Below are 142,296 nucleotides of genomic sequence, written 5' to 3' on the forward strand. Positions count from 1 at the left end.
AGAAATTATGCATACTCTATGCCTCTAACTCCTTTTGTTGTCCTGCACCTTTGGCTATGACAATAACCATATGTCTGTTTTCCTTAAGTCTTTTCTCTATGTAGTCAAAAGGTCCGCCTGGTCCTTCGAGATGTAAGGGCAACTCTGGAATCAAGCAACAGTCAACATCTCGACTGGCTAGAGTAGTATACATTGCAATATACCCTGTCACGCCAAAGTCAAATGTAAATAGTAGAACCAAGATACTAATTGTTATGGATTAACAGAACAGGTCAACAATGATTTTGTCTTCGATCCAAAGACCAAGAACAGAAGGGAAAAATGCAGAAATATGATATCATACACAACACCACCATTTCATCCAGTCATGAAGCAATATTTGATTCCCACGACGTAGCGTTCGAAGCTAACTATCGATTCAAGGATTTTAGGACTAAGGGGCAAAGAGTAAAAATTCAAGGCATTAGCCTACTTGGAGAAAAGGTTTTACTGTGAATTTACCACTGTAGCGACTCATTAACTTCATAAGGCCAAATCCATTTTCAATACTATCAGATTCAACGTGTGCCGTAATTTTGGCACGTTGAGCCTCCTCAATGGCACTATCAAAGCCAAAGGACTTGTCAATTACTCGTAGTAACCAAACAAAAGTCAAGCAAATAAATTGGGAATGGATTTGATATTCTGTAGCATAATCCATTATGTTTATGGCTACCATAAGAATTACCGGAATGTAATTATCAATTGTTTTAGGGATTCCAGCAACTGCAAATTTGAGACCGCGCCTTCTGATTTCCTGCATAACAGCGAATAAGAATGCTTTAAAAATTTATGACAAGTAGCTCTACAGTTAACAACTACAACCATGAGACTTAAAACTCCCAAGAATGCAAAATTCAAGGGCTAATTCCTGTAAAATGCAATACATTAAAAGTGAGTACAAATATACCTCATTGATCATTGATACCACTCTCTGAGTACCGCCTCCTCCAATAATGTAAACATTATATATATATATATATAGTCCCTTTCTCCTAAAGACCACTTTAATTTAATAAAATAAGGACCTCCCTTTCCCGATAGAATTTCGATGATCCAAGCCGCTCAATGTGTTCAGAATGTGATTTTAAAGGTACTCGCGAGAAATCAACAAAAAAAATGAACGGAAAGGCTTCATCCGAGCAGTTTTTGTTATGTTTTTATCAAACGGTTCAAATAAAAACTACTCAAATCAAGCCCTTTCCGGTCATTTTTTTGCCGATTTCTCACGGGTACCCTTAAAATCACGTTTTGAACACATTGAGCGGCTCGGATCATCGAAATTCAATCGAAAAATGGGAAAAATGGAGAGGTCCTTATTTTAACTAAAATAAGGACCAATAAGTAATAGAAAAGTGCATTAACATACACGCTGACCAATAAGTAATACACTTGAACCTGCAAAGAACATGTTGATATCTTCTTACCTGATTCATACCCTGGTCCTGAATGCTGTCAACTAATAATTTTGTCTTTTGAGCCCCAGGCATATGGTGGTTGAAAATTTTCAATCTTTGTCCATAAGTATGATCCTCATTTCAACATAAGCCTGCAATAACCAAAATGAGAACAGAAGTCCAATTAGAAATTAGGCGCATTGTCCTTATATAACATACAGTGGGCATTGAGCTTTCAACAGTTTCATTTGATATCAAACTGTAGTCAAGTCTATAAAATGTCACTCCCAAAATCTCGACAGAGATAAGGAGTTAGGTCAATGATCGAACAAAAAACTTCAATATTTATGAACTAATCTCTCTAGTAGCAGATTTTCAACAATGGTTAACAGGACATAGATAAGGAGTAATCTATATGAAGAATCCTTACAGTTTTCGTACTTGGGGAAAAAATTCCCAGGTATTGGATTCTGGCACCTCCCAAAATGTGCCAACTTGATTCAGCTTTGGGGAAAAGTATTTTAAGAAAAAAACTGCATAAAACTTGTTCTAAGATATGCATCAACAACTTTCAGTCCACATTGAATCCAAGTAATTTGTCCAGATGGCCCAATTATCTATATCACAATTATTCGGGCTAACATTTGCCCTCAAAGTTATTGAAGGAGTGCTTTAGATTCAAGATAAGAGCAAGTAGCAGACAAGTCAACGCAAAGGAAATTGAGTTGATTCTGAAGCAGATACTCATGCCAAAAAATAGTTCCACGGAAACAAGGTATAATAGTACCTCCAATGATTCTCTATTTGTCGAAAATGGGGACCAAAGCTTCTCAAACCTTGGTAAAGGCAATACACCCAACACTCTATCCTTGCTTGAACACATACACATATATATACATGCACAATAGTCCAAAACCAGACCGCAGAACGGGAAACCCAAAAGGATACCAAGCGTGAGTTTGGATTCAAAAGTTAAGCAATTAATTTTTTTCCCCCTCTTTGATTTTTTTTGTGAATTCATTTATTTTTTGGCCATTTGTTCCCCGTTTATTTATTGGCCTTTTTTCCCGTCAAAATCTAACAAATGCAAGATCTTTCCAAATATAAAGACCAAGAACAGGCTACCATTTCAGTTACGAAGCCAAATCGATAGCAAAGACCCTAACATGGGTTCATACGCACAGGCGACACCATGGCTAAGTAAACAGCACAACAACCGGACAAAAAAACCACATCAAAGACCCACCCAATCGACGGAGCGCACGCACCCCAACCACAAACAACAACCCAAATGCACCAACCACAAACACCCTCAAACACCCACACCGAATTCGTGGGAGCGTAAAAGAAGGCAACAAAAACCGAAACCACAGATCCCAAAACACTCACCTTCGAGACGACCTGACGACGATCCAAGCAAAAGAAGAAGAAGAGGAGAGGAGAGAAATCAGCAGCAGAAACCAACCATAGCCCACCTCTAGGGCACAACATCTACCAGCAGCGTACCAAAGAAAAAAGAAAGAAAGATGAAATAGCAACGCATGAGATCCATCCCAAATCCCGCGGCAGCTTCGGATGGCAAGTTGGCAACAGCTGGACACGGGTCAGGCTGCGCAGACTGACCAAACCACCCACGACCTAACCATGCGGACGACAAGTTGCGAGGGGCCCAACTGGAACTTGGCATGCCTTGGGCAATTGGTAAAATGGCAGAAATTGAAGGGCAAAATCATCCCAAATTGAAAAATGGCATCCCCAATCCGGTTCTTATTATTTAGGAGGATGGATATTAAAGATTTTAACTTGATCCAACGTTTGAAAATGTATAGAAACAGATGTACAGAGAAATTTGGATTCACAGGTCTTGAGCTCTGTCGTGACTCGTGAGTCATGCCACCACTAAAAATATCTCTCATTAGCAAATCGTTGACATTTGCTGTAGGGAAAAGTCTTCAATACACACTCATTTAAGGTGTGTACCATATGCACCTATTGTGTGGTTCATATTGTGCCACCTCATAAAAAATTACTTGTAGGACCGGTCATTCATAACATTTTATTTCGTATCGTAACTTTTATACTAAAAATTCGTAACTTTTCAACAATATGATTCGTAACTTTTTAGCAATAGATTCGTAACATTTTGAGATTCATAACATTTTAGTGTATTTTAATAAGGGTGCATATGATACACACCTAAATAAGAGGTGTGTATTGTAGCACTTCCCTTTGTGTAGAATCAAATCCTCTGTACCAAAAAAACTCATGTATTATTGTGTCGAGAAGTTTTTCGGTCATTGGATCTTGAGTTTTGAAAACACACACTCTAACGGCCAAATACCTTTTGGCACAGAAACCAAAATTTTTCGGCACAGAAAATCTGACCACACATTAGTCTCCAGAAAAATAGGGCGACGCCAAAAAGCCGACTTGTGCTGCACCAGCACTTTCTCTCTCATTCTCTTTTCAATATTTTCCCCCCATCGACATTATTGACTTTCTTTGTTTATTTGGTTTTGAGGGGAACACGTGGAACGCATGGGGAGTGGGTGCGTGCAAAGGGACCGGTTCAAGTTCAACCGTTCAACAACCATTCTGACCGGCAACCCGACCTCTTAACCGGCTCGGGTCCCATATTACCCCGGCTTTTGTCTGTGTTCTCCACACGAATTGTTTCTTTCTTCTCCTCCAGCTTTGGAATATCCAGCTAATACCACAACTCTTTCCGACGTATGTTATTTGTTCCCGATTTCCCAAAATCTCGTATAATATCTCTTTGCCAATTCACTTTTATTTCTGTATTTTCATGGTTTGATTCTGATTGTTTCTGTTAGCTTTGGTTTTTTTTTTTGATGACTGTAGATCTTTTGACCCAATTGTTCTCTTGCTTTCTTGTATCAAATTAGCATATGGGTTATTTATTGATTTTAATTTACGATTGAGATCTTCAAGTTTTGGGGTTTCATTTTTGGGTTTGAAGGGGATTTTGTTTAGGTGGTTGTTAAATGTGAGTGCAAAATTCGTGCTGGTTTGTTTGAAGGTTCAGATTTTTTTTTTTGATCCGCAAAGTTCAGATTGATGGTACTGATACCTAAGTATTTGGGTTTTGGGTTTCAGTTGGGGTTTTCCGTTTTCAGGTTACTGGATCTAGTATTCTTATGTTTGATTGTTGTAGTATTCTTATGTTTGATTGTTCTAGTATTCTTATGTTCTCTATGATATGAAATGGATTTTGATCGGTTGATATCTAGGCCATCCTACACGTGCACGAAGTTGTATGATCACAATCTGACCAATATCTGGGAACTCGTGGAATTTTTCCTCCCCAAATCATTCTTCGAGACATTTGAGCTCAAGGTTGGAAGAAATACTGTTGTGGGTGGTCAAAGGCTTCACGACCAAAGCCTGGAATTAGCCAGTCATCCACCATGGATATATTAGTAATCACCTTATGGGATTCTTGTTTTTATACATCCTAGATCTTTTATACTCCACTATATGGAGTATAATATAGGCTATTCATAATTTTGTTAGTATATAGCTTGATAGCCAAAGGCGCATTCCCGTATATGGAGAGTCGGAGACCACCAAGGAGGCAGGCTTGTGCAACTTTGTCTCTTGGCGTTCAGTTGACATTGTCCGATGAATAGGTTTAAGGTACCAGTTGGGGAAATACTAATTTTGATGGTGCTGGCATGGTGTGTATCCATCACCACCTTGGCTGCCAGTATTTGGGTCAAGTTTATTTCAAATATCTTGCAGGTTAGGTAGCTAGTGCTGAATTGTGGCGTTGCCGACCAGGCGACTATATATGATTCATTAATTTTTATTTCTGGCTAGCCACTGTGTATAGACCTCCGATGATTATTCATACATGCTATTAATTTTGAATCCTGGTTGGGGTCATATTTCCGTAATTATTGATCAAAAGAATGTTTCCCCTCCTACCTACACACACACGAAAAAAAAGAAGAAGCATGTTTCTCCCTAATGAGGTTTTGTTTACGGGAAAAGGGAGAAATGCAATGATGCCATCAATTGCAGCATCAAACCTGATCTAATACTATAATCGAACATAAACTAAGGTCATATGCAGATCCAAATTATGCTTTTCTTTTGTACTGAGTATGTGCACATACGTATTAGATTGATTTATGCAAAGAAGCATGATTCAGAAGTCATGGAGTTGTAGTTCTTACCTCTTGGGAGATAGAGAGGAGACGGGCAAGAGCTACAGAGAGGGGATTGACCAGAAGACAGTTCAATTAACCGCAGCAGTGCCACTAGGCTGTTCTTCTATCATTGAATGTCCAATAAGACGCTGCCCAAAAACTAACTTCAGAGCATGCGTGGGCTGTTGGCGGGATCACTTTGTATATGTGCTAGGAGCCTCAGGTTAAACCCTCCACATGTGGACAGGCAAAATATGGACAGAGGACGAGGATCCGAATCTATCCAGAAGCTAGTGAATACAAAGCATTTAATGCAGTGATAATGAATATCCTACCTAGATCAATTTTCTGGTCCGCGGTTGAACTGACTCTTTAGTGGAGGCTTGGACAGTTGACGATGAATTTTTATTTATTTGGTTTTTTACATCCCGTTGTTGGTTTTGTGTTGCTTTTGCTTTGCGCAAGACATTATTTTCACTATGTATTTGTTGTCAACCTCTTTGGCTGTTATAGGTTTTCTTTCCTGCAAATGGTCGCAGTATTTACTTTATGTCATTCCATTGTTTGTACCATTTAAATACTTAACTACCTGCTTGTACAGGAAGTTCTCAGCGAAAAGGAAGCAATGGACTTTTTCTTGAAGGGGATGAATGATGGGACATCCGAGTGCCCCTTTAATAGGCAAGACATCCTAAGATGTCCATTTTTAAGGAACATTAACAAGCCCACTAGCTTCTCATTCTCTGCGGTGAACATCCCTATTCCTGTAAGTTAGCTTTTGCCTTTCGAAATTTCTGCTGTTATGTGTGAATCGTTTTGTAATTCTAAACCATGCTTGATAGTTTGGTACTTAAAGTTTGTTTAGTTTGTATTTACCTTTCATTTAACCATGTCTTTGATCTGCTATATTGGTCCAATCCCACAAGACTTCTCTCATTTCTTTTGTTTCTTCAGTCAAGGGGAGCCAAAGGTCCAATTTTTGAAGACGGGCCCAACTTTGATAGGGCTTTTAAAATCTTTCATGGGAAGGATGGAGTAGTCCCGCTCTCGGAGAAGTCTTATTCTCGTGACAACAGCTTTGAACCTCAGCCTGCACCTCAGTCTGCACCTCAGTTTAACCCTTTAGCTGCAAAGGCTGCCACCATAAGTTTGACGGGATTTGGGCCAGGGTGGCCATTTGGATTTGATTTCTTCAATAAGAACCGGAATAATCAAAAAAAGAACTCCGGGTCATCGAAGAACAGAGACCCATCTTCTAAGGTAAACTTGTTTGACTGAATGTACATAATGCACAAATTCTTTTTTTGTAAGTAGGAGTGATTCGATTTATTTTGTGCTTTTGTAAGTAAAGGAGAACTGATTCAGTTTTCACAACAAAATATAGTCATAAGAGAAAGTCATTCGTACGCCCTCTTTCTCATATTGCTGGCTGTGGGTAACTCAACTTTGTAAGGGACATGCAATAAATGCTTGTTGCCTTGGGATTTTTTATTGGACTTCCAACATTACCCCTTATTCTCTACTTTTAGAACTATTTTTAATCATTCATGAAGAGTAGTGTATGGAAATTTAATCAACTTTGACATTTGCTTTGATATACAAAGTTGGAAAATTATTTAAAGATGTCTTGAGAATTCTTTGCTGTGACCATGCCCTATTTTATAGGAATTTCTTGAGTCCTGTGTCTAGATGTTCCATAACAGATTGTATCTTTCATGTGATTTTGGAAGTAAAAATAAGTAGATATATGTGTTTAGGCAGTACTATATTCAGATATATACATGATTGAACATTTCCCCAGCATGTTTGTATCCTATATTTTTGAGACGGAAAGTATCTGTGTGTCATCAGTGTTCGGTGTCCCTATCTATGCTTCTTAGATAGTAGCGGAGCTGTGTATGGGATGGGGGCTAGCCAAAGCACATGCATGCAAATTTTTATTTGACAAGACAAATCCTATTCTACAACTAATTTAGGGGAAAGGGGAGACTATTGGGGTTTGAACACTCACATGGTGCAAGGAGTATAGGGCGTCTACCACTTGACTGTAACTCAATTTGCCATATGTGAAGTGGAATAACACTCCCGATTAAAAAAAAAGGTGGAATAAGACTCTCATAGTTGGTTTAAAAATTTTCTTTTTAACACAAAACCAAAAAAACAAAATGAAACACCACATTTTGTTTTTTTAGTATACTCAACTAAATTATGGACTCTACTGGTAATATACTTAATAAATATTCAAAAGTTCATTTTTTTTTGTACTTTTTCTCCTCTTAGTTCGGCCCCTCCCAAATACAGATCTTGGCTCCGCCCCTGATTAGTAGTTGGAGACGTTGGGGACATGATAGGAGCACATTAGCATGGCAGAAGGTCCTTTAGAAAAATTGGGACAACATCAAAATTGCCATGGAAGCTTAGGTATTGGATATTTATTTAATTCTTGTTGCTTGTGTAGCTTCATGCTAATATTATTTGCTTTTCATCCTCAATTTGAAAGAAAAAAGTTAAAATCTAATTTGTATACCAAACATCTATGTCTTTTATATTCAATGTATCCGTGTCGCAATCCTCGTGTCCGTGTCCATGCTTCATAGTTCTTCAAGGTATGAACTGCGCATCCTGTTGTACATCTTTCAGGGACACGAGGCGCTGGGAAATGAGTGGTTAGAAACTGGTAACTGCCCAATCGCCAAGTCTTATAGAGCAGTCAGCGGTGTTCTTCCACTCGTCGCGAAAGCTTTTCAGCCACCACCTGGCATGAAGTTCAAATGCCCTCCAGCAATAGTTGCTGCCCGAGCTGCCCTGGCCCAGACTGCCTTTGTCAAGACCCTCCGCCCTCAGCCGCTTTTTTCTAAGATGCTCGTGATCGGATTGTTGGGCATATTGGCTAACATTCCTCTGGGGATATGGAAGGAGCACACTACAAAATTTTCTCTCTCATGGTTTGCAGCGATACATGCATCCGTGCCGTTCATAGCGATGCTTAGGAAGTCTGTTTTGATGCCCAAGAATGCTATGGCGGTAACGATTGGGGCTTCTATTCTGGGACAGGTCATTGGGTCTAGGGCAGAGCGTATACGTCTGAAAGCTAAGGAGGAGAGAGAAAAGGCAGCTAATGCAGGTGCTCATTGCGGCACAGAAGGACTGAAGTGGGACCCGCTTCCGGTCAAGGTTGCTGGCCCCGGGACGGCAGCCAACGTGTGTTTCTGAGTGTGCGATGGCCACCGAAAAAAGTGAGTACTACTAAGTAGTATTAGAAATAAAAGAGTGGGTTGAAAAATGCTACTAGGTGTGTAAAGGACCAAGATTTCAAGTTATGTATCATGATTATAATTCTTTTCCTTCTTTTTGAGACAAACTATGGAATTCATATGTACCGCCATCACTGTACTATTGAGATATTTCTCCAGTGGAAAAACACCTTTATTTCTATAACATATCATGGATGAAGCAGAATGTGCTATATGCATCGTTGGAGGAATGTTTTCCTATAGACGCGTCACCTTTGCAGACGAAGCAGATTTGTATGTGTTTTTGCTCTCATCTTAAGAAAATTGGGTTCGTGATTATGCTCTCAAATTGGTACTATGATAATCTGATGCAGTGATGCTGGCAGACTATAGAAGTGTCAGTTTTGTAGACGATGCACGTACCGGGTGTGGATGTTTTTTAGTTGTCACTGTTTGAGTTTTTCTTTGGTGATTCAAACTTCTATTGTTGATTTTGATAACTGAGAAAAGGAAGCGGGGGGCTGCTGTCCCCAAGGGGACAACAGCGTGCTGCTGTGCCCGATTTCTGATCCCACTCCGGTCTCGCTACAATAATCGGAATTGTTCACTTTGTAGAGCTCGTCGAATAGATCAACTATGCAAAAAATCAGCTTAATTGGATATCATTAAGTGCCTGATCGGAGCTCATATAACTCTCGGTCTATATGTTACAGTGGATTTGATCCAGTGTTTTTGATTCATTCTTTTCAAGATAAAAAGATTCTGATCAGGCGCTTAATGATATCCAATTAAGCTGATTTTTTGCATAATTGTTCTACTCGACGAGCTCTACAAAGTGAACGATTCCGACCATCGGAGCGAGACCGGAGTGGGCCCAGAAATCGGGCACAGCAGCCCCCGCTTCCCGCTGAGAAAACTCTTTTGAGAGGGTTGTTTGACTTGTGTCACATAGTTCTCGTGCAGGAGCGAAAGTGCAAGTGTGAGCGTGAAAGCGTCTTTGAAACACCTATCAACTTACAGAAAATTCGCGAAAGCAAGGATTGAGAGCGAAGAGGATTGGAAGTATGAGTGCAAGACATTTTGAAGGATAATGTGACCAAGAGTGTGCCAGAAAAGAGTCAAAATTGCACATATGGATATTTCTGCTTTTGTTTCTTGTTTGCGGTGGATTTCTCAAACAAGTACTTAAAAAATAAGAATCTATTTTCAAGCTTAAAGTTAATAGGCTTACGAAAATAATTTTTAATTTTTTTTTGCAAGGTTTGATATCATCGATATCTATCAAACAAGATCCATATTGTGTATTTTTTAATTTCAATAAGCTTATTATTTTTAAACTTAAAAATTACAAATAAGTACTTATTTTTTAAAGAGCAATCTCGAACACCCCCTAACTTTAGGCGGGTCGAATGGAGTTGAGACCAAATTTGAGTTACACCATTTTGAAGGGGTTATACCACCAGCACTACCACAAATACTAATGGGATTAAATTAATCATTATTTGTTTTGATTCAATGTTTAATATGTTTATCAAATATCTTTTCCGCTTAAAAATTGTAATATTCAGTTTCAATACTTAATTTTTGAGCTTTCAATTTAATCAAACACCTTAGAAAGGCAAAGAAGCCCAAGTTGAATACTTAATTTTTCCGAACCTACAGAAAGGCAAAGAAGCCCAAGTTGAGATTGATATTGAGATGACTGAGGTGGGCAAATGGAACAAGTATTTGATAGGCCACTTTCTAGAAGGGAAAATGGCCTACCCCCTCATTGTATCCACTGCTCGGAGACAATGGAAAGACCTCTTTGTGGCTGTCAAGCCTGATGTTGCTGGTTTTTATCTATTTGAATTTAAGGATGAACAGGCAAAAGTGCAGGTTCTCGAGGGAGGACCCTATTTCTTCTCCCAAAAATACCTTGTTCTTAAGGACTGGCACAGAATGATGAAGCCAGCCCAGGATCAGCCCACTAAAATCCCAGCTTGGGTCAAACTTCATGATCTACCATTTGAACTTTGGAACCAGGAGTGTTTAAGTAGAGTAGCTAGCACTATTGGGAGGCCTTTGCATGTAGATCAAGCCACAGCCAGGACTGCTAGACAGCTAGGTCTTCTCCAAACAAAATCAACTAAAGTTAGGATTTGCATTGAGGTAAGTGCTGAGCTTGAGCTTCCAGATGAGGTTACAGTTATTGTGGAAGGGGAATCAGTGGTAGTACCTATTGAATACCAAGTTCTCCCTCCCATGTGTAAAATGTGCCATGTGTTTGGGCACTCCACAGCTTGCTGTGCCAAAAAAACCTCCACCTCTTCACTACCACCCAAACCTGCAAATCTTGTTTGGACCCAGGTAGGGAATGGAAAACAAAAGGTTGGTCCCTGTAGTGAATCATCCTCACTAGCTGCCAATTCAACTCATCACCAATTAAACATGTCAACAGATCTCATTGTGCCTCAATTAGCAGAACAGGGTGATTCTGAAGATGAAGTGTTGGAAGTCCTAGAAGGAGTAGTAAGTAGCACTCATGAGGCAGGCTCTAATAATCCACTCACTTCTACCACTTTACTTATCAGACAAGATTCAACTCTCACAGATACATTAAAGAATGGCAGTTCTAATGAAGTGAATTGCTCTGATCCTATGGAGGTGGAAAGGGTAATCACTAATGCTGAACTGCAAATAACCCCAACTCCCGAACCACCTGACCTTCAAGACTTGGGAGACAGGGAGAAAGCTGCCGAGTTGGCTTCTATTGAAAGCATGGATACTTATCAGTCTCTATCCAAGTCTGCCAGGAAAAGATGGAGGAAACAAGTTAGGGAGCAGTCAGCATGTTCCCTAAACAGTGGAGGGAATTAGCTCACTCATATCCTTTTTGTTTGGGCAATTTTAATACTTCCATTTCTGCCATTTGCATATCTTTTGTTGCTTAGAAACTTGTTTTAATGACTTTACAACCTCTTAACATTGGTTTTTGGAATATTAGGGGTCTTAATGATCCAATCAAGCAAAAAGAGGCTAAAAGTTTTGTAAACAACTATAAGCTCTCTCTTTTGGGGTTGTTGGAGCATAAAATAAAGGAGGTCTGGGCTGCCAAAATAATGAAATTTGTCTGTCCTCAATGGAATTTTGTGAACAACTATCCTCAAGCTCCCATTGGCAGGATCTTTGTGTGTTGGAATCCTAATGTGATGCGTGTCCAAGTATTAGACCAATCTGACCAATTTATGCATTGTGAGGTTCAGCCTAAGTGTGGAGGGTCACCCTTTTTTGCAACTTTTGTGTATGGGGCTAACTGCCATATAGATAGGTAGGCATTATGGTCTAGCCTCTGCCAGCTTAGCTCTTCATCCCCTTGGATAGTTCTAGGGGACTTTAATGCCATCAGGTTCCCTAATGAGAAGTTTAGGGGTGATACTAGCTGGCCCTCTCATATGGATGAGTTCAATCATTGTTTGTATGCATTAGAACTGGATGATCTGAGGTATACATGATGTTTTTTAACTTGGGCCAACAAGCAAGACCCTTCCCACTTTGTCAGTACAAAGTTGGATAGGGCCTTAGTCAATGGGCATTGGATGAAAGCTTTTAGCTTTTCTTCTGCTCATTTTCCCTCTCCGGGGGTTTCCGATCACTCCCCAGCCATTGTGTGCATCTCCCCTAGTCCTTGGAATTCCCCTAAACCCTTTAAATTTTTTGACTTCCTGGCTGATCATCCTCAGTTCCTTATAGTAGTTCAGAAAGTTTGGAGGAGAGTGATCCTTGGGAATTCCATGTTTTGTGTATGTGAGAAACTCAAATTTCTGCAAAAAAGAGCTTAAACAACTCAACACCAGGGAGTTTAGTGATATCTCTAAAAGGGCTGTTGAATTTAGACAACAACTTGAGATTCTGCAGAGAGAATTGGGAACTCATCCCTCTAATCCTTCCATCATAACCCAGGAAAGAGTGGTACATAGACAACTCCTCACTTTATTAAGGGCTGAGGAAAGCTTGGCCAAACAAAAATCAAGAATTCAATGGCTTAAACTTGGGGACCAATGTACTTCTTATTTCTTAAAGCTATGAGCAACATTCGAAATAGGAGTAAGATTACCAGTCTGGTGCTTGATGATGGATCTCTCATACATGATATTGAGGATATCAAGACAAGCTTTGTTAATTTTTATACTAATTTACTTGGTTCACCTCATTCTACTCCTTACCAGGGGCATTCTAGGATTCATCAGGTAGTCAGTAGGGAGCTAACCGATAGTCAAAAGGTTGCCATGATTGCTGAGGTTTCTGACCTTGAAATTAAGGACACCTTTTGGTCCCTTAATCCTACTAAGGCCCCTGGTCCTGATGGTTATAATGCTGGGTTTTTCAGAAAAACTTGGTCTATCATTGGTTATGAGGTCACTGCAGCTGTTAAAGCATTCTTTAGGTCTAGCCAGTTGCTTACTAAGGCAAATTCTACCCTTGTTGCACTTGTTCCTAAGGTCCCTAATCCATCAAAAGTTGGGGACTTTAGGCCCATTTCTTGCTGTAATACTATTTACAAATGTATCTCTAGGATACTTGCTAGAAGATTACAGGTTGCCCTCCCTATGTTAATTGATCCTGTGCAATCAGGTTTTGTTAAAGGTAGGAGGATTGCTGATAATATTTTCCTTACTCAGGAACTCATGAGAGGATACCATAAATCCTCATCCACTCCTAGGTGTGCTATGAAGGTAGACATTATGAAGACATACGATAATGTTAGATGGGAATTTCTCTGAGATGTCCTCTCTTCCATGAACTTCCATCCCACAATGATTAAGTGGCTTCAGGCTTGTGTTACCACTGCTAATTATTCTCTCAGCATCAATGGGGAAGTCACTGGTTACATTAGAGGGAAAAAAGGACTAAGACAGGGGATCCTTTGTCCTCTTACCTATTCGTAATTGTGATGGAAGTTCTCACCTGTCTTCTGAGAGAGAAATCACTTCTGCATGATTTTCATTATCATTGGAGATGTGGTCGTGCCAATTTGATCAACCTTTGCTTTGCTGATGACCTTATGATCTTTTGCAAAGGGGAACTGACCTCAATTAATCATATCCAGAATGCTCTCTCTGAGTTTCAAACTCTGTCAGGACTCTCACCTAGCCCTGGAAAAAGTAGTATCTATTTCTCTGGGGTTAACACAAGCACTAGATTGGCAATCTTAGAGGTCTTAGGATTCAAGGAAGGCACATTGCCTGTCAGATATCTTGGGGTACCACTTCTCTCTACCAAACTCAAGGCCTCTGACTGCCATCGTCTAGTTGATAGCATTATTGCTAAAACTAAGACATGGACAAACAGGGACCTCACATATGCTGGCAGGGTTCAGTTAATCAAGAATGTCCTCTTCTCCATTCAAACATATTGGTCTTCCTTGTTCATAATTCCTAGAAAGGTGATTAAGGAAGTGGAATCAATTCTTAGAGCATTTCTTTGGTCAGGCCTTGATCTTAGGAAAACTGGTGCTAAAGTCTCTTGGGAGCACCTTTGTGCCCCTAAGCAGGAGGGTGGCCTTGGTTTCAAGTCAATGCAAGTGTGGAATAAAGCAGCCATTGCTAAACACATTTGGTTCCTTATTTCTGGAGTGGAGCAGTCCATGTGGTGTCAATGGGTCAAGTCGTACTTAATAAAAGGAAGGAATTTTTGGAACTTGAAAATTCCTGGAGATTGCACTTGGGTTTGGAGGAAACTATTGCAACTTAGACCCTTGATTCAGCCTTATATTCTTAGGGTGATAGGGAATGGTCATTCCACATCTTTGTGGTATGACAACTGGCATCCTCTTGGCCCTTTGATAGACAGAGTCGGTTCTAGTGTTGCTTATGACTCTGGAATCCCCAAGGATGCTATGGTGTCCTACCTCATTCATAATTCATATTGGGCATTTCCTATTATCCAATCTTTTGAACTAAATGAGGTCAGCAGAACCTTACCTCCTTTAGTAGCTTCCAGGCTAAGTGAGCCTGATCACTCTAGATGGACCCTCTCTCCCAATGGTCAGTTCTCAATTGCTTCATTTTGGATCAAATTGAGAACTCCCTTTCCCAAGGTTTTGTGGCACAAATTGGTGTGGTTCTCATCCACATTCCAAAATGTAGCTTTATCACATGACTAGCTATTCAAAATAGGCTTTCTACTGCAGATAGACTTGTACTTTTTGGCCTTAACCATTCTTCTCAGTGTAGTTTTTGCCAGGGAGTGAGAGTCATGATCACCTCTTCTTTAATTGCCCATTCTCTCAGCAAATTTGGGATTCCCTTTTATGCAAACTCCATGTTACTTGGCTCCCCAGACCATGGGCAGATTGGGTCACCTTTCTCTCTGCTGTCAAAGGCACCTCTCTCCAGGCTCTCATCACTAAACTGGTTTTTACAACTACTGTTTATAATGTGTGGATAGAGAGGAATGTGAGGAAATTCCAAGGCAAGTCCTCTTCTTGGGAGGTAGTTGTTCACAAAATTAGTTCCATGGTTAGAACAAGACTTTTATCACTGTCCAAACTTCCAAGGATTCAAGCACAATGGATTGTAACTAAGTGGAATATTAGTGGGAGTTAAAGCATTATTTGATTTTACTGTCTTTAACATTATTTGTTCCGCTTACTGTTATTACTACTATCTTAGCAGGTTGTTCTCTGTATTGGCATCCTTGAAGGTTGTTTTATATCTTATTCTCAGATCCATCTTTGTGTGTCCAGTTTTTGTGAGTACCCGTGAGATGTGTGATTGAACCTCAATTTTCTTGTGAGAGGAGGTAATATCTAGTGGGAGTCATATGGTGAGGAAGAGGTGAGGGAGTTGAGATCCACCCTGTTGCTTCTAGTTTGGTGGTTTAGGCCTCGAGGGAGTAATAGTTCAGCAGATAAAGCAATAGGGTTTTGTTGTTTTGCTGTTGCTACTGTCCCTTCTTTTGTTGCTACTTTTCTGCTAGATATTGGCCTGGCCTGAATTCTGCCTCAGTCTCTGTTGCTGAAATGCAGTTGGGGCAAATCTGCTGTTGTTTGTTGCTGTCTTTTGGCTGTTGCATTCTGTTTTCTTCACCTGCTACTGGCATGTCACTGTTGTCTGAGCCTGGATGGTGTATCCTTCGGCTCCAAGCTGCTGTTTATTGTTGAGTGCATCTGCTCCTGTGCTTGTCATGACTGATTGATAATCATATTAGCTTGTCAAACTCCATGTTCAGCTGGTCATGTTTGCTATTCATATCAGCATTAGTTACCTTCATCAATTGTGCCTACCCGAGGGGGGTTGTCCCTTGGGATGTTTGAGCCCTTCTGGGGGGCTTGTCCCTAGCCTCTTCTATCTGGTATGGTTTTGCTGTGTTCTGTGAAGCAAATCCTTGCTGTCGGAACGTATTGCTATTAGTTGACTAGATGGTGGATTTCTGTCCATTTATGTTATGTGCACTATAGCAGCTCCGTTCTGATACTGTTCTGTTGTTTACCGTGAAGATCTGTTGTGCTACTATTGCTACTGTGGTATCTCGCTGCTTTTGGAAGCTGGCAGCTTGTTGCTGCTACTGCCATTGATATCATCTTGCTGTTTAGCTGCTACAGCTTGAGAATTGATTGGCCGTCTTACTCTTTTGTTGGCATGAGGATGCTAGACGTCCAAGAAATGGTACCAATGCCAAAATCTTACATCCTGGTTGCTAAGGAGTGCACCAATTACTCCTTTTGCAGGGTGTTTCTCTTCCCTCTATTTAGAGGGGAGTGAAACATTCGTTTATTAGAATGCTTTGGCGCTTTGTAGCCACTTAGCCTAGGCGTTGTCAATTTTTATTTTTGTCATTTTTATTTTTTTATTTTTTTCCTCCTGGGGTATGCCCCTTGTAGGCTGTATATTCGGTTAGCTTTTTTTTCTATTTCAAGCTAATTTACCCAAAAAAAAAAAACACCTTAGTGTTACTTATTAGGTAAATTTCATATTTGAGAACCGGTTGTATGCTCTTAACTCTCGTTGAGTCATACACCTGCTAAAGTACAATAGAATTGGTCTTCAAAAAGAAATGAGAAGCGCGTAAGCTAATCTGAACGCTTTTCTGTTTTTTCTTTTCTTTTCTTTTTCTTTTTATTTAAAAAAACACTAGTGAAGTTTGACAAATGATACATTACCTATTTTGTCCACAATCCATCCAAACCAAAGTGCTCCCTTCCCTAAAAAAATATCTTCCCCAGGTCTCTTCCCTACCTTGAAAAGTCCAATGAACAAAAACTAAAGGCCCGCCCCTACCACCTCCGATCACCGGATGACACCTCCGGTGGCCGGAATCTCTCGCAACAGATCCCAACCCTACCCTTAATCCTCGATCAAACTAACAGCCAATGGATTCCGCCGAGACCACCGAGGAGGAGGAGAGCAAGGATCATCGCAACTCGTGGTTGCGTCGCTCCCTGTCCCTTGTCTTCTCTCTCATAGCCTTTTTGTCGTTCTCGTTTGTTCTAGGGTTTGTAGCTGTTTTCGTCGGGAGCACAGCTATTTCCAACCCGATCTCTGTTCCCTCCCAATGCAAGATAGTATCAAGCAGTAAGTTGTTTTTAACTCTCTCTTTATCCCTAAAATTTCAGTAGAAATCCATAAGGGTCTGTTTGGTTGGTTGTAAGAAGGAAAAATGAAATGTAACGATGACACTGTTATTAGTGAAAAAACTTCCACCTGACTGAGCGAAAGTTGAGTCCTTCTATCCACTTGCTTTTCATTTTCTTCCAATACTACAGGTTTTTTAGTGTACTGGTGGAGTTCACGTTCTAGGTTATCTCATGTAAAAGTGCGTCTTTTTATTTTTATAACTCAGGTGTTCGGGCCAGCTTTTGCGCACCTCAACTAATCCTTGGGGGATGCATACTTGTTTGCTGATGCACGCCCCCAAAAGAATGGGGGGGGGGGGGGGGGGGGTTGGTGTGGTGGTGGGTGGGTGGTGGTGGTTTGGAACTACTCAATTTCTCGGTTAAGGGATTATGATTTTGGAGTATGAGTTGGTAAGGGTCTGTGACTGTTAGTAGGAATACTCGTGGTCCCTGCGGTACAGCTTAGTAACTCATGACCTTACTTGTGACCACCACAGGAATTGTGGTTTGAGGATAGAATTGAAGGTTTGTTGAGACTATCGCCTCTCGCAAGGGGATGTGCAGTTTGAACTGTCTTACAGAGAGAAAAAAACTGCAATGGAGAATAGAACCTGGCATTAGACACAATGTCAGAATGTTTCAACTGCTGCAACTCCCTAACGCAAAATCTCCAAGGTTAATCATTAGTGTATTGTACCGCGACTTCTGATTCGGAGTCTAGTTGGTAGTTGAGGTCTTTAGGAATATAATGATGGCAGCAAAGAGGGTCAACATAACTATTCCTGAGCATGAGACACTGTGTAAGGGTGAGCTGGTCCACTGGATCAGCCCTCCTATAAAAGGAGGTTTCTTCCTCCCTGCAAGCATGCAATGTAACCAACAACCTTCTTCCATCAACTGGCTTCAAGAAACATGTCCAACTGGAATCTTTCAGTGTTGCCTTTACTGGTAGCAGCCAAATTGTTGGTGGAAAAAAATGTAAGAAATAGTGTAAGATGGGTGAACTAAGCCAGTACTACCTGAAAATCATTAATACATGACGTAAAGAGAACTATACCAATTTCCTACTGGAACGAGACACACTAGACCGTTCCAGCATAGGGCAAAGTGGTATTAACGACTATCTACATGCTCTTTTCTCTTTTTTTTTCTCCCTTATTTTGTGTGAGTTATATGACATGTTGAACATTGCATCACCATTTCCTGTGCTCAGTTCCATGTATTAGGCCTGTGAGGTGGCGCTGGCTACTCAGGCATAGTTATGTGTCATGGTTGGTCCCTTTATCAAGTCACGATGGAAGAGGCCTATGTCTGAATTGTCTTTTCCTCAACCTATGTGCTAAGGGGCAAACTTCAAGAAACAACATTTGGTACTCTTGCTAAGACGCATTTGATTTTCTCATTCTGGTTGAGTGGTCTCTATCTGAGTGCTCCTCCCTTGTTGGTAACGATTCACATGGCTTTGTATATGGTTCGTTTCAATGGTCCTCTAAATGAGCTTGTCCCTCTTATGTCTTCTAGTGCATTGTCCCATGGTGATGTACCCTTGACGCTTGTGGTTAGGTGGGACTCATGGTCAGGCTCAACCATGTATAGTGACCAACTTCCTCTATTCCAAACAAAATAATCATCTCAATACTCTATCATGAAGACTTTGTTCATCACGTAACAAAAAAACTTTGAGTCATGCAATAAAGAACAAGAAAGAGACACACAAATTATCCATTTCAATAATTTTTAAGTAGTGAGTACAATCCTCTGTGGTTTTACAACGTTACAGTTGTTGAACCTCTGATTCAATCTCTTAGTATTGTATTAATCCAACATCTGTTGAAGCTTGTGTTGAGTTGAACTGCTTGATGATTTCGTGTGTCAAGAAGATCGAAGGAAATGAGTTTAGTAAAGGGCCCTTGAAGATAGAGATTAAACTTGAAAGCTATGTGAGTTTTGAGATGTAGAGTGCTTGATGTGAAACTTGTAGAAGAATCGGCATATGCATAAGCCTTGTAGAATGTTTGAACTCTTGAAGGTGCTGAAGAGCTCTTGCAAGAATGGTAGCCAAAAGGTCTCATTTCTTCATGAATAAGAGTCTCTATTTATAGGCTCAAGGAGAGGGATGGTAATTTTGGTAACCCCTTCAATCAGTATCCTGATTGGTTTGAAAAGAGTTAATTTCCAAACAAGAAGATATTTGTCTCTTCTTTTATGGAAATCTCTTTAAATCAAAGAGCATACTTTGACTTAGGGTGGAAAATTGAGGGGGGCCGCACCTTTGGGCTAGCCCGATGGCCTTACCCATTTGGCCAACTAATAAGTCACCCTATTTTGGTGAGCCCATTTTTTATTTGTAGGCTTTGAGGAATTTTGAGTATGATCAATCAAGATCATTTTATTTGTCTTGACAATCGAATGGCAAAAAAGCCATCTAAAACTTTAGCGCCAAAAGTCAGCCCCAAAATCTCTATTATTGTCCTTTCTCGGACTCCTCTCAAGGCTGCCTCTTATTTCAGCCCTCCTCTGGCCAACGGCTCCGTAGTGCTTGCCATACTCCCTAGAAGGCTTCCCCAGCCCTTTGAGTCCCAATGAGACACATTGTGTCTTTGCCGTCATTCTATTGTATCTATCCTTTTTTTCTTTCCTTTTTTTTCCCCCAAGAATGGTTTTTCTTTTTTGTGTCGGATCTATACCTGTGATTAATTTGCTTAAGTTATGTCGTCCTCTGCCTTCACTGCTCTCCACTCTAGGCACCATTGGTTTCTAATTCAAAACACTGAATTTTATCATTTGCCCATTATGGGATACGAGTTTTGGATTTTGTGCCCAAATAATAGTGTGCCAAAAAGTTTTGAATTATTTTGTCTCCGCAGCTATGAGTGGATTTAAGTTATGAAGTGATGGAAGCTTCTTATGGCCTCCCCCACCTGCAATCTTATATTGGCTGCTGGTTTGAATTATTAGTTATGCGTCCTTAATTATTTCTTTATCTGAACTAACAATTTGCAAGGGCAGAATATTATGGAAGAAGCATATCGATCAGTTATCAATCTGACCGAGCTGTTGGCCCTCATTTTTGCACAATGAAAAATGTTTTCAAAAATTACTGATTTTACATGGATGAACAGTAGCATCAGTTGGATTATCTGACATCTACCATACCTGAGAAAAGATCTCTTTCTCAAAGTTAAATCGAATGGCATGTTTACTGGGTTTTGTTTTACATCTGAACTGACATCTCAGGAGCTGTCTTCTTTAATTAGTATGAGCCCAGAGCCCTATGGTAATGCGAAAGTTTCATATAGATTCATTTTCTTTGGTTGAATGTAATCCCCTGGAACAAGACTTTATGCTTCTGCCTATTATTCTCCCCCTTCCCCTTCTCTGTTTTCTTTTTTGGTCTAATAATGCATGAATCATGTTGTAGGTTTGGTTTATTTTTATGCCCGTAACTTTAGATAAGAGGTGGAATTCTTGGTTTAAAGAGCATATCCTATAGGAGAATGATTGAAGTCAGCAGTCACAAAAAAGAATGTTGAACTGGGGTAATTTAATAGATACAGATGGCTTATGGCTGTTACATATGCATTTTGACTGGGTGTGCCTTTATTTGTTGCTTTATTCCAAAAATTGGCTTCAAATTTCATGCATTATTTACGCAATCTTCTTTTTTTGTTTTTGTTTTCCCTTCAGGTGTGGATCTTAGGTCATCTAAGGTGTGTGAACTTGGGCTGCTCAATTATAAAGCAAAGCATGTGTTATACCCTTTTGAACGGAAGAAATTTCGCTGTCGTCATGATTACTATTGGGCTTCTATATTCAAGGTGAATAGCCATCTGATTGATGTATAATACTATATTCATTTTGTGAGTCCTTTACTCCTTTATCACAAATATTTAGCTATCTCTGAAGTTCCAATTCAGCAATACTTCAACTTAATTTGGCATACTGGTCATGATGCTATTTTGTTTTCAGTTATTGTTATTGTTTGTTTGTTTGTTTTGCATGTGTTTTAAGATTTCTGAGTATCAGTTACAATTTGTTTGCAAATTCTATTTTTTATTGGCTTTCTGGAATGTATGTCCTTGTAAGGAAAAAATTATATACTATTTGAGTTTTCTGCCCTATTAAAAATTCGAATCAGCCTCAAAAGGCTTAGTGCAAGGAACTTGGGTAGCTGAGCGGAGAGGGTATTCCTCTCATGTGGAGCATGTTTTGGTGGGAGACAATCCCTATAGTGGAATAAAATGTCTGTATCCTTTTGTTTTGCTTCTGAATCAGGTATTATAATTACAGGTCGAATACAAAGATCGTTCTGGCGAGACACGGGTTTCACTTGCAGAAGCTCCAAATGAGGCCCTTCCCCTTGACTGCAGGCCTAACTTTGGTGTTGCATGGTTAACAAAAGATACATTCAAGGTAGGTGTTGCAAACCACATGGTTGCTAACATTTTGTGGCACAGAAACAAACTACTATATTGATTTAAGGCTAGACCATGGGCCTTGATATAAATGTGTGTCGGTCATTGATTCTGTCAGATTTACGAAATGATTGTGGTCAAACCATTCCTGATCACTCTTTTTCAGTTTGATACAATGATGTAGTTCTGACATCCTTGCTGGTGTTTCTTAGGTGAATGAAACTTATGAATGCTGGTACACATTTGGCCTTTCCAAAGTGTACATCTATCATAATAGTTTCTTCAATTGCCATGCCAAAAATCCTTCTACGGTTGAGATGCTCAGACGGTTCTTTATCCTGTGAGTAGAATGAAGTATTTCCTATTGTTTATCATTTTCTTACATTTGTTTATTAATTTATCAACGTTGTTCCCTTCTGTGCACGGGATAACATATATCTACTGTTGTGAATTAATGAAGTATGAGTAAAATTAACTCAAATTATTAAAATTATGAAATATATGAACAAAGAAAACAAACAAGGACCAAAGCTGTGATTTTGATTTATCTTCAACACATAGTAAAGCTCAACTCCCCAGAAACGTCTCTCTGAAAATCCCCACCTCCTAGAATTTGTTTTTATTTTTAACTAGGAGAGAAACGCGGGAAGGGATTTAAATTGGGAGATTGGAGGAGCAATACACTTGTGTATTGTACTGATAGATAGATTTCCATGTCACAGCCCTTATTTACACGATCGATTCATATGGAAGCCTTTGCTGTTGAAACGGAGGCCAAAATCATGCAATAGTTGCAATTGTCTCTTTTGTTCCTTGACAACCTTGTTCATGACAGGTTCTTCGAGTGAGCTTCAAAAGGATTATGAACAGATGGTAAATTTGGCTTAGGTAATACGTCAAAGATGCAAACGAAATTCTTCAAACAGCGGACATCCACATCTCTCTGAAAGAGGAAGGGAAAAAAAGATAGCAAGTTCTGTGCACAAGTCTTCGACGATCTAATTTCAAGGAACTTTTGATTCTTAATGGTATTTGCCTTTCTCGGTGAGAACTCTGGGTTTTACCTATGTCTAGCACCCCACAGGATGGACTCCGATGGAGATCTAAGTCTGATCACATCACCTCCTGTCCAAAGAAATCTGCCGCTCTTTTCTCTGAACCTTTTCCATAACTCCGTCCCTTAGGAAACATGAAAGTCCAACCCAACATTTGAGAGCATCATTTGCGTACCTGTGTCCTCCTCTGCAAGCATATCTCCATCACCCTTTACCTTACAATTGATTTAGGTTCCTAAACTGACAGATAAACAACTCTTTTTTCAGCGAAGTCACATAGACTGGTTTTACTATGTTAAAGCATCCAACTCCAAACCAATTGGCAAAGAGTGGAGAGGCTGCCCAAGCTCATATACTAGTTTTTGGAGGAGATATTTAACCGATGTGGGACAAATCCCAATACTCCCCTGCACGTGCGACCCCTGACTCGCACGTGGAGAGGTCAATAAAGGATTCGGAACACACGAATCACAATGAAATAAAGTGCAACTATGGCACAAACAAAGGGGAAAAGCCTCCGAAATTCTAGCTCTGATACCATGTTAAAGCATCCACCTCCAAACCAATTGGCAAAGAGTGGAGAGGCTGCCCAAGCTCATATACTAGTTTTTGGAGGAGATATTTAACCGATGTGGGACAAATCCCAATATACTAAATGATACTTTAACTCACCAACCCATCTCAGGTCCTGATAAATTATGTTTTAGTCCATCTGTCAGCCACCTAAGCTGGAACAGTGGAGCCGGATAAGCAGCCAAGCTAGCAAGGGTACATCTTGCTTTGTGATGATTCACTGATGAAAGACGATAAAGCATTTTAAATTGAGTTTAGAAACTATGGCTAGGGGAAAATAAGTCAAATTACTTATTTTCCTCCCCAAGCAAACAACAAATAATCATAAGGACCAACCGTGGTGCATATGTTGCTCATCTAGATACATATGCCATCCTGTCCTGTTCTCTTAATTGGAAAAGAAATAGTTGTTGATCTCGAATCTGGTTATATGAAACTATTCTTATAATGGTTATAGGGCATCATTGACTATTGATCGAGGAGAATGTGTTCCCATACAACTGCGCATGGCGGTGTTTTCTCTCTTGTACGTGCCCTACTTTTTCTAAGAAGTTAATTTTAGGTAATAATATTGGCTTTTATGTTTGACAGGTCTCCTAGGATATTAGAATCCTGGTTTACCAGCAGGAGGTCTTGGTTCAAAAAGTGGGAAGCAATAGCTGGTGCTGTAGCTGGTTTTTCAACTTCCTTGATCTCCTTAAGCTTGATTAGATTTCTCCAACAACTGAAGTCTTGTTTGCCTCAAATCTGTGGAGTCAGGATGCTGACCCGCTTGAAGCAGGTGTCTTTGTTTGTGGCGTACTTCTCATTTGTGGGTTGGTTGGCGATCCAGTATGGGAAAAAGCTCGGCCTCCCAGAGATTTTCAGAGTACCCTAATACAAGGTAGCACTCGTCGTAACTTTATTTGGCAAAGAGTGTTTCTGGGTAGGTGTTCTGTTGTACTTAATCATACATAGTCAAGTGTGAAAACTGTTTTATGTATTGGGAACTTATGAAGTAGAATCCTGGGAGATTGGTGAAGTGCCCAGGGAAGTGCAGAGATTTGTAAGCTTAGGAGGGCAAGCTGGTCATGAAGTCAGCAACTTTGTTGTACATGTGAAACAGAATACTGGGGAAGATCTATTTTTGGCTCTCTTAGCCTCGACAAAAGAGGGTGTAGTTGTCCAAGATTTTTATGGGATTGCATCCCTGGATGACTTATGGTGTCCAAGTAAACAGGCTTCCCTAAGCTTGAAGCAAAGAATAAATGAAGCTTTCATTTGACATCGTGATGGAGGACATAGCTTACGATTATCGGCTTTGATCATGCCACTAGGCATTTGATTAAGACATTGCACAATGCTGTGAACACTTTGTCGCATCTCTTCGATACAAATACAGTAACAATCGTAGCGATCTCCTTTGGTACCTAAACAAGTTTTCATGCTGTCATTTTGCAGCCAGAACTTTACTGGAACATGAATACACGGTGAAATTCCTATTTTCAAATGTTTTAGTTAAAGTTCAATTCAACAGAACTCTGACAATAATCGGCAACACAGGTTCACGTCCCATTTACCTTGATGTTTCCATACCTGTGTTTGGTAAACTCTAATTCTCAGTGCTGATTAATCTATTCTTGACCCTTTCAACTCCATTGATTCTGCGAATTTGGTATTTGTTTCATTCCGGCAAGCTTTTATTAGCATGGATGGCGTTGAGTGCTTAATGTTTCTTCGAATAAAAACTGCAGTAGAAACACAATAAATGAGCAAAGTTTGAGCAAAACTATACCAGGAGGACGTCGGGTAGCTTAACCTGACACAGTATTATCAATTCATTCCATGCAAGATATGTTCGTTACATACGTAGTCGTATGCAATTAATCATATTTATCATAGTGTGTAAAACTAGTGCATGCCCGTGCTTAAAGGCACTGTTAGAACATTGGTATTCAAGAAATCGCCATGGCTCGAAAATCACTTTTTAGCAAGCTTTAATTGTCTGTTTTTAAAGGCACTATGCAATATAATCAAAATCAATTTAAAATCAATTATCCATTGTTACTATTGATGTTGAGAGGAGAAGCCAAATTAGGCCCAACTATTAGGTGAATGACCGAAAGGAGTAAACAAAAGGTAGTTTATATTTTTTTATTCTATTTAGGCATTCTTACAAACACCTTGAATGCAATATAAAATTTTTAGAGTTTCAAATGCCTAAACAATTTTCAAACCCGAATAAAAGAAACAATTACCAATGGGGTATAAAAAAAAGACTAAGGTCAAATAAAACTCCCTCCTAGCACAAAACTATCGAGTGCGAAAAAAAATTCAAATAAGGACAAAATTAAAAGTTTTAGAAAAAAAGTTAAGTGAAATGGGCAGGCGGTTAAGAATCTACTGTCAAGAATAATTGGAATTTGCTATCAGAAGCTTTAATTAGATGATTCTAATTTAATGCGAAAAGTAGAAGCCATAGTCTCATAGCAATAACCGCCATATAACCTAAAAGAAAAGAAGGGGGCAATGAACAGATGAATGCTATCGGTTATCAACTCCCTCCAATGTCGATCGGTAAAGCTTCCAGCGTTGGGCGGTTGAAATTGGTGACAAAGGAGGAGGGTTACTGAGAGGAGAGGCAGTGGATGAATCTGATGAGAGGACGAAAGAATAACACAGAGAAAGAGAAATTATGGACGTACTGGACAAACTTGTATTATCTGCAAGATTGTAATGCATAGTCAAACTCATTTCTTTATTTTGGATCACAATGCTTGGACATTATTCCAATGTTCTAACATCCTGCAGCGAAACAACCATCGATTGTTCGGTACAATCGCCTATGTTCGTACCATCTCTTTTAGTTAAGAATTTTACTAACAAGTTCTATTCATTTTTTCTGGCATGACATTCAATAGATAAGAAAGAAGGAGAGGACATCGGATAGAATTGGCTAAAGTTTCACGAATATCAAAATAATTACACATTGGTACCCGTGTGCCGCGGTAGTGAGTTTGATAAACACTAGAGGAGGACTAGTGCCGCCGGGGAGGTGGGTGTGGGGCTGTCGATGATGATATATGGAAGGGAAGGGGCTTGGGGGGGTGTTTGGTGGTAAGGGAGTGCCAAGAGAATTGTTTTCATTCAGGGACTCAATCATAATAACCAGAAATTACAGGTGCGCTATGACAATATAATTGTAGCTCTAGAAAAACTCCCCGTGGCCCCATTGTCTAGCAATGTTTTCACTTCAGCACCAGGGAAAGGTTTCAAACGCAAATGAAAGAAAAGAAACAGAGAAAAATCCGAAAGAACCCATTTTGAGCCACTCGCAAAATCCTCCGATAATATCTCAGTACAGACATTGATACATTTATCATTATATCATCCCCCAATTGCCCAACCCCTCTTCCATGGCTACAATCTGAACTAACCACATAATCCCATGAAATGGCCTCCATATCCACATGCTTCACTGTAACCCCCAAGTCTCACTCCACCTTATCATCTTCTTCCAAACCCTCAATCCTCCTCAAACCCGCTCCCCAATTCCACTCTTTTCGGTCCCCAGTTTTCACCAACAACAACAGAGTTCGATACAGCAGCAGTAGGGGCGGCTTACTAGTTCCCAGTCTAGTTGTTAGGGCGAGTGTTGATGTTTCGGCCACTGCAATCAGGCCTGGAGGAGCCGTGGAGAGTGACAAGTTACCGGCGGATGTTCGGAGGCAGGCGATGGACGCCGTGGATGCGTGCGGAGGTAGGGTTACGATTGGGGATGTGGCGAGCAAGGCCGGGCTCAAGTTGAACGAGGCCGAGAAAGCTTTACAGGCACTTGCTGCTGATACTAATGGGTTCTTGGAGGTATTCCCATTTGATTAATTCTGGCTTCGGTTGTGTAATTGAGTGTATGGTACTCGAATTTGTTGTTTTCTTGGATAACTCACGGTGTCCTGGCCAGTTTAGGTGCAACTCGAGTAATCTTGAGAATCATTCCGGTGTAGATTTGAAAGTGTTGAATTGCTTGATATACATTGTTGGGCCCATTTCCTAACGGCTTAAGCTTTTGGCACCTAGGGAATTATGAACCTGAGACCTAGGAGAGATGGAGGGGAGGGCAAACCCCCAAGTCTAGGCCAATTCCTTGGGGTTAATTCGAATAGGTAGTTGGTACTTTGTTGCATTGAGTTTGAGAAGTTTTGGGACATTTCATGTGGGACACTTCATTCAGTTACTCTTTGATTTCAATTATGCCTGCTCTGTTTTGAGAACTCACTATTGGTTTGTGGGTTTGCTGTATAATTTGAAAGATTAAATAACAGTAATATTGGAGTTGAATGCATGACTACTGTCATAGGTTTGGTGGTTGGGCTACCTGCACATGCCCCTTTTGAATCAGGGATGGGCTTCGGAGGGCGGCCACAAAACAGGGCATAGGAATGTAGTAACGTACAGTGGTGCTATATTGTGACTCAAAATTAAGGCCATGGAAAGTAGTCAAAGAAAAGTAGTACAATTAAAGAGTCAATTTTGCAAATATGAACAAAATTTATTAAAAGCTTGTGAGAAAACACCCAAAAAAATTCAAAAAATGTATGAGCCATTGTTTTTGCGGCAGGGGTCATTGAGAGTTGAAAACATGACGTATATTAGTTTGCTATGTTGGTAAGTCTTTAAATTTAAACAGTAATCTTTTCATGGAGCGGAGGATGAATTCCATTTCAACGTTAGGCCCTGCGCCCAATTGTATTCTCCTAGATCCATCTCTACTTTGATATTTTTTGAATGATGAATGAATGTTTGCAATAAAGGGAGTGATAGGAAAGGAATGTAAGTAGAAGAGATGGAAGGAAACGTGAGGAAAATGTTGATATATTTGGTAAGATAATTGGGATCCTGGACTAACAAACTCATTGGTAAAGGGTAGTTATGTCATCTAAGTAGAAGGTGTCAAAAGGATGAGAGAGCAAAAAACGGATGTGGATTGAATACGTGACAAACAAATGATTTCCTTGGACTTGGCTAAGCTTATGGCTCTATGGAGTAGCAATTGGAGTATTGAACAAGCTGAATGTTTGTAGTTGAATGGCATTTTATGGAGACTATGAGTTCTTGACTATGGGGTGAAGGTGAGCTGTACTTTGTGTATTATTATGTGTTGTAGCATGCCATGGAATATTCAATGCAATAACTGTCCATTATCACGCTTCTATCGAAGTTCATGTTTAGAGCACATGTCCGAGATTGGTCGAAAATAGCAGTCGATTGGCCTGATTTTAAAAAGATTGAAATTGTGGAATGTAGATAATGAAAACTACAAAAGTGAATTACCACCACCAGTTTGCCAGTGTGGCTTTGAAATTCATTTTATACCTTATGATCTAGGATACTCAATCTGCTTAGGGAGGCCGGTAATTTATAAACTGAAACTTCAAGTGTAGGTTCTCTTTTCCTTCTTTTGTTATTTCTCATTTCCATTTATTTATCGGGCAGGATTCAAGATGAAAAGTTTGGGCCTTTGAGTTCTTTTTAGCTGAACTTACGAGATTTGAGTTGTGATGAGGCAAGTAGAAAACGGCAACATCCTATTTGGACGGTTCTGTCAGTCACCAAGTTAATGTGCTTATGTTACCAATCTTTTGTACTCACATGATTAGTGAATCCTCATCTTTTGACCTTTATTGTGGATTTAATATTCAAGAAGTAGGTAATTGTTTTTCAAATGCTAGCAAATTTTGCTATTGTAGACTTTGAAGAGGCCATAACAAATACTATTACATTTGTGGATGCTACTTTATTCATGGCCTGTCGGTATGGGATTGAATTTGTGCTTACTCCGAAATATTTATTAGGAACTGATGACTCTAATGTTTGCCCCATGCATAACACATGATTTACAACTAATTTAGGTGACCCCCATGGCTGGTGAGAACTTCATTGGCAATGGCCGTGGCTGTCCAACTTGTGCTAATGACTATGATTATGTAGATTTGTCTCGTTTAGTTATTTGATAATTGCATGGCAAGGTTTTCATATTGCATACATGTAGTTATTTGAAATAAGTCAAACATTCAAAGCTTGCTTTTTCTCTTGTTACCTTTTTTTTGATTGGGTTGAATATAAGTCAAGACCATATCTAAAAAATCGGTGGGCTACTGATTTTACTGTTTGGAATGTTATCTTCTTTGAAGTTCTTGATTTCTAGTGGAATCCTTTTCAAGATGGTTTCAACAGGTATCAGATGAAGGTGATGTTCTCTATGTTTTCCCAAAAGATTATCGGTCAAAGCTTGCAGCCAAGTCTTTCAGGATGAAAATCGAACCATTTATTGACAAGGCAAAGGTACTAAGCACCCACTGTGCCACTCTCCTCGCCGATTCACCTTTCAACTTAGATACATGTGCAGCATGGCTGTTCTCCTCAATGATGGGGCGTATTTCCCACAATTATATGTTTGACCAACTTATGATTTTGAGTATTTTTGCAGTCGGCAACTGAATATGTAGTGAGGGTTTCCTTTGGGACAGCACTAATAGCTTCAATTGTGATTGTGTATACAACAATTATTGCCCTCCTTTCGAGTAGAAGGTATCTTATTCGTCAATCCTTGCTATTTCATTTGTTCCATTTGACTGATTAAAACAACTTTTTTTTTTTCACTCCTAAGATTACGAGACATTAACGAGAATTTTTTTTGTCTAACCATTTTTGGTAATAGTGATGAAGACAATCGTGGAAGACGTGGAGGCAGATCATATGATTCTGGTTTCACATTTTACCTCAGCCCATCTGATTTATTTTGGTAAGGTCTCGATTACATTCTACTTGATTTGTTAATACCTGGTTACTTCTTGATTTGTTCAAAGCTAAGTTTCAGGAAATTGCGTACTGGGATTGCCATGGTGCTCTAGAACCATGATTCAGGGTTCAAAGAAAGAATCGACTTAGAACTGGATTGTCACGTATAGAGAACAACATTTCAACTGGGATGGAACCTTTGAAGCATGTAAATTGCACTTATACATAAAGAAAAGCTACAATTCCACAAATCTTTTCCTGTTCATTTTCCAAGAAAATGTTTACTCTATTTAAGCACAACGTTATATGATGCCCATTCACTTGTACACATACCAGGTGAACCTAGCCATGGATAAGCTAGACGTCTATGCTATATCCCGTATCCATGTTTCACTAGCCTTTTAAAGTGTCCCCTATTAACTTGGACACCGAGGGATAGCACTTTAGATCTCAAAAACATGCTTTAGATGACCCCATTCACTCATACACATACCAGGTGACCCAAGCCATGGATAAGTTAGATGTCTATGCTATATCTCATATCCTTGTTTCACTAGCCTTTTAAACTGTCCCCTATTAAATGGGACACGAGCGATAGCACTGTTAGATCTCAAAACATGCTTTATAAACCACGTAATATCCATGGTACTCATTTATCAAAATCATCCGAGCATTGAAACATATCAATTGCATAGGATTCATAAAACATGCAATAAAATTCATGTAACGGACATATTTCGTCAACCAATAAGAAAAAAACATGGAGCAATCATCAGATTTTGAAATCTATGAACTTGAGGGCAGAGGATGAGATGAAAAAGTGAGAAGCGCCGGTGATTGGCTGCCTCTTGGAAACAGAAAGGCAACCATGCAAGAATTGATGCCTAACCTTGATTAGTGTTGCCAAAATGTCTCCCAATACTTCTATTAATGATATTTTTTGCAGTTAACCCCAATTTCCAATACTTCATATTTTATCAAATGTTTTTGGTACTGAGCAAAATACGGTATTTCTAGCAGTGTAAAATAGGTTTCTCTTAGAGCGTCCACAATGGTAATAATCAAAACCAATAACCAAAATGTGCCACGTCAGCATTGATTATCCATTTAGTCCAAATCAAACTTAGCAACCTCTATCTCCACATTTGTTATTTTTGCATCCCTAACCAAAAAATCCCCGCACAATACACAATGCACATTTGTCCAATCGCAAACTAGTTCCAATTACGCACCCGACCACACCAAATTATTTGTCTCGATGAGACGATTCCAATGTGGGGTGTTTTTGAGTTATTAAGTTTTGTGTTTGGTTATTGAGTTTGATTATTGAGTTTTGGTTATTGGTAAAAGTTAAGTTTGGTTGTGGAATGGGTGAAATTTGGTTATTTGCTAAAAGACTTGTAACTTTGCTTATTACAATGTGGGGTATTTTTTGAGAATTGTTGTTAAATTTGCTTATCCACACCCATTTGCTTTTTACAGTGGGGATGCTCTTAGGCTCTCCTGATCTCAATTGTTTTATGCACCCCCATCCTGCCTCTGCCGTCCCTCGCTGCTGCTTCCTGCAATCACGGTAGAAAGGCCTTATGTCATAGGTTGAGAGTTTATTCTTGGGCTAATTAAGTGGTCCTTACAACCTGGGATAACTAGCGCATTTTAGACCATATGTTACAGAACGATATAGTATACTCACCATCCAAGATTTTTATGTAGGCTATAGTGAAATTATTGATGTTTACTGTTGTTAGAAGACTAATTGGTGTGTACTGTTTGTACTATGTGTAAAGTAGTGTTGGTTAGATATAGACTTTTAGTATGGACGTGAGTTATTGATGTAAAGCAGTAAATATGCCAAGTCTATGTCAAGTCTATGTACGATAGATATGTCAAAGTCTTGTAACAGTAAATCCTAATTATATGGAGTACTATTACAAGGATGTAATTAGTCAGGCAAGTTAATGTTTGTACGTAAGCCATGATGTAAACATCGGTGTCAGTATTCCCTCCTTACGCCTATAAAAGGAGGGTTCTCCCCGTTGTAAAGATCAAGCTAGTTTGAACCAGTGTTCGAATAATATTACTTGTGTCTTGTGTTACACACTCTCTCTTTGATCCTAACCTACTTTGTGTTTGTACCCACTTCGTGTCTGAAAACTTTTCCAATGAACCATATTGCCCCACATGACTTGTAAAGTTGCAGAGTTCTCATGCTTTTATTCGTCTGCTTCATTGGAAGATGGCATTTGTTGAAGTTCACTTGGATTTAAGTTCTTATTGTCTTTATTTTTTTGCCAATATTGTATACATCAGTGGGGGGTTAGCGGGGAATTAGGGCCCGTTTGGACAAATAAGCTACAGTGGCTTATTTTTTGTCCTTATTCAAATTTTTTTCGTATCACTTGGCTTATTGTCATTTTTTTAGGGATTATTGCATCCTCACGACAAGAGAAATCTAAAAAGTTGAAATTTTTGACCGAAATCCAATTTTTTTTGAATAAAGACGAAAAAATTGGCTTATTGATTTTTTTTCGTCTTTATTAAAAAAAAATTGGATTTCGGTCAAAATTTTTTACATTTTAGATTCCTCTTGACGTGAGGATGCAATAATCCCCAAAAAAATGACAATAAGCCAAGTGATACGAAAAAAATTTGAATAAGGACAAAAAATAAGCCAAAGTGGCTTATTTGTCCGAACACCCCCTTAGTGTGTTAACAACCAATGGGGGTTCGATGTCCCTCCATAGACTTGAACCCCAAACCTTCCCCTTGCAAGACAAGAGGTACAACCAGATAGGCTAAGAGCCACATCTAAGTTATTTCTGTCTTAACTGGTTAAAATTTGCTTACACAAGGTTTGCTGGGGTAGTGAAGTGGGTAAAGGTAAAAAGATTGAGGTTTTACAATTTTTTTTGTGAGAACTGGAAATAGTGCACCAATATCGTGTTTGTCTTGATAGTTATACAAATTCTGTTTGCTTGGATTATAGGAGACAAGGGTGAGAAGATGGATCTCCCCAATTAAGTATATGATAAGGGTGTTTTGAAGTTTAAAACAGGATACTCAAGTAAAATCGTAGTAGGACTGTTTGATTGTGTAATATTTATTCCAGCCATCCTTTTTAGGTCTGCTGTGGCCTTATATTCTGACATTTATTTCCTGTTTCTATCGAACTGTACGCGGTCTCCCCGCTACACTTTAGCCCCAAATGCAGGTTGTAGTTTGATTTGTGTAATCAGGCCTGATATTCCTCTCTCCTATGACTTAGATCACTACGTAAACTGTGCTATATTCTTTTTATTAATTCTTGTTGTTATGTCTTGAATTAATTACTATGTAGATGTCCATCTGGTTCGATATGGTTGCGGCTGTCTCAGACATTAGTTCTTGTATTAGCACTACCCTTCGGTTTCTTGATTCAGTTGAACTTATTGGTGTCACTGTGTATGGTGCATGAGTGGGGCCATTGCTTGGTGAAGCTTTGGCTGTTAAAGAATGTGGGTTTGATTCTAGGAGCAGCTCCTTTGTGCATATTATGCCAGAGACTAGGTCTAATCTAGATATTTCCCCCTGCACCCTGGATCTTAAAATCCGTCAATGGGTAATGACCTTCAAGTTTTTTATTATTAATTTTTTTTGCAGATAAAAAAAAAGGGACCTTTTTTCCCCCCTTAAATGAAATTTCCTTGAATTCTCTAAGGTTTTCAAAATGGTTGAATACACAGATATGTGATGTTATATAGGTTTGTTCTCTTATTTTTGTTTTCTTTTGTTTGTGCTTCTTGACCTTTCCCTATTTATGGGCATTTTTAAGAGTTACAATCTCTTGGCCCTGAACGCTGGAAATATAGGTTCACGCTTAAGTCCTAGCCACTGGTAGTGTTTTGTAAGACTAGGTGCTGAGAATGAGAATGATTTATCATTTGCCATGTTCTTTTACTTGTTTTGACTTGTGTAAATATTTCTTGTAGGTATTGGGATCCATATTACTATAGGAGGCAACGAATTCGGAAAGATAATGAAGGGATGAACTTCATTGAATCTGTAAGTGCACATATGGAATGCCTCTATATGGTTTACTCTTTTCGCCTTTATTTCAGAACGAATTATGTTCAATTTTTGAATGTTTTGTAGGTTTTCTCATTTGTATTTGGGGATGGTGATCCAAATCAAGGTATTGAAGAAGAGCGGTGGAAGTTGGTAATAATTGAGCACTGATTTCAGTGGTCCGTTGCTTTTAATGTTTTCATTGTACCTTTTTGGCTGTGTCTTTAGATGCCTTCACGCTTTCCATTTCTTCCACCCTTCTCATTCTAACCCTGTGAGCAACTTGCGCGGAATTCCGGAGCTTTTAGTTATATCCAGTTAGGTATTTTTTTTTTGTTACAAATATGCTCTTAACTGATTGCCTTACATGGCTGCATATTAACAGCTAGGATAATGGACAATGTAAATCCGAAATATGACCTTGGTTCTTATAGATTTGAAAACCATCATGTTTTAGATCAAACAATTTGCTTGGCAAAGGGGAACTTACATGAATTCTCGGGAAATCAGTGAGTGAATAAGGGACGGCTGAAGTGCGTAGATTTCGTTTAGGAAGCCCCATAATAGCAATGAAGTGAAAAAATATGGAAAATTCAATGTCTATTGGGAAGAAAGGAAATTAATTTAATCTTCCATAAAGGTGGAGAAGGGAGTTTTTGCTCTTTACTTGGGTATAGATGCTATCATTTCATTTGTTTGCGGTATGGCTTTTTTAAAATCGATCATGTAATGCTCCCTCCATCGCTTAATTTTAGGTTCTCTTTGGGAATCCAATTATGTAGGGAGTCATCATTACACTTTGGAAAGTACTCCCTCCGTTCCAAAATGATTGACCTTTTTGGGAAAGCGTGTCATTTTCAATTACTTATATCTTTCAATGTGAATGTCAAAACATATGCAATATGGATCTTGTTTGATAGATTATAATTAGTTCTATTAAACAAAGTTTTCAAAATCACATAAAACTTCTTAAATCGAAAGATATAAGCATTTGAAAATGACACGGAGTCCCAAAAAGGTCAGTCATTTTGGAACGGAGGGAGTACAAGTTTTCACAATTGCCCTTTGTTTTGGAAATAGGGAGCTATTACTCCACTTCGAAAGAGGAAGGGCAAAACAGCAAATCTGTACAAAATTTCTCTTTGATTGTCAAAATGAACATGTATTGGGGGGCATCCAAAATTTGAGTAGTGGACCAAAATTATGGGACACAGTGATTTCCTTTATGTTATGGTGGTCAGGTAGGTCAGCTCTATGTCAAGCCTGTCAGTCCTCATGTATTTTATTGGTTGCCTTATAATATTGTTTTATGTCATTGTGCAATTTGCTAGGTGGTGCATATGATCAAGTAATTTTTTGCAAAGCAAGTTCTAATTTGTAAACCATTAAAGAATTTTGGGGTTTCTCATTGAAGGGTTGTTTATCAGCATGTTCAATAATGAAGCTATCTTCTTTCCTTAAGAGGTTCTCATTTTTGAAAGGAGTAGTTGAAATAATTTTCTTGACTCTTGATGTTTTCAAATTTTTGTTTTTTTAATTCTATTTGCAGATTGGAGAATACATAGCATCAAATGGTGGTGTTGTCACAGCTGAAGAACTCGCTCCATATCTTGATTTAGAGACGACAAACCAAACGGTAATCTTATGCTTGATGATTTACAGCTAGTTGTTGTTCTCCTCTTGCTTTTGCAATGCTTGTTTATGATCTTTTCTAGCTAGGAATAGTGTTTCGTAGGATTCTTATAGCCAGATTGATTAGCATAATACCTGATTACAATCTTGTGGAAGAATCTTTACTGAGCTCAGATTAGTCAATATTGGAAGAAGAGTTTGATACCACTTACTGTTTAAGCTTGACAGTGCTTTGTCAACTGACAATTTTTTTTTTCTTTTCGCACTGTGAATCCTCAGAATCAAATATTTTTTAACCTCTTCTGTCTAATTCAAGGCAAGTCTGACTACTGAAATGTGATATCAAAAGCTTTGCAGTTATGCTTGCAAGAAAAGAACTGATTTTTCTTCTTATTTTGTATTATCTCCGCCATGGCTCTGTTTTAATATTTCCATGTTCTTGTTTACTAGAGGTTTCTTATATTAGACTATAAAATACAATGTCTCTTCATTTGCGTTTTTGTTTCTCAATTGCAATTGCAATGAATTGTGTGTAGACATATTCTGCATTGTATTCTCCTCTTATGAACCTGGTCTCACTTATATTTCTTTTAGTGAACCTGATTGAAAAGTTTTGGCACTTCTTTAACTGCATTCATTCAAGTTCTTATTGTTCTATTCATTGTTGTCTCGTTTTCTTGCTGCTTCCAGGGGGATGACTCATACATCTTACCCGTGCTCTTACGTTTTGATGGTCAGCCAGAAGTAGACGAGGAGGTGTGTTAAATTGCTGTATCTGCAAAGCACTCAGTTAGTAGTTTCTGTTTTCAGAGAAGTTTGTTTTTAACTTGCTTTGGGAAGCCGTAGTGGCACTTAAAAGGTCCTTAAATTATTTCTGTGGTATTTTGTTATTTTGCTTAAGTTGTTTGTAAACATGTTTGTCACTCGTATTCATTCTATTTTCCCTGTTCCTCGTGAATATACTTTTATGAATAGAAAGTCCCACCCTGAGTCCTTAATCACCTGAACTCTTAAGTCTTAACCCAAAGCTTAAGTTGCTTCAATGCCCCTTACCTTATCCTTCAAAATGTGTCTTCAGTTCCACTCACGTCTGCGTTTGATTATAAAAGTAACTTTGTTCTTTTTGTTTTTGAACCTTTCAACTGTATTTGAAACAGGGAAATATTCTTTATCGATTTCCATCACTACAACGTACAGCTTCTCCTCAGAGGAGCGGACGGAAGGAATATGTGGGAAGAAAGTGGGCTGATTGGGTTGGGGGGGTTGAGAAGTTTTTCAAGGAGAAGCAATGGCAATTTAGGTTTTGTATTTTTACATTCTCTTGTCCTACTGAAAAGGTTAGGTTTCATATCGGACAGTTTACCAAAATGAATACATGATTATAATGCAGTAAAGCTAGCACGTCTGAGAAGGCGATGGTCTTTGGACTGGGGGGACTTAATCTCTTCGGGGTTATTATTCTTGGTACCATGTTAAAGTATGTTTGCATTCGACAATACACCTTAATTTCTATAATGTCGTCTATACCTATCTAACATCTCTGATTACATATTTCTTTGAAGGAATGTTGCCGTCAAGCCGAGTGGATTGATAACATTTGTTTCTGACATATTTCCTTTACTTCAGGTGGGTATTGTTGTTTCCTAATACCTCTGCTGTCTATAATTCAGCACCCACATCACCCGCTTTTTCTCAAAGTGGAATCAGAAAATGCATTTTGAATTTGAGAATGTTGGAATCTTACCAGAACAAAAGGAAATTCCATCTAAATTACATTAATCGCCCATAAGGCGTTCAATTGTCAAGAAATTGGTGCAGGAAGATTGTTCTTAGTGAATTGAAGTAAAAAGAGATTGGAAAATTATTTTTCTGCATGTGTTAATTTGATAAAAGAAATTTGTGAAAAAGTTAAAAAGAATTTGTGTAATTTAATACGAAACTAGTATAAAGACAAGATTCCTGCAAAAGACTTTGTTTGGTTTGGGTTTTGCCTTTAGAGGGAGGTTTTTGGGGTAATAAGTGGGGAGAGATAGAGCAATTTGAGTATAATTGGAGAGAACTTATTGGGAACCGTGTGTAGAGAGATGGGTTGGTTCTAGAGATCCAAAGCGAACATAGTGTTTTTTGCAGGATGAGTTTGAAGGGAAACTAATCCTAGTTGGAAAGTTAGTGGTGTGGTCCCACGACTTTCTTGCTAATTGAACACCCAAGAAGTGCAGGAAAACATACTTTCCTTTCCTTGTAACGGCACGGGGCCTAAACTACGGCTCTTTTTCAAGTTGCCTCACTCATGTTTAACACTTAACTCCCTTCAACTATATGGGTCCTGAATGTGATTAACACAGTTAATAGAATATACTAACTTACATTTTTACCCTTGAATCACCACCCACACGTACCTCTAGACTGCGTCAGGTGCCAACCATTTATAACCCCCAGATTGAACAGTAGCCAATTTCGGAAAGAATTTGGAGACTAATCAGCACAATCAGAAAATTCCATCCCAACACCAAAACCACCTCCCTCCATTGATAGCCACCCCGTTCTACACCCAAAGAGCAAACGTTGGTCCCATCACTAAAATACGGCTACAAAGCCCATGTATGTGTGCGTGTGTATACATATATGAACATATATGTATATATATTATAGGGGCGGTTCCAGGGACCCAAGTTTTGAAACCAACGGCTGAGATTATAACTTAAAAGTATACTCTCTTTCTCCCCCTTCCCCATCTCACCAAATCTCTACCTCTCCCCTTTCCCACTCCAGCAAATGCATAACCCGCCAACCCATCTCCGGCGACCCCAATCTTCAGCGACCCATTTACTCTCTCTCTCTCTCTCTTTGCTTGATCACATCCTCTTGTTATTCACACCTTCCAATCTCATGAGAGAACCAAACATATTGAAGTAGATTGCCATACTGTTCGAGAAATGGTGGATAATGGTGTGTTGGCTACCCACTTTGTGTCTACTGAAAGCTCAGTTAGCGGATATCTTCACCAAATTGATGTTCAAACCGTGTCTAGATTTGTTGTGTAACAAGCTGGGTCTTTGTGATATCTATGTTCTGGTTTGAGGAGTTAGAATGTAGTGAGGGGTAGTCAGGTGTTTGTATCATATTATACTTCACAATATATTAATGTTATGCGTGTATTAGGGTTCAGTTACTAACCCTATACCCTTTTCTCCCTAAATAAGTTAACAAATTGTTTGGTGACAGAGATCCAACCATACTATCATGATGTGAAGTTGTTAATTTCTTCAATGCCTGTTAATTCAAGTTATACCACTGATGAATTTAATTGGGATGAAGTTCTCAGTGTATGCTTGGAATCTACTGTACTAATTCTTTAGTATTTCTCCGAATTCTGTGGAAGTGTTTGTTCTCAGTATCAGGATATGTATCTTACGATTTGTATCGTCCCCTTCCAAAAACTATACGCATCCCACCCCGTATCCTTTTTGTATAAAAATTCTACGATAGATTCATGTATCCTAATGCGGTACGTATCTTACGATTACTTAATGAACATAGTTATGCCATAATTTAAGAAGCGGAACTCCAAATGCATTCTAAATCCTTTGATCTAATTGTGGTGATTTTACCAGATCTTGTAATGTGGCTTCTTATTTATGCCGTTCATCACTTTGCCCATTGTCATTGCTTTCTAGTGATTACTTGTTTTTTAATCCAGGAAAAGGATAGATGTCATTTGTTGGCATGTCTGTATTATCTTCACTTTTCATTCTTTTTTTACTGAATATAAAAGACGCATGCTCAATTGTCTATCAAGGTAGTTGAACCTCAACCCCAAGGGTTTACCTGGTGGTCTTGACTTGGGACTTGGGGGTTTGTTCCCACCTAATGTTTCAGGTTAGATTCTCTTGGCCAGTAATTCCTGGGGCCACTTCTTCTCCATGCGGAAGCATGTGAAAAGGCTGCGGGAGGAGTTGTAGGCATTAGTCTGAGGCGCGCCCTGCCACCCTGCATTAGAGCTTGAATGGCAGAATGAATTTATTTTGATCATATTTTGCATGAATTAGATAACGGCTCATCTTCTCTGAATCTCTCCCCTTGACCAAGGCACTCGAAAGCCTCAACTTGATAGACCCCACCTGGGAGACATGGAATTTTTCATCCTAAGAACTTATTTTTTTGTACTGAAAACACTTATTTTTCATAGATACAACATATTTTTTGCAATCAGGTATTTGTCTTTTAATCATACATTAGCTTTTGCTAACGTATCTTACGATGCGCAATACGTATCCTGTTACTATTCATAAAATGGAAATTCCAATACACCGTACATATCCCGATTTGAAAATGCTGGTCATTTATATTTAGTTATTTACTGGAAGCACATCTAGATTTTATTGGATTTGGATTGACCGGATATTTATAATGTCTGATTTCACAGGTTTATGCTGCCTCTTTTTTTGCAATTCCTTTGGTCCGATGGTTTTTCATCCGCATGAGAAATGCTGAGATAGAGAAGAGAAATCTTGCGAGGGAACAATGTGCTCGAGCTCTTGAAGTGCCGGATCTATCTCTTAGGCGGAAGGTATACATCTTTCTCTAAGGCCTGTTACATATCATAATGTCATATGATAACAATTGTAGCTTCAAGTTTTGATTTTCATTGGATAATTGCATTCGACAATTAGTTTGTGATATTTCGTGTTCACGATTGCCAAGGGAGGAGAATGTAATCCAACAATAGGATTGGAAATATTTAATTTCAGAGGGAAAAACAGAAGTTATGAAAAGGTGTATGACAACGGTACTGTACATTTGTAAACAGACCCCAAGGTAAACAGACCCCTTCCGTAGAATTAAATTTGACACAACTGGATTATGTGTTCCTCCTATGCTAATCCTTCTGCCAATTCAGGTAAATCAGAAACTCTCTCATCCGTAGGTTATTTTTCTGTAGAAGTGAGACCTTTTGGTCTTAAATTGACCAGAAATTTGGCGTACATGATGAGGTTATGAGGAACGTGTAATCTAATTTTCAGTTTTGAGTGGTATTATTTACAAGTCTCGAAAGTTCTACACAAGTGTATATTTGTCCCTTTCGTATGTGTGCATCTATGAGTACCTATATGATAACTTTCTTCGATCTTACTTCTCAGGTCTCAATTTGTTGCTTGTATTTTTGTTTTCTACTTTTCCTTGTGAAGAATAGATGCAAATGCAGAGTGTCTTGATACAAGTGATGTGTTAAATGCTTGGTTATTTTCAACTTGAAAGGTGTTTCAGTTGCACTGAGTTGTTAATATAAGTCAGCCATGGACCTTAACTACACATCAATCCTTGTGTTACGTCAAGCAACCGCAAAGGACAAGAAACCACAAATAGAAAGGTCTTTCATAATAGTGTCCTCTGCTTATTCTTGATAGGATGGCATAGCTGAAAATATTGCCATCCTCAAAACCTAATTGGAGCATAACAACACTTCGCAATGTAATGTAAGTTCCGTTTTTTGCCTGTCGTAGATTGTATAGAACTTTAAGGGTTCAAACTAGTGAACACATTGCATCCGATAACCTTATCATGGTTGTGTTTCTTGTCATCCTCAAAACCTAATTGGAGTCATTAGGGGTACTCAAATATTTTTGTTTACATCTGTAATACCTTTCTGGATTATTTCATATTCCAAACACCTTTAAATTATTTGAACTAAACTGTTCTTGTTGTGACATTACGAAATCGTTAAGTTACCAACATAATATCCGAAAATAGAGTAAATAATCTCCTATAGTTCCATTCATTTTTCGAATTCTTTCATGATATTGTAGAAGCTTTGTCAAATATTTTGTACATCTTGAAAAATGATAGAACTAAATAAGAGAATACTACGAACCTCAATTGCAGTGATTCCTTTGAATTAAGTGCATGTCCTGCTTCATAACAAATTTGACAAAGTGGCTTCATATCTTTCGATTGATCAACAATAATTTGCCCATCATTCGTTCCATTGATGAGAAAACAATTTCAAACGGTAAGCAAATTTTAGTTGATGAACTGGAAGATATGAAGGCATGTCTTGAAATTTTCGATAAAAAGCAGGACGTTGCATTGGATTCAAAAGATTTTCAATCCAGATTTGTGGTATTCTCTCTTTTTACTTCTATTTTTTCGGCAGGAAGTACAAAAATGTCTGACTAAGGTTTTAGTCTCTATCACAGAAGACCGCAAAATGAAATTAACTTCTGGAAAATACATATTTCAGTTCTGGATATTGTGTTGGTACTTTTAATGTTATGGCCATATAAAGATTAGACAATTTTTTTACACAACAATCTAGTTAACATTATTTGGACTTGTTTTGGAATTTAAGATTACCCATAAATGTGTTTGTGGAGTTGGAAATGAACTTGAGTACCCTAAAGAGACTCCAATTAAGTTTTTGAGGATGACAATAAGTGCATATATGGTAAGATTTTTGAGTGCAATGTAATGCCAATTTGCTAGTGGCAACCATTTAAATTTCACAAAATCTACAAAAATATGGAAATGACATTACTTAACGAAACTGTGGGTATGCTATTTGTTTCCAAATATTGTTATTTCCAATTCCAAGCTCTATCTTGACTATTTAGTATGATATGGTTATATTTTAAGATTGACTTTACTTTTGCTAGAGTAGAATTGTTGTTCACCTTCTATGTGTCCAATTGACTGATCACTAACCAGAGTTACTTGGTATGCCTTCAGCTTCTGAGCGCTCGGGATATGGCTCAAAAAACCTTCATTGGACGAGATAGGATTGTCTACAGCACTGACAAGGACTTGTTTGAGCAAGACTATGAAGCGCAAGAGTGGGATCAGCGATTCCGAGAGATCGAGAAGTCTGACTGAGGGTCTATCAGTTCATGCCTTCAATAGATACACACACAGAATTTGTATGCATTCTGTCTGCTTTTTGCGAGAGAAAGAGAGGAGGGATATGTGGTTTGTATTCATATTCGCCGTCCATGTATATCACGTCCAGACATGATGCTGGTTTGGGGTTTAGGTTCAACCGCATATATGTTTAAGAGGCCAATCTATTGTCTAATTTCTACCTGGGTACATAGCAATTTGTAGGATTTTTACAATAAAATTCTCTATTTCATGTCAAAGCTTGGTGCTTGGGCTTTTACTGTATTAGTGTTCTCCTGAGTTTTTACAATTAGTTGAGGTGCACTTATCCATCAACTAATATGAACATTAATTTTTTGATGGATTAGCTTTTTCCCATTGGCGAAAGTATTTGGTATGCCAACTTTCGATAAACGAAATCAACAACGGGATGTAGAAGTAAAAAGAAAAGAAAATGAAAACCCAGCCATAGACGCTAGTCGCTGTTGTCAAAAATGCCACAATGAATTTGGCGACTTATTTGCCAGAGGAGTTGTTGAAGTCAAGCTATTCTTTTATTTTATTTTATTTTATTGGCAACAAATTTTTATTAAAACTCGATAAAGGGTACATCGAGAAGCAAGCTAACTACACTACATTTCCAGATCTGACCCATCTGAGCGAAGCCAAGAGAGATGTGGAGCTGTGCCAAGGGAATAGTGGTAGGTTGAGGCATAAAGAAGGCGGGGTTTTGAAGATGGAAGTGGGGATGGCTAGTGAGGAGAGGAGGCGGCAGCGGATGTGGTGGTAGCAGCATCCCCACCTCCTCGAGGAGAAAAGTTGGAGAGAAGGCCACAAGGAAACATATTTTGTAGCAAATTAAAAACTTATTTATTTATTTTTTGATCTAAAACTTCAATATTATTAGATAAAAAAAATACAAATTTAGCAATCTCGTTTGAGAGTTGCTGTGACCAAAACATGGGCCTCATTAAAGCTTGATGTTTTTTTTTTTTTTTTTCCCTAGTTTCAAGTATCAAAAAATAAAATAAGAAACAAGAACGATCCCTGTCCTTTTAATTTTTTTTTCAGAAAGCTATAAACTTCATTGATCATAATTCATAACAGAGAGAATACAAAATTAGCCCACCCCGGCAATATTATGCGGCTATGCGCCACTCTTACTAGTTTCCCATTTTGATTATCAAAAAGATTTAGTTTATAAAGTTCGTTAATATAATGCTAAGAAATGTTAATCATACTCAAAATCATGCTGTATTTAACAAAAAAAGGCACCGGCAAGAATCTCTCATCCAAAAGTTATGGCGCGTTTCATTATATATTTTTACTACAAGCAAACGAAAATAGTCTAACTTGTTTTCGCTAAATGATATTTTAGTTGATGTATACGAGGAGAATGATCTACTTAGAAATTCATCAAAACAAAAATTTTAGTTCATTTATTGGGTGTTTCCGGTAGTGAAGTTTTTTTAGATTTATTTATGGTTGAGAAGTTGTTAGATGTTTCTAGTAGTGAATAAGTTGAGAAATGTCAAATTGTTTCCGGTAATGAATAAGTTGTTGATGGGTTTGTTAGTAGAGTTACTGTAGCAAAATGAGTTTTTGTTAGTGGAAACAGGATGGTAAAATGCTGAAATTTTTTTGTTAGTGAAAACAAGATGGTAAAATGTGTTAACTTTTTAGTATTTTTTGTTAGTGGAAATACTCCATTAGTCCATATACCCCATTCCACTTAACTTTTTTCTATAATTTTTAGTTGTCCTTATTTGCAATTTTTTTTTTTTTTTTTTTGCGTTTGTTAGTTTTTTGCACCAAACTTTTGTGACTTATTGATTTGTATCGACGAGACAAATCGGAAAAGTATTTTTTTTTTTTACTTTTACCCAAATATTTTGGGAAATAACCACTTTTAAGTAAAAGAAAAGTCAAAAAAGTTGACTTTTTTTTTGGCTAAAAAGTGGTTATTTTTCAAAATATTTAGGTAAAAATAAATTTTTTTAATTTTATGATTCGTCTTGACGAGACGAGAATCAAAAAAATAAAAGTGAGCCGCAAAACTAATTTACCAGACCAGATCATTGGGCCTTAAAGCAAGTGTAAGTTTTGAAGGTACCTAAAGGCTAAAGCCCTAGTCTCGACCCATTTCATCAAGAAGTCTCTATATAAATAGAGGAGAAGTATATGCGTTTGTGTATCTCTCTGCTTTAATACGTTAGTGGAATTTATTTGGAGGCTAGGGTTTCCCGAGTCCCACGCCGTATCTGAAGGGCTCTGTTTATCTGAAGGTTATGGAATTGATATAATACGTGCGTATATGTACGTGTATGTATATACACGCATGGTGTTTGATTGATGAAATGGAAGGAAAAATCGGTTAGGAAGTTTATGTGGTTCTTTGTGCGTTTGTTAAGCTAGTCCTTTTGTTTCATCTTTCATCATTGAGTAGTTGAAGATGTCCTTGTTTTGCATTGATTATGGAAACCAAAATTGCATTACCCTTGTAGTGTCAAAATTTGCACTTGTATCATAGGCATATCTTAGTATGGTAAGTTTGGCCTGAGCCAGGTGCATAAAACGAAAGCTGTTAAATCAACAGCAGCCAGACAACTGCAAAGATGGATCCACTGGTGAATGGCTTTTGTTGCTACTTGCCTACTGATTCCATCTCATATTTTACACCTCCCGTTGCTGTGAACTTATCCAAGTTCTTTTCGGGAGTTGGGTATTGAAATTGACTTGGTCATAATCATTTTGTCATTTTTCCTTGATCTGTGAAAAATATCACTTAAACTATGCAGACTTTGGACTTTAGCAAGCAAATTTTTAGGATTTAAGGGGTCATTGGAGGACCACATATCCTTGGAAATAAGGAGATGGAGCTTACATATAGTTGCTAGTTCCATGCTCTTTTGATGCTTACTTTCCCATCTTTTCCTTCCAAGTTCCTCTTTGGATGGATTGCATTATATTTGTTTAGCCTCTTTTTGATATTGTTCGTGTACAAACAAGTTAGGTTAAGATTGCCTTACACCCGTGACTGTCAAATTGAGGAAAATTCCTTGGCATTGTTGAAGTTCTGTTGAAATATTTTACGGGAATGAAACCCAGGAAGAGGGGTCTTGGGCCCTCTAATGGACGGCCATGTCTTGAATTAGGAAAATAGGAATTTGCTGTCGCGAACTCTTGTGCATAAGTACAAGATTGGATTTGCACATGAGATCTGGAAATATGCTTTTGTTAAGGGCCTTTGTATGGGAGTATGTCAACAAACTGTTAAACTAGACTAGCTACTCTTGCTATTATAGGAAGCTAAAGGGACTCAAGTTTAGTTGGAGAAGAGAATTGAGACAAAATGCCAACTTTTTGTGATATCCATGCAAGTTTGCTCTGAAAAGTCACTGAAATTATTTTCTTCCCCCCAAACTATCCTGTTCAAATACTTATGAGTATGTATAACATGGGAATAAAAAGCAATTATGAGTCTGAGTAGCACTGCAGGGGCTATTGTTTTGCACTTGTATCATATGCGGCTATGGTGCCAAAATTGAAAGTTGTTTACTCGGCCATGGTTCTTGAACTTTGTGATTGATCCTGTAGTGAATGGCATTTTGGCTAACCTTTTCTTCCCACTTGCAACTTACTTTTGATATTACGCCTAATTTTTGAAGTAATGTTTACATTAAACTTTAGGCATGGATTCCACCATAGATCATCAAGTTATGATGACAATAATCTGTATCCATTATATATCATGGTCAATGCGATCTCACAATTTTAAATTTTGCATGTTCATTCTATTTTACTAGCATATGCAGAGAATATAGTTCCCGATATGCTAGTTATGTCGAGGGGTGTTTTGAGTATAGAATCATAAAGGTTGTTGCTGGCATAATGGAGTTGAAGTAGGTAGAATTTCGTGATGGGATCATGTGCTTGTGTAATAGCCTGAATGCCAAGTTCTTATAGTGGGGGAGGTATTTGGGCAACAATGCAACTAGTGTCATTTTCACGTGGTGTCACTTAAACTAATAGAAAGCTTCAAGTGAGGCAAATTGGACCACTTGCGTGGTGAGGTTAGGAAAAGTAAATCCACCCAGCAAAATTTGGAGCTTTTTATTGATTGGTGACACCATATAGGATGGTGTTGGTAGTCACATATGTAATCTCCTTCATGTAATGTCTCTATTTTGATTCCTACTTCACATTTGATATAGAAGTAGTAGCAGCAGCACCCGAATATATGGTTTGGTTTATATTCAATTTAGCATACGACTTGCTGTTAGGAAGAGCTTACTACATGGTGTGCATCATTGTTTTTGGTTTTTTGATGTTGCATGGTGGCCAATCAAAACTTTCATTTCGGTACTACTTTTTGCAATTACAAACATCAAAGGGGTGGTTTGTTGGCATGTTGCGTCCATTGGCTGATTATCCTAATGAAATGTTGAAGTGTTTCTTGAGATTTGGCATCAAATTCAGTTTCCAGTTGAAAGCCAAAAGATGGTTGAGCCCCACAACATTATTGTAACGCCCCGATTTTTCAAGGAATTTTGGAAGCATTAACCCAAAAATACACTAAATTTTACAAACTATTAGGCCCCTGTTTATCCTTATACAAAAATTACAATTTCAAAATAATACAAAAATCTATGTACATTTATTTAACAAAAGTAACTCCAGAGCGACTCTAGTTTTGACACGAAATTCCAAGCAATGTTGGCCCGGACTCCGTTTCAGGGGTCCCACTTGTATCAACTGCTCCACTGTGGAATCCTGCACACTCTGGCAAATTGAACGCCGAAGCAAACGATTTGCCAGGATACAAACGTATCCTGAGTGATAATTCACTAAGTAGAAATCCTAAAACCCAATACCACAATATGCAGATCAACAATATAATAATTCATAATACACCGAAGGTACAAAATAATAACACATCGTCTTTTTCTTTACTATCCATCATCTTACATGTAATCTAAGGATTCTCTCCGCGAGATCCTTTCCTCCCACATCCACTAACTACAATCGTCTCATGGGTCCACCCTTCCTCTTGCTTGTCCTGCACCAGGGTCCTAGGTGAGCGCATCTAAGTTATGTACCGAGTATGTTCTCACTTAAGACCATAACAGGAGGATCGAGTCATCCCATGACGTATCGTACATTAGGGTCGGACATCCACTACCCCACGCTAACTATAACCGTCTCATGGGACCCATTCTCTTTCTCAAAGAGAAACTTTCCATGACGTATCATACATTAACGTCTCACTAACTATAATCGTCTCATGGGACCCATTCTCTTCCTCGAAGAGAAACTTTCCATGACGTATCATACGTTAGCGTCACAACACCGGGCCCCTCAGGTAACCCATTTCAACACAGGGCCCCATAGGTTACCCTTGCCATCACCATGGCTCAAATCACAATCCACACAATCACACTTCCAACACTTTATCAATTTCCATTTACTTAACATCGTCTACATGAGTCACTACTCGTAACCACCCAGGGAACCTATTTGTCCAATCTACAGCCACAACAAAATATCGCACGGTTCAATATTTCAACTAAAAGTACTAACAACACATAACCATGCGATAAAATTAATCATGTCATAGAATTAATCATGCGAGTAACAAAATAATATTCAGTCAAACAATTAATTACTACACTTAAAATTAAGTCTGTTTCCCTCATTTAAAAATTTTATAAAACATTTCTACTATTTATACATTTTTTTTAACTATCGTATTATTCATAGATTTTACAAACAAATTTTTATTGGAAAATACTTATTGCTAAATTTAGTATTTACTAACTATATTAAATATTAATATGAGATTTTTATAACAATAAAATTATGCGAGGCTATTCTAGTTAATATTTATTAAAGTTAAAGATTAACTAATATATAATCTAAAATATTTCTTGTTTACAATCTAAATAAATTTTTACTAGTAAAATATTCTTGTTAATATTTCATAAACATTTATCTACCCCAATAATTTATTAAACACGTAAACGTCCACTCAAATACAAATTAACAATGCAACATCAATAATAATTTCACAATCAAACATTTGTTAAACGATCATAAATTTTCACAGGGTATAACACTAATCATTCCAGCACAACCAGATTAAATTTTAATATAAACAGGACTAAAAATAAATTAACAATTTAACAGCAGATCATCATCTTCAATAAATTTTAAATCTAAGTAACTCCATTAAAATGCAGATAAAGGTTTTGGGTTTCCGGAAAGCTACCTCAAACGCGATTCTAAGTCCGGATAAGTGTTGTACGGTGTTCGTAGATCGCCATGGTGGTTCTGAAATCTCAAGGCAGCATCCGGTGGCACTCCAACAGGGCCCGTAGCAGCGGTGTATCCACGAAACTCACAACTCTCTCTCTCTCTCTCTCTCTCTCTCTCTCTCTATTCTAGACTCAACAATATAATTGAGAGTAAAATAATATACTGGTGTTCAATTTTCGGATTATGTGGGTATGTATAATGAGAGAGAATAAGGTAGTGAGAATGTGAGATGATAAGTGTAGAAGTGGTGGAATGAGGAAAGAGAGTGATACTGATAATGATAAAAAGATGAGGGACAAGTGCCACATTTGGGGGGAGTTTTCAATTCTAATGTATGTGGACGCATGTATGTACATGGTGAGAATGTATCTGGACGCTTTTATGTATAGGATGAGAGATAGAGAAGTGAAGAGTTAGTTTGAATAGAGTTCTACTTAGGGTTTAGATAGGAAAGATAAGAGATAAATATGAATCACTGATTCGTATATCTAAAGTTTAAATACATATCTTATACAATAGTGTAAATAATATCAATTATACACATAATAATATATTTTAATTATTCAATTTAATTAATTATTGAATTAAAAATTTAACAATATAAATTTGTATTAAAAAAAATTGGGTCAAAAATCCGGGTCGTTACAATTATCTTATGGAATGAACGTACTTGAATGTACTTGAAGGTTTGTGTTGTCTTCATGTATAGCTTTAGATGTTTTTTTACTACTATTTATTTTCATTCTATCATATGTTTGAATAGCTGACTTTTATTCAGGTAACCATACACACTGTTGAATATAATTTATGTAAATATATATTGTAATCAATTAGGAAGATATGGAATTAGTCATCCTTTTCGTATTTTGTTTCCCTATTCACTCTGCAATCAGTCTATATATAGAGTCTCATTGTGAGAAGAATAAAATCTTGATCGAATATTTCGACATGGTATCAGAGTGAGATCTAATACTGCGGTTGATTTGTCTTTTTCTCTATAACGATCAGTAGATCTTCTTCTTCTCCTCTCTATTAACTGAGGAACAATACCTCACTCGCCGATCACCGGCGACAATTTATGACTGGCGTGACTTTTTGTTTTGGTCCGAAAATCTCTATTTTGCATTGTGTGGTGTGTTCATTGGTCAGATCTACAACTGTTACTTGTTGCTGATCTCCGGCGACACTTTGGCTCACTGTTTACTGATTCTCTGTTCGCTAGTCTCTGGTAATCTCTTTTTTTGGATTTCTTCTCATGGGTGATAAAAACAAGGAATTTAATGCATCCAACATCAAGGAAACTGTTAGGGTCTAACTACGGAGTATTAAATTAAATGGATTCAATTATCTGCCATGGTCATGCGCTCTCTGCGAGCAAGCAGTTAGACTTCATTTATCACTGATGCCCCATCTACTGATCCTACTTGGGCTCAAAATGATGCTTTTATAATGACTTTACTTTGGAAGAGTCTTGTACCTGATATTTTCAATAATGTTGCTTGCCAAGAGACGTCCAAAGCTGTTTGGGACACTCTATGAGAGTTATACTCCTCAGATCAAAATATCTCTCGTATTTATCAGATTTACCAAAATATTTTCTCTTTCCAACAAGGAGAGAGATCAATTGATGGCTACTTCTCCACATTAAAAGGGATGTGAGATGAGTTAAATGTCTATCAACCTTTAACCACAGATCTCAAGATTCAACATAAGTACAGAGATGAATTTTGGGTTACCAAATTTCTGTCTGAACTTCATCAGGACCTTGCTACTCTTGGTCCTCAGATTTTATCTGGTAAGAAAGTTCCTACAATTGGTGAGGCCTTTGCTTGTATTCGAAGGGCTGCTACTCATTCTTCTAGTATAGATTGTAATCAATTAGGAAGATACCTAATCAGTCAATTAGGTAGGTAGCGTAATTAGAGATTCCATCAGTCAATTAGGAAGATATGTAAACAGTCAATTTGGTAGCATAATTAGAGATTCCTTTCCTTATTTTGTTTCCTTATTCACTCTGTAATCAGTCTATATATTGAGCCTCATTGTGAGAAGAATAAAATCTTGATCGAATATTTCAACACACACAATGCTGCTATGTCCCTAATTTGCAAGTATCCTTCATTGTGTGTCAGCAATCATATGCAAATGGCCATTGGCTTTGAAGCGCTGCAGATGATGGGAATTTGTCATCTCTTCAATGATTGACATTGAGTTTATGGAGGCTTCTAGTTGTGTGCGGTAGGTTGATTACTAATCACGAAAACTGAGCACTTTCATATAGCAAAATTACAGAATAATACGTTATGGAGGCTTCTGTTCTTTGATTACGATCTGTTCTTTATGGTACTAATAATACATTTCTAGTGGTACTAGTTGTGTAAAACATAAATTATTAAACAAATTTTGTATTTTTGGAATTGACGATGACGAAGAAAAGAAACTGTCATCACCACCACCACCACTAGGTCAGCAATCATATGCAAATGGCCATTGGCTTTTAAGCGTTGCAGATGATGGGAATTTGTCATCTCTTCAATGATTGACATTGAGTTTATGGAGGCTTCTAGTTGTGCGCGATAGACTGATTATTAATTACGAAAACTGAGCACTTTCATATGACAAAATTACAGAATAATACGTTATGGAGGCTTCTGTTCTTTGATTACGATCTGTTCTTTATGGTACTAATAATACATTTCTAGTGGTACTAGTTGTGTAAAACATAAATTATTAAACAAGTTTTGTATTTTTGGAATTGATGATGACGAAGAGAAGAAACTGTCATCACCACCACCACCACCAGGTCCAGCACTATGTTGACTAGATGGAAATGCTGAAAGCCTTCCGATGGCATTCATGCCATAATAGGCTACTACTAAATAAAGAGAAGGCTGTGTTTTCCTCTTTTCTGGCACTACTATTTTGACTGGTTTTGAAGTGATATACTTAAAACAAGTTATGTGTTCAAAGTACAAATTGGATTTGAAGAATATTGAGAGCGAGTAATAGTCGTCTCTCTTCCTTGCTTCCCCTGGCGGTCTTCCCTTCCTCCTCTCCTACTTTCATGTGTTTGAGATGGTTGAAGTCTCTCTAAGGAGAGAAGTTCTGCCACCCTCTCCCTCAATTTTGGATTAGGAGATTTGGCTTTTTGACTCTTGGATTCGTTTAGTCTTGGCAACGGACTCCTGGGCTCTCCAACAACGGTGAAGGCATTATTGCGGCGGTGTCTGCGACGGAAATGGGCTCTAGTTTGATGCAGATCTTTATATTTTCACTCACTGAGATGTGTAGATTTGTGGGTTCCAACACTGAAGCTTAATTTTTTTTGTTTTTTTCCTTGTATTTTATTTTTGTTTTCTTGTACTTCCTTGACCTCTGAGTCCTTAATTTGTATTTATGTTGTTAGCAATATATGTTTCTATTGCCTAAAAAAGAGAGAGATTGTTCTCCATATATATATATATATATACGAAAACAACTGTGCTATTAACACAGATAAATAGGTAACATATCGTGCATAGTTTTTTTAGGGGTGAGTATGGACCGGATTAGTCTGGTTTTATAGTAATTCGATAAGTAAACCACTACTTACGGATTATAAATTTAGAGAACCAAATCAACCCATAAAATTCATAAAACCATACCAATTCAAACCATTCAAAGGCGGTTTGGTTTCGGTTTTGAACCACGGTTCACTTAAAACTGAGATATCATTACTATAAACTATTTTAAGTACTTAAAATTGCGTAGATAACTTAAACTAAAAGTTATATTGAAATTAATATATTAAAATCATCAAAACTCATTAACCTCAACCAACTAAATAAGAATAGAATCCATTAGAAAATAAGTTACCGAAAAGAGAGAGTAGGAAATCACTTTACTAAGCCCAAACTGTGTATGTTTAGTGTAATGAAATTGTAGGAATAGGAAGTTTGAGAAATTAATATTGGAAGTGAGAAAAGAATAAGGTGGTGGAATAGAGTATTAGATAAGGAAATTCAGTTTATTAAGTATATCTAAACAAATTTTATATATATATATATATATATATCACACGGTTTGGATCGGTTTGGAACCAAAATCATTAACGTAAATCCATAAACCAAACCATTTAACAAGGTTTTTATTTTTTTTAAAGCAAGACCTAACCACATCTTTAAAAAACCAAACCAAACTATTCGGTTTGGATTGGTTTGAACTAGATTCACGGTTTCATGGTTATTTTGCTCACCCCTAAGTTTTTTATATGGAGCTCACGATGGGTCCCACACAAACAATCCAAGCTGTTAATTAAATGTAAAACATTTTTCCAAGGGCCCCTGCAAAAATCAGCGATACTTATAGATACTCGATCCAATTATCAAACTTTTCATTCGAATTTTAGGATAATAAAATATTAGATGATTAGATCAAGTACCTATAGGTATCGGATTGAACTGATTTTTCGTGGAAGCCCTTGAAAAATATTTTACATTAAATGAACGACTTAGATTATTTGACCTGTAGTGGGCCCCAAACAATAATCTGTGCGGGATCTGTGTGCAATAAGCTGTGTCTACAGACTTATTGATATGAAAACAATTGTGCTATTCACACAGATAAATAGGTAATAGATCGTGCACAGATTTTTGTATGGAGCCCACTACGGATCCCACACAAACGATCCAAGCCGTTCATTAAATGGAAAATATTTTTGCAAGGGCCCTTGCAAAAAATCAGCTCAATCCAATACCTATAGATGCTCGATCCAATCATTAAAATTTTTATTCGAATTTCAGGATAATGAAATATTAGATGATTCGATCAAGAACCTATAGGTATCGGATTGAGCTGATTTTTTGTGAGAGCTCTTGAAAAAATGTTTTACATTTATTGAACGGATTGTTTGTATGAAACCCGTAATGAGCCCCAAACAAAAATCTGTGCGGGATTTGTGTGCAAAGTTGTGTCTGCAGACTTACTGATATGAAAAATGGGAATGCAGTACGGTTGGAGTCTTGGAGAGCACCAAAATCTTCATTTTGAAGAATTACAATTTTTTTTTTTATTTTTATCGGCAACATTCCTTTCAAGAGATTCTCTTGAAGAAACGAAGGTTGGTTGAAGTCTTGAAGACGCTATTTAATATTTTGCTGATTCTTTTTTTTTTTTTGGACTGAAAACAGTATCAAATAGTAATTAAAATAAAACAATTAAATACTCCCTCCGTCCCAATTTACTTGTCACAGTTCTATTCTAACTGAATAAAAAAACTAATTATATTTTTAAATTGATAATGAATTTTATATCCAATATGGATCTTGTTTGATAGATCTCGATTTGTTCTATGATACAATGTTTTCAAAATCACCTAAAACATTATAAATTACAAGATATAATCAATTGAAAAGTGACACGAACTCCAAAAAGTGACAACTAAATTGGGACGGAGGGAGTATGTAAGAGTGGATATAGTGTGTGCATTCGTGCTATGCCGCTCTTAAATGTGTTAGTGCTCGTGTCGTGTCTGTGTGCTCGACCTGTTTAACGACAATGCTCAAAAAACACCTCATATTATAATAAGCAAAGTTACAAATTTTTTAGCAAATAACCAAATTTCATCATTTCTATAACCAAACTTAACAACTTTTACCAATAACCAAAACTCAATAACCAAACTCAAAACTCAAAACACCCCACGTAAGAATCGTCTCATTGAGACGAATAATTTGGTGTGGTCGGATACGTGATTGGAACTCGTTTGGGATTAGACATATGTGCATTGTATATTGTGAGTTTTTTTTTTTTTGGTTAGGAATGCAAAAATAATCAATGTGGTCGGATACGTGATTGGAACTCGTTTGGGATTAGACATATGTGCATTGTATATTGTGAGTTTTTTTTTTTTGGTTAGGAATGCAAAAATAATCAATGTGGAAATAGATGTTAAATTTGATTATGAACTAAATGGATAATCAAATGTTGACATGACATATTTTGATTATTAATTTTAATTTTAATTATTTCCATTGCGGATGCTTGATTATTGGTTTTAATTATTCCCATTGCGGATGCTCTTACAGGATTACTAAACAGGATTGCAAATCTTCCGTGGTCTTCAAGTTTTCAGACTCCGCGCGCCTCCATAAATCCAAGGCCAACTTTAAGAAAGAAAACATTAAATCTAATTAGAGAAGATACGATAATACGAATATACATCCGTTGAAGACTTCTAATCCGACCATAACTCAACAAGGATAAGTGGAGTAATCCAAAAGATAATTGGCTTATCCACAAAGTTGTTCAAAACTAAACTAAGGAGACTGGCCTATATATATATATATGACCTTAGTTAATCTTATTCACCCTTTCTTCTGTCAGCCCGTTCTCTCTCTCTCTCTCTCTCTCTCTCTCTCTCTCTCTCTCTCTCTAAATATCTCTCTGTGGGTCTCTCTCTCTGGTTGAAGATGGCGGGCGGAGGAGACATGGGTCCGTCGAACGGGAAAAAGTATCCGGGAAAGCTCACGCAAAAAGTTTTGGTGACTTGCATTGTGGCAGCCATGGGAGGTTTAATCTTTGGCTATGACATTGGCATCTCAGGTTACTATTATTACGATTATTAATTCATTATGATCTTCTACTATAATTAATCACTTCAATGTTCTTGGTTTTTCCACCGTTTCTCATGTTATTAACGGATCCCGTTAATTTGTTTTTCTTTTTACACTATGGTACGAGGTTTTCAGTGAGTTGAAAAACAATACAAAAATCTAAAACAAAATAGATAAAGTACTCTAACATATTGTATATACTATATAGTAACAAAAATCTAAAGCAGAATTGTTTGTTTTTGTCTCTTTTGAGTAATTCTACCTTCTGGTCAAATTCTTTTACTTTTCAAATTTCTCGGATCACCTCTAAAATTAGTACTCAATATGTAAAAATATTCAAAAGAGACTAAGAGGACCCGTTCTACTAAGGGAATAAATACAATACTTATTCTTTGAATTAAAGGTGATGTCCTACCTTATTTTATTTTTCTAGACTTTTTTTCTTTGGTAATCTCTCTTGTTAGGATGAATAAAAAGGTTTTTTTTTTAACCCAAAAAAAGGGTTTTTTTTTTTTTGTTTTGTTTTTTGTTTTTTTGTTTTTTTTCCAAAAGTTAAAATAAATTCTCTCTCAGGAGCTACCGGAAACATAAGGATGACATAATTATGCAGAATCAGTCACTAAAGTACTCTACTAACATGAGCTATTTTTGTGAATGGTGTTGTACTCAGGTGGGGTGACATCCATGGCTCCTTTCCTGGAAAAATTCTTCCCAGAAGTCTACAGGAAGCAGGCACTCGACGCCAGTACAAACCAATACTGCAAGTTCAACAGCCAGACGCTGACCATGTTCACGTCGTCGTTGTATTTGGCTGCTCTGCTATCCTCTTTCGTGGCCTCAGCCGTGACTCGTAAGTATGGAAGGAAGCCCTCGATGTTGAGCGGAGGGATCTTGTTCTTGATTGGAGCCGCTTTCAACGGCGCTGCGGTTAATGTGGCTATGCTTATTGTGGGACGGATTTTTCTTGGTCTCGGTATTGGATTCGCCAATCAGGTATATATACTTATTTTCAGAAGACAATGTTTTCTATTTAATTTTTATTAATTTGATCCACAAATTCAATGACAAATTTTCAGCCTTTTCTAGTGACTAATCAATTTGTTGTTTCCTTTTTAAATTTGCATATCCAGTCTGTGCCACTCTACCTCTCTGAGACAGCTCCATACAAATACAGAGGAGCGCTCAACATCGGCTTCCAAATGTCGATCACAATCGGAATCCTAGCCGCCAACGTCCTCAACTTCTTGTTCGCCAAGATTGAAGGCGGCTGGGGGTGGCGGCTCAGTCTCGGCGGTGCAGCGGTCCCAGCTTTGATCTTCATTGCCGGCTCTGCATGCCTTCCTGACACCCCCAACTCCCTCATTGAACGTGGGAACCACGAGCAAGCCAAAGAACAGTTGAAGAAAATCCGTGGCGTTGACAGCGTCGACAAAGAGTTCAATGATTTGGTTGCAGCGAGTGAGGTGTCGGGGAAAGTGGACAACCCGTGGGCGAAGCTGCTGCAGAGGAAGTATAGGCCTCAGTTGACATTCGCCGTTTTGATTCCTTTCTTCCAGCAACTGACAGGGATGAACGTGATTATGTTTTACGCGCCTGTTTTGTTCAAGACCTTGGGTTTTGGAGATGATGCGGCTCTCATGTCTGCTGTGATCACTGGCATTGTGAATTGTGTTGCTACTTTGGCTTCCATTGTTTCTGTTGATAGGCTTGGAAGGAGATTTCTGTTTCTTGAGGGTGGAACTCAAATGTTTATTTGTCAGGTACGTAATTCAAGTTTCTTTTTCAATTTTGTTCGTATAGTAAATTTTATACAAGAAGTATTTTTGTGCTAACAGTGTGCTGATAGGCTTTGGATCAATTTTTGTGCTAATACAGTAGTGTTTACTTTTCCTTATCAATTACTCTGTTCTTTTTCATTCTTCCTTATTGTTTTAAGAAGTATTACAGAATTTTCTCCATGTTTGATTGGTGTTACTTCTGCTTGTGTACAGGTTGCTACAACAGTTCTAATTGCGCTAAAATTCGGAACAAGTGGGAACTCTGTTGATCTGCCCAAGTGGTATGCTGGTCTAGTGGTGTTTTTCATCTGTGTTTACGTCGCCGGGTTCGCGTGGTCATGGGGCCCACTCGGTTGGTTGGTACCGAGCGAGATCTTTCCACTTGAAATACGGTCTGCAGCTCAGAGCATCAACGTATCGGTCAACATGCTCTTCACCTTCTTCATCGCTCAGGTCTTCTTGGCAATGCTGTGCGGCTTAAAGTTTGGGCTGTTTATCTTTTTCGCTTTCTGGATGGTGGTGATGAGCATTGTCATCAAGCTTTTCTTGCCTGAGACAAAGGGTATCCCAATTGAAGAAATGGCTGGTGTATGGAAAACCCATTGGTTTTGGAAGAGGTATGTTGCAGAGGATGATAACACTACTCCAAATGGAGGCATGGTCTGAAGTCAATGAGGCGTTGCTGTACTTTTATTTCTTAGCTTATTATTAAATCAAGGGTTAACTATTGTTTGAGTGAAGGTGACAATCTTAATTTGGAAAGGCAATACTATTTTATTTAGTTCTTGTATCTTGTCATTTCATTCAATCTAGGAAAAGGCTATCCAGAATTGTGTGTCTCACTGTATTTTCTCAAGTTGAGTGATGGTGAGGCATTCTTGTGCTTACTTTCCCACCTTAGATACAAGAGAGTAGGTCTCATGTACGTTTACTAGTACAATGATACTACCATACATTGTGTGGAGTCCATGAACTATGTGCGCTTGTGTGTGCAATTTTATGTTAGTGTTTGTGGTTGTAGCATTCTTGTTATCTTATAACTGACCGTTTTGACTCATGATCTGAAAAGTATTCCTACCGGACTTCGCCTTTTTAAGAGTTCGTGCTGTCAATGGTCAAATCTTACAGGAGAATTACGTAGTGAATCTCTCTGTATAAGAAGAGTCTTTCGCTGTTAATTATTTGATCACAGTATGCAACTATTTCTTGGGTGGTTGTGTATTAAACTTGATTTAGTTATTACAAACTTAACATAATTTATGTAATGGCATGTTATTATAACCTTTTGAAAAGAATGCTCCTACCGCTTGACGTCAAAAAAACACTAGTATATGTGCTATTAGCAGAAAACCTTTGCATCAATTCACATTTGCAATCCTGTCTACCTTCATACCATAATTTTGCTAAACATGAAGCCAAGCGAAATGGTCATGCAAAAACTAACTCTTCCAACATAAAAAGCCATAATAAGGTGAAGCTATTCTTAGAAGGATACATACTGCACCTTGAATAGAGTCATTTTTCCATATTAGGGCGAAGCTAACCAAAAAACACAAGTTAAACCTAATGTTTTGCCATTTTCTCAACTGCAGGTCAATAAACCTGAAAACCAAAAAACCAAAAAAAGAGAGTCTATTATGTTTCTTCCTCTCCTCCTGTGTCATCTGAGGCTACAAGATGATTAAGATTGACCTTTGCCTTCTTTGGCTTTGGCGTGGTTTCCTTGATACCTTCTTCATCACCTTTCCTCTTGATCGATTCATCTTTCTTACTTTCTTCTTCTTCTTCATGCCTATCCACGGCAACTTCACCTTCAAAGCCCTCTGCTTTTCCCGGCGGTGGTGATTTTGGATGAGTTTCTGTCGCTTTCTCTTCACCTTTTAAATCTCCTCTCTCGGATTGCTTCCCACATTCTACCAAAAGTAAGCGGATCTCCTCGCTACTAGCTAGATCAAGTGGAGTTTTCCCTGCTTTTGTTTTGACACTAAGACTTGCGCCTTTCTTCACCAAGTACTTGGCTAGTTCCAGATGAGACCCCTGGACAGCGTAGTGAAGAGCAGTCATACCCTTGCGATTAGAAGCTTTGACTGAGACCCCGGATGAAATAAGTGTCCGCACAACTTCTAAATGACCCTTTTGGGAGGCGAAGTGGATGGCACCCATGTCGTCCATAGCTGCGGCACCAACATCAGCCTTGTTCTTGCAGAGATAGTTCACCACCTGTGCTTGCCCAGACCACGCTGCTAAATGTAGTCTAGGATCCAATCAAATCAAGGAACCAAACAAATAAGATGTAAATGCTAACCCTAGACCAAGACCAGTCTTGGCTGAACCTTTACTTTCCCACCACAGAGGGAAGAAGTTCACAGTTGGGAAACATAAATCTTTTCTTGCTATCTTTAGATGTATTTCTGATTTGGTCTATTAAAAGATTAGCTGGCTAGGGATCCAATTCATGGCCATTTTCCACGAGAGAAGCCCAAAGCGGCCCACCAGAAGAATATCAGAGGTTGTTTTGATTGAAAATAGTATATACATAACCAAAAAGTCAGATACACATGTGTGGATGAAGAAAATGCCACCCTGGCTTCACAAGAAAGAGCAATCACATCCTAGACACTAAACTTGTTAAGAGATGTTTCCATTTGTGGACAGACATGGATATGACATTTATAGGAGAATGACATTGCTAGAATGGGAATAAACAGAAGGAGAAGGAAAATTCAGAACGCCAAAGAGTTCAGGAACAGTTTCATTTAGAACTTCTTGTCAGGTGACAACCTTCCACAAACAGAAAAACAGTAACAAATCCGAATGCTATGTCTTACCGGAATTCAAGTATTTCATTTATATAATGATCTAACAAGAATAACTTTACTCAGACAGAATATAAGAACAATTTGGAACTATCTGCACATTTTTTCTTCTCCAGATATGGATTTATAGCTTCCTGTGCTCCTGTTTACAGTCTACAGTCATAAGCTCATAAGAAATGCAATAACAATTACTTGGCTTGACGCCTTGACCCACTCATTTGACATCTCAAATGTAATGCAGCTCTTCAAAATTGATCAAAAATCCCATCCACCGTCCAAGTACCATCAAGAACAGCCCACATGAACATCAACAAGTGGGAAGATATAATGACGAACATAAGTTTCAGTGTCTCACTAGCCTATATTATAGTGTGTTCATATAAGGACCGGAAAATTCTTGCATTTAACCTTTTGAAGCACTCTTACACTATTAAGAGTGCAAAATTAATCACCTAAAAAGACTCTCAAGTGAGTGGAAAAGGGTCTTATACAGAATGCAGCCTACCGCTGCAATTAGGAAAACCGTTTAAAAATCAAAGTTATCAAACCATCACAAATACTCTATTGAGAAGAAGGAACAATCCAGACCAACGAGAGCACAAACAAGCACACTATGAAATGTACCGTTCCATTTCTTCATCTACGAAGTGATAAATCAATATACACACAATAAGGAAAAGGGAAACAAGCTTTAAAGAGGACATTCAAGAATTTTACTAGCACTCAATTTGCTCGCCCAAAATTTTTGGTTACATGTATCCTATTTTGGTTAATCTCCTGAAACGTAATTAACTCAATGGAATTAAACCCGTATACTTGTGGAAGATTCAGTGGAGTGCAGATTCACAGGAATCCCAACAAGCCCTAACAGAAATTCAAATACCTAAACCATCACAAGATACCGAAAATTCACACACACAAGTCAATCCTACTTCAAATCCACTTCCGAAACCTCATCAATTCAATCCAAGTAAACCACATACTTGTTGCAAATTAATTTGACTGCACAGATTCACAGGAAGCCCAACATGCCCATACAGCGATTCCACAAAACCCAGTTCAAAACTTCCGAGAATAGCTAACCCATCAGAAAATTAAAGCCAAACACCACAAAAATACGCAGTATAGATAAGTACAGATGCAATTAGAAATGATAGAAGAAAGAAGTAGGGAGAGAGAGAGAGCGAGGAGGATAAAGATGCGGCTCTTAGCCCATCTGGTTGTACCTCTTGCCTTGCAAGGGGAGGTCTGGGTTCGAGTCTAAGAGAGACATCTTACCCCTTTACTCGTTAACACACTAATTCCCGCTATACTCCATTGTATATAATATTGGCAGAGAGAGAGAGAGAGAGAGAGAGAGAGGAGGAGGAGGAGGAGGAGGAGGATACGGGGTCCTGGAGTGCTTATCTCTGGAGTTGACTGCCAAGGGGTTGGAGCTGCAAATTGTCTGAACGGCTATGAGGTCGCCTGACCTTGCCGCCTCGTGTAGATCGTCCGTCACGTTTGATGATTTCTGGGGTTTCGCCATTCTTTCTTTCTTTCTTTCGCTGCCCTTGGAGAAGAACTAGATAGTAAACCCCCTCTTCCAAGCTGCTTTGTTTGGTTTCTTTAATGAAAAAATCACCTATATTTTCAATCATTATTATCATTTTTCTCTACACTCATTGATCATTATTCTTATTTCTATCTTTATCTTTTTCTATTCGTTACCCCTATATCTACTCATTACTCTATTTCTTTCTCCACTCATTACCCCAAAACCAAACACGAAGAAGGGGTGTTAGGGAGCCCGTAACTCAACCTTTTTTTGGAAGACCCCTCCCGGTAGTGAAAAATTTATAGATTTTGATTTGTGGTCGAAAAATTGTTAGGTGTTTTTGGTAGTGAATGTTGAGAAATGTTAAATTGTTTATAGTGAATAAGTTGTTGATGCGGATCAACAAAGAAGAAGTTGATGATTTATGAATAGAATTACTTTAGCAAAAAAAAAAAAATTTGTTGATAACTTTTTTGTTAGTGGAAACGATATAATAAAATGCTAAAACTTTGTTGTTAGTGAAAACAAGATGGTGAAATGTGTTAAATTTTTAGTATTTTTTGTTAGTGAAAACGGGATCTAACACAACCTTAGAATCTTGTAATTGCCTTTTACAATCCTTTCTACGAATAAAATTTTTTTTTTGTCCTCTTACAATCTAAATTTACAATATCATTGTTGCATGTACAAAAGAGTGTAAAAATCACTAATCATTTTGAATCGTAATGAGAATTACTTGAATAACAATGTGCAGAAAAGATTTTATAGAAGCACAATAGGCAAGCTTGTATTGAAAATTCAAAAAAGCTCATTGGATGTGATTACTAAATTATGCATTCTTCGATTCATTAGTCATAATGCATATTGACGGACTCCAGAATTGGCTCCCAACCACCCAAAAGAAAAAAAAAATGCAAAATCCACTTTAATGTTCGAATGTGTTCTTCCTCTAACTTTTAAGAGATTGCTGAGACCATTAACCACATCCAAATTCTTGTTGATCAAATATCAATCCTCGTACTCTCTCTCTCTCTCTAAAATCTTTTCCTCCTCCTCTCTAGAGACCAACAACTAGGGTTTACATTGGGGGAGTGGACTTCTCACCCCTTCCTTCCACCCTCTCTTCCTCCCTTCCTCTTCTTCTGCTCCCTTCTCGTTCCCGTTTGTATTGCCTCTTCGATTTGGTTATCCACGAGCTGGTTACCGGTCGTGGGTCGATTACCTTGTCTTATGTCTGAATTCTCCTTGGTCTCTCAGATCTGGTAGTGTGTGGCTGATGGTGGGATTTGGGCGGCAATAAACGATGAGGGTGGGGTAGGGCTTCTTCTTTTCTTGCAATTTTTCTTCCTTTCTTTCACCGGTTGGTCTCCCTAGTTCGATTTTATCCCTGTCTGGGTTTCCCCTATATCAGGTTTTGTCTTAGCCAGGGTCTCCCCCATATCAGGCGGGTCGAGGTGGTGGGCAAATAAACCCATTTTTCTAGGTTTTTGTTCAAGGTTCTTAGCCTTGTCTTGGCTCTGTGTGACTCGGTGACAGGCTTCCATGGTAGGGTAACTTGGTTATGGGTTTTGACTGGTTGTGGGTTTGATCTTTGGAGTGGTTTCTTGCTGTCAACTGTCGTGGTGTGTGATCTTGTTCCACGCCCAGAGCTCGCCGTGACAATGGAGCTTGCATCGGAGTTGGGTTCATTTTCATGGCAACAAGGGATCGTTGACGCTCCTGACGGTGTTGTGTTCTCTTGCATCGCGAGTGCTAGCATTGGCTTTCGGTTACTACCCCTTGGAGTGGTTCTGAAGATTCCATATGCGATTCTTCTAGTTTGAGCTGGGTGTTCTTATTGGACCCTCCACTGCATGCTCTTCGACTGGCACTCAATTCGACTGCGCCTCGGTCTGTTATGTGTTGACAGGGCCTACCCAGCTTATGCTCGCGTCTTGACGTTGGTAGTTTTGATTCGTTCCTATTCTCTTGTGATGAAATCTTGTATTGCCTTTGGCTTTCTGATAATGAAATTATCTCTTGATAAAAAAAAATTCTGGGTGAGTTCTGGATGGACCCTCCACAATTTCTGCTTTTGCCCTTTTCTTCTGCGCATGGACTGCCATCTACCCAATCACTAATCCATGGCCAAGTTCTGGATTTACAATAAATAGGGACACCATTTCACACAAATAAAAATAAAAATCCAAGTATACTGAGTGAGTTTAAATTATGCTATTGACTAAACGATATTTATCGGTATTTGGGTTGTTATAAACTTATTTTTTTTCTTTATTTTGCATGTTTTGTTCGTCTTTTTTTAATTTTTGTTAGATTTGCGTTATATTTTTTTGGACAAATCATTCATTTCGAGTCTAAAAAGTAAAAAATTATGACCAAAAGAAAAAAAAAATTCACTAGAGAAACAAAAGCAAAAAAAATTCACTAGAGATGAAAAAAGTATCAAATTGCTGTCTTTTTTTTTTTTTTTTTTTTGTCTAAAGTGTCGTCTTATATGAATTTTTTTTAACATCGGTCCATATTTTTATACTTTTCCGATTCGCCCCGTCGAGACAAACGATTAACTCTAAAAATTACTCCAAAAAGCTAAACAAAAAGTTACGACAAGTAAAAGATACTAAAATAAGTTCTGAACAAATAATTTTGCAAGAACGCAGTTAGTCCAAATTTACTCACTATTCAAGACAATTTATTTTTCTTATCCAAATGAACTAACTGTTATTTTTGATATTTTAGTGAAAATAAGGAATATTTTGACATTAATCCGAAGACCAAAAATATAACGTGAAGTCACCCAACTGCAAAAACGACCCCAACAACCATAACAAGTATTGCAACAGTATTTCTCCCAAGAAAACATTGCAACAATATACCCCATGATCGTACAGCTACAAAATGTAAACGAAAAACTGTTTGAAAAACAGTTGGATTGAAAAATCCTCATTCCTAGGGATGGAGCTAGAAATTTTACTACACGGGGGCGACCATATAGGCGAGACAAAAAAAAGAAAAGAAAAGAAAAGAGAAACATGCATAACAACATGAATGCATTAAAACTCAAAAATGTACAAAATAGCAACACTCCATACTTAATTATGCTTTTCATAAATTAACATATTGCAAAGGCATTAACAACTTACCTACCTATCTAGTAAAACCAGGCATCTTCAATTGCACTCGATGCTCTTCCATGTCATTAAAAGCATCGATGATAGAATCAACATCAAACATTTTCGCAATATCCTTCTCTATGTAAGTGATTTAAAAACTTGCTAAAAGTTTATCCCCCATCGTGTTGTGGAGTAGTTACAACTTAGATTTTACCGAGATTACTTAGGGTTTCCAAAATCTCTTCTCCTAGTGTTCTTATTTTCTCAAAACTGCCTTCAAAGTCTTGACGATGTGGAATTTTTTTGCCGAGAGAGAGAGAGGGGTTTGGTGTGTCATGTAGATTTTTTAGGCAGAGAGAAGAAAACATGTAAAATCCTCTTAACGATTGGGGAATTTTGTGGGTAAAAACTGGGAGTCAAATAATTGAGTACTCACTATGTTAACCCTCAAATTTTATGTTTTGTTATATTTAACCTATAATGTTTAGAAATTAAAGTTGGTATCTTGTATTTCAAAAGTTATTAACTATTTACTATTATTTGATTTTTTTTCCCAAAATATTAGAGGGGGGCGAGCCTTTATATTTTCATGGGAAATTTTAATTTTACATATAATAAGTAGAGTTTTTTTTCTTCTTGCAGGGGCGACCGCCCCTACTGGCCCCTCCCTAGCTCCATCCCTGCTCATTCCGTTTTTGCAAAAATGTTCACGAAAGAAAGATGACATGAAGAGGGAAGTGAAAGGGATAGCGTTGCCATCGAATTCGTAGCCATCGGACCGGCCTTCCTTTACAGTACTGTCACAGCATTCGCCCGCGCAGTGGTTTCAAGGTGGAGGCGGGGAAGAATGGTTTTGTGTATAAAGGAAGGTTCTTGTAATCTCGGGTAGTTTTGGCAATACGGGCGATAACATAGCCCTGGGGAGTCCGGTAAATGCACAAGGTGGTGTTGATTTTTGGCTTCATTCTTCTTTGTCAAGACAATGGAAAGAACTGCCATGTGCAGTTGAAGATCGGCAAGATTTGGAAAATCTCAGGCGTGGATACTGGAGTAAGCATGACATTTAAACAGTGGTTTGGGTTTTGCCTATAAATTGGGAGCTTTGCTCCATGGTTTTGTATCTCTTTTGAGTGAGAGACCATAAAGGGAAATTGTGAGGTCTGTTTGTAGTAGCAATGTAGGTCAGAGATGAGAGAGTGGTGAGGTGAGAGACCTCACTTGTAAAGCTTCTTTCGTTTGAATAATTGCTCCGGTTTACCTCTGTGGATGTACTCGATTTTGAAGAACCACGTATATTTTATATTTGTGTATGCTTGGTGTGTTTGGTTTTGATTCTTGGGGCACAACAAATGGTATCAAAGCTCAGGTGGCCAAAACACAAAGCAACACTCTGTTTTTTGCCTCTATGTCTGAATTTGCGTTTTTTCGAAACAGATTGAAAAGATGATTTGATCTATGCATCCTGTTCGTCTCGTTGAGACGATTCCGAAAAAGTATAATATACCTCTGTTCAACGTCAGGGTGATCCGAATCTGTTGGTCAAAATTGGAGTTTTTGGGTCAAAGCCCAATTTTCAGTTTGTTATGTTCGTGACCTGCTTTGAAGAAGACGATGACATCAGGATGACATAATGTGATGTCATCACCCAGTCATCTACCATGTCACTTGCCCAGTCGCCCGCCACGTCATTAGTCCGGACCCACTTGAAGAGCCACGTAAGTGCCACATGGCTGCCATGTCAGCTGATGGACTAACTCAGCGTACACCTTCAGTAGAATATTTCCTTGGTGGAAGGAATATTCCAGAAATTTGTTTTCGCAATTCCGGAGCCATTCGGACTCTGTTTTTTTCCCGTGAGTAGTCAATGTTGACTATCTCGACGTTTCGGATCCAACCCCACACTCCGTTTCTCGAGATTCGACTCCGTAAATGATTGATTGGTCGATTCTCTTGTTTCAAGGATGGTGCATCCTTTGTTAGCTGCGGTTTTGGAAGGGGAACCTGTTTGATGCTGTTGTGAAGCTCGGTGGAGGTATTTTGGAAGTCTTGGTGTGAGCAGGGCATCGGTTTGACCTCCTAGAGTGTTTGGCATTTTGTCTGTTGTCGCCGGTTTTGTGCCATGGTTGCTCAATCATGGATTGTTTGTTTGATAGCAAATTTGGTTAAACCGTTTGCTTACAATTTTTTGAAGACGAAAATTCTGAATTTGTCTGTTGGTGTTCATCATCTGTTGACCATTCTTATGAGTGGTATTTTGGGATTTTCCTATCAAATCTGGCGTTCTTATCAAGCGCAATTGGTGCTTGTAGATTGATCACATCTATGGGACTTTGCGAGAGGTGGAGTCCGTTTGTATTTCATGATGGAGCCATTTATGTTCAGTATGGACCGGACTTGTTCAATCTCATCATTGCCATTTGAGACTGCGGTGGTCTCAGGTGGCATCTATTCGTCTGTCTACTATCGGAACTTGTTTGGAATGTGGTAATCTTGCAACATTGAAAATTCTGTCAAAACAACCTGAGGGTTGAAGGAGAATGGTTTTTAAGGAGGCTGTGTCCCCACCATTCTGTCCTAGGAAATTTTCAATGGTTGATAGCAAGAGTTACTCAATTGGAATTTGTTTATGGAAGTTAGCTTGGAACTTCAGAAACCTAGCTCTTCTGTTCGCTGCATCCGGCGACCCATTGTTTGAAGAGCTCTATTTTGTATTCATCGTTTGGTTTGTGGATACTACCGATTTGGAGCACATGCATTTGAATTGTTTTGGGAAGCAGCTTCGGCATGATGCTTAGGGGAGGCAACGTGGAGCCAAGATTGTCTTGGGCAATGTTATTTTGCTTCTCTTGGTGGTATGTGTCATTCTGGTTTGTTAGTCAATGTGTGTTCCACTGCACTTGGGTCTATTTCTCTGAATTTGGATGCAGTCAGTTGCATTTTGGCATTGGCACCGGTGGAGATAGATCATTGGATGACTAACCTGGTTGTTAGTCGTTTGAATTGATACTTGCTACTGTAGATCTGTTGAAACTTGTTAAAGCATCGTTGGGTGCCTGCAACTTACGGCGATTGGTGACAGCCTTGGAGATGGTGATGCGTCTCAGGTGTCATTTGTTTCGGTGCCATTGTGTTGGTACTTTGGATTTGTTATCGGAATCTGGTATTTGGAGTTGTCGCGACCTGTCTAAATTTGGTTCTGAAGTTTGCCTGAGACTTCAGAAATTTGGCTCTTCTATTTGGATCATTCAGGTAACCTGAGTTTCTTGTAATCCATTTAAGAGCATGGATATCTATATGCAGTTTTGTTCTGTTTTGTTTGAAGAGAGTTTGGTGTTGTTGCTTCCCCTGGTTTTGGCTGTCTTAACTGTCATCGGTTTGAGCTTCTGGAGAGTTTTGTATGTTCTGTTGTCTGTGTTACGGACCTATGGCAACATTGATTGGAGAATTGTCGCCAAGGTAGAGATTGTTGATTTTGGGCTTCATTCTCCTTTGTCAATGCTTGGACAGCCTTTCTTGACAATGGAAAGATCAGCTATGTGTTGTTGAAGATTGGCAAAGATTTGGAAAATCTTAGGCGTGGATACTGGAGTCAATGCCACAAGCATGTCATTTAAACAATGGTTTGGGTTTTGCCTATAAATTGGGAGCTTTGCTCCATGGTTTTGTATCTCTCTTGAGTGAGAGACCATTGAGGGAAATTGTGAGGTCTGTTTGTAGTAGAAATGTGGGTCAGAGATGAGAGAGTGTGGTGAGGTGAGAGACCTCACTTGTAAAGCTTCCTTCGTTTGAATAATTGCTCCGGTTTACCCCTGTGGATGTACCAGATTTCGGGGAACCATGTATATTATGTGTTTGTGGTGTGTTTGGTTTTGATTCTTGGGGCACAACGGGGGAGGTGGGATGGGATTACGAATACCTGGTTCATGGGGTTATACGAATCCGGGCTGAGAGGAATTAACAGGCCGGTTAGCTTACGAGTTTGAACCTTCTTTATTGTGCAACCGTTTACACCATATTTTAGTAAGTCAAAATTGTTGGTCGAATAGATCGACTAATGACACGTGGCAACGGTCAGAAAATCAAATCGGCTATAACATGAGCATAACAAGGTAAAAATGGACTAATTATCGATTGATCTGGGACGTGGCAAACCAACAATATACAAGCAAGAGGAGAGATGTGATGATGGGTAGACTGGGTAGTTAAAGAAGGAGCACATCATGAGAGAAATAACTGCCCCATGCAGATCGTGGAGCAAGATGAGGAAGTAAGGAAGTAACCGCTCAATTCAAATTAGAGGAGGGAATTCCATCTGGTTTGAATTTCAAGTCGAAGTAGCAGGCTATAAATACAAAGACTAAAGACGTTTTGAACCCCCACTCAATCGCCCAAAGGTTTCTACTTTTTATCTGTACTTTACTTTTCTCGTTCTAGGAGTAGCTTGTAACATAACCGTCTACTCGATTGTGTTCTCATTGTCGATCGACTTCTACTTTGAAGAATAATAAAGTCCTTTTGTTGTTCTTCTTCCATCTTCATTCACTTTCACTAAGTTTGCTTCCAGAGAAGTTCTGAAATACGGCAAGGAACCAAACTCCACAACCACAAATATCCACATTCCAGCACTTAAAACGTTTCTCTGTCGATTATCGACAGCAAGTAAAAAATAGACAAACAGCAACCAAACACTGGATTGAGTAATTCCATTCCATGCTAGTTAAACGAGGCCGAAGTGAATGCCTCCATGTACAGAAGGAACCAAGGCGCGAAGCCAAAAACAAATGACTGCTTAAACTTCCACCGTTTATGAAGTCATATAAACGCTCAATGAAAGAGGAAACCATCGGAATCTCCTAAAATGAGTCAAGTTAATATAAACTTGTGGTTTACAAAATAATCGCGCATTGTACCGGTGAGAGCTTATGAGTGAAGGAGTTTGAAGAGATCAAGTAAAATGAGTCAAGTTAATTCTAGTTTTTCAGATTTTGAAAAACTTATTTATGGAGGGTTCCATAAATAAGTTTTACAGAGGTGAATCTGTACCGTCCAAAGGACCAAAAGTGTTTTGGATGGTTTGGATTCACTTAGCTGTAAACAAATAAGTCTCTCTCTTTCAGATTTCCACAATGAGTTGCATACTTCGCTTATGACATTGTTGACAGTTGACGTTATCAATAAACAAAAGTCACCGAGAATATCATCAGATCAAATAGTTAAATGTGTTTGTGTCAAAACTGCAATCTACAAGGTTCAACTGATCGACTTCATTGCAATTCTTTTCACAGGAAAGTGAAAGAAGACTCAAACTTGAGTCTCTTTAGATGACTAAAATTTCATCGCATAGTTACAGACTTACAGTGTCGATTCAAACTAGGTCAGTATTCCAATCCGTCGCTTCTATATATTGACCACTTTTAAACATCTAAGCAGGGCAAATACCTTGATGACATACAAAAACTATGATTCTAGCTTGTCCTCCACGGGAACCCTTTCAAGAGCTTGATGAAGAAATAACATTTCTTTTGTCGGCAGATGTAGGACTGCAATTTATTACTTAATCAAAGATTCAGTATCCTCTTGAGCAACACCATGAAGATCACGGAGATCAGAACTCTCTGAGAAATTGAGCCATTTTGTTTTCTCAACGTGCTTGAGGCAAGGCTGCAACACTAGCCCAATCAGCATAGCAACGATGCATATAACCGCCACTTTGAGCGAAGAAAGAGCCAACACAACACAAATCATCATGGTTGGAGGAACACACAAGAGGATTGATCCAACTGTTCCCACAGGTATCTTATAAGGCCGAGATGCAGCTGGGTATTTCATCCTTAACCTTACAAATGATACCAACTCTAGAACCATTCCAAAACAATACAAAAAGTTTTCCGCTGCTACTATCTCTCGAAAACTCAGCCATGAAAGCAAAATAACCCCAGAAGCTGAAAATAAGATTCCAACTAGAGGAGTTCCATAACGTGATCTCTTGGAAAAAAACTCGGGAAGCATCCCTCTCTCTGCCATACCAAGAAGTTGAAAAGAGTCGCTGCTCATCTCAGCCACAAACATCCCCATATTTGACATTGCGGCTGCCCCCTGAATCCAAAACCTCAACCATACTCCACCAACCGTCATGGCAATATCTGAAAAGTACCCATCAGTCCACAAGTCAAGGTTAAGTGGTACGGCTCCTGTACCAATTAGTAAAGGAAAAAAATACCCACAAACAACAAGGATAAAAGCATAGAATAGAGCCTTTGGTAGAGTCTTTTCCGGATTATCCACCTCTCCAGCTAATGTGCTCACTGAATCCCAGTAATTCAAGTTCCAAAATAGAGTGTTTAGGTACAAGTTCCAGTCAACATTGTGTAAATCTAACACTAACCATCTTGAAGGCCTTACTTTTGGGATGGCGATAACTCCCATCAGACCGAATGGAAGGAGTGAGAGAACTCCTAACACTACAGCAGCCGATCCCACTATGTTTAATCCCCTATAATTCATATAAGTGAGGAGAGCAGTCAAGCCCAGCGTTGCACCGACTCTTGGTAAACCACCAGATAAAGCTGGGATTGCCGATTTCAGATATTCAAGAAACATAACCGGGTATAGGGCATTATCGATTACCCCGCTTAGCCATTTCATCCAACCTTCTTGAAACCCCCAATATTCGCCCAATGCGGATGAAACCCAAACCACATAGCCACCGTCTTCTGGAAACATGGTGCCCAACTCTGCAGTTATTAGGGCCTCTGGTACACTCCATACAAATAGGAATACCAAAAACCCGATTAGGGCTAGAAGCGGCCCGGCTGCTCGTACGGTATCCTCAGCCCCAAATGGCCCCCCTGATACCTCGTAGAAGATGAGGAAAACAAGGGGCAGCACTGAGACTTTCCTTGCTTTATTTCCCCTAGGAGAAGGTACTTTATCAATCTCCAAATATGATTCGCTACTGTATTCCCCCATTGCAATGGAAGTTTCCCAATTTGCTGCATTCCTTAGTTTCTGCATTCAGAATCGAATTACCAAGGTAATATGCATAGGGTGGCTAACACATCAAACTATTGACAAATTCACACCATCAAAGAGACTTATTATAGAGGCTAGAGCCTTACGCATAAATATGAAGTATTTGTCAATTTAAACAATTTAGTTAGCATAATTTGCGAGAAAAAAAATCTGGGTTCATAACATTCCCGGAAAACCCACATAAGATAAGCCATTGTATTCCCCAATATAATGGTAGTTTATCCATTAGCTGTATTCCTCAATTTCTGATCCATAACCAAATTGTCAACATATTGAATACTTGGGTTATTTACTTATTCCAAATGATCAGTCGATTGAGATGGGAGGTTTGGCCGAGTGAATATGAGAAAGTAACTTACATGCTTGCCCCAAGATGTCGCAAGTTGTCAATCTTGTTCCGGCAAGTGTACCATTTTTCTATTGGAACGGTGCGTACCGGCATGTATGTCAGTGCCGTTCCAGATTGACTGCAACCTATACTTTATTGAAGTAGAAAAATAAAACAAATTCTAACGCTTTGATATACCTTAACATTTGTTCTAATAACATATTAAGATGAGTAACATATTATAGACTCCAAGTTTTGTCGATTTATCTTAGAATTCGAGACTTTTTTAGAAAGAGAAATATTTTTTTTTTTTTTGTACTGACCGAGATGCCGGTACAAGTCTAGTATCAATTGGTATAGGTGGGTATGCCTGGTACAAGCCAGTATTTTGGGTGGTATGAAATAGCTAGGTATGTGTACCATTTTATTGCCGATACGGTACGGGATTGACAACGCTGCAAAGGCCAAATATTCCAAAACTCGTGGCCATTGGAGATTTATTTGATCGTTAACTTTATAACCCGGAATTAGTCGAAGTTTTTGAAAGCAGACCCGGATATTTGGTTATCCAAAAATACCACTAACGACTTAACGTGTATCAATTCCAGAGACAAAAAATTCAAGGAAATAGGAAAACTAAGGCGGAAAAGTGTAAACATAGTAAAGTTAAGCTGTGGGAAGATAGATAAGGAATAAACAAACAAACCATGGTACTTTTTTTTTTTTTTTTGGTACTTTTTGTTCGGTACAACATTGTTTTGCAAAAATTTGACCAAGTTGCTCCAATTATGTTAGAGAGCTAACTTTTTGCCTTGGTCCATCACTATTCTTTGGTTATTTTTAAGAGAGAAACTTAACGGAGCCATTGCAAAGTGGCTCTTTACAGAGTTGAGTGATCTCAGTCGTCTGTTTCGGCAATCAATGGTCCGGATTTTAAAAAAATTATTCATTTGTCTTTTCTCTCGTAACCAATTGGTCGGCATGTGTGCTTTTGGATAGCAAATCCGCGTTAGTCAATGATTTCATCTGTATTAATTGTTTATGATTTGAACTAGATTGTCCTTACAGATTCTCTGCTACTAAATCTCGGACGGATTCTATGCTGATACCTCGTGTTGGTTTGCTTTTGTGGTACGCATCTTGGAGCCTCTCAGCCTATTAGCCTATTAGGAGTAGTGTTTGTGCTTGTGCCTTAGATTTTGGTTGTTTTGGTTGATTCTTATATTTGTGATGGAATTTTTGTTTGCCTTTGGGCTTTTGTTGTAAGTGTCAGATGATATTTTATCAAATCGAAATTTCCTCTGATAAAAAAATTCATAAACTTTAAAGTGTAGATTGTACATTTTATATTTTAATCAAAATTGTAGGGGGATGAAAACAATTGATACTTTGGATCAATTGGATTGCAACGGCTTATTCGTGCCTTTTCACCGGAACCCTAATTCGTCGTCGGAACCCTAATCTGCAAAACAGACAAGGGGTGAGTGTACCTCTGCCTCTCATGGCAAAGGCCCTCCGATGCCAAAGTTAATATCACGTATTGATCAATAAACCCTAATTATCAGTAGGAGAGTATGAGAATGCAACATATTCCGTACCTTTTTCTCTAGGTTTACCTCATATTTATAGATTCATGGATGCTTGTTGCCCAAGTATCTGTGTTGCACTAGGTTTCCTACCGCGTATAGGAAACCAGAATATCTTGGATTCTCGTTCCCTTATCAGTTTATCATAAAAGAGTCCTTTTAGGATTCTTTTCAATAGCTTGACCGAACATCCCACTTTCATTGGGTATCTATTCTAGATCCTATTTCCTTGGGATTTCATTTCTTAACGGAACAACACAGCTTCTGGACCTTTTCAGAGCGTTCTTCTTGCCTTAGCAACTGATTGGAGCTCTTTCCTTGTTCGGTTGTCTTATTGCCGAACAGACTGTCTGGACCAATTATTGGGACCATTGCCTTATTATGAGCTCTCATGGGCTCTTAGTCTGTTCGGCCCTACTCTAGGCCGAACAGACTATTTGGAGCAATGACTTCGCGTGTTACTTCTCATATTAGATCTTTACCACGGTGCCTCATACCATGTGTCTTAATTCTATCTGTTCGGGAATACCTCCCTACAATTGCTCCCCAGTTTTGCCATTTTGCCTCTGTTCGAGGGCAGTTGGTAAAACTAAAACTTATCCCTTGAACTAAGCTTTTAGCTTCTTAGATCTTGTGCAGACATGCCATTAATTCTTTTTGGCGTTTAAATCATCATGCCGTCTCAAGGCAGGAACTCCACGTGGTGTATTTCGTACGCTTTGCATTTAACTCAGTCTGACGTTTCTTAAATGGCGTCAGAAACGGCCATCCGTTGAGACTTGTCTTTTCTCGTTACTTCTCGTGTAACGGCGCAAGAGGAGGCATTTCGTCTCTGTTGCTTTCACTTTAAACCCCTAAAAGGGATACTTTTGGGTTTTCCACCCAAAGTTCGAATCCTCCCTTTCTCTCTCTAAAACCAGGCGAAAATCATCCGTCTTTCATCCGCCATTGCCGTCGTCTGCAACTTTGATTGCATTTCAGGCAACCACTGCAATAGCTTCGTAAGACTTCTTATTCTTGCTCCTTCTTGCGTCTTATTCTGAGATTCGATCCAGATTTTGGCTTTTTAGGGTTTCGATTGCACCTAGTTTCCGATTTTGTCCTGCTCATTTCTTTCGTATCCATGGCGGATGATAATGAAAACCTTCCAAAACCCAGCAAGTTTAGGAAACTCTGTGAAACCCCAACTGCCATGGCGACATTTAGGATTGAGTATAGCGTCCCTGATAACGTGGGGCTCGAACTCGCCCCTTTAGGTGCAGACAGGGATGGTGGTTCATGGGATAGGATGTGTATCCCAATTGTAGCCATTGTTGAAGGCGGGGTTCGTTTTCCCCTACACCCACTACTTCGCCAGGTCCTAAACTGGTACCGTCTCACTCCCATGCAAGTTTTAACAAACGTGTTCAGGCCTATAATGGGAGTAGTAGCTTTAAACAGGATTCTGGGAACTCAATTAGGGATTTGGGACATTCAATGGTGGTATAGTATTGTTTTGAATCCTGAATACAATATTTACTACTTCAAAGTTAGAAGGGCAGAAAAGCGTCTCGTGCTAAACCTGCCAGACTTTGCTCGAGATCATGAAATCGATTTTCTCTACGTCACTAGAGGCTTCGAGCCACTGGGGGAGGATGGTCAAGTGGTGGGCCTCCATTGCCCCCACATATGGGGCTACCCACGTATGCTCCTGATTTTCTATTTATGCAACTTGCATTTTCCTTTGTTATTGTATTTCTGCTTATTCTAACTTCTGTTTGTGCTTTGACTTGCAGCGGACAATGCTAACAGGTGTCCAAGACGTGAACCAAGCTATGTCCGAACAACAGAGATTAATAGGGTTTTGAAGTATACAGGTGAACCCGGCACCCCGACAGTTGGTCGAGGCCGCAACGAGAACGTTCTATTAGGGTACGATCCCGCGTACAGAGGGGTTATCAACAGAAGACTTGCCAACCCGAGCACCAGCACTGCCTCAACCTTAACTGCTCCCCAACCGAGGAACTCAAGATCCAGAGCCAACGTGACTTTTGCCGGACAGCCAGGTGAAGTTCCAATCTCTGAAGGCATCCCCTTCCCTCGGGTTGTTCTCAGAAGGTCCTCCCAACGTCAAGCCGAACAGATAGCTGTTGACCGTGATACCAGTCAATCATCCTCATCCGGTTACTCCCCATCTCCTCCAAGATCTGGTACGATGTCTCAACAACCTATGGATCTGAGCTCTCTTTTGACTGTGACATCTCGAGGACGTGGAACTGGCCGGGTGGCTTCTACTGGGAATGCTCCTCCTACACCTCGTCGCAACAGAGGAGGTTCTACCCGCTCCCCTTCATCTGCTCGAGGAGCGGATACTGCTCGCGATGTCGGTGACGCTTATCGAGATAAAAGGCCTAGATCTGAGGACCCAACTGGCACTGCTTCTCTGGTTGATACAGAATCCCATCGGCCCCCGTCACCAACTACTCAAGTACTTCCCTAGACCTGAACTCATCCATTCACTAGGGGAGACCGCCCCGTTCACGTCGGGGACAGTGCTAGTTCGTCAGAAACAGCACTCGCCTGGCTCAGGGGTTGCTGCTTCCAGTTGATATGCAGAAAGAATCCGGATCCCCACTTGATCGTCTTGTAGCCACTGGTCTCGTCAGTGGTATTAAGGTAACAACAAAAAACTTTCTTTCAATCAAGCTACGACCGTTCTTGTACTATATTTGATCATTAACTATTTTGGTACTTCTTAGTTTATTCAAAAGACGGTCGTACTGGGCCAAAAACTTCAAGAGATCGAGCAAGAGCGCAACAGGTTTTTGAGAGATAACATAAGGTAGCTTCAAACAATGACAAGGCTGGAGAGAGAGAGAGACAAGGCAAAACTAGAAACAGCAGGAACCAAGGAAAAACTTGAAACTGCTGAAGAGAGTATCAGCCAAGCACTGTCTGAAATTGATAGTACAAAAAAGGCGGCCTATGAAGATGGATACCAGAAAGGCTTCGATGCTGCCACTTCCAGCTATGTTGACCAAATGCCTGTAATTCAAGATCAAATATAGACTGCGTGTTGGGAAGCGTGCCTCACAAAAGTGGGGGTTGCAGAAGATTCTCCCCTCTAAGAGGATAACGATTTGCCGAGCACCCGTGCTCAGAGCATTCAGGAACTAGCAGAGCATCCAGAGGACGCTATCGAACAGCAGATCGAAGAATTTGCTGATGCTGAGGAAGATATGCTTACCGACGCGCACCCTGTTCAATCACCTATTCGGGATTCAACCCTTGACCCCATTAACCTGGAGGAGAATGCAATCGAAGGTGATACTACTGTGGAAGTCAGCGCAAAGGTACCAGATGAAACACCTCCGGAGGTCCCGAACCTGGATTAACTTGGTAAGGTTGCGTGAAACACCTTTAAAACATTTTGGCTGGTCCTAAGTGACCATGATATTCGAGCCCTGCGTGGCACCAGTACTTTCTCTACTTTGGTAATATTTTGGTAATACAGGTATTCGGTCCTTTGTGGCATAACTATACAATTTGCTCGGCTCTTCTCGTTTTTGCATGTGTTCGGATGCAAATAGACTTATCTAAGTATTTTGTACTTTGATCCTTTAATCACATGTTTGCTTGTGTATAAGTGTTCAGTACTTAGCAAATCCTGTAAACATCATTTTGTACTTTTAAACCTCTTTCTAAGTTTCACGTACTTAAAAACCATACAAGTGTTTTCATACTTGTACTCGTTAAGTTTCACGTACTTAAAAACCATACAAGTGTTTCACGTACTTAAAAACCATACAAGTGTTTCATACTTGTACTCGTTAAGTTTCACGTACTTAAAAACTATACAAGTGTCTCGTACTTGTACGAATTAGGTGTCTCGTACTTTAGTTTATAGGTGCCTGTTCCCTGCTCCCCAATACGAATGAGGGAAACCAAGCCCGTAGTTCGTATTTTTAAGACAAATACCAAGAACGCAATATTTATACTGCGAAAAGTGATTTTATTCATAATCTGTGAAACTCCAAAGGGCGTTATTCGTACTTCTTACAACTGAAATATTAAAATCAAAAACTAGAATAAGAGAATTATATTCGTAATTTCCACACAATCATGTAGTGCAATTTAAAATAGAACTCAATGCTTCTAAACAAAGAATTTTCGCAGATTATGGACATTCCAAGGCCTCGGAATTGGATTACCATCCAGATCAGCCAATCTATAGGCCCCTATGCCTACAATCTCGGTTACTCGATACAGGCCTTCCCAGTTGGCCCCCAGCTTGCCTTCGTTGGCCACCCTGGTGTTGCCGAGCACCTTTTGTAGTACGAGGTCCCCAACACCAAATTCACGAGGGTGAACATGCTTGTTATAGCTCTTCATCAGCTGTTCCTGGTAAGAAGCCAGATGGACCAGGGCCCTTTCCCTCCTTTCTTCGGCGAGATCAAGCTCAATTTCGAGGGCCCTATCATTGCCCCCACTTTCAACCAGTGTGGTCCTATTGGTTGGAAGACCAACCTCCAGAAGTATGACAGCCTCTGTTCCATATGCCAATGAATAGAGGGTCTCTCCCGTAGACCTCCTAGGCGTTGTTCGATGAGCCCACAGTACTAGTGGTAACTCGTTAGGCCACTTTCCTTTGGCTTTGTCCAGCCTCTTCTTGATCCCGTCAAGGATAGTCTTATTAGACGCCTCTGCCTACCCATTACTCTGAGGGTAAGCTGGGGTTGAATAATAATTTCGTATTCCGTACTGGACACAAAAAGTCTTGAATTTCTTCTGAAATTGGGATCCATTGTCTGTAATCAATGAATAAGGGACCCCAAAGTGAGTGATGATGCTCTTCCACACGAACCTTTCTATCATAGGTTCAGTGATTTTGGCCAGTGGTTCTACCTCAATCCACTTAGTAAAATAGTCTGTTGCAACTAACAGGAATTTTCGATTCCCAGTTATTTTGTGTAGTGGACCCATGATGTCCATTCCCCATTGAGCAAATGGCCAAGGATTTGTCAAAGGCACCAGATCCTCGGCTGGTGTTCGAATCATTGGTGAGAATTTTTGACATTTCTCACAAATTTTCATATACACCTTTGCATCTTCCTGCATGTGTGGCCACCAGTAGCCTTGGGTAATTGCTCGGTGGGCGATAGATCTGCCTCCAGCATGACTCCCACATGTTCCTTCGTGGATTTCATGAAGGAACCTCTGCACCATCTCGGGATGTACGCATAGTAGATACGGGCCCGTGAAAGATTTTCTGTATAACTTACCCTTTGGGGACAGCTAAAATCTAGCAGATTTGGTCCTTATCTTATGAGCTTCCTTTTATCAGTGGGGAGCGTTTCATCTCGTAAAATCTCCACGATTGGGTCCATCCAGTTTGGTCCTTGGTTCACATCCAAGACCAACTCAACACTCCCCCTAATGCTCGGCTTTGTCAAATATTCAACAGCTACCCTCCGTTTGAATTCAGTTAGGACAGCTGCGGCTAACCATGCTAAAGAGTCGGCATGGGCATTCTGTCCTGAACTTATCTACTCGATGTGAACCCTTTCGAAGTTATCAAGTAAATCCTTGGACGCTTCCATATACGCTGCCATCTTCTCGTTCCGGGCTTGGTATTCCCCGGACAATTGATTAACTACGAGCTGTGAATCACAATATACTCTGACTTGTTTTGCTTTCAGAGTCTTTGCACTCCTTAATCCAGCTAAGAGTGCCTCATACTCTGCCACATTATTCGATGCACTAAAACCAAGCCGAACAGATAATTCAATCATTAATCCTTCAGGAGGAAAAAGGACAACCCCAATTCCTGAACCAGTATTACATGCTGATCCATCAACAAATAACTTCCATTCCATAGGGTCCTGTTCGGCTGAGGGTTGATTCTTCATGGGTGATGTTTTAGTCGCCTGTTCCTTTCTTGTAGGAGGTAGGGGAGTCACCGTAGGAGAAAACTCCGCCACAAAATCAGCCAACACTTGGCCTTTGATTGCCGTGCGTGGTTGATAATCGATATCGTACTGGCTTAACTCGATGGAACATGTCGAGATCCTTCCCGAGAAGTCTGCTTTTCGTAGCAGTGATTTCAATGGAAACTCAGTATAAACCACAACCTTGTGGCTTTGGAAGTAGTGTGGCAATTTCCTTGTGGCTGTCCTAAGTGCCAGGACAAGTTTCTCTAAGGGCAGATATCTCGTCTCTGCATCCAGCAGTGTCTTGCTGACATAATAAATAGGGATTTGCTCGATTCTCAAATCCCTTAACAAGACTGCACTAACTGCATGCTCAGAAACAGCTAAGTACAAAACTAAAAACTCACCTAGTTGTGGAGTTGACAAAAGTGGGGGCTCGGCCAGATACTTCTTCAGGTCCTGGAAGGCCTGTTCGCACTCTACTCCCCATTCGAATCCCTCCATTTTTTTCAATAATTGAAAAAAGGGTCTGCACTTGTCACTTGACCTGCTGATAAATCTATTAAGTGCTGCAGCTATTCCAGTCAACCTCTGGACTTCCTTAGTGGTTTTGGGACTTTGTAGCCTTTGTAAGGCTGCAATTTGATCAGGGTTAGCCTCAATCCCTCTCATGGTCACCAAATGGCCCAGGAACTTTCCTGAACCGACTCCAAATGCACATTTCGAGGCGTTGAGTTTCAGTTTGTACTCCCTCAGGATTTCGAAAGCTTCTTTTAAATCAGCTCTATGTCCCTGTTTATCTTCACTTTTCACCACCATATCATCGATGTAAACCTCCATAGTCTTGCCAAGCAGCTTTTTGAACATGATGGTTACGAGTCTTTGGTACGTTGCCCCAGCATTTCTTAGCCCAAATGGCATGACGCTATAGCAGTACAATCCTCGCGGTGTGAGAAAAGAAGTCTTCTCTTGATCAGGCCCAAATATAGCAATCTGATGATATCCTCGATATGCGTCGAGGAAACTCATTCGTTCGTAACCAGCACTTGCGTTAACCAACTGGTCTATCCTTGGAAGAGGAAAACTGTCTTTTGGACACGCCTTGTTTAGGTCTGTGAAGTCTACGCAGACACGCTACTTCCCATTCTTTTTCTTTAACCACTCTGGGTAGTAATCTTCACGTATTGCTTTGGCCTCTAGCAAACGATCAACCTCTTCAATTACACATGCTGCACGGCTGCTTTCCGTTTTTTCTGAATGACCGGCTTATGCTGAGGATCAACATTTAGATAGTGACAAATCACACCTGCATCTACTCCGGGCATTTCTTCTGGCACCCATGCAAATACATCAACATATTCCTTCAGAAATTGTATCAACTCAGCCTTTTCGTCTGCTGGCAATGACTCTCCAACTAAGAAATATCTTTCAGGATCAGTCTCGTCGATCTGAATTTTCTTCAAGCCTTCGACCACCTTTTCTGCCGGACTTCTCCCAACATCCTCAATAGTTGGTTGATCTGATACTTCTAATGTATGAACGTGGTGGGCCTTTGGGGCTTTTTTAATGATGGAGATTAGACATTGCTGGGCCATTTTCTGATTGCCTCTAATTACCTCAACCCCATTGGATCCTGGGAATTTCACCATCTGGTGATAAGTCGAGGAGACTGCTCTTATTTTGTGCAGCCATGTTCTCCCTATAATCACGTTATAGGAAGAAGGAACATCGACAACTAAGAAATCTGTTTTTAACACCACTGATCCAGCCCAAACAGGTAACGTTACTTTTCCAAGAGGCCAAACTGCTCCTGCACCAAACCCAATTAGGGGTGTTGTAGATTGTTCTAAGTCTGTTTGGACCAGCCCCAGTTTTTTGAACGCATCATAGTACATTACCTCTGTACAACTTCCTGACTCCACTAGAATCCTTTTGATGTCATATTCCCCAACTCGTAGGGTTATGACCAAAGCATCGTTGTGGGGTATTTGGACTTCTCCCAAGTCATTATCTATGAATGCTATGCTTTCATTGCACACATCATTCTCTCGCCCTCTCTTGTTTCCTAATCGCATTACATGCTGATCGTGCTTGACTTGCCTTTGTAATAGCCTAACCTCATTTCTCGTATAAGGTGTGGCCAACCTATGTATCATGTGGATTACTCATTTAGGATTTTGCTCGTAACCCAGTTCCATGGCTTTCCCTTTCTCCTTTGGATCCTCCTGGATAAATTCTTTGAGATAGCCCCGAGAGACCAAATCGTCAAGGTATCTTTTGTACATCTCACAATCCTCAGTCATATGGCCCCAATCTTTATGGTAGCTGCAGTGCTGATTCGTAGCACGTTTTGTGTCCTTATCTCCGCCTAGACTTGGGGGCCACTTGAAATATGGCTGATTCTTTATTCGATAAAGAATCCTATAAATTGGTTCCTTCCAAACCGTAGTGATAGAAAAGAAAGATTTGGGGTCAGGAGCTTGCTTATCCTTGTACTGCTTTTTCTTAGCCTGCCCATACTCCTTTCTCTCTCTATAAGTCTTGGGCTTTGATTTATCCACCTTTTTGACAGGTGCCTTTGTCTGTTCGGCAACAATCCTGCCATCCTCGTGGAGTATGTCATCCTCCATTCTGGCGTGTTGCTCTATCCGTTCCATCAGTTTAGCCAACGTGGCTACCGGATGTTTATTCAATGAGCGACGCAGCTCTCCCCGAACAGGTAAACCGGTCTTGAAGGTGACAATTGCATACTCCTCACTGCAGCTTTCAATCTCGTTGAAAGTTTTCCAGTACTTCTTTGCATAATCCCTGATCAGCTTGTTTTCCGCCTGTTTCATGGTGTAAAGACTTTCAAACGTCTTTGGGGCTTTTCTGCTCGTCAAGAACCGAGTAGTGAATTCCTCAGCCAATTGCCTCCATCCTCGTATGGATCGTGGGGCCAGTTTATGAAACCAAGCCAAAGTCACCTTGCCAAGACTGGAGGGGAACATCTTGCATAAGATGGCATCATCCCCCTCGTGCATGAACATAGCCTGTTGATAGTGCTGTATGTGAGCTACGGGATCCGTATTTGTCTCGTATAGTACGAACGTTCCGTGCTTCACTTTGCTCGGCAACCTAGACTCTTGTAGCCTCCTTGCAAAAGGGGAGGCTGCAATATTACTTAAGGCCTTCCGCGCTGCTTCTCGTGCAGTTGCTGTCCCATCCTCGAGCTCCTTCGACTTGTGAGCCGTAGCCTTGACCCAATCAGCATCAGGCCTCTCGTACCTGTCCCGGTGATGCTTTCTTGTTTCCTCCTTTTCTGGGGTAGAACTTCGGTCTCTGCTCCTTCTTTTTCGTGAAGAAGCCCTTCGTCTTTTCGGTGTTCGGCTTTTACTTCTGCTTTTCCTTTTTCGTGGAGAAGCTTCGTATCGCTCTATGATAGGACTCCTGCTCTTTCTCCCTCGTGAATGAGCCTGCTTATGGACTACCAAGGTCCGTCTGTATTTCTGGGAATTCCTTCGTGAAAGTCCGGAATCTTCTGGGTGCTCTCGTACCCGTTGTAATTCTTGTATCTCGTACTCTCGTTTTCTAATCAAACGAGCGTACTCCTCGATTTCCCTTCTCTTTTTATCGAGGACATCGCTGTCATTGTGTATACTTCTTGAATGGGTGACCGATTCCTCTCTTCGATGAGACTTACTCCTTCTCGTGGAGCCAGTGGCAGTTTTGTCTCATTTTTCTTTGGAGTTATCTCTGTCATGTCTACCAGTGGGCTTCCTTGGAGCACTTGGTGGGGATTTATCTCTTCTCCCACCCGACTGGTCCTTTGGATTAAACGGCATAATTGGATCTTCTTCCATCATGATTATTTTTCAGAAAAATTGGTTCGCTTCCCACAGACGGCGCCAATTGTAGGGGGATGAAAACAATTGATGCTTCGGATCAATTGGATTGCAATGGCTTATTCGTGCCTTTTCACCGGAACCCTAATTCGTCGTCGGAACCCTAATCTGCAAAACAGATAAGGGGTGAGTGCACGTCTGCCTCTCGTGGCAAAGGCCCTCCGATGCCAAAGTTAATATCACGTATTGATCAATAAATCCTAATTATCAGTAGGAGAGTATGAGAATGCAACATATTCCGTACCTTTTTCTCTAGGTTTACCTCATATTTTATAGATTCATGGATGCTTGTTGCTCAAGTATCTGTGTTGCAATAGGTTTCCTACCTCGTATAGGAAACCAGAATATCTTGGATTCTCGTTCCCTTATCAGTTTATCATAAAAGAGTCCTTTTAGGATTCTTTTCCATAGCTTGACCGAACATCCCACTTTCATTGGGTATCTATTCTAGATCCTATTTCCTCGGGATTTCATTCCTTAACGGAACAACACAGCTTCTGGACCTTTTCAGAGCGTTCTTCTTGCCTTAGCAACTGATTGGAGCTCTTTCCTTATTCGGCTGTCTTATTGCCGAACAAACTGTCTGGACCAATTATTGGGACCATTGCCTTATTATGAGCTCTCATGGGTTCTTAGTCTGTTCGGCCCTACTCTAGGCCGAACAAACTATTTGGAGCAATGACTTCGCGTGTTACTTCTCTTATTAGATCTTTACCACGGTGCCTCATACCATGTGTCTTAATTCTATCTGTTCGGGAATACCTCCCTACAAAAATCTCTGAAAGTGTTTGAATGATAAGTTCAAAATCATTTTCACAAATTAATTTTGCATGTGAAAGTATAGTAAAATTCAAAAACGGTCATCGTGAGATTATTTTTAATTTTACGTTCTCCGGTTCATTACTAATAAATTACCAATGGTGTAATACATACTAGAATGAAAACTAAAAAATGAAAAAATACAACTTCCAATAAATTGCTACAGGTACCGACCGGTACCGTAGAGAAATCGCAGGGACGGCCGCGCCGGGCCATCTCCAGCCACAGGATGGCCGATCGAGCCGTCCAAAAATTCTAAAAAAAAAAAACGAGGGAGCCCACACGAGATTCAATGGCATCCGACATGTGTAGCGTCCTCGATCTAAACACTCTATTTTCGTATATATATACCGGTCGGTACCTATAAGATTTTTGTTTTGTTAATACAGGACAATAAAAATAATACCCAGAGTTTTCAGGCACTGAAAACAATCCATTAGCTGCAGGTGGATTTACAGGATATAAGAGCATTCATATCATACTCTTTACATTTTGGACCAAATTACACCTTAAAAAATCACTCTATTACATTAGCTATTTACTTTTAAAATGTCTACTGCATCAGACTCTATATATTAAAACTATCACATTTAAAATATTGTTTCTTTATTCTAAAAAAAGACAGCAAACCAAAAGCCCCCTTCTCTCTAACTTTAGGGGGTGTTTGGATGGCCTGGTTTTGCATTTTCTAATTCCCATTTTTGGATTTTGGGTGTTTGGTAGGAAGAGGGAAAATAGATTTTGGGTAAAATCCATTTTCCAATTTCTTGTTTCTAAAGCAAAACAGATAATCTACAAAAAGGAGCTTTTTCAATTCCAATTTTTCCATTTTCGAATTTAGCCATGCCAAAAAGACAAGGCTATCCTTTCTCTTTTCAGATAATTCTCATTTTGCCATGGTTTTGAACGTTATCTCTGTGTACTGAATTTGGAACAATTTGGATACCCTTTGTCTTTTCAGCAATTCCATAGAATTTGGAACAATTTTACCATACATCTCCTTAAGGTAATCCTTAGCACTTTTTTTATCTTTACTGATTAATACTTTGATTATGTCTGGAGCAGTCTTAAACATGGATTCCTCATCGAACTTTATAGTCATGTCTTCAATCAGAATTTGGATATTGTATAATTGCTCATTTGATAATGGGAAATTCTTTTTTTCTTGCCTCAATAAATCGAGGGTTTTGTTAGGTCATTGTTTAGGGTCATTTGCTTCTTTATGATATGAATAATATTGATAGAGATGATTAAAGTAGTATTGATAGAGATGATTAAAGTAGTATTAATTAGTCGTTGAGATCCAAAGGACCTTTGGAGTATGAAAAATTTAACAAAATACACTCATCCCTTAGGTGCACCATCGAAAAGGACCTTTGGAGTATGGAAGGCGTGTTGGCCCTTGGTATGCGACATTCCCGTTGGGTACACCATGGAAACGCAGAGAGATCTTGTAACTACAATAATGGCCATCCACAATTTCATAAGAAGAAGTAACATGCCCGATATTCCTTTTGGCTTTTATCATCGGTGACCTAATTTCTTGCCTTCAGATGCTGGTATGAAAACTACAACACCTAATGGTCAACATGGACATATGTTTGTTGGCGATGATCAAGACATGGAAAATGTAAGGGCTTCAATTCGGGATTGGATTGTCGCTAATCGTATCCGTTAGATGAGTTGTTGGGTGTGGTAGTATGTTTGTTCAATTGGAGTAATTTTTTTTAATCCCAACTTCTATAATATTTGGTATTGTACTGTAGTTTGTAGTATGTCTGTTCAATTTCTGTAATTTGGTTTAATCCGGATTTAAGTAATATTTTGTGTTGTAATGTTTAGATTATAAATTTCATCACTTCTTGTACTGTTTGTTTTTCCCATTACTTTGGTTTAAACTTCAATGTTAATTTAATTTTTGGTCAAAAACATTTTTGATGGAAAAGTAAAAACAAACAATAATTGAAATAATAAAAGTATAATTAAAAAAAAAAACAGGGGACACCAGTTATGTACATAGCAGAATTTCGGAATTAAATTTTAAATAAATTGAGTCCAAACATTATTTATATACATTATATACCATTATTAATAACTGGGGGCAACATAGTAAAAAATCAATCCATAATTCATTTTCATTCCATATCTTCCAAACACTACCCCTACTGCAAAATGCATTCTGCACATATCGTCCAAACACTCTACCAAATACAAAATACATTTTGGTCATAATCCAAAAAGCCAAAAAGCCAAAAAATGAAAAATGAAAAGCCAAAAAGTTGGCTCCCAAACACCCCCTTACTCTCTGTGTATATTCATTGAGAGGCAGAGCAAAGAAAAGAAAGAAGGGCCGTTGCAGGGGATCAAAAAAGGCGTCGAAGGCCCGTTGATCAAAGAAGGCCCGTTGCCGGGCGTCGACCAAAGAAGGCTCGTTGCCGGTGATCAAAGAAGGCGTCGAAGACGAGTCGATCAAAGAAGGCTCGTTGCTGGCATCAAAGGCGTCGATCAAGGCCATGCCGTCATTGAAGGCCATGCCGTCGGTGAGATCTGGTAAAGCTAATAGATAAAGTAATAAAATATTGTCTATTGAATGGACAGTGGCTCGCGGGAAGACGCGAGACGCTATAGCAAAGGTACAAAATTGTCGAAGTAGCGATGGTGATAAAGAATCTAATGCCGGCGAGTTTTGCATGATTTCCTCGCTAGTATAGTTGCAGAGGAGGTATGACGAGGGAGATGCGGATGCTCTAAATAAAGCAGATGGCTCGGTGGAGAAAAAAAGCTTAGATTGTAGCTAAAGAATTCCTCCAACTTCCAAGAATATTGAGCCAACCCATTTAGAGATAGGGGAAAGAGTTGACTTTGTTCAATACAGTGCAACTTAATTTGAATTCCTTTCTCTTCTACGTGATTCAAGAATATGCAAGCTTTCATATACATTACTAAAACTTGAGAAAAACTATTTATTTTCTAAGGACTAGTCATATTTAGCTACACATTCTTACACATCCATTGCTAGCAATTAGCAAAGAAACGAAAGAGAAGGACTTCAATTCAATTCATCAAACATGATTTTGTGCTTTAAAAATGTGGAACCAATTGTACCCAGAAGGCTGTAATGAGGGGTTGAATTCGTAGTACCTTGATATTCATTGTAAGAAGCTCCTCGTCGTTGTTGTCGTCCTCGGTGGTGTTGCCATATTCTTGGCTGGGGCCAACTTCTTGTTCTCTTCTTACGCTGCTTTGACGGCCAACTTGATCAGTTACTTCCTCTGTTTCTGTTTGAACTATCACCATATATCACTGTAAGAATACTCCAAGGCTGGTGCCAGCCCAAAAAAAATTGAGAGAGAGAGAGAGAGAGGGAGAGAGAGAGAGAGAGTAGGCGTGCTACTCTTCAGTTGACTTTGGCAGTTTCAAGGACAAGCGAGGTAAGTTGAAAGGCAAATAAATTGTTGTTTTGTTTGCATTTTTGGTTAGGAATGGCTTCTTTCCAGTTTTGGTTTGCACGGTAGAGATTGGGACAGTGTAATTTATGAAAATATAGTCATTGAAATACGACTGCTTTTATAACAATAGGCGTCGGCAGTGCTAGGAGCCAGAGCTCGGAATGTTCTTGTCGGCCAATTTAGACTCTAGACAAATCAGATCCTTTATTTTAGAAGTGAGTTTATTTTAGAAGTGAGTTTGGCAAGCAATCAACAATAAAAAATTAGTTACCTTTCATAATAATTGAAGGTCCGTATCATTTGTAGATTTTTTGTAACTTTAACTAATGGAACTAATTGAGATAAAAAGTTTCATCACTTAATTAATGGAACTAATTGAAGATCTGTACCTAAAAAGTGTTCTCAATTCTAATATAAATAGTTCTCTAGGTGGTTAAAGATAGAACGAGGGTTAAGAATTTTTTATCCGGTTAAGATAGAACGAGGGATAAACAATTTGGGACATAGGGAGGAACTTGCTTTTCAAATTGTAGCTTTAACAAAAAGCTTTTCAAAAATATCATCTTCGGCTCTTATTCAATAATTTGTGGATTCTTTTTGTGCCTTCTTTTATGCTTAGAAATTGTTCACTTTTTAGAACTTGTCTAAATAATGAATTACCACACGAATCAAATTTATCAGGTATTGATTGAGATATTTTTGAAATGCAATAATGCTACTAATAAAATAGATTCAATGTGAAATTTTTTATTTTTTTTAATAATTATTTGTCGCATTTACATCGTGAATCTTAATTATTTATTTGCAGTAGTTTATTTTTCATTTGCTTGTTTGTTGAACGAACAAATATGATTTTTATGCTAGTTTTTTCCATTTATAAATCAATTGCTGATCAAAACAAAAAAAAGTTTAAGAAAATTAATCAAGAATTTGTACGAGTGTTTGATTGTAAAAGTTCATTTTCTTTTAGGAGTAATTTTTTTGGGGCAAGGACAAATCCCCTATGGTTCATCAACAAACGAAGGATGTTTGCTAGGTGGGGAGATTCATGAAACATATATAGCCAGAAAATCAAGGACTTTTCGAGGGAAAAAAAAGCTACCTGGATTCTGGACGGAAACCCCTTTTAGGTTTGGTATAGATTGGGCTGTGGCCGAGTCTGTGAACAAGAGTTTCATTCAAGCTTCGAGATGGATTGGGTAACAATCTTCACCAGTCCATCCGTACCAGTTGCATCACTCGCTGGCTATGAATGGCTACCGAGATTGCCAAGAGGTATTTTGGCATCGCTGGTTGCCGATTGAGCCCCTACGAGGTTCTGTAACCGGAATCTATTGAATTTCCACACATGGAATTCATGTTTGTTGGGTCAAACTGACCCAGATTGAGTATAGCCCCTTTTGTGGACTTAGCGAGCTTTGAAGATAAAAGACTCCATCAATGAAGAATAATTCCTATGGGAATTCTCTTCTCTGGCATGGCTTGTAAACAGCGCTCAATCTTCGCCTATAAATTGAGCTCTCAGATTTTGCATCAGTCAGGGTTGGCAATGTAGATACTGAGAGAGTGCAGTGAGTTGAGAGAAAACTCAATTGTAAAGCTTGTCTCTGTAAATATTGCTCCGATTCTTCTGTGGATGTACCCGATTTTGGGGGAACCACGTAAAACTTTGTGTTGTGTGTGTTTCGATCCTTGATGTACAATAGAAGCACCAATGGCAAATGAACTTTTCAGCAGCTTCAAGTTCTTGATGTTCTTGTGTAATATCATGAGATAAGAGCTACATGAACTAATGCAAACTAATAACATAAAACAACATACACATTCGAGCAATCTACGAGATTCAACAAACTTCATTACAATTTTTTCGGCAGGTTAGATAAATAGACTTGAACTTGGGTCATTTCATTGGGGATCACCTGCAGTCTAAGCTTCAACATGCATGCATTCTACAGTGTCAATTAGAACTCAATCACTATTCCCTTCTGCCGCCCTCTGTTAATGACCTACTCGTGAACATCTGAACAATGCAAATACCTTAATGAGATACAAAAGCTACTGGTCACAAAAATATTTGTTGTCCATTGGAGCCTTTCGAGAGCTAGACGAGGAAAAAGCATTTCTTTTGTTGTCCATTCAACAATGGTTAGTTAATGAATCAATGTTTCAGTATCCTCATGAGCAGCATCACATAGTGGATCAGGGAGATCAGAATTCTCAGAGAACTTGAGCCATTTCTTTTTCTCAACATGCTTGAGACAAGGCTGCATCACTAGTCCAATTACAACAGCAACAAGGCTTATAACCGCCACTTTGAGCGAAGAAAGAGCTAGCACAACTCCGATCGATATGGTCGGAGGAATACATAGTAGAATTGATCCGACTGTTCCCACAGGTATCTTGAAAGGCCGAGATGTAGCTGGGTATTTTATTCTCAATCTTATGAAGGATATGAACTCTAAAATCATTCCAAAACAATACAAAAAGTTTTCCGCGGCCACTATCTCTTCAAAGCTCAGCCATGAAAGCAAAATAATACCAGAAGCCGAAAATAAAATACCAACAAGAGGAGTTCCATAAAGAGATCTTTTGGCAAAAAATGTCGGAAGCATCCCTCTTTCCGCCATACCAAGAAGTTGAAAAGAATCACCGCTCATTTCAGCCTCGAACATTCCTATAGTTGACATTGCAGCAGCCACTTGGATCCAAACCCTCAACCACACTCCACCCACCAACTTGGCAACATCAGAGAAATACCCATCCGTCCACAGGTCTCGATTGAGGGGTATAGCTCCTGTACCAATTAGTATAGGAAAAAAATACCCACTTACAACTACAATCAAAGCATAGAATAGAGCCTTTGGCAGAGTCTTCTTCGGATTTTCAATCTCTCCCGTTAACGTACTTATCCCATCCCAGTAATTTAAGTTCCAGAATAGTGTGTTTATGAACAAATTCCAGTCAACACTGTGTAAATCTACCACTAACCATCTTTTAGGCCTTAACTTCGGTATCGCGATAAGTCCCATAAAACCAAAAGGAAGGAGTGAGAGAACCCCCAACAGAACAGCAGCCCATCCTACAATGGTTAAACCCCTATAATTAACGTAAGTGAGGATAGCAGTCAAACCTAGCATCGCTCCGACTCTAGGCAAACCACCAGATAATGCCGGGATTGCCGACTTTACATAGTCGAGGAACATAACCGGGTATAGAGCATTATCGATGACCCCGCTTAGCCATTTCATCCAACCTATTTGAAACCCCCAATATTCACCCAATGCGGATGAAACCCAAATCACATAGCCACCGTCTTCTGGAAACATGGTGCCCATTTCTGCAGTTATTAGGGCTTCAGGTACACTCCATATAAAGGGAAATACCAAAAAACCCATTAAGGCTAGAAGGGGGCCAGCTGCATGTACTGTATCCTCAACCCCGAATGGTCCCCCCGATACCCCATAGAAGATGAGGAAAACAAGGGGCAATATTGAGACTTTCCCATTAGTTCCCCTAGGAGAATGAGTTACTCTGTTAATACCAACATTTGATGCACCATTGTGTATCCCCATTGCCCCCATTGCAATGGAAGTCCGCTTGTCAGTTGTATCCCCCATTTTCTGCATTCAGAACCAAGAAACATAAATATCTATTGGGAGGTTACCAGATCAAACAATTGAGAAATTCACATCATCAAAGACACTTCTCATGTAGTCATAGGAATAACACAGAAGAATTGGCCGATTTGAACAAGGAAAACGGTTTTTGCTCTACACTTTCTCATCTTTCTCATTAATGCATTCCAAACTTCGTCTTTTAGTGCTTGTTTTGTGTACAATTTTAAGCACTAAAGACAAACTTTGAACTACAGTTATGATAAAAGCGGAGTGCAAAATCATTACCCTTTAAATAATTCAGAGATGATTAAATAATTAGAAAATTAGTCTTAGGTCCATTATGTGACCTTCATAAGCTCACAAATCTACCTATTAATTTTGTAAGGTCTCAAGTCCATTCTAGGGTACCCTAGAGTAAGGTAGAGCACCTTAAGGTTTAAGCACTTTCATAAGATTTTAGTGCGCACATTTTTTATTACAGGATAGGGTACCCTAAAGTAGGATAGATTACCCTAGCGTATGGTACCCTAGGGTTTACACAATTTTATAGGGTTTTAGGGTGCATTTTTCTATTATAGGGTTTTAGTGGTTTAGGCTCTTTTATAGGGTTTAAAGTTTTAGGCACTTTCATAGAGTACCTTAGAGTTTAGGTTGTGTGGACTCGTGGCTTTGCAAAACTATTAAAACTATTAAGTGGACTTGTGGGCTTATGAAATGTCTATAATGGAAATCTCCCATAAATAATTCAGAGATGATAATTTTTTAGACATACCAAATGGGTTCCTAAAATAACAGCCAAGATAAGCTAGTGTTTTGCCCCATCGCAAAAGTATAAGTTTGCCTGTAAGCTGAATTCCTCAATTACTGCATCCTAAATCGTACTTATCAAACATATATAAACTAATATCAAACCAAAGAGACTTGTCATTAATTAGTCCCAACTATCAATGAAGGGTTTATCAGAAGTTTAAACAAAACCATATTGGGTTCAAAACTGTCCCTAAAACGGTGCATTGAGATGTGAAGAAACCACTGACAAGTACAAATTTCCAACAAAAAATTCAAGGAAACAAAGCTGTACAAAGGGAGTAAAATTCGGTAAAGGAAAAAACCAAACAAAACGAACAAACCATGAGAGAAGAAATGCGTCTTAATTTGTGGGATTGGGTAGAAGATCTCCGTCGTCATCGTATTTGTAGAACGATTCTCTAAAGGGAACACTCCAGACTGTTCATAGCTCCAACCGCCGAAATATCCATCCATGAGAGAGAGAGAGAGAGAGAGAGAGAGAGAGAGAGAGTGGTAGTATAAAATGGTTGAATTCGTTTTGGGTGGGGTTATTTGCCAATAATGTGGTATGCATTCAGGAGAAAAAGAAAAACAATAATGTGGTATGCTCAATTTTGATTACCGTCCAGATCTGCTACTGTCCAGATTTGCTCCCGTAGATGTTGTTCAATTCCGATTACTTGGTTCTGTTTAGCTTGCTTGCTCTGTACCTATCCATTATGAGCAAGTCGTGCTATTGCTTGTTAATGGGTACTGCCTCAATTTGAGAAGTGATCTGCTAGGTTGCTTGGTTGGGACATTTCTTTTGTTGGTATTATTAAGGTGTTGTTTTCCTTCCCTTTTACTAGATGGATTGGAAACAACGTATATCTTTTAGCCTTGTAGCCTTTTGGCATAAGTAATTTTCTTTACTCTTGTTTTGTTTTTTCCTTTCTTTCCTCCTGGGGTATGCCCCTTGTAGGCTGTATATTCGATTAACCTCTTTTTCAATTTCAAGCTGTTTTATCCAAAAAAAGAGAGGCCCTTAATATGTTGAAGATCCGTGAAGACAAGACTCCACAACAAGATAGATGAAAAGTTTTTAGTAAATTCTTTGATCACTTATATTGAGCAACATATTGCTCTGAGGGTTTGAAATAGACTCTATTGTAGATGTCACATGAAAGAGTCTCTAACAAAGTTTAAAGATGCCTGATTCTAGTAGATAGGATTAGATAATTGTTTCTATAGGGTAAGATTATGATTAAGTTGTAATAAAAGCTTGTACTATTTATTGAAAAAGTTGAACGGAAAGTCTAAGGTTCTCGACGGAAGGATTCCAACCGCGTGTTGGGTCCACTCCGGTCAACGGACAGATGATCTGAGCCATCCAAAAATTCTATAAAAAAAATGAGTGAACTCGTGTGAGAATCAACGGCATCTGATGTGTGTAGGTGACCGATCCAAATACAAAAAAAAATGGAGTGTTTGGATCGGCCAATATATACAAAAAAAATGGAGTATTTGGATCGGCCACCTGCACACATTGGATGCCGTTGATTCTTCCCGAAAGCCCACTCGGTTTTTTTTTATAGAATTTTTGGACGGCTCAGATCATCCGTCTGGTGGCCGGAATGGGCTTGATGCGCCGTCGGGATCCGGTCGGAATCCTTCCCATCGGAACTGTAGCGTTACTCAAAGTTGAAAATCAATTTCCAGAATACCGAGAAGCCAAAATCTAATCCGAAAAGACCTTCGAGCCGAACTTCTTTAAATAAAGCAGATGGCTTGGTAGAGTAAAAAAGCAAGATCGACCCATTTAGCGATAGGGGAAAGACTAAAGAGTTACTTAGGGGGTGTTCGGACAAATAAGCCAAAATGGCTTATTTTTTGTCCTTATTCAAATTTTTTTCATATCACTTGGCTTATTGTCATTTTTTTGGGGATTATTGCATCCTCACGACAAGAGGAATCTAAAGAGTAAAATTTTTTGACCGAAATCCAATTTTTTTTGAATAAAGACGAAAGTAAATCAATAAGCCAATTTTTTCGTCTTTATTCAAAAAAAATTGGATTTCGGTCAAAATTTTTTACTTTTTAGATTCCTATTGTCGTGAGAATGCAATAATCCCCAAAAAAATGACAATAAGCCAAGTGATACGTAAAAAATTTGAATAAAGACAAAAAATAAGCCACTGTGGCTTATTTGTCCGAACGGGCCCTTAATTTGATCAAGCTAGATCGACCCAATATGCAAGCTTTCATGTACATTACTAATAAAACTTGAGAAATACTCTCTCAGATTTCTAAGGACTAGTCAATATTCAGCTACACATTCTTACACATCCATTGCTAACAATTACCTTTAAAGATGATTTTGTGCTTTCAAAATGAGGAACCAATTGTTAATTGTACGCAGAAGGCTGTAACGAGGGGATGAATTCGTAGTACCTTGCTATTGATTGCAAGTAGCTCGTCGCCGTCTTCGGTGCTAGTGTTGCCATATTCTTTGTTGGGGCCAACTTCTTGTTCTCTTCTTACGCTGCTTTGACGGCCAACTTGATCGTCTACTTCCTCTGTTTCTGTTTGAACTGTCACCATCACTGTAAGAATAATACTCCAAGGCTGGTGTCAACCCAAAAAAAAAAAAAATTGAGAGAGAGAGAGAGAGAGAGAGAGAGAGAGAGAGAGAGAGAGAGAGAGAGTAGGCGTGCAGTTGACTTTGGCAGTTTCAAGGACAAGCGAGCCAAGTTGAAAGGCAAATTAATTGTTGTTTTGTTTGCATTTTTGGTTAGGAATGGCTTCTTTCCAGTTTTGGTTTGCACTGTAGAGATTGGGACTGAGTAATTTAATGAAAATACAGTCTTCCAATTTGGATCTTCTGAAAATAATTTTAAAAATTGAGATTTGTTAAAAAAATCTTTATTAATATCTTTGTGATAATAGTTTTTTTAATGACTAATTAATTCACAAAATCAGCCATTGAAATACGACTGCTTCTATAACTATAAAGTTCAATGTCACTACAAGCGTGACAGTGCTAGGAGTTAAAGCCCGAAATGTTGTTGCCGTCCAATTTAGACTCTAGATAAATCAGATCCTTTATTTAAGAGAAGTGAGTTTGGCAATCAAAGGTCGGTCTGATAAAGCAACAATAATAAATTAGTCTTTTTGAAGGTCCGTATCATTTGATTTTTTTTTTAATTTTAACTAATGAAATTAACTGAGATAGAAAATTTTATCACTTAATTAATGGAAACAATGGAAGGTCTGTACGGAACTAAAGGTCTGTACCAAACAAGACCCGTTATTTTTATATAAAAAGTGTTCTCAATTCAAATACAAACAATTCTCTAGCTAGTTAAGATAGAACGAGTGATAAATAATTTTCTATCCGGTTAAAATAGAATGAGAGATACATAATTTGGGACAAAGGGAATAACTGGCTTTTCAAAAAAAAAAAAATTTGTAAAAGGATCATCTTCAATTACTCTTATTCAATAATGTGTGGATTCTTTTCGGGCTTCTTTTATGTTAGAAATAGAAAATTTTCACTTTTTAGAAAAAATTGTCTAAATAATGAAGGGATTACCCTAGAAATCAAATTTATCATGATTGATATATTTTTGAAATGCATTAATGCTAATAAAATAGATTCAATGTTAAAATGTCTATTTTTCCAAATAATTATTTTTTGCATTTACATCGAGAATCTTAATTATTTATTTGCAGTAATTTATTTTTCATTTGCTTGTTGTTTAAAACAATTAATTGCCGATAAAACAAAGTTTAAGAAAAACTAATCAAGAATTTGAATAAGTGCTTGATTGTAAGTTCCTTTTCTTTTATTTTTTCGGGGTAAGGACAAATCCCCTATGGTTCATCAACACAAGAAGGATGTTTGCTAGGTGGGGAGATAATTCATGAAACATATATAGCCAGAAAATCAAGGACTTTTCGAGGGAAAAAAAAGCTATTTGGATTTTGGACGGAAACCCCTTTAGGATTGGTATAGATTGGGCTGTGGCCGAATCTGTGAACAAGAGTTTCATGTGAAATTATACTATAGTTCGGGAGTACCGTCACGTGGTGCTCCAAACCAATTTACAACCACACATTCCTGTGAAATTTGTAAACAAGAGTTGCCTTTCTGGCTACGAATGGCTATTGAGATCACCAAGAGGTATTTTGCATCTCGGGTTGCCAATTGAGCCCCTATGAGATGCTGTAACCAGAAGCAGTTGAATTTCCACACATGGAATTCATGTTTGTTGGCTTAAACTGAAGAAGAATTCTTATGGGAATTCTCTTCCCTGGCATTGCTTGCAAACAAAGCTCAATCTTTGCCTATAAATTGAGCTCTCAGATTTTGTATTAGTCAAGGTTAGCAATGTAGATACAGAGAGAGTGTAGTGAGCTGGGAGTTGAGAACTCCTCTGTTAAAGCTTGTTTCCGTAAATGTTGCTTCGATTCCTCCGTGGATATACCTGATTTTGGGAAATCATGTAAAATTCTTTGTTGTGTGTGTTTCGTATGTGTTTGGTTTCGATCCTTGGGGCACATAAAAGCACTAATGATAATGGAACTTTTTAGAAGCTTCTAATTCTTGATGTTTCTGTGTAATATCATATGAGGTGAGATTCAACAACTTCATTACATATTTTTTGGCTGGTAAGATAAAGAGATTTGAAATTGGGTCATTTCTTTGGGGACCTGCAGTCTTGGCTTCAACATGCATGCATCCATGCTTCAACATGCATGCATCCATTCTCAACTGTGTCAATTAGAACTACCGCCCTCTGTTGACAACCTACTCGTGAACATCTGCTGAACAACGCAAATACCTTAATGAGATACCGGTCAGAGAATATTTGTTGTCCATTGGAGCCTTTTGAGAGCTTGATGAGCAAATAGCATTTCTTTTGTCGTCCATTCGACAATGGTTAGTTACTGAATCAATGTTTCAGTATTCTCATGAGCAGCACCACATAGTGGATCAGGGAGATCAGAATTCTCAGAGAACTTGAGCCATTTCTTTTTCTCAACATGCTTGAGACAAGGCTGCATCACTAGTCCAATTACAACAGCAACGAGGCTTATAACTGCCACTTTGAGAGAAGAAAGAACCAGCACAGCGCCGATCAATATGGTCGGAGGAATACATAGTAGAATTGATCCGACTGTTCCAACAGGTATCTTAAAAGGCCGATATGCAGCTGGGTATTTTGTTCTCAACCTTATGAAGGATATGAACTCCAAAATCATTCCGAAACAATACAAAAAGTTTTCCGCGGCCACTATCTGTTCAAAGCTCAGCCATGAAAGCAAAATAACACCAGAAGCCGAAAATAAAATACCAACAAGAGGAGTTCCATAGCGAGATCTTTTGGCGAAAAACGCCGGAAGCATCCCTCTTTCCGCCATACCAAGAAGTTGAAAAGAATCACCGCTCATTTCAGCCATGAACATTCCTATAGTTGACATTGCAGCAGCCACTTGGACCCAAACCCTCAACCACACTCCACCCACCAACTTGGCGACATCAGAGAAATACCCATCGGTCCATCGGTCTCGATTGAGCGGTATAGCTCCTGTACCAATTAGTAAAGGAAAGAAATACCCACTTACAACTACAATCAAAGCATAGAATAGAGCCTTTGGCAGAGTCTTCTTCGGATTATCCATCTCTCCCGTTAACGTACTTATTGAATCCCAGTAATTTAAGTTCCAGAATAGTGTGTTTAGGAACAAATTCCAGTCAACGTTGTGTAAATCTACCACTAACCATCTTTTAGGCCTTAACTTCGGTATTGCGACAAGTCCCATAACACCGAAAGGAAGGAGTGAGAGAACCCCCAACAGAACAGCAGCCCATCCTACAATGGTTAAACCCCTATAATTCATGTAAGTGAGCATAGCAGTCAAACCTAGCGTTGCTGCGACTCTGGGCAAACCACCAGATAATGCTGGGATTGCTGAATCTAAATAATCAAGGAACATAACCGGGTATAGAGCATTATCGATGACCCCGCTTAGCCATTTCATCCAACCTTGTTGAAACCCCCAATACTCACCCAATGCGGATGAAACCCATATCACATAGCCACTGTCTTCTGGGAACATGGTGCCCATTTCTGCAGTTATTAGGGCTTCAGGTACACTCCATATAAATGGAAATACCAAAAAACCAATTAGAGCCAGAAGGGGGCCAGCTGCGTGTACAGTATCCTCAACCCCGAATGGTCCTCCCGATACCTCATAGAAGATAAGAAAAACAAGGGGCAAAACCGAGACTTTTCCAACTTTAGTAGCCCTGGGAGAAGAAGTTGTGCCATTAATAGCTACATTTGAGGCACCATTGTGTACCCCCATTGCAATGGAAGTTTGCTCGTCAGTCTGCAATCAGAACGAAGATCTGAGAGGTTCCCACATCAAACAAATGAAAAATTCATATATTAGAAACTAGAAAATAAAGCCACACCAAGAGCCTCGCAATGGGAGGTAGCAAAACAAAAACTAAATTATATTTACAGATCTTTATCATCGAAAGCCATACAAATGCAGGAAATTTGCTACCCCTTTTTAGTGTATCTCTAACTTTCTTCAAGTTTTAAGAGTGCTTATCAAACTTACTTATAATTTTGGATTGTTAACCTTATCATTTTATTTTTTGTTACTCCTATCAAAGTGGGTTTCAAGAAAGTTAATCTTTGTTTGTTCTTCCAAAGATTAATAATTTTTTTTGAAAAATTCTAACATCACACCCAACTACACACTCACACTCACAATAAGGGTGGGTCCCACATACACTGGGTGTGTAGTGTGTGCGGGCTCTACTCATATTGTGAGTGAGGATGTGTGATTGAGAGTGTGCAGTTGGATGTGGTGGTAGAATGATTGATTTATTTTTTTGTTCAAAAAAGAAGAAGAAGTAAACTTTAGATTTGAAGAGCTCATTGGAGTGCACGTGGTGCAAGCGGTTTTCAAGTTGCCACGTATGTCACCAAACAGCACTACTATGGGTAGTGTGGTGGGCCAAACCCAGTTTGGCCACTGGTTGGCCCGCAAGTTGATACGGCGGGGCTAGGAGATAAGCGTGACGGGTTGGACTCTGTATGCGGTTTGGGCCTAAGCCCTATGCGAGTAGTGGGTTGAGCCAAGAAGAGGTGGACCGGACTGAGAGGTTCGGCCCACCGGTATCAGAGGCCTAGTTCACGAGCCCAAGAATCGAACCTTCTGGTTGGGCGAATGGGCCGGTTGGGCTTAGAGGGTCGGTTCGACCTGGGTGGGGGTTGCGTGGATGTCCCTCCAGTCGGTTCTATAAATAGGAGAGGATAAACCCTAAGAGAGGTACACATTCTCACCCCATTTTACAGTACCCTCTCCTTTTCCTGTATACTTACTTGCTCGTCAGAGGGGTGTAAGGCAGCCAACTACCTCACGCCTTAGTGCAGGTACGAAGCGGAGCGAAGGAAGGAGGATCCGAAGGAGTCTGGCAAAAACCAACACACCACAAGTAGAGATTTCAAATCTGTATTGCCTCGCGTACAGACTTGATATGAACCCATCTCGAGTCTGACAATGATGATTGGAGCTGCTCATTTTATTTAAAATATTTTGTTTAGGGCCTTGTACAGAGAGAGCCAATGTTTTGTTCAAATCGTGGGATAGAACTTAAAGGAGATATAACATTGGCTTCTGCATCTATTTCGCCCCTTCTTCCGCAATATTAGTACTTGCTCTCCAATCCAAGTGGTTGATAATGCACATAAGTATGATGATAGTGGTTTATGCAACTCTCTTATACGGAATCAGCTTAATCAGATATCGGTAAAGTTGTTTATGAAACATCTAATTTTGTCTTGAGTTTCGGCTTGAATTCTGAAGCAAATTAAAGCTAGATATATTGTAAATGTCATTACCGATATTCAATTGAGCAGATTATTTTGCAAAAATCCTAAAGAAAGTATTTTAAACAATGAGCAGGCTCCGATCCTTTTTTCGGACCTGAAATGAGTCCAAAATAGATCTCTACCCGCAGATACAAAACTTCAAATCAGTGTCCATATGCTTTCTGTCACCAACTTGTTTGCGATAGTGGATACAAATTTTATGTTCTAGCTTCAAATTCTCAATTCTAGACTTTAGTAGAATTCGAAATATATGTTTACTATAGCGGTGAGCTAATGATTAGGATATAGTTAGTTTTAGTGGCGAGGCAGGGGAGTTTTAGTTAGTTTTTAGGGTCATTTGTGCTCTTGCTTCCCCGGCTGGATTTTCCACAATCCAGCGTTACATCCCAATTTGGTTTCCCCAAATCCGATGGGGGTTGGTGGTGGATAACAACTTTAGTTTTGTTTGATTCGAGTTCTGGCCTTGATTTTGCTTTCGTGCTCGTTGTGGTCTCGTGGGTTCGGCTTTGTTGGCGTTTGTGTTCCTGCGTCTAGAGCCAGCCGTGTTAGCAAGGGCTTGTCTCGGAGTGGCGTCCATTGCTTAAGGCACCAAGGGCTCGCTATCTTAGTCGACGCTTTCTTGCGCCACGAGACAGGCAAAGATGCTTTCAGGGAGCATATTTATGGGGTTTACTGGAGATTTCATCTGTGTTTCTTGTCTATGGTTTGAGCTGGGTTTCCCATTGGGTACTCTACTACCAACTTGACGACAAATGCAATGCCGACACTAAGTGCTGGTTTGTCAACAGTACGCGTCGTAAAGCATGTTAGCCTATAGTGTTTCGTGTTGTAGGTAGCTCGTGTCTTAGATTTTGGTAGTTTTGGTCCACTCTTGTTTATTGTGATGTAATCTCTGCCTTCGAACTTTTGAATGGAATCGAATCCAATTGCTTTAGAATCAAATATATTTTGCCATTTCATATTCTAGGAATCCGCAGATTCCTAAGCTATGTTGATAAATTTTTCTTAAAAAAACACTTAAAATAACTTTTTAAAAGCTAAAATCTCAAAATCTGCTAGTAGAATTTTCCGTAAACACCCAAGACCTCCCTTTGAGATTGTTCGAAAATGCTAAAGCAACCGACTAAAGGTGCACGTGTGGTGCACAAACGGCACATAGGGCCCACTACAGATTTCGTACAGATAATTCGAGCCGTTCAATAATTTTAAAATATTTTTTCAACTGACTCCGCTATAAATCAGTTCAATCCAATATGTGTAGGTGTTTGATCCAATCTTTCAATTTTTCATTCAGATTACAAGATATCAAGCACCTACACACATCAAATTGAGTTAATTTTTCTCAATTGTGGTTTTGGTACTTTAAGGGAATAGAATAGATAAACTATAACCGAGTCAAAGTGGTGAGTTACACACTATCACAACTTAGGAAGTATCAGAATAGAAAATCAAAACAACAAAGAAGATCTTCCATTTCTCAAATGTTTCTCTCTCTAAAATGAGAGTTTCTCTCTCTAAAATAGGGATTTCCCCTGAAATTGGAAATTCCTTTGGTTTATCCATGTTTTCAGCTTATCCGTTCCCTTTCATTGAACCTAGCCTTGTCTATATCTTCTTTCTTTGTCGATTTTTTTCCTCGCACACCCCTTGTTCTGGTTCCCTTCTCCATTGTCACTTATATTTCTTTTGTCTCTTTTCTCTGCTTCGCCCATCTCGATTTTCTCGATTTTTTTCCTTGCACACCCCTTGTTCTGGTTCCCTTCTCCATTGTCACTCATATTTCTTTTGTCTCTTTTCTCTGCTTCGCCCATCTCAATTTTCTTTTCTTCGTTTTCTCGTCAGTTTATCTTGGGCTATCCAAGGTCTTTTCTTCCCTTTTCTCTTTAGTACTTTCTTCTATTTATCATGGAATCAGAGGATTTCATTACTCTAGACAGATGGTTGTACTCTTTCATCTATGCACCTTCGGTAGCACAATGTAGAAGGGAGTTCTGGGATTATTTGTGATCCATTCATAGAGAAAGCAATTTTCCCTGGCTGTGTGCAGGGAATTTCAACGAAGTAAGGTCTATTATGGAGAAACAAGGGGGAAAGTTTGTAGGCGCTCTAGAATTGAAGATTTTCAACAATTGCTATAGATTGGATTGCGAGCTGATGGACTTGGAATTCAAAGGCTCGCTTTATTCGTGGACTAACAACCAAGGGGGAGGTGCAAATATAAGAGAGAGATTGGATAGAGCTGTAGCGAGCGTGGATTGGAGAATCCTGCATCCTTATGCCCAAGTTTTTCATGATTTGTTACTGGATTTGACCATTGTCCTCTTATTATTAATTGTTGTATTCCTCTTAAGCGTGTCCCTTACAAGTTTGAGTCAATGTGGTGTATTAGTGATGAATGTGAAGGGGTTATCTCTGAGGCGTGGGGGCCCAATAATATCAACTCTGATTGTTCCTCTCTAGTCCAGAAGCTCAAAAGGTGTAGAGATTCTCTGAAGGGGTGGAGCAAGAGAACTTTTGGGAACGACAGGGATAGAATGCAAGGCCTAAGGAATAGTCTGGGTTGGGTCCAACAACAACCCTATTTGGAGTTTATCTTTAACAAGGAGAAAGCTTTAAAAGGAGGAAATGGAGCTGACTATGGCTAGAGAAGAGATGTATCTCCACCAACGATTGAGGCTTAACTGGATTCCTTATGGAGACAAAAATACTGCTTTCTTTCATGCAACAATGATTCAGAGGCGTCAGAGAAACCAATTGTCTAAGATTAGAGTGGTGGGGGGCAGTTGGGTTTCTTCGGATTGTGAGATTAATGAACATTACATGATTATTTCTCTTCTCTTTTTCCTAGCTACTGGACCTAGAGATTTTGATTTAGTTTTGGGGCAAGTAGAGACTTCAGTCACTTGAAGCATGAATATCTCTCTTACTCGCCCTTTCTCTGATGAGGAGATTAAGGGGGCCACTTTCCAGCTTGGATCTTTTAAATCCCCAGGCCCGGAGGGTTTTCCAGCATGTTCTATTAACGTTTCTGGGACCTGGTGGGTCCGGATGTGTGCCTGGCTGTGAAGAGGTTTTTCAATGAAGGTGGTTTGCTTCGAGACGTTAATGCCACTAATCTGGTCCTTATTCTGAAAACTCAATTCCTAGAAACTCTTTCCCAATTTCGCCCTATTAGTCTTTGTAATTTTTTCCTCAAGATTATTACGAAGGTTATGGCGAACAGACTCAAGGTGGTCTTGAAAACTTTGATCTCACCCACTCAGTTTGCCTTTGTCCCAGATAGAATGATCTAGGATAGCATCATAGTTGCTCATGAGGCTTTCCATTTCCTTTGCCGTAAAAAACGAGGGAAGGAAGGTTTCATGGCTTTGAAGCTAGCTCGATTTCAACAAAGCCTACGACAGGGTGGAGTGGGACTTTCTAGAAGCCTTTAATGAAGAAAATGGGATTTGATGAGAAATGGGTGAAATGGACAATGGAGTGTGTCTCTTCAGTGGATTTTGAGGTCTAGGCCAATGGAGAAGCTAAGACTAGGGTTTCCCCAGGCAGAGGTCTGTGGCAGGGGGACCTGCTATCCCCCTATCTTTTTGTTCTTGTGAAAGGCGTTCTGTCAAGACTCATTCAGCAGGAGATTGCCTTTGGTCTCTTAGTATGAAAATCAATAGGAGCTGCCCTATTTTGTCTCATATTTTCTTTGCGGATGATGTTATTTTGTTCCTTAAGGCTGAGTTGCGTGAATGTGCTTTGATTAAAGAGATATTAGATAAGTATGGCCATGCTTCTAGGCAATTGATTAACTTTGAAAAATCTGGTATTTGTTTCTCTGCTAACCTTTGTGATACAGATAAATAACTATTATGCAACTTTCTTAATATTAAACCTATTAAAGGGGACTCTAAATACTTGGGGCTTCTTTCATTCTGGGGTAGATCTAAAGCTGAAGCATATACGTTTTTGGTGGAGAAGGCTATGAGGAAAATGCAGGGTTGGAAAACACAGCTTATCTTTTTAGGGGGTAAAGAAACTTTGATCAAGTCATTGGTTCAGGGGATTCCTTCTTATGCTATGGCGTGCTTTCTACTCTTGTTAAGTCTGTGTGATAAATTGAACTATCTGTCTCACAACTTTTGGTGGAAGGGCAATCCGGAGGATAAAAGGATAAACTGGGTGGCTTGGGATAATCTGTTAGAAGCAAATGAGCAAGGAGGAATGGGGTTTCGGAACTATAGAGCCTTTAATGAGGCCATGTTGGCAAGACAAGGATCGAGATTGGTGATGAACCCTCATTCCTACTGGGCTAGAGTTCTAAAAGGGATTTACTTCCTTAATATTTCTTTTCTGCATGCAGCAAGGGGTAGTAGAGCGTCTTTGGCTTGGCTAAGCCTTCTTCATGGTAGAGAACTTTTGGAAAAAGGTCTAAGGTGGCAGATTCAGAATGGGAGAAACACGGATTTTTGGGGAGATGCTTGGATTCCCTCACTTCCAGGGTTCAAGATTTCTTCAACTAAGTCTCCTAGCAGTACCAATGAGAAGGTGTCTGATGCTATTGACCCGAGAAGAGGGACTTGGGATAAGCAGAAGCTAGTAGGGGAGGTTAGCCAGGAAGAGTTGGAAGCAATTCTCAACATTCCTCTTCCTGTGAGAGATAGGGAGGATCAGCTTGTGTGGCATTTTAACTCCAATGGAATCTACTCTGTTAAATCAGGTTACCATATAGCCCACAGTCAGATCTTGAGCAAATCAAAGGATAATCCTGAATCTTCTTTCAAGCCTGACAAAGAAATGTGGAAGTGTTTGTGGAAAATGAAAGTTCCAAACAAGATAAAGTGCTTTTGGTGGCGTGCATGCAGGAACAGTTTGGCAACGAGGGAGAATCTATTCAAACGCAAATGCTCCCCTACCAAATACTGCCCAATGTGTGATTTGGAGGTGGAATCAATGGAACATCTATTATTCGCCTGCCCATGGACAAGAGCTGTTTGGTTCGGTAGCAGTATTAAGCCGTTTGGAGAATGCATCGGTGTAAGAGATTTTCCAAGTCCACATGGATAACCCAGGAAGGTTCACACCACTTGAGGGCTCCGGACTTTGGTTCATTCAAGATTAATTGTGATGCGGCTTTGCCGAGGAACAAGAGAGAAGGTAGAATAGCAAGGGTTCTGAGGAACGGTAAGGGATTAGTTCTTGATGGTTTTGCTAGAACAGTGAAGATGTGCTCTAGCCTCCGTGGGGAACTCCTGGCGATTGGAGATGCATGCATTATGGCCCTAAACTTGGGGTTGAAAGGAGTGGAGATCGAGTTGGACAACAAGCAGACCATTCTTTTTAGCATCTTTGAATTGGTCCCTCCGTGGGATTCCAGGGCTGTGGTGTTGGATATCCGTCATCTCGCTGAAGAGGGTAGCTTTAGCTTTAACTGGGTTAGGAGGGCAGCCAACAAAGCCCCCCATGTTTTAGCTGCTCTTGCTTTATGTAATTCTCTCCCTTGAAATTTTATTAGTAATCCCCCTTTAAACCTTGTATCTGTGTTGGAGTTAGATGTTAATGCAAGCCCGTGAGCGTCTTTGAGGATAAAAAAAAGAAAAAAAAAGAATAGAAAATCACCGCCCAAAACCGCACATGTATCCTTAATTTGTTCCAATCTCATATTGAAACTCGGTAGGTGGAACGTAAAGTTTGAGGAGTTAGTTTTTATTTTCTATATCTAATTGTCGGTATCTATTAGTTTATACATATTTCAACTTACCAACTCGGCAACTTCAAACCTCTAGGTATGTGAGCCATGTGACAACCAAATAATAATTGATTAATGTAATCAAATTAAATATTGTCATGATCTCTAGTATTCTTTTCCTCTGGAGTTGGTTTTACTTTCTTCGGAAGGTTATCTTTTGATACTGGCTTCCAAAGAAATTAATAATGACCATATTTTTTTTTTTTGGAACGGAGAGTGTTCTAGGTTAGTTTGCGCGTACCTTGAACTAATCTCTACAGCTCCTACCACAACCATTTCATACTCTTACGCGTGTGGGTGAGATAGCCCCAAAAGTTTTTGGTAAAGAGAATTAAACCTAAGACTTTAGGATGGAACAACTAAGTCTCAGGCCAAGATCACTTGACCAAATAATCACCTTTTTTTCTCTTCTAATCTTTCAAATATTCTCTCTTAATCTATCTTCTCTTCTTTTCTCCCCAAACGCTAGAAATAAAATATATTTAAAAAAAATACAAATCCTAAATGAAAAAAATTATCAAAAAATCGTATAGGCAATATAATTGTACACAAATATACGATAAATATACTATACACCAGTGGAAACATCGTTCGTCACTATAGGGCATAATTTATCATTAATATTGTAAGACGAACTATGATGCATATATGATAAACTGGCAAAAATTAAAACAGCTAAGATAAATTGATCACAAATATTATGACCCCAATATGTGCGAGTGAGGTGCATTTTTTTTTTTCGCTTAGTTTTTTTTCATATTATTTGAAGGTGTTGGAATCCAATTGTTTAGCAAGAAAGAAGTGTTGCTTGTATTAAGTCCGAGTCTTGCAACGAAATGCAACTGTTTTCTTTCTTTATTAATTTCCTCTTATCAATCGCAAAAAAACATAACTCAAGTGAAATGCATGTGATTAGCAAGGCACTGTACATGAAATATATATATATATTCGGGTTCCGGCGAGGGATCCCGCATTTTCTTAAAATGCGGGACTCCCCTTCCCGATTGAATTTCGATGATCCGAGCCGCTCAAAGTGATCAGAACGTGATTATAAGGGTCCCCGCGAGAAATCAGCAAAAAAACTGACCGGAAAGGGCTTCATCCGAGCAGTTTTCATTGAACGGTTCAAAAAAAACTGCTCGGATGAAGCCCTTTCCGGTCATTTTTTTTGCTGATTTCTTTCTCGCGGGGACTCTTAAAATCACGTTCTGCACACATTGAACGGTTCGGATTTTTAAAATTTGATCGGGAAATGAAAGTCCCGCATTTTAACAAAGTGAGGGATTCCTCACTTGATAATTTGTGTGTGTGTGTGTATATATATATATATATATATATATATATATGTAGAAATAGGATTTAAAGGCGCTTGAATCCTCTTATGACTTCAGTCACTTTGACGGTCCAGAACGTCTATGTATGGAACATTTTCGTTCTCTCTTTGATAATCGAAAGAACAGTTTTATGTTTTAGTTTTTGATTAGAATGTTATCCACGTAAATGTTATGTTGAGTACAATTTATAGACCTCATTGAATATTCGGCATGCGACACTCAAAGTGAAATCACACAATTAATCACATTCAGTGCATATGTCTATATATAATTAAGCATGAATGGGAAAGAGAACTGATGGGTACATACGTACCTCGTCGTTGCCATTTTGGCTCGGACTTGCTTTTGCTGTTAAGCTGCTTTGACGGCCGACTGGATCTACTACTTTCCTACCCGAATCCGACCCGTTTGTTTTTGTTGATACTGGTACCATTGTAGTAACTCCAAGCCCAATAATAAGAACCAAAAAATATGAGAGAGAGAGAGAGAGAGAGAGAGAGAGAGAGAGAGAGAGAAGTGGTGATATATATTGTTCAATCGATTTTTGGGGGTATTAATTTAAAGGATAAAGGAAGCGACGTAGAAAGAGGGTAACTAACGCCTAACGGTGATTGATTGGAGTGTATGATTGAGAGACACTTGTTTAGATTTTATTGTATTCAGCATTTTGGCACCAAAGCAAACAACACAGCATCGGATAAGTCAAGTCAAGAAGAGATAACATGAGCTAAGCACACCTTGCCCAGAGATAGAGACACAGTTTGGATGTCCAAAAGCCTCACATGTCTTTGGATTGTTGTATTCCTCGAGTGAGGGGTATGTTGGGATTGATGTAGGGGGATTTCTTGGGTTTTATAACTAATTTTGTTAAAATAGAAAATGGTTGTGGGTTGCATGTAGAATTTGGAGTTGCATGCGGAAAGAGTAGGGCTTATTCACGCACGGAGCCTCCATAAAGAGGAAGTAATTTTTACGGAGTCACTTGATATCAGCTATCTGTTTCGGCATTGGATGGTCCGGATTGTAATGAAACTTTTTCAGAAAAAAGTTTATATTTTTTTCGGAAAAGTTTCATTAAAACTCGAACCATCCAATACACTTCGGGCAGGCACGATTCTCCTCCGTAAACCACTATATTCATGAAAAGCTCAGTGAAATAGTTCTTCTCATGGGAAAATAGTGGGGTATTTTTAAAAAAAATTTCCATTTTCATAATGTGTCCATTTGTCGGTACCTATTAGTTTATGTATTTCAAACCTCTAGGCATGCGAGTCATGTGACAAACAAATACTAATAATTACTATTACGTTATTAATATAATCAACTTAAATAATTGTCATGTGGATAAAAAAAAAAAAAACTTAAATAATTGTCATGACTTCTAGTAGTATGAAAAAGTATTCTTTCCCTCAGAGTTGGTTTTCCTTTCAATACTACTATCTTAATTTTGGTCCTGGCTTTCCAAGAAAATCAATAATTACTTCTTCTTTTTCCCTCTTCTCATTTTTCAAATCTTGCAAATATCCTCTCTCCTAATTGTATATTCTCATTTTCTCTTCCCAAACGCTAGAAATAAAAAAATATTTCAACCAAAATACAAATCCTAAAAAAAAACCCTACCAAAATACCATACAAACAATAGTATTTGTCACAGATATATGATATAAATGTATCACAAGTCAGTAAATGAAACATCGATCGGTGCTATAGGGGTTAATTAATCATGAGAGTGTTTTTTTTCTTTTCGTTTAGTTTTTTCATACAGTTTCGATCTGAAGGTGTTGGGGGTATTAATTAATTTCAAGGATGAAGGAAGCGACGTAGAAATTAAGGCTAACGGTGATTGATTGGAGTGTATGATTGAGAGGCGTACAATTGTTTAAATTAGGTTTTATTGTAGAGATATTTATATAAATGATCCTCTTAGTTTCATTGTTTTTATCCAAGTATCAATTGCAACTCTTTTGACCTTTAAGTTTGATTTTTTTACTAAATCGGTCCAATTGATAACTTCTGTCAGCGAAACTACCTAAAAGAAAAAAATAAGATTGATGTCAATTTGGACATTGCAGTTCGTACCAAGTTGGTCCAGTTGATAACGTCTACTCTCAATCTGATTTTTTCTGTCCAGTTTGGCTGACAAATGTTATTAATTGTGGACCAACACGAAAATCAAACTTGAAGGTCAAAAGAGTTGCAATTGATATACTTGGAGGACAAAAATGCGACTCGGGTGAAACTAGGACCATTTCTATAAACTTCCCTTTATTGTATTCAACATTTTGGCACCGAAGGAAACTCCACAGCATCCGAAAGGTCATGCGAGAAGATAGCATGAGCTAAGGACATCTAAATCTTGCCCAAATATAGAGATCTGGGCACTTTATAAACGTCTTACTGTCATACTTGAGAAAGGAATGTCAAATGTCATTATTGAATCTGACTCTAGTGTGGCAGTGAAACTCTGTAACAAAGGTCCCCCGTGTTGGTTCACACGCAGGACCATCTCTATCATTACCCACATATTTCGCCAAGCTAACCGAGCAGCTAATGACTGTTTAGCATGGCTGGGTATGAACCCACATATTTCACAAGAAGTGTTGCTTTTGCGGCTAGGGAGTTTGTTCTTGCATGCTGCTGACATCATGGGTGTCGGCTGCCATAGAACCTAGATACATGGTTTTTGTTTCCCTCTTTGGGCATGTCTGTAATATGATAATGACTCGACTTATCTAGTTTAATCTAATGAAATTTCCATTTGACAAAAAAAAAAAATATAGAGACGTGTACGTACGTTTGGATGTCCAAAAGGCTCACATGTCTTTGGATTTGTTGTCTTCCGAAAGATGGATGTCCAAAATGTTACTATATATACTCCCTCCCACCAGATCCACACTAGCTGGATGTCCAAAATATATGACTCGTTGTCTACTTCCTTTTGATTATCGATCTTCATTTCATTTCTTTTGCCCTGTTCCGCCCATTTGCTTTGCTTGCTTTGTGCTTGGAACTTCAATTATTGGTCCTGTTTTTTTCTCAATCCTGTCTTACTTTAGGGTGTGTTTCAAAGTTGTGGAAAAAAAATAGTAGCTCTTCGTGTCTTACTTGTTAGTCTTTCCAAAATCATATTTGTCAAAATTTGATCGGAATAATATAATTTTGACATGAAATTAGTTATTTAATTTTTTTTAATAAAGAACAATTTCAACTAGTACTATTCTCCGTGCATGCATGTTAGGAAGGCTCTGAAAGTGGGTGGTAATAAACATCCGCCAAAATTGCATTCGGAGGGTAAGATTGTCTTTTGAAGCAAAAGAGTTAGAACCTACAATTGCCCCAGTTTGAACATTGTGCTGTACTGACATGGAATTGATGGAACGAACGTCCAGTGGCTAATAATAGCAGCCACAACCTTTAATTACGAGCAAGAATAGTGAAATAAATTGATGTACACATAAAATACATGAGAGTTATTGCAGGCTACAACTCTAATAATTAATTGCGGTAATATGAATTTGAGTAGTATAAATATTCAAGAAATGTGAAAACATTAATGCTAAGTACCTAAAAAACTAATCCAGAAAGTATCCCAAAAAAAGAAAACAAGGGTCCAGATTATCTTTTGAGTGAATCTAGACCCTGGATTTTCTTTTTCAAGGCATTTTCTAGATAAGTTGTTTGAATACCTAGCATTTTTTTTTGACCATTCTTTAAACCTAATCTACTCTATCCGAGGGAACTTGGGGAGGGTGATGGATGCTTTTGAAAATTGAATTTTGCCCATGTGAATAGGTGTATAAGGGAGGTAACAATTACACTCCGCTCCAATATTGAGTACCAAGCAGGCTAGCATTGCTCATGTGAAAATGAATACACCACTGAGGGTTGGACATTTCTATGTTTTCCGCTGGAAGGTTCGTCGAAATGGAGTGTCGAATTGATATTTTCTCTCTCTTTTTTTGGTACATAATTATTTATATTGTCAGGTCTTGGTTGGTAGAAATTTTGGGGTGCCTAACACGTAGCGGTACCCTTTGGCAATTTTAGTTATCCAAACATATTTTGGACGATCCAAATTTATTTTCTCTTTCTTTCCTCACCCAACCACTCCCTCTTCTCTCTTTTTTTTCTCTAAAACCCATATATACTAGCCAAAACACATTTAAACGGCTGAGATCACTGATGGGGTACCACGGGTGTGGTACCCGCCTGCCTAGCACCCAAAAACTCTCCTTGGTCGGACGTACGTTACGTGCCTCCCAAACATTCACTTTAGAAGGGTCTATTCCTGTTATTAGAGGAAGAAAGAAGTGTATAGGGTATTAACTTACCCTAACACATAAAGAGCTTTATTTGTATTATGTCGAGACCCATTACATAACATGACTACCCGATGCGGGACTAAACTATTCTAACACTCCCCCTCAAGCTGAAGAATAAATATAAAAAAGTCTCAGCTTGTTACATAACAACTCTAACATGGTTTGAACAAGGATTTGGTGAAGATATCGGCCAACTAAGCTCCGATAGACACAAACAGAGTAGCTAACACACCACTGTCAATCTTCTCGTGAACAATATGACAATCTACCTCAATATGCTTGGTTCTCTCATGAAACACCGGATTCGAGGCAATGTGTATCGCTGTCTGATTGTCACAGTTCATAGGAATGGTCAATTGCACCCAAAATCCCAACTCTTCAAGAAATGATCTCAGCCAAACAACCTCACATGTAGTATGAGCCATAGCACGATATTCTGCTTCTGCACTAGACCTTGCAACCACAGTCTGCTTCTTACTCTTCCAGGTAACTAGGTTGCCACAAATAAAAGTACAGTAACCAATTGTTGAACGTCTATCAGAAGGTGACCCTGCCCAATCTCCATCAGTAAACGCCTCAACACGCAGATAACCATTGGAACGGTAAAATAAGCCATGTCCAGGATGAACCTTAAGATACTTCACAATGCAAATACAAGCTTCCCAATGTGAAAGACAAGGAGCAGACATGAACTGACTCACCACACTAACAACAAACGAGATATCAGGACGAGTATTGGTAAGATAATTCAACTTACCAACCAAGCGACGATATTGGTCTGGATGAGGAAACTTCTCCCCCTGATCAACACAAAGTTTGACATTAGGATCCATTGGAGTCTCCACAGGTTTGGCTCCCAACAAACTTGTCTCTTCTAGAATATCCAACACATATTTCTTCTGGAACAAACTAATCTCATCCTTAGACCTTGCTACCTCAATACCCAAGAAATACCGTAGCTTACCCAAGTCTTTAGTGTGAAACTGACTATGTAAGAACTATTTTAGCTCTTCGATCCCTTTTTGATCATCTCCAGTAATAATAATGTCATCAACATAGACAATGAGCAATACTTTCCCTCGAGTTGACATAAGGGAAAATACAGAATCATCAAAACAGCCTCACTAAACTTGCCAAACCATGCTCTAGGGGATTGCTTAAGTCCATAAAGTACCTTGCGAAGACGACATACCTTATGATGCTTCCCCTGAGCAACAAACCCTGGTGGTTGCTCTATATAAACTTTCTCCTGAAGATCGGCATGGAGAAAGGCATTTTTGACATCAAGTTGAAACAATGGCCTACCAAGATTGGCGGCAAGAGAAATAAGAATCCGCATAGAGCAAAGCTTGGCAACAGGAGAGAACGTATTGGAATAATCAACACCATAAGTCTGGGTGTAGCCTTTAGCAACCAGGCGAGCTTAGTGACGCTCAACAGTGCCATCAAGAAGATACTTGACAGTATAGACCCAACGACAGCCAATAGTAGATTTCCCAGCAAGAAGAGTAACCAATTCTCATGTGCCATTAGTATGAAGAGCAGTATTTCATCCACTGCTTGACGATTTTCTAGTCCTAAATTAATGGGTTACCCCAAGCGTAGGGCGGAGACTGACGTAGCACAATATCCGGTAAGTCTGGAGTCGAATCCACAACGATGGTGATGTGTGCTAATTAAAAGAAATCCCATTGTTATAATTTAAACGGGCTCTTAGGTAGCAACCACTTGTCGTTTTGAATGAGATTTAACTAAACTTACTAAATAACTGTTTTTTTCAAATAATTAAAATGAGGTACGGTTGTAGGGTTCATAGCACTCGTAACTAGTCCGGAGATTAACCTGCTCCATTCGGTGTTCTTAAAAACGTTCAATTTTAGATTAAAAAAGATACCCTGTAAGATGCGAGACCCTATGGTCGCCGTTTACCCATGCACAGTGGAGAATGAGTTTTGGACCCCCATTCTCCCGTTCACATGGGCTCTAACAATGTCCGGGTTCGTCTATGGAAAGTAGTTTTCCAATCTAAAATTATCATTTTAATTGTTGAAGAAAAAGGAACACTGCCTGAATTGGCCACGGTGTGCTAATCATCCCGCGACCCTACCTGAACGACTACTCACTGATCATTAAATAAGAAACAAAAGAAACCCTAAATTGAAACATATTTTATGTTACTTGAGATAAAAAAAATAAACAAGAGATCAATACTAAACAAACACAAACGAATAACTTTAATGAATAACAGAAATTAAAATGAGTTACCGGAATGCAAGTAGTTGAACAAGACTTTATAACTTGAAGGAAAAAAAAACTCGGAAGAAACTAAACAATATCAAGAAATCGGCTCGACAGCCCCTATTCTCTGATAGCGCGATTACACAGCTGAGAGCGCAGCCCTTTTCTTTTTTCTGTTGTGCCTGCGTGGACCTTTTCTCAGCAAAAGCCCTCGCCTCCTTTCTATATCCTTGCCGTGTAAAACCTTTTTAGACAAGAAGTCCTAGTATTGGCCCATTGATAATCTTAATCATATTACCTCTCGGCCTCCACGTTTCCTTTGTGTCCACAAGCCATATTCCAATTCTCCAAAATCAGCCTAACATCATTGGCCCATGATAATTTCCAGTCACATCCACGTGCAAAGGCTAGCAAGAATTTGATCCAATGCTTCTCGCTTTATTTTATCTATCTCTTGATTAATTTCATCGGCGCTGGCTTGCTTGACACAAAATAAAATTCAACTTGGTACTTTAGCTTCAAATATTATTCACAGGCTCCATGAGTTTTGAAACATAAATAACAAGTATCAAACCCCAAATAACATACCAAACGGACATAACAAGCCTAAGTTAGGAAGTGCAAATAGGCATACTTACGCACCTATCACATCCTCCAACTTATACTTTGCTAGTCCCGAGCAAAGAAAACAAAAGCAACTAAAGAAAACAAATTAAAATAGATAGTTCTTTTAAACCCCCAGGTGGCCCCAGTAGGACGAATGAAGTCTCGTGAGGGTTTTCAGGAGTGATCACCCACAAAACACCAAGAATCCTTTCACATGAAATCCGAAAAACTATAAGACAGCTCAATGATACCTCAAATAAAGAACATGAAGCCATCGTAAAGAGATAACGGTCAAAAGCAGTTCTAAAGACTATCAAGTCCAAAAAATGAGTCATGGCACCTATACTCAGCGTGTGTGAATAAAGGCTTCGATCACAAGTGAAAAATAACTAAAAATTCTCTCCGGACCGAGTCTCGACTTCAAATCTCACTGTGTCATGCACTCAACAAATGAAATCACTCGAAACAAGGTGCATATTAATCTCAATATGTGCGGACGGAAGTTATGTAAATGAAAGCAAAATATTCTGCACACAATGACACAAAAAGAAAGCTCTTTATAGTGGACACAAGATCTCAAAAATGGAATGACAAGTATTGAAACCTTTTCTATCCATCAATTCACAACCCATTGTCCCTAGGTTCAAATAGGACTACAATTTCGGTGATAACGTTAGAGTAAGGAAAATATTTCAAGGTTAAAGTAAAACGTTCAAGTGTCCAAGAATAGGTTAATAACATCTCACTTAGGGCAAATATAACAATGCGTGCCCTTTTTTTATAAATCTTTTTTTTAACTCGACCACATCTCTCTTTCCTACCTTTAACACAATCCCACATTAAGAACAAGTGTTTCTCCTTTTCACAATAAGTTGGTGTCTTTCCTTTTTGCTTTTTTTTCCTTCTCTTTTTTTGATTTTTTTTAATGGAAAAGATCACCAATCACTAAAGCTCAATTCTCAATACATTTACTTTCTCTCTTCTGAATAATATACCTCCACACAATTATCTAAGCCATCTCAAGACACAATATAGATGGAGGAGCTCAACAAGAAAAGGGTATCATGCGAGAGGCTCAAATGGGCTCATAAGAGATAAATATATGAAAGAAAGAAATGAACCGGCTCAAAATAGCAAAGATGGCCTATAATCCTCTCCAATGGTCAATACAACCACGGAACTTTTCCAAACCCAAGAGATAAGTAGGCAATTGAAAAGATTTCCAACACTCGACGACAAAAATAATGAGATCAATAACGAATTTGCTCTTTTGTGACAATAAGAATTTATTTGACAACACTTCAAGAAAAAGTAAGGCTCTAAACTTACATGGAGCATAAGTTTCCACTAAACTAGCCATCGAGAATAATCAAGTCATAGCTCACAAGCAACCAAAGCCCAAACAGAAGTGAAGTGCAAATGTGCTAAAAATAAATGCCATGAAAATTTTTCGTAATAAGCTAGCAAAAAGAACTACAATGCCACCACAATATTAAAAGAATGACTATCATATCTCAAACTCAATCAATCACGAGCCAATCTCAACAGCTTTCAAGTCTCATGCAAAAGATTTCCACCACTTTTTAATTTTTTTTAACGAAATAAAAAATAAAGTGATCCCTCCCCCCAACTTGAATTATTCAATATCTGCATTGAAACCATGAAAAATAAAAATAAGACAGAAATGTAAAAGAGAGGAGAGATATCAACTCGAAAAGGAGGGGCTAAGCAGAGTAAACTATAAAGAGAGGGAGACCCTCCAACTTGGAACGAATAACCTGCAAAATGTTAGCCTCCAAGACAACAAGAAAAATAACTAAAAGAAATAAACAAGGCAAGAAATACAATGAAATACAAAAATTCATCCACTTTTTTCACGCAAAAGACACGGGTACTTTTTTTCTCCCAATTTCTCAAGCGAGAAACGAGTGGCTATACCAGACCAAAAAAAAATTTATGTACGAGCAACAAAACGCGGGTACCAAACATATATTATGCCAACGAGAGCTAAGACAATGAACATAATACTCCATTCTATACCTTTTATCAAAAATTGAACTCGGCCATGCCACAAAATAAGATACTTCGAGTAGCGCATTTGCCGAATTCGTTATAGACACTTAAGTTCAACAAAGTGCTTAGCCCAAACTAGATCAATTTTCAAAACGTTGACAAAATCCACAAGATAAGGATGATAAACTAAATTAAATTCATCAACACTAAGAAAATCAATCAATTCCACATTTAAAAACTCTTGCAAAAGTAGAGATTCAGTAGGAGGGGTGGCACCATCTAAAGCCGAGAGTATTTGATTATTCAGTGCAACTATTGGCAATGACTCCTCAAAAGGCATATAGCCCTCACTAATAACAAGCGGCTCTATCTCCTCTTTTTTCCTCCCATCAGAATTGGTATCCTTAGAAAGCGGCTCTATTTCTTTTTTTCCCCTCGCATCAGAATTGGTAATCCTTAGGGAGCGGCTCTATTTCCTCTTTTTCCCTCCATCAGAATTGGTATCGTCAGAACTTTCAGTTAACTCACAAAATTGGAGCTTTTGGGTTAATTCATCTAGGTAATCCCAAGCCTCTTCTGTTAGGACTGTGAGGGATACCACACACACAAACACACGCAGTGATTTCAGAGAAAAATTTCCTTTGATTATATATTCACACAATATACAATAAAGATGAAAAAACTCTCCGGAAACCACACGCTGGTTCCTCGCCCCCCACGCTCGCCTCACCCTCTCCCTCACATTATGTCACACCCTAACCCTATTAGGTTTTTCAACTATATATAAGGGGCTCTAAGGGTAAATACGTTCAACACCCAACACTAAGGGTGTTACACAAAATAACCCCACCACTATTTTTTTTGGAAATCACTGCTTGTGTTTGTGTGTGTGGTGTCCCTCACTGTCCTAATAATTGATATCAGCGTTTTTATCCAGAAATTCATCAGTGGACCTAAAATTCACCTGGCATGGCTTAGGATTTAAACTACGGCAAAAGATAACAAAAAGACTGCCAAGCTCACAGTTAAAACTCGACCGGCCAAGAGAATACGACAAATTTAAATCGCTCCTAACACTGTGACAAAGACTTATCATCTTGTTCAGAGAAATCTGATAGTTCTTGTAAAAGCATACGAGTCTCATATGAGGGATTGAAAGTTTTGAAAAACTGTATTACAGTCTCACTTCATGTCAATCTTGGACTCAAAAAATTAAACCAATCAAGAGTATTATCACGCAAAGATGCTGGGAATACATGTAAAAGAGTCACTTCATCGCTGGCAAAAACTTTCTTAAGGTCATGAATATGCGAAAAAAGATTTTCTGAGGCCAAACCATAAAATCTAGGAAGTGACACTGAACAATCAAATTGGTTTACATAACATCCATACCACCTTGCAAAATGGGCCATTTTTTTTCTTTTCAACGATAAAAAAAAAATAAAGTACTAAAAAGAAAATAAATAAAAAATAATTACCCGAATTCTTAACACACGTTATCGTCCCCGGTAACGGTGCAAAAAATGCTTGACGATTTCCTAGTCCTAAATTAATGGGTTACCCCAAGCATAGGGCGGAGACCGACGTAGCACAATATCCGATAAATCTAGAGTCGAATCCACAAAGACAGTGATATGTGCTGATTAAAAGAAATCGGGTTGTTATAATTTAAACAGCCTCTTAGGTAGCCACCACTTGTCGTTTTAAATGAGATTTAACTAAACTTACGAAATAACTATTTTTTTCAAATAATTAAAATGAGGTACGGTTGTAGGGTTCATAGCACTCGTAACCAGTCCGAAGATTAACCTGCTCCATTCGGTATTCTTAAAAACGTTCAATTTTAGATTAAAAAAGATACCCCGTAAGATGCCCCTATGGTTACTGTTTACCCATGCGCAGCGGAGAATGAGTTTTGGACCCCATTCTTCCGTTCACATGGGCTCTGACAATGCCCGGATTCGTCTACGGGAAGTATTTTTCCAATCTAAAATTATCATTTTAATTGTTGAAGAAAAAGGAGCACTGCCCGAATTGGCCACGGTGTGCTAATCATCCCGCGACCCTACCTGAACGACTACTCACTGGTCATTAAATAAGAAACAAAAGAAACCCTAAATTGAAACATATTTCCTAGTACTTGAGATAAAAAAAATAAATGAGAGATCAATATTAAACAAACACAAACGAATAACTTTAATGAAAAACATAAATTAAAATGAGTTACCGGAATGCAAGTAGTTGAACAAGACTTTATAACTTGAAGGAAAGAAAAACTCGGAAGAAACTAAACAATATTGGAACCAAAGAAATCGGCTCGGCAGCCCCCGTTCTCTGATAGCGTGATTACACAGCCGAGAGCGCAGACCTTTTATTTTTTCTGTTGTGCGTGCGTGGACCTTTAGCTCCAAATATTATTCACCGGCTCCATGAGTTCTAAAACATAAATAACAAGTATCAAACCCCATATAACATACTAAACGGATATAACCTAAGTTAGGGAGCGCAAATAGACATATTTATGCACCTATCATCTACCATAGCTGTCCGCCACTCAAACCAGGATAATGCCTCATGAACATTTTTAGGAACAGAAACGGAAGAAATAGTAGTAGTAAAAGTACGAAGGGATGGAGAGAGATGAGCATAAGAGATAAATAGAGAAATAGGATGAAAAGTGCTCGAGATAGTAGTATAACCATATTTTACCGGAGGACGACGATTCTCAAGAGTCGGATAACCAGGGGTAGGCGGATCCGGCGACGGGGGAGAAGACAGAGGCGTGGGCACAGAGAGTTCAACAGATTGAGGCAGAGGCGGTACTGGTGCCGGGAAACGACGAACATATACCTGCAAAGGGTTGGGTGAAACAGTGCCAGTAGGAATAGACATAGGTAATATAGACTCAAGGGGAAGAACGTTGGTGGTAGTAACAGGATCCGAGTAATATGGCAACGACTCATTGAACGTGACATCAACACAGACAAAGTGATGACGTAAAGAAGGAGAGTAACAGCGATATCCTTTCTGGGTGTGTGAGTATCCCAGAAAGATACACTTAAAAGATCGAGGATCAAGTTTACTCTTATCAAGGTCAAGAGCGTGAACATAACAGGTACACCCAAAAACTCGAGGAGGGAGAGAGTGGAGAGGCTGACCAGGAAATAACACCGTATGGGGAACCTGACCACTTAAGACTGTATAAGGCATACGGTTGATTAGGTAACATGCAGTGAGAACATCATCACTTCAATAGGACTTAGGGACCTGCATTTGAAACAATAGAGTACGCATAACCTCAGATAAGTGCCTAGTCTTGCACTCAGCAATTCCATTTTGTTGTGGAGTCTGAGAGCAAAACGATTGGTGAACAATGCCATGATCAGCGAAAAACTGAGAAAGTAGATGGTGAAAATATTCGTGGACATTATCTGAACGAAATATCTTAACAGAAGTATCAAATTGAGTTTTGACTTCCATGTAAAAAGTTTAAAAAACTGATTTCAATTCAGATCTCTCTTTCATTAAATAAAGATATGTGATATGAGAAAAATCATCCACAAAAATAACATAATACTGAAAACCAGAAACACTGGGCATATGAATAGGCCTCCAAATGTCTGAATGAACTAATTGAAAAAGACGTGACGCACAACGCTCAACCCGGGGTAAAAAAGTGACTCTACGGTGTTTACTAAACTCACAGGCCTCACAGACCAACTTATTAATGGAATGATAGAAGGGCGCAAGATGCTTCAGACTCTAAAGAGCAGGATGACCAAGATGACAGTGTTGTCGGTAGGGAGATTCTAATGTTTGAAGAGCTGCAGGCTGAGGATCAGTTAGGTAATATAGGCCACCTTGTTCAGTGCCCCCACTAATCTTCTTCCCCGTCTGGAGATCCTGAAAAACACAGCCATGAGGAAGAAATTTGATGGAACAGTTTAAAGATTTTGTAAGGGGGCTAACAGACATAAGATTAAACGGTAAACGAGGTACATGTAAAACAGATGACAAAGTAGGAAAGGAAGTGACAGGGACGGAACCAAAACCAGTAACAGTTGTGGTAGAGCCATCAGCCAAGGTAACATGAGATGATCTACCAACTGGCTGTCGATCAAAGAAAATAGATGTACCAGTCGTATGATCAGTGGCGCTTGAGTCAATAACTCAAGGAGAGGAAGAAGAGGAGGTAACACAAGCAATAGATGGACCGATCTGAGAAAGCATAGCAATGGAAGATCCTGTTGCAATCTGAAATGACAATAAACGCTGGTACTCATCAGCTGAAACAACCACACTATCAGCAGAAGATTGAGCAAATTGTCTAGTATCCTCAAAGACAATGGCCTGATGAGCCTGAGGGAAGCCATACAACTCATAACATGTGTCCACCCAATGATTGGTCACCCCACAGTAAGTACACAACTGAGCACCACGGCCACGACCGCGACCTCCCTCTGTCATGCGGCCACCACTACTAAATGTACGATCATCTCGACCACCAATAACAGTGTCTTTACGGCCACCAGAACCACGACCATTCATCCCAAAATTGCGACCACAACCTCGAAACCCAGAATCACGGCTGCGACCAAGGCCACGACTAACTGAGAACACAGAGCTATCAGAAACAGCGGAAGTCAAAGCAGATCGGTCAGGAGCCGGTGTACCAGAAATAGACGATAACTGCCGGAGACGACTGAATACCTCACTGAGAGGAGGTAAATCACGATCCCACAAAATCTGATTACCCATAGGTTTGAAAGTGGATGATGCACCATATAAGAAACGAGTAACCCTCATGCACTCACGCTGGCACCGTATGACTTGAATATCAGCAGAAAGTGGCTCACAGATATCCAACTCATTACAAATACGCCGGAACGTAGCATAATAATCCTCAAAAGAATCATCACCCTGAGATATATTAAAGAAAGACTGATGAAGATCATACGTACGACAGAGATTGTCGACACCTGAATACAACTCTTTTGCTTGTGTCCACACTTCTCTAGCTGTTTCACAAAACATTAGCGTACTAGCAACTTGTTCCGTCATACTATTTCATAACTCTGAACGAATATGGGCATCAACAAGTTTCTAGGCCCCATATGTGGGTGCATCTGTAGCAGGGGGCTCATCAGTCAAATAAGAGTCCTCCGACTAACCCATATAATACACCTCAACATCTTTATCTCAAAGAACATAATTGCCCCCATTTAATGGTGTGGAGGTAATTGAGTGCCGCTCACGAGACCGAGAGCCACTAAAAAGACTACCAATACCAATAGAATTAGAACTAGAAATAGTACCAACAACTGTAGAAAGATGGCCTGAACCTGTTTTCTCCTCAGTCATTTTTCCAAACACATAAGGAGCACAAACACAATAATCACCAACGACCAACTAATCCAACCATCTATACTAAACCAAAAATAACTAACATCAGATCAAACGACCAATACCAACGTGTATGAACCTGCTACTGCTCAAATCCAACATGACCAACTGTAACCCAACATCTCCAATGAAGCAACAGCCACAGAAACCATAATCCACACAATAGGAGTAAAAAATAACATAAACCAGCAATATCCAACTGACTGTAACATGATCCAACCGCACTAACAGACTGCAATGTTAACCAATGGAGCTCCGAACAACATAAAAGGGTCTGACTTACATCAAGATTCGAAAATCACAAGAGATCTGAAAAATACTAGCAATAATACCTCAAACAAGCAAAACCCAGGTGATTCGAGGGAAAAACGGAAGAACCCAGTCAATTTTGAGCACAACGGACAGTTGCCGGAGTCCGAAAATCATAGCCCAGTGGTTGGCAAGGGTGAAGGGTGGCCGATGGTAGTCGGCGAATGGTTTGCTGAGGTGGGCGAGTGTTATTGGAGACTGGATGATGTCGATTGGTGTTGCTGGAGACTGGACGATGACTGGACAATGCCGACTGGAGTTCTTTCGGCGCCGACGAGGGTTAATGATGACTGTATTGGGTTTGTTGAGGATCGATGTTGACTAGTTTAGGAATAACAGAAGCTTTTTTCGAGGATGGGTTAAGTAGGGGAATGGTTTTCAATTGATTTGGTTGAGGTTGGAGATGTACGACAGTGGTGGTTGAAAGCTAGGGTGTCAGAGCGGGGCCCGTTTCATCTCACATTTTATAAAAAAAAATTTACAATCCACACCTCACGATGACAGATAAGCAAAAAGGCTGCACGATGATAGGACTCAAAAAGTGACCACACATGACAGACCTCATACGTGACTGCACGTGAGGGGGGATGTTAAGAAAATGAATCTCACATTGCTTGGGAGTAGAATGGGTGATCACTTAATAACATCTGGGACCTCTCCATTCATTGACAATTGGTTTCTCATTGCCAATTGATTTTGAGATGGACATAAAGTTTCTACATAGTAATACCAACGATTCACCAACCGTTGCAAAATATCCGTTGGTGTAGAGGTATAGCAACGGTTTTGACGAGCGTTGGTACAAATTTTTTTTTTAGTAACGGTTTTTTTAGCAACGCTTGTAACCGTTGCTAAAGGCAAGTTTTTTTTTTAAAAATCTAGGGTAAAATATGACATGGCAGCCACGTGGCGCTAACGTGGCCCCCACCTATCGCCGCGTGGCGCATGAAAGGCAACACAACAATTTTGCTCCTCCTGGAAATCGAACCCAGAACCTCGCGTATGCGCGCGCGAGTACAAACCAGCTGGGCTAGCCCAGCACTTGTGTAATATCAAGGGCTTTCTAATATTTATACTATGCAAACTGGCTGGGCTAGCTTATGTCATTAGAGTTTTATCGATTTATTCTTAATCCAAGTTTTTAAATTCGGTTTATACTATACAAACACCTTTTTTTTTTTTTTTTTCCAATTCGAACCATCTATTTTTTACATAGTAAAGAGTACATCATTCATACGAAAAATGAAATTAATCGGGTATCGTTATATACTTGATCGGGCAGAAAAATTTATTTTACTAATGAAATTTTGTCTCAATAAAGAAGTTTTCTAAACTCGATCAAGCCAAATTTTTATGAGAATGATTTAATCAACAAGGAAAACAAAATCAATGGTCTCAATCATCATAGTTGTGTTGTGGTCGAGTTGCTACTATACGTTCAAATACAACACAAGACGTAGTTTAATTGTTATCATAAATTACATGAAACGTATATATTTTAAATATAATTACAAATCCGATTGAGTCAAATTTTTATGAGAATGATTTAATCAACATGAAAAAAAAAGTCAACCGTCTCGATTGTTAGTTCGAATTTAGAAAACCGATCGCATGAAAGAAAATTGATTTTGGCGGTGTGAAAATCTACTAACGGTTAATGAAAACTGTCGCTATAGTCTGGTTTATAGTAACGGTTATTGGAAACCGTCGCTATAGTCCGGTTTTTAGTGACGGTTATGGAAAACTGTTGCTATAGTCTTGTAATCTAGTAACGGTTGCATGAAAACCGTCGTTATAGTCCTGTTTCTAGTAACGTTTTGCAAACCGTTGCTGCACACCATCTATATCGACAGTTTTTTCAAATGTTACTAAAAAAACCATTGGGAAATCCCAAATTTCTTGTAGTGAAGAGTTATTTTCAAACTTTGATTCGATTGAGTGAATCGTTCTTCCAGTGGATTCTGGAAGTATCTCGGAGGATTTGTGGATTCAAGATGTGCATTAATCAACCACTTGGTGCGATGTACGTGGATTCGACAATTCGGTCTTCAGTCAATTGGTGAAGATTCACGATTGTGTTAGTTATGATGATTTTGTAATTGCACGTTGATTATTTTTAGTGGTTTGATTTTCTCCCGTAATTTTTATCCCTTTTAAGAGGTTTTCCACATATATCTTGTATTTGGTATTGTTCATCATTTATTAATTTTTGTTTCTTGATTTGTGTGGGCAACGTTCCCTAAAAAATAGGCAGATTGAGGGAGCGCTAGCAGGACGAGCGCTCAATTCAGAGTCGCCACTTGGGTTTGAAGGTCCGACACCCAAGGAGCCGAACTTGAAACGCTCGCTGCGTTGTTTGATTGGAAAAAGGTGAAGGCACCAGTTCGTCATAATCATATCTGAGTTCGGGAGCCAAGTTACGAGAGGGGAAGGGTTTTATGGCAACTCTTTCGCCCAATCCGAAGATCAGTCTTTACTTAGATATTTATGAAAACATTTGTGATTCTATTTGATTAATCATTTCTTTAGCCATTTAGAGGCGGGAATAGTTTAATGGGGATTAAAGCTATAACATGGTTTGCAGGATGTGATTGATAACATGGATGCGAAAACAGTAAATAAGATAAATGCCAGGTTCTGTTTAACAGAGCAAAACCCTGACGCACTGTATTGAATTGACGTGCACAAGAAATAATTTACATGCACTGATCCAGTTCAAGCGGATCACTGCGTATGATTCAAACTTGCGTGCGTGAATCCTACACATGCGCGCGCATATTTGCTTTGCTTAAAGAGACGCGTACGTACGTTTGGATGTCCAAAAGACTCAGATGTCTTTGGATTTGTTGTCTTCCGAAAGATGGATGTCCAAAATGTTACTATATGTACTCCCTCCCACCATATCAACACTAGCTGGATGTCCAAAATATATGACTAGCTCGTTGTCTACTTCCTTTTGATTATCGATCTTCATTTCTTTTCTTTTGCCCTGTTGCGCCCATTTGCTTTGCTTGCTTTGTGCTTGGAACTTCAATTATTGGTCCTGTTTTTTTCAATTCTTACTTTAGGGTGTGTTTGAAAGTTATGGAAAAAAAATAGTAGCCCTTCGTGTTTTACTTGTTAAGTCTTTCCAAAATTATATTTGTCAAAATTTGATCGGCATATATAATTTTGACATGAAATTAGTTATTTAATATTTTTTAAATAAAGAACAATTTCAATTAGTATTGAAGTACTATTCTTCGTGCATGCATATTAGAAAGGCTCTGAAAGTGGGTGGTAATAGACAACCGCAAAAATTGCATTTGGAGGGTAAGATTGTCTTTTGAAGCAAAAGAGTAAGAAACTACAACTGCCCCAGTTTGAACATTGTGCTGTACTGACATGCAAGGATGGAGCCAGGATTTTACCCCAGTAGTGGCAAAATGCAAAGGATTGGGGGATACTACCAAGCGAGGGTGTTTGACAGCGGTGCCGAGCGGCCGATCTGCCCATTCATCTCGGCATGGACGGTCCAAATCTAATCCAAGTACATAAATAGCCGGATTGACCGCTTGACACCGTTGCTAAGCACCCTCGGTTGGCAGTATCCCCGAGTCCACAAATTAAATTTATAGTAAAAAAAACATGCATTGCAATATGAATAGCCATTGACTCTAGGAAAAATTAAAATAATATAATAAAAACTATAGAAAATAATGTTTGTCGTTTGCACATGGTGTACGAAAAAGACTAATATAGTTTTGGAATACTATTTTGGATCTCCTTTCTTCAAAAAATCTAGTGGTGACGAGTCTATATAAGTTGGGGATAACTTTTGTTTACATATAATAATTGCATTTCTAAAATTCTTGTCGTGGTGGCTGTTCTTACTAGACCCCTTTAGCTCCATCCTTGTGTATGCACCTTGACTAATAATATCTTTGGGGGACCAAATACAACGTGACAATAACTTAGCAAGGTAGCATGCCAGATTTATCAATTTCGATAGAATTCTTCACTTCTCTGTCCATGTTTGTTAGATAGGTCTTGAGTCTTGACTCTACTATAAAAATCTTTCAATCACTAACGGCCATGTTACTAGAACTCCATAAAATAACAAAAACTTAGCAAAGTCGCATGTCATTATATCATAGAACTGATGAGAAGAGTCTTTCCTCATCATTCCGTATTGATTCCGTTTGTATAACAATGCGAGCTTGACTCGTTCAAAAAATCTTACGATCACTCATGGCATATTTCTTTAGATTCCATAGAGCCGCAAAGACTTGGAAAATACATATGTAATTATCAAAGAATAGACAAGAATAGCATCTCCTCATCTTTCCATCTTTGTTTTGTTTTAGAAAAATCTTGCAACAATTGATTGAGAACCTCATGGTTCAAAAACTCTTGCAACCATTGATTGAGAACCTCATGTTTTATCATTCCTTACCACTCTGTACAACAGCTAGCATGCAAAGACTTGTCAAAGTCAATTCAGTATCATTATCATAGAATAGAACTCGTTGGAAAAATCTTGCAATCCAACTCCATACATAAAGTAGCCCAGACTTGGTAACGTCTTTTTGTAGTGGATATTTATTGGTGATTTCGTATACGTCTCCATCGATTTTAGTGTATAATATGGAACTTGGCTCATTGAAAAATCTTGCAATGAGTATTTATTTACTACTACTGACATTGCGTGCAGGGGAGGCGAGTTATATTTCTGAAGAGGGGCGAGACTATACATTTTGATAATAAGTTTTTTTTTTCCGATGTAATAGTATTTTTTTAGAATCGTAGGGTTGGAGGGAGGGTTGCGACCGTCCCTACTAGCCCCCTTCTGTCTCCATCCTTGCTGACATGGAATTGATGGAAAGTTCCTCCCATCGAACGTCCAGTGGCTGATACTAGCAGTCACAACCTTTAATTACGAGCAAGAATAGTGAAATAAATTGATGTACACATAAAATAAATGAGAGTTATTGCAGGCTACAACTCTAATAATTAATTGCGGTAATATGAATTTGAGTAGTATAAATATTCAAGAAATGTGAAAACATTAATGGTAGGTACCTAAAAAACTAATCCAGAATGTATCCCAAAAAAAAAAAAACAAGGGTTCAGATTGTCTTTTGAGTGAATCTAGACCTTGAATTTTCTTTTTCAGGGCATTTTCTAGATAAGTTGTTTGAATACCTAGCATTTTTTTTTGATCATTATTTAAACCTAATCTACTCTATCTGAGAGAACTTGGGGAGGGTGATGGATGCTTTCAAAAATTGAATTTTGCCCATGTGAATAGGTGTATAAGGGAGGCAACAATTGCACTCCGCTCCACTTATTGAGTACCAAGCAGGCTAGCATTGCTCATGTGAAAATGACTACAACACTGAGGGTTGGACATTTCTACGCTTTCCGGTGGAAGGTTCGTCGAAATGGAGTGTCGAATTGATATTTTCTCTCTTTTTTTGGTACATAATTATTTATATTGTCAGGTCTTGGTTGGAAGAAATTTTGGGATGCCTAACATGTAGTGGTACCTACCGGCAATTTTAGCTATCCAAACATATTTTGGACGATCCAAATTTATTTTCTCTTTCTCCCTTCACCCAACCACTCTCTCTTCTCTTTTTTATTTTTCTCTAAAACCCATATATACCAGCCAAAACACATTTAAACGGTTGAGATCGCCTATGGGTACCACGTGTGTGGTACCTGCCCGCCCGGCACCCAAAAACTCTCCTTGGTCGGACTTACGTTACGTGCCTCCCAAACATTCACTTTAGAAGGGTCTATGCCCAATGTGAATTCATAAAAGTCAACAGTCTGAACGCTAAACCATGCAATCATATTTGGTCAAGATTGGAATCTCCATGGCAATTTTAGGTTGAATTTTCCACATGCTCTCTGTTTTTTGACGCACCAATTTATATATACTCTCCATGTGTTCTTTAAAATGGTAGTAAAAGATTTAAAAATTACGTTAATTTTTTTTGATAAGAAAATGAATATATTGATTTTTCGCAATGCATTGAAATTTTAAGACAGAAGGAGTACTCTATTTTCTGTTATCATTTTATGTATGAAAGGATATGTTGTATTTGAAATACAAGAAGAAGGAAAAAAAGAATTGCAGACATAAAATAAGCGGAGATTGAAATCAATTATCTACCTTAATTCATTATTTAGGCCGGAGTTTTGCTTGAATAATTGAGTCAAATTGTATTTTTTTCTTTATTCAATTTTTTTTTTTTGCATTTATTTAGTTTTGGGTCAATTGTTTGTAGATTATTGATTCATATTAGCGAGAGGAATTTAAAAAGTAAAAAATTATAAACCAAACTTAAATTTTGTTGAATAAAGACAAAAATAATCCTAAAAATCAGCTGGTTTTGAATTATTTTTATCTGTAGTGAACTTTTTAAAAATTTTGAATCACAATTTTTTACTTTTTAGATTTCTCCCGTGAAGACAAACCTATAAGCCACACAAAACTAACAAATGCGAAAAAAAAAATTGAATAAAGACAAAAAAATAATAATAATCTGACTCAATTATTTAACCAGAACACCACAGATAGCTAATCACTGTCCAACTTTACATTAGAGCTAAGGGGATTAGAGCTAGAATAATAAGTTTGATGGGGCCATTAGAGCTAAGCGGTAGGGGATTAGAGCTAGGATTATAATCTCGTGGATGTTTTTTATGTTGTTTAATTTGTTGTGTTTTTTCATTATAAAAAATGGGAGGTTAGGGGATAGGTTGAGTTGTTGCGAGCGAGTAGGAGAGTTCTATATTCTCCGAAACTCTCTAAAGGAAATTCTTCTTTTATTGTAATGATTTATTTCGTCTTTTATCTATATGAAAATGAACTTTCCCAGCTTGCCGATAAGAAAAAAAGAGTTAATTAAAGGGGGGAGGATTTATTCTAGAATATTCCACGTGCAGTCAAAGGGGTTAACTAATTGGTCAAAGTAAGCTGCATGTGGACGGATATCAGAAACCATTTCAAATTAATCCTCTCATCGATCTGCCTTCCATCCTCTTTCCGGTCCAAATTACAGTACTACCTATTCCTCTCCTCTCCTCTCCTCTCCTCTCCTCTCAGTATGTATATATAAAACCCAAATCAAACACCATAATCTCCATCCATCGATAACACACACATTTTCACAACACAATCATTTTCTTGTGCTGCCTCATATCATTTTATTTCCCTATTTTCCTTTCCTCCAAACGCTAGCTAGTTGACACAACCAATGAGTCGTAGTGCCACGACAAAGATGTCCGGGCTGCTTCTCCGGCAGCTCGGCCCACGGTTCTTTTCGACATCATCACTTTGGCCTGTCATGAGAGAGGCCTCAACATTTTCAAGGCCTCTTGGCATGGAGTGGGTGAGGATACCCATGCTAGAAGCTAGGAAATTCAGCAATTTGGCTTCCAGTGCCGGAAAAGATGAAGAGAAAGCGGCGAAGCCACCAAGCGCGGCTGCCGGAAAGATGAGTGGTGGTGGTGGTGATGAGAAGGCTATCGTTAGTTATTGGGGGGTGGCGCCGCCTCAGTTTACCAAGGAGGATGGTTCCCCATGGAGGTGGAACTGTTTCAGGGTATGTCTCGAGCTATATATATATATATATATATATATATATATATATATATATATGCAACTTCTCTCTCCTTTTTTTTTTTATTGAATATTTTTTGTTTTCAATAAACTGATTTGTTGTCAAAATTCACAAACTTTCTACTTGAAAATTGTTTTTGCAAAGGTGTCTGGACACCTATCAGTTGATGGCCGTCCATGAGTGTGAGATCCATGCGCATTGTGTGGCCGGCCCCATGAGTATCAAACGATTTCGAACACATTTTTATTTAAATTTGTGTCTTATCATCTGTATTTGTGACACTGCTCTTTATACGTCTCTAGAGAAAAAGTTAAAAGACAAAAAAGGATCATTTTTTGTCCTTACTTATTTTGATTTCGAAAAACTCGGTGGGGACGCATTTGCCCTTGTAACTAGTTACTTCCCTCCGCCCCGGACTACAAAATAAGTTTCATACGAAGGAAAAAACTCCTTCAATATGATGTGTCAAATTGTCAATGGATCTTTTGAAGTCATGAATATCAGCACGAATAGTAAAAAAAAATAAAAAAATTATAAAACGAAATGACCACATCAATTTATGCAGTCTACTGCCACTTTGGCTAGAGTTAAAACTATCCAGTGCAATCCTCCCGAATCAATTATTTTTGCCACATATTTATGGTAGCTAGGTTTAGGCTATATAACTGTGACTCAAAATCATTTCAGATTGTATCCAACTTGCTTCTTGTTTTCAATCTTGCTTTTTCTCTCATGTTAAGCGCGATTGTAATAGGGGTTGTCCATTCGACGGATAAAAATGCCCTACTAGTTGTTAGGAAGGATAGTTGGTGAGGGGATTTTCCTCAAGGGCTATCTGCACTAGCAATTGATGATGTTCCGGGCTCTGGCCCTTCAGTAAGTTAAAAATAATTCTATTTTGTCTCTGGCAAAAAAATAAAGATATAGAGACCATAAATTTTGTATGTCTGAAACGTGGTGACTTATCAAAAAAAAAAAAACATATGATGATGGTGGGTGTTGTGTTGAAATGCAGCCATGGGAATCGTACAAACCAGATATGTCGATAGATGTGAAGAAGCACCATGAGCCAACCAATTTCATGGATAAATTTGCTTTCTGGACAGTCCAAGCTCTCAAATACCCCACCTACATGTTCTTTCAGGTACTTCTTATTCATTCTTAATTTCTTCCCATTATTTTGCGAATTAATTCCCTTTGATTTCTGCAAACAACCAATAATCCGATTGATGATAAAAAAAAAAAAAAAAACCAATAATCCGATTTTTATATTTTTTGGTATTAATTTACGTACTAATACTGGCCATAAGGTTTTTCTTTTCGGATAATTTCTTAGCATTTATAGAATTAGGTATTATATATTAGTGGTTTTATTGGATTCTTAGCTCGCTACAGGTAAAGATAGACAGTAGATAGTAAAACGTACCTCCACATGTACTTTAGTGGAGACCTTAATGGTTTACTTGTAATTACAGGTCACAACTACAGTTAGTTAAGATTATTGTTATCATTGAAATGTTACTTTATTAAAAAAAGAAAATAGTCAAGATTATATAACCTTGTCTAAATGCTAGGCTTGATATATAAATGCGTAGCCAGAGCTTAATTATGGACAAATTAATTTATAACTTTCTATCTACTCAATTGTAACAGAGACGCCACATGTGCCACGCCATGTTGCTTGAAACAGTGGCCGCCGTACCAGGAATGGTGGGTGGAATGCTCTTACACTGCAAATCCCTACGTCGATTCGAGCACAGTGGCGGCTGGATCAAAGCCCTACTAGAAGAAGCCGAGAACGAGCGGATGCACCTCATGACCTTCATCGAGATAGCCAAGCCCCAGTGGTACGAGCGCGCCCTAGTCTTTGCCGTCCAAGGCGTATTCTTCAATGCCTACTTCTTGGCCTACTTGGCGTCCCCGAAGTTGGCCCACCGCATCGTTGGATACCTGGAAGAGGAGGCTGTGAACTCGTACACCGAGTTTCTGAATGACTTGGAGAAGGGCGATTTCGAGGACGTGCCGGCTCCAGCAATTGCCATTGATTACTGGAGGTTGCCTCCTGAATCGACTCTCAAGGATGTCGTCGCTGTTATAAGAGCTGATGAGGCGCATCACCGAGACCTTAATCATTTTGCATCGGTAAGTCTTTTATGTTAAATGCATAGCTTTTACGATAGAATGTTGTGTGCTGAAGGCATTGTATCATTCGAACAAATTTTGGATGCCAAGCTGGGGCACCACGCCCGAGCACCGCATCCGGACCGTCTAAAAGTGTGTTAGACAGTCCTGATTAAAACTCTCACCCTCTCCTCTCACCCCACTACTCTCTCTCCTCTTTTGTGCCCACATGGTATCTATCCGGCACCCAAAAATTTCTCGTATTCTTCACATGCACTTTGATTTGATACTTTTTTCTGAATCTGCTAATCTTTTGTTTCAGATAAGTAAAACATAAAAACATGGTAAAACATTATTTTTTTGTGGCATAAGTACGTGTTTGTATATATCCTATGTATGATTCGCATATATTCTAGGTTGAGCAACTACGTATAATCTCAATTGCAGGACATTCAATGCCAAGGACGGGAGCTACGGGAGTATCCTGCCCCAATTGGATATCACTGAAGGCCATATACAGAAGCTTCTAAAATTTTTTGTCTCTGTCTCTGTGCATCTGTATAATGTTCGAAGTTCTCAATTGGTTTCAGTTTAATGGTGTATTCTTTTTCTATATATATATTGCATTAAAAATAAGACGAAGAAATAAATGTACATTGTTTGGCTAGCTTGAGAGAGACTGTTCTTGTATGACCATCTATGTCCTCTATGAAATTTTAGATGAAGTTGTTGAAAGGGCAAACTTCACTTATACCCTGTGTGGTTTGGATCATGCGCGGTTACATCACCTCTGATTTAGTTAAATTCATTCGTCCCCACTATATTACTTACGGAATCTTTGGACGTCTATCTCCCTGAATAAAATCGTGCATGTAACTTAGGTATAATTTCAATTATAGTTAGTTGGACTACGTTTCTCTTCTCCTAATAAAATATCACTTTTGTCAATAAAAAAAATAATCTCAATTACAGAATCGTTGTACTCTAATCTGTCCGGATACTCAAAATTTCACAACATATCCTCCAATTCCTACTGGTTATCGGTTCATATTTGATTTTGTCCACTGCTCGCAACTATTCCTGCTATCCTTTAGATTTTTTCCATCGAAAATGAATTTAGTTGGAGGGAAAGTCTACTAACACAGCTATTTATAAAAGCATTTACACAACATGTCTATGTGGCATTATTTCATTGGTGATTGAGTTTAAACAAAAGAATTGCAAATTATTTACTTTGCAATGATTATGCCACATATGCATGTTGTACAAATAGTTATGTTGCAAAGGGTTAACCATTCATACAACCATTTACACAACATGCTTTTGTGAACTAGTGGAAGAATAAAAAGATGTTAGGGACATATTAATTTGTCACCTCAGCCACACATTTCTCACATACATGTGGGGTCAACAAGTGGGAGATTGTGAATTGTGGCTTGTCTCTTAGAGTAATCACATGATCCGTTGATCATCGAGCTTCGAAAATAACTCTAAAATAACTCCAAGAGTTATTTTCAAACTTTGATTTGATTGAATGAATCGTTCTTCCAGTGGATTGTGGAAGTATCTCGGAGGATTTGTGGATTCAAGACATGCAACAATCAACCACTTGGTGCGATGTATGTGGATTCGACAATTCGGTCTTCAGTCAGTCGGTGAGAATTCACGGGTGTTTTAGTTAAGATCATTTTCTAACTATGCATCTCAAGTCTGCCCCCAAGTAAATTCTCTCTCTCTCTCTCTCTCTCTAGAATTTCTTCAGGTGCATCTCTCTCTTTTTTCTTTGGTTAGGGCTTCCTGCCGGGGGGGGGGGGGGGGGCGCCTCAGCCCTCTCCCCCCAGGCTTTTGTTGATCTCCCTCTCTCTTTTTTACTCTTTTTGTCCCCCTTTCCTTAGCCCGTTTTGTCCTCTCTCCTCCACCGTTGCTCTGTCACGGTCGCCGCGCCATGGTTCCTCCAATCTGCGTTTCCTTTTCTATCCCTCGGGGTTCGTTCGTGGCAGAGCTGGAGGCTATAGGGGCGTGGATCGAGGCTTCTCTGGCGTTGCTGCCGCGCCCTTTCCCCTCTTTTGTGGCCGTTGGACGCGTTGGGTCCGAGGCCTACCGCCGGTTTCTTTCCCTGGGGGAACCGATTTAGCTTAACGGCGAGGTGGGGTCTTCATGGCAGTGTGATTGCTGTTCGGATAGTTTTAGATTTGGTGTTTGCCAGTTGGTGGCGTGGTGGGTTGGGGTCTGACCGTTCGGTGGTGGTGGCTGTCTGGTTGGTCGCGATGGTGGGTGTGCTGTTCTCCGATGGTTTGGGGTTGGTAGTTGTTGAGGATGGGTGTGGGGAGTGTGGGTGGCTGTGGTGGTTGTGACAGTGGGTTAGGGCTTCTTCTAACTTTTGTTTTTGTAGGTTTCTTAAAAAATGATCGGTAAAAAGGGTGTTTTTGATCGGTGATGGTTATTTCCGATGGTGGTGAGGCGGATGTGGCTCCCATGGCTTGGTGTTTCAGGTCGTCTTTGTGTGCCGAAGTCCGGCCTGCGGCCACTCCGAGATCTCAGTCGGGCGAGGGGCCATCATTTCGTTAGTCCGGTTTTGCTGCTGCTGTTCGTTTCGTGTTGCTATTGGGGCTGTTTTGCTGGGGTTAGGTGTTGGTGGTGGTGTGCACCTCTTGGCCTTATCTGTTTTCGGTGTTCATTTTTTGTAGGCCTGTTCCCGCGGCCGATTTCTATATCTAAGAGAAGCCAGCTTGGCTTAACGGCGAGGTTGGACTTTGGTGATTTGTGCGGCGGTGGATGTTGAAGGTGGCTAGGGTTTGAGGGTTGGTTTGGGTGGGCCGTCCCAAGGTTTGGACCGGGTTTGAATTTTTGGGCTTTCTTTGTTTATTTTGGATGTAGGGTTGGGTTTTAGTGTTTATTTTTTGTGGACCTTTTTAGACCACTGGGTGTTTCGGGCTTTGCTCTTGTGGTGTATCTTCCAACTCTTGGTTGGATTCCCTTCCCCTTTCTCCCATTTTCAATAAAATCATTTTGCTGATCAAAAAAAAAAAAAGATCGTTTTGTAACTACACGATGATTATTTTTAGTGGTTTGATTTCCTCCCATAGTTTTTACCCCATTTAAGGGATTTTCCACATATATCTTGTGTTCGGTATTGTTCATCATTTATTAATTTCTGTTTCTTGATTTGGTTGATATATTAATTGGTGGGTTAATTAATAGTAGAGAGATAGAAACACATAAGTCTATTAACTCTAGGCGAACTAGAATATTTCATTCACATTTATTGTAGAATTCTCATACATGTATGTGATAGGGGTATAGTTGGAGTGTGATAAATTGATGTGTACGTCCCTAGCATTATTGGTGGAAATAATTATTGGCGTATAAAAATGAAAAACACGTGGCAGAGGAAACCCTAGCATTATTGGTGGAAATAATTATTGGCGGAAATAATTATTGGCGTATAAAAATGAAAAACACGTGGCAGAGGAAACCCTAGCATTATTGGTGGAAATAATTATTGGCGGAAATAATTATTGGCGTATAAAAATAAAAACACGTGACAGAGGAAAATGGACGGAGGCTGTCTCTTTAATGTACTGTCAATTATCTTGGAATAATCATATCCAAGGAGGCAAGGAACATGGTGATTAGTACAGTGGCCTCGAATACGAAAGAAAATAAGTAACCTTTCAGGCATTTATGAATCAATTATGAATCCCAAAGAAAATATCTTCTCCCTTCCCTCTTTTCCACCACAGAGTATTTTATTTGGATGATATATTTTGATATTCTTATTGTTTTCTGATAACTCGGGTGATTTATCTTTTCGTTTTAATTTGGGTGGTTTATAAATAGAATTTTTTTTTTGTACAATTATTTTTGTCATCTGCCTTCATATTTGTTTTTTTGCCTAATATAATGAAGGAGTAATATTGTAAATCCGTATAAACAAAGATAATAGCAAAAAACTACTATAAATCCAAGTATTCAAAGGGAGTGGATCCGACAATTGTTGAAATTGTCTCATAAAATATTTTGCGGATAAAATACTCTGGTATTGTGTAAATTTAGGTTATCTGGGACTATTAGAGTAACCCATATCCACAAACTATTGTAGTGGATAATTATTTTGTGGGCGTATCCTCTTTGGATCCAGAAATAGGACCTTTGAACCTTTTTTTTTTCTTCTTCTTTGAAATGGTCCCCTTTTTCTTTTATACAAGAGGCAATATTCTTCTATATCAACGCTCAAAGAAATTACAGATTTCATCATAGAATACAAGAGTGAACCAAAATTATCAAAATTTAGACTCGAACACATGCAAAAACTAGCAGGCTTAATGGCGCCCTCTGCCAAAGCAGACCAACAACTAAGTTGCTAGGCGTAGAACTAATCTTCAAAATGATAGTAGAAATCTCAAGGAAAAATAGCTCAAACCCGAAATAAGCACAAGATAAAATCAATCGTGCATATGCTATCCATAAAGCCAATCCCCGACACACCTATGTCAACGGACACGAATCGCCAGAGATCAAAAGTCCAGCGGGTGATTCCATTCTAACACGTGCCACTCCGGTGCAAGCCCCACTGTTACGTATGTCAAGCTCTAGCATGCGGGTAAGCAGCAGCCGACAAGTCGACGAAACCATGCAACCAAGGCGAGGCATTTGATGCGGAGAACTAGACCGGTACAGTCATTGAATTGGGAGACCAATTGGGAGAAAGTCGGAAAAAAAAAAGAAAAAAAGAAGCTGAGCTTCTTGGGCTAATTGCAGTCTAGTTTTGCTTGTTATTTGTGTGTGTGTGTCAGTTTGGTTGCTATATATAGTGGTTGTTAGCAACAAAAGGTTGTTTTTTTTCATATTTTACATTTTACCTATTTACATCTATTTCAATGCTACACCAATACTTTCTATTTTACCTACTCTCTATTATTACTCTCTCTCTCTCTCTCTCTCTCTCTCTCTCTCTCTCTCTCTCCATATTTTTAATGTATAAACAATCTTAAAAAAATTTAGTGCTCCAAATTTTAATCTGTTTGAATCGGTGCGAATTAAGGTCTTAATTTCCTGATCATTTTATTTATAAGAGTCATAATTAATATTTATTTTTAGGGCTCTCATAATCAAATTTCTGCTCTACATGGTCCCGAATAAAGAACATATATTTTATTATGAGAGCTCTAAAAACGAAAAATAATTATGACTCATGAGGATAAAAGGATTAGCTAGAAAAATTGGTGCACTTAATTTATTAACTATATTTTTTTAATACTATAACCAGTTAAAAGATTAAGTGCTATAATGTAACGACTCGGAATTTAATGAATAAAAATTTCGTCATTTCTTTTTAATTACTCGATATTACTTATGATATTCTTTTTTAAATTCTATAATCCGTCGTAATTAGATTTAAGTCTTTTAAATTATATTTCTTGACTAGAAGTCCTTCATGGCTAGTAAAATTAGTTTTCAACCGACTAGTTGGAGGAACCAGACTACCAATTCACTTAGTTACTTTCTCCTAACTCTAGATGAACCTTTTAACCTTTACCCATTGGACAATAAAAGTTAGGAAAACTTTTATCAATTGGACAATAGAAAACCAAGATTTTCCACCAAAGGTACCATCCTAGATTGTTTAAGTACATATATAAGATTGTATATAGTCCTATGTACTTTATAGACTATTATAAGCATGCTTAAAGGACTTATAGTCATTTCTAGGTATTATTCAAGTATATATTATCTCACCTCTTTAACCACTGGTCAATAAATGCTAGGAAAAACTTTACCCCTTGGGTAATAAGGTTAGTTTACCAATAAGTACTAAGATAAATTAAATAAGTCACTTCCTAGATTTCCCATGTGCTTGTATACTTAAAGATATGTAAATGTACCATATAAATTTATTACCAAAGATTCATTAGGTACACAAATATAGTATTCTAAGTGGAGCATGAGCCTATTGGACTATTTTATTGGAAAACCTTGATACTTGAAAATCCTAATAGATTACATAGTACCTTGTGTACTTCTATATATACTTGGACATATATATATATATATATATATATATATATATATATATATATATATATATATATATATACACACACACACACACTCATACAAAGTACGAGAGAGAGAGAGAGAGAGAGAGAGAGAGAGAGAGAGAGAGAGAGAGAGAGAGAGAGAGATAGGAGAAAGAGAGAGAAAATCTTGTTGTACCTTGTTGGGTGAAGAATAAGCCATCCTAGATAGGAGAAAGAGAGAGAAAATCTTGTTGTACCTTGTTGGGTGAAGAATAAGCCATCCTAGATTTTCTTCTACCAAATTCAAGTTACATATATAAGTACTTGGTACTAGAAAGAGATGGAGGGATATGGGAAGGATTGGGAGAGTACCTTGATATGATCTACTACTTATGCATTTCTTTAAGTCAAATCTATCCACCATTGTCCTTGTATATATAACTTACTAACTAAATCTTTGGACCATCCCATCTTTCTTCCACAAAATCTTCCAAATCAACTCCATAGTACCAAATCTAGCTATGCATGCCAAGAACTAGGTAGAAGATGTACAAGCAACCCCATAACCTATCTCATCAAGCTTTCAATCAAGCATGAAAAGTGAGAAAAAGATGAGATATGGAGAGAGAGAGAGATTCGGGTGGGAGAGGGAGAGAGGGAAGCCTTGGCCTATAAATATCAAGCTCTCCCAAGTCATTCTCACACCTTCTCTCATTGCTCTCACTTCTCTCTAGAATTTTTAAACTTTCTTAGTTCCAAAGTTCAAGTTTCTTTAAGTTTCTTGAAGTTCTTGAGAGCTACCACCAAACCACCTCCAAAAACCACCCCTATATCTTTAAAGTAGTCTAGTTTAGTTAGCAAAGTTGTTTCTAGGAAGAGAAAATCCATCTCTCTTCCTTTCGAAGCACTTTGCAGCCGTTACGCCGCCGATTCGCAAAACCAACGACCTATTCTTAAAACCGACCAACCGTCAAGAAGAAAGGTAGAGTCCCTTGTCCGCTAACTCTACGTATAACGTAGAACCGTATGTTGGAAGTATAAGTAGATTTTTCCATATGTAAGGTTAGCTATCACCTATAAGGTTTGAAATGCATGATAGTTAACAACTTACTTTGCTAATGGAAGTATGAGCATGTTGAATAACCAACTTTTACTTCAATAAACATATGTTGTTTTGAACTTCCTACAATAGAGGAAAGAATGGATTTTGAAAGATAGAAAACTTATCGCTTGTTTAGAAGTATTCGTATTTTAATCTTATAATGGTTATGAGCATATTACTTGTCTTGTGGTGTGCTAAAGCATAAATGATTATCACTCTAAAGGCGTCCGTATATGTGGCGTTATGCTTTAAGTTGTGATATGAGCATGATAGAATAATATAGAGTTGGATGATCTTGCTAGTTAGTTTCAAGATTACAATAAATGATTTATGATTACGTATGTGAAAAGTCTTACAGCGGAGTCGTTGCATGAAAACGAGACACGAAAATTGAGAAAGTTGAAACATGACACCTAGGGTGTGGTTAATGAAAAGGTGTGTTTTGAAAAGTTGAAATATTTTGGAAACTGCAATGTGGCCGGACGTGGTAGCCCATTGTGTGGTGTGTGTTTTGTATGACAATGGGAACCCGGTGCAGCTGAACCATTGTGAGGATACTCGGGAGACCGAAACGGCGGAATCGAGGTTGGGTGTGTGGCTTGGTTATCCGCGGAGAGGAGCCAATGCAAAGTGTGCCAATGAGAACCCAGTGCGGCGGAACCATTGTGAGGATACTCGGGAGACCGGAACGGCAGAACCGAGGTTGAGTGCGTTAAAAACGATTTTGAAAATGTTGATATGGTTATGAAATGTGGAAAATGGTGACACGGTCTACGAGGAGTCGCGTAGGAGAAACTCGAAAAATCATGGACACCAACGTTAGTTGAATAGTGAATGTGGATGTATCATTGTTAACTGTTTTGTCGAATATGTATGAACTATGTGCAAAGCATTGAATTTATGATCGTTTGCTCGTAAGTTAAGGGTTAGTGGGTATGAGTTATTCTATTGAGCTCTCATAGCTCACGGTGTTACCTTTGGTGACCCTGACATATTATATTGATGGTGACGCCGGTATAATGTGTCAGATCTTATAGATGAATAGGGTGAACTCTATACCTTGGAAGCTTTTGGAGCCGAGGAGCTGACCAGGATGGAGGAACAAGCGGAGCAGTAGAAAGAAACCCTAGTTCCCCCTTGTTTTGTTGAATAAAAGTACTTATGTTAAGATTATGATGTAATATCGAGCCAGACTCTATTTATTTTTTTTAATGAAAATGTCTATTTAAACGTTCCCAAAATTAGGGGCGTTACAACTTGGTATCAGAGCTTTAGGTTCAAAACCTCGGCCATGGGTAGATTAGGTAGAACCGTAAGATAGTTTGACCGTTGCACAAACGTGAATTGAGTTTAAGTTTACCGTCCCAAATTGGGTGGAATTCTGACAAAACAATCTTCGGATTGAAGCAAGGTGTAGGAAATTGGCAGTACCACCGAGCTGGGAATTCCCGAACAATTGGATGATGACTTAAATCAAGGAACGAACGTGGAATTTAGAAACTCGAAAGTTTTCTTAGTGTTAGTAAACCTTTGTCTAAAAACATTGCTAATTGAGGTTAAACTCTTTCCTTGTAGATGAGCCAACCAAATCTCTATCAAGCTAACCTGCTAGCTGAAGCTCACCATCTTGCAAGTACCTTAAGGTCAATGACAAACCAATTAGTGGGAGATCTTTACTTTCCCTATGCCTTTCCCTATACTCATGACTACTACCAAGAACATGGCACCATCATACTTCCTGAGGAGGAAGATGATGCCGAAGCAGTACCAGTCTTAGTCCAGTTGGCACCCCCCAATGATGTGGAATTTTTAATTGAAGAAAACGATGCCGAAGCAGCCCCCGCCATAGCTCCAATAGCATACACCACCCCCCCCCCCCAATAACATGGTCGAGGAAGAAGATCCCGAAGAGTTTCCTGAGGAGGAACCAAGGGGCTGGGAATCTGACGATGAGGAAATATTGATTTACGAAGTGGAACCACCAGAATGGGCTATGCCCGACTTCATGGACATACTCGCTGACTCTGGAGATGTACCCCCGCAACCTTTCGAGACTGACATAGGCGCATATAGGGTCAAATTCCCGGATATCTTTTAGACTAGTTAGGAAGGTTTAGCAAGCAGTTGAATCTTTTGTTATCATCGAAATATTGTAGGAAGTTAGGCTAATGTAAGCCATCTATGTTGTACTTGTTTTATTAAGTAATGAAAGACTTGTGTTTCCTCTTAACATATGATCACTGTTTATGTGTGTACTTGTATTTATTTGTGTGCAATCCACTCATTACACCATTAAGTCTAATATACAATTTTCCTTATAGATATATATATGTCGAACGTACCACAAGAAGGATGCCCACCTTTCGCCCCACGAGATTTGGCCAACTACCGATCATTGCTAGCACCAGAGTACACAGGACCAACCATCCCATCCGAGGATGACATGGAGCTCTATGATGTCCCAATCACTTGGGAGATACCCCCACCAGTTGTGACCCCTGAGCCCCTTCCACCTACCCAAGTCCCTGTACCACCAGTGCAGAACTTCAAGCAACCATTTGATTATGTTATGTCTGACCAAGAATTGGAGGCTGTAATGCTAAATCTCTCCTAGTACTACCTAGAGCCACTGGAAGAACCACTTGTCCTAACTATGGAAGAGCTGTTCGCACAGGAACGTGAGTGTCTTCTTAGGGCCGAGACAGCTACTGAGAGGAGCTACAAGATGTGGCTAAGAAAAGTTTTTGGAATCAGTCCACCCTAGAGTGTTGTGGCCACAGAGTAGAATAAAGCTTTGTAAGCCATAAGATCGTGTAGTAAGAGCATGTAGGACCATTTCAACTTGTATTAGGGAATCTTGTCTTAAGTCTACTTGCCTCATAATAGAACTCTATGTTTGTGATTGTAATATCCTGCCTATCTATGAAAAGCTTGCCTTGTTTTACGAGTACTGTTGCATACTATATAATCAATTACGTTTGACTTCTAGAAAGATATACCATTTGCAGAAAGGAAAATTGTTTAGATAGACTAAAACTCCCCCTTTCAATTTTTACTCATAGATGGTGAATCGACGCAACGGAGTAGGACACGATAACAGAGACCCATCTCACGCAATTCCTGACCTAGCCCAGATCATGCAAGCGTTCATAACAGCCTTGAACGCCAACCGCCCAAACCAAAACCACGACGATGGACGTATGACTCAAACCCGGGCAATG

The 142,296-nt window shown here is 38.9% G+C and overlaps 10 protein-coding genes and 1 non-coding gene across 19 annotated transcripts; 6 read left to right on the forward strand and 5 right to left on the reverse strand.

Moving 5' to 3' along the window:
* The first annotated feature begins 3,868 nt into the window (after positions 1-3,868).
* On the forward strand, positions 3,869-9,048 carry LOC131334882 (uncharacterized). 4 transcript variants are annotated; one of them, XM_058370185.1, is made up of 4 exons: positions 3,869-4,166; positions 6,210-6,374; positions 6,563-6,868; positions 8,249-9,048. In XM_058370185.1, the coding sequence occupies exons 2-4, from the start codon at positions 6,234-6,236 to the stop codon at positions 8,819-8,821; spliced, it is 1,020 nt and encodes a 339-aa protein (XP_058226168.1). In that variant the 5' UTR covers positions 3,869-4,166; positions 6,210-6,233; the 3' UTR covers positions 8,822-9,048. The 4 variants fall into 4 exon arrangements, with proteins under 4 accessions (XP_058226168.1, XP_058226169.1, XP_058226170.1 ...); XM_058370186.1 differs by having other exon boundaries at positions 3,970-4,199; XM_058370187.1 differs by having other exon boundaries at positions 3,970-4,166; positions 6,214-6,374.
* A 7,875-nt stretch (positions 9,049-16,923) lies between these two features.
* On the forward strand, positions 16,924-24,630 carry LOC131333142 (uncharacterized). Of its 2 annotated transcripts, XR_009201728.1 has the most exons (6): positions 16,924-17,396; positions 21,125-21,255; positions 21,728-21,850; positions 22,065-22,192; positions 22,688-22,880; positions 24,072-24,188. XR_009201728.1 is itself a non-coding variant. In XM_058367497.1 (5 exons), exons 1-5 carry the CDS (start codon positions 17,195-17,197, stop codon positions 24,355-24,357), a joined length of 870 nt encoding a protein of 289 aa, XP_058223480.1. In that variant the 5' UTR covers positions 16,924-17,194; the 3' UTR covers positions 24,358-24,630. The 2 variants fall into 2 exon arrangements, 1 of the variants encoding a protein (XP_058223480.1); XM_058367497.1 differs by lacking the exon at positions 22,688-22,880 and having other exon boundaries at positions 24,072-24,630.
* Positions 24,631-26,710: 2,080 nt separating this feature from the next.
* Positions 26,711-43,066, forward strand: LOC131332415 (uncharacterized protein At5g03900, chloroplastic). Of its 2 annotated transcripts, none has more exons than XM_058366619.1 (13): positions 26,711-27,323; positions 29,681-29,801; positions 29,947-30,047; positions 30,178-30,261; positions 34,226-34,298; positions 34,389-34,454; positions 35,851-35,937; positions 36,624-36,689; positions 37,091-37,233; positions 37,324-37,410; positions 37,496-37,559; positions 40,360-40,503; positions 42,660-43,066. In XM_058366619.1, exons 1-13 carry the CDS (start codon positions 27,310-27,312, stop codon positions 42,801-42,803), a joined length of 1,194 nt encoding a protein of 397 aa, XP_058222602.1. In that variant the 5' UTR covers positions 26,711-27,309; the 3' UTR covers positions 42,804-43,066. The 2 variants fall into 2 exon arrangements, with proteins under 2 accessions (XP_058222602.1, XP_058222601.1); XM_058366618.1 differs by having other exon boundaries at positions 26,712-27,323; positions 29,694-29,801.
* A 2,253-nt stretch (positions 43,067-45,319) lies between these two features.
* LOC131334978 (small nucleolar RNA snoR143) lies at positions 45,320-45,480 on the forward strand. Its single transcript, XR_009202374.1, has one exon. It is a non-coding gene; the product is annotated as a small nucleolar RNA snoR143 (small nucleolar RNA).
* A 10,015-nt stretch (positions 45,481-55,495) lies between these two features.
* Positions 55,496-58,364, forward strand: LOC131333202 (sugar carrier protein C-like). Its single transcript, XM_058367603.1, has 4 exons — positions 55,496-55,703; positions 56,385-56,707; positions 56,845-57,474; positions 57,706-58,364. Exons 1-4 carry the CDS (start codon positions 55,571-55,573, stop codon positions 58,156-58,158), a joined length of 1,539 nt encoding a protein of 512 aa, XP_058223586.1. The 5' UTR covers positions 55,496-55,570; the 3' UTR covers positions 58,159-58,364.
* A 553-nt stretch (positions 58,365-58,917) lies between these two features.
* Positions 58,918-61,909, reverse strand: LOC131333521 (uncharacterized). Its single transcript, XM_058368082.1, has 2 exons — positions 61,697-61,909; positions 58,918-59,746 (listed from the first exon to the last, which is right to left on the reverse strand). The coding sequence occupies exons 1-2, from the start codon at positions 61,834-61,836 to the stop codon at positions 59,128-59,130; spliced, it is 759 nt and encodes a 252-aa protein (XP_058224065.1). The 5' UTR covers positions 61,837-61,909; the 3' UTR covers positions 58,918-59,127.
* An 8,292-nt stretch (positions 61,910-70,201) lies between these two features.
* Positions 70,202-87,999, reverse strand: LOC131333141 (probable polyamine transporter At1g31830). Its single transcript, XM_058367495.1, has 2 exons — positions 87,655-87,999; positions 70,202-71,963 (listed from the first exon to the last, which is right to left on the reverse strand). The coding sequence occupies exons 1-2, from the start codon at positions 87,808-87,810 to the stop codon at positions 70,506-70,508; spliced, it is 1,614 nt and encodes a 537-aa protein (XP_058223478.1). The 5' UTR covers positions 87,811-87,999; the 3' UTR covers positions 70,202-70,505.
* Positions 88,000-89,802: 1,803 nt separating this feature from the next.
* Positions 89,803-95,019, reverse strand: LOC131333418 (probable polyamine transporter At1g31830). 2 transcript variants are annotated; one of them, XM_058367923.1, is made up of 2 exons: positions 94,799-95,019; positions 89,803-91,582 (listed from the first exon to the last, which is right to left on the reverse strand). In XM_058367923.1, exons 1-2 carry the CDS (start codon positions 94,946-94,948, stop codon positions 90,113-90,115), a joined length of 1,620 nt encoding a protein of 539 aa, XP_058223906.1. In that variant the 5' UTR covers positions 94,949-95,019; the 3' UTR covers positions 89,803-90,112. The 2 variants fall into 2 exon arrangements, with proteins under 2 accessions (XP_058223906.1, XP_058223907.1); XM_058367924.1 differs by lacking the exon at positions 94,799-95,019 and adding an exon at positions 92,710-92,916.
* LOC131333419 (probable polyamine transporter At1g31830) lies at positions 89,803-108,111 on the reverse strand. 3 transcript variants are annotated; one of them, XR_009201795.1, is made up of 3 exons: positions 107,642-108,111; positions 97,192-98,743; positions 89,803-89,999 (listed from the first exon to the last, which is right to left on the reverse strand). XR_009201795.1 is itself a non-coding variant. In XM_058367925.1 (2 exons), the coding sequence occupies exons 1-2, from the start codon at positions 107,759-107,761 to the stop codon at positions 97,295-97,297; spliced, it is 1,569 nt and encodes a 522-aa protein (XP_058223908.1). In that variant the 5' UTR covers positions 107,762-108,111; the 3' UTR covers positions 97,124-97,294. The 3 variants fall into 3 exon arrangements, 2 of the variants coding, with proteins under 2 accessions (XP_058223908.1, XP_058223909.1); XM_058367925.1 differs by lacking the exon at positions 89,803-89,999 and having other exon boundaries at positions 97,124-98,743; XM_058367926.1 differs by lacking the exon at positions 89,803-89,999 and having other exon boundaries at positions 97,124-98,743; positions 107,638-107,814.
* Positions 108,112-120,269: 12,158 nt separating this feature from the next.
* LOC131332754 (uncharacterized) lies at positions 120,270-121,568 on the reverse strand. The gene is made up of 3 exons (XM_058367049.1): positions 120,705-121,568; positions 120,507-120,617; positions 120,270-120,410 (listed from the first exon to the last, which is right to left on the reverse strand). Exons 1-3 carry the CDS (start codon positions 121,566-121,568, stop codon positions 120,270-120,272), a joined length of 1,116 nt encoding a protein of 371 aa, XP_058223032.1.
* A 7,634-nt stretch (positions 121,569-129,202) lies between these two features.
* LOC131333651 (ubiquinol oxidase 2, mitochondrial-like) lies at positions 129,203-132,688 on the forward strand. Its single transcript, XM_058368282.1, has 4 exons — positions 129,203-129,814; positions 130,848-130,976; positions 131,486-131,974; positions 132,401-132,688. Exons 1-4 carry the CDS (start codon positions 129,467-129,469, stop codon positions 132,458-132,460), a joined length of 1,026 nt encoding a protein of 341 aa, XP_058224265.1. The 5' UTR covers positions 129,203-129,466; the 3' UTR covers positions 132,461-132,688.
* Positions 132,689-142,296: the final 9,608 nt, after the last annotated feature.

The sequence above is a fragment of the Rhododendron vialii genome, chromosome 7a (assembly GCF_030253575.1).
Source record: "Rhododendron vialii isolate Sample 1 chromosome 7a, ASM3025357v1".
NCBI classification, from domain to species: domain Eukaryota; kingdom Viridiplantae; phylum Streptophyta; class Magnoliopsida; order Ericales; family Ericaceae; genus Rhododendron; species Rhododendron vialii.

What these genes read in the sequence shown, in the direction of transcription:
- LOC131334882 (XM_058370184.1), top strand. Translation starts at nt 4,169, where the DNA reads ATGTTATTTGTTCCCGATTTCCCAAAATCTC. An exon ending in CGGTGAACATCCCTATTCCT is followed by an intron (nt 6,375 to 6,562) that starts GTAAGTTAGCTT and finishes TTGTTTCTTCAG; the next exon opens with TCAAGGGGAGCCAAAGGTCC. An exon ending in ACAGAGACCCATCTTCTAAG is followed by an intron (nt 6,869 to 8,248) that starts GTAAACTTGTTT and finishes TACATCTTTCAG; the next exon opens with GGACACGAGGCGCTGGGAAA.
- LOC131333142 (XM_058367497.1), top strand. Translation starts at nt 17,195, where the DNA reads ATGGATTCCGCCGAGACCACCGAGGAGGAGGAGAGCAAGGATCATCGC. An exon ending in ATTGGGCTTCTATATTCAAG is followed by an intron (nt 21,256 to 21,727) that starts GTGAATAGCCAT and finishes TTATAATTACAG; the next exon opens with GTCGAATACAAAGATCGTTC. An exon ending in CTCAGACGGTTCTTTATCCT is followed by an intron (nt 22,193 to 24,071) that starts GTGAGTAGAATG and finishes TATGTTTGACAG; the next exon opens with GTCTCCTAGGATATTAGAAT.
- LOC131332415 (XM_058366618.1), top strand. Translation starts at nt 26,913, where the DNA reads ATGGCCTCCATATCCACATGCTTCACTGTAACCCCCAAGTCTCACTCC. An exon ending in GGATGAACTTCATTGAATCT is followed by an intron (nt 34,299 to 34,388) that starts GTAAGTGCACAT and finishes AATGTTTTGTAG; the next exon opens with GTTTTCTCATTTGTATTTGG. An exon ending in AAGAAGAGCGGTGGAAGTTG is followed by an intron (nt 34,455 to 35,850) that starts GTAATAATTGAG and finishes TTCTATTTGCAG; the next exon opens with ATTGGAGAATACATAGCATC.
- LOC131333202 (XM_058367603.1), top strand. Translation starts at nt 55,571, where the DNA reads ATGGCGGGCGGAGGAGACATGGGTCCGTCGAACGGGAAAAAGTATCCG. An exon ending in GTATTGGATTCGCCAATCAG is followed by an intron (nt 56,708 to 56,844) that starts GTATATATACTT and finishes TTGCATATCCAG; the next exon opens with TCTGTGCCACTCTACCTCTC. An exon ending in CTCAAATGTTTATTTGTCAG is followed by an intron (nt 57,475 to 57,705) that starts GTACGTAATTCA and finishes GCTTGTGTACAG; the next exon opens with GTTGCTACAACAGTTCTAAT.
- LOC131333521 (XM_058368082.1), bottom strand. Translation starts at nt 61,836, where the DNA reads ATGGCGAAACCCCAGAAATCATCAAACGTGACGGACGATCTACACGAG. An exon ending in GATAAGCACTCCAGGACCCC is followed by an intron (nt 59,747 to 61,696) that starts GTATCCTCCTCC and finishes ATTGGATCCTAG; the next exon opens with ACTACATTTAGCAGCGTGGT.
- LOC131333141 (XM_058367495.1), bottom strand. Translation starts at nt 87,810, where the DNA reads ATGGTGATAGTTCAAACAGAAACAGAGGAAGTAACTGATCAAGTTGGC. An exon ending in TTCTTACAATGAATATCAAG is followed by an intron (nt 71,964 to 87,654) that starts GTACTACGAATT and finishes TTCTGAATGCAG; the next exon opens with AAACTAAGGAATGCAGCAAA.
- LOC131333418 (XM_058367923.1), bottom strand. Translation starts at nt 94,948, where the DNA reads ATGGTGACAGTTCAAACAGAAACAGAGGAAGTAGACGATCAAGTTGGC. An exon ending in TACTTGCAATCAATAGCAAG is followed by an intron (nt 91,583 to 94,798) that starts GTACTACGAATT and finishes TTCTGAATGCAG; the next exon opens with AAAATGGGGGATACAACTGA.
- LOC131333419 (XM_058367925.1), bottom strand. Translation starts at nt 107,761, where the DNA reads ATGGTACCAGTATCAACAAAAACAAACGGGTCGGATTCGGGTAGGAAA. An exon ending in GCCAAAATGGCAACGACGAG is followed by an intron (nt 98,744 to 107,641) that starts GTACGTATGTAC and finishes TTCTGATTGCAG; the next exon opens with ACTGACGAGCAAACTTCCAT.
- LOC131332754 (XM_058367049.1), bottom strand. Translation starts at nt 121,568, where the DNA reads ATGACGGAACAAGTTGCTAGTACGCTAATGTTTTGTGAAACAGCTAGA. An exon ending in TCGGTCCATCTATTGCTTGT is followed by an intron (nt 120,618 to 120,704) that starts GTTACCTCCTCT and finishes TTTGATCGACAG; the next exon opens with CCAGTTGGTAGATCATCTCA. An exon ending in CTTTGTCATCTGTTTTACAT is followed by an intron (nt 120,411 to 120,506) that starts GTACCTCGTTTA and finishes TGTGTTTTTCAG; the next exon opens with GATCTCCAGACGGGGAAGAA.
- LOC131333651 (XM_058368282.1), top strand. Translation starts at nt 129,467, where the DNA reads ATGAGTCGTAGTGCCACGACAAAGATGTCCGGGCTGCTTCTCCGGCAG. An exon ending in GGAGGTGGAACTGTTTCAGG is followed by an intron (nt 129,815 to 130,847) that starts GTATGTCTCGAG and finishes GTTGAAATGCAG; the next exon opens with CCATGGGAATCGTACAAACC. An exon ending in ACCTTAATCATTTTGCATCG is followed by an intron (nt 131,975 to 132,400) that starts GTAAGTCTTTTA and finishes TCTCAATTGCAG; the next exon opens with GACATTCAATGCCAAGGACG.